The following is a 144,179-nucleotide window of genomic DNA, read 5'->3' on the forward strand; positions in this document are numbered from 1 at the left end:
ATATATTTCCACTTGTTTGTATATTCCTTGGCAGCATTGTTCACAATAGTGAAGATCTGGAAATAGCCCAAGTGTCTGTCAATGGAAAAGTGGATTAAAAAGCTATATACAGAAAACTGAAGATGGCAGTGGAGAAGACAGACGCACAGACTCCCAGCTCACACCACTGAACTGAATTACAAATTAATTTAGGAACAATCAGCATGAAAAACCAACTCTGGACTACAAGAACAGCTCTCAAAAACCAAGGAGCAAAGAAGAAGCCACACCAAACCTGGTAGGAAGTGCCTGAATCTCCCCTGCTTACAGGAACAGAGAGGGGGTGAGGTTGATGGCCCAGAAGGACTCTAACTCCAAGGAAATGAGCAGAAAATATTGCTCACAGACACTTGCTTGACGACCAGGGAATGAGGTGTGTTGAAAGGACTGGCTTGTCTTCCATAAAGACAGAGGAGAGAGAGAGACATACACAGTGAGGGGCAGAGGAATGCATTGGATGACCTGAGAGGCTGACTCATCCAGTGCTGGAGTTGGTCATAGCTGGGGAAGGGGCTGATCATTCCACAAAACAAAATACAAAGTGCTTCTGGGTCACAGATATCCAGACATCTCTCCAGCTCCAATCAGCACAAGAAGACACAGCTGAAAACAAGAAGTGGAAAGAAGGGGCATGGAGATCTGAGATACACCTCACCCTAATGAAGCTCAGGAAACACCCTGCCCCCAGAGAGAGTAACTGGCAGATGAGGCCTTCAGAGTCTCAAGTTACAACCACTGCATTCCTGGATACAATTTCAAATAAGCTCCCTGATGAGATCAGTAAACAAGACTATCACCTGTAAGAAAACAAACAGATCAAGACTTCAAAGCAGCCCAAATCCAAAAGTGGATTACAAATAATAGCTGATGCCAACTCAAGAAGACCTAGAAATAACACAGTTGAAAACTGGAGAGATGGCAAGGACATGGAAACAACCAAAAAGCCTGTCAATAGATGACTGGATAAAGAAGATGTGGCACATATACACTATGGAATACTACTCAGCCATAAGAAACAAGAACTGCAGAATTCAATACATTGGTGGGACATAAAAGTGAAACTAAGAGACATGGACAGGAGTGTGGTGGTTATGGGGGGTGGGGAGAGGAAAGGAGAGAGAGGGGGAGGGGGAGGGGCACAAAGAAAACTAGATAGAAGGTGACAGAGGACAATCTGACTTTGGGTGATGGGTATGCAACATAATTGAAAGACAAGATAACCTGGACTTGTTGATCTTTGAATATATGTAACCTGATTTATTGATGTCGCCCCATTAAAAAAATAAAATTATAATTAAAAAAAAAAAAAGAAAACTGGAGAGAGACAACACCAAGCCTAGACTCAACCAGCTCTACAAACAATACACCCAAACTAACAGACATAATGAGAAGACAGAGAAGTGCAATACAAATAAAACCACAAAAGAAACCTCAAGGAAATGAACTGAGTAATATGAAAATACCAAACTTCCAGATACAGAGTTCAAAATAATGATTATAAGGATGCTTAGGAATCTTAGAACAAAAATGGATAGTCATTACAAACACCTAAATAAATAGCAGGAATAAAAAAAGACATTGAAATATTAAAAAAGAATCAGTCAGAGATGACAAATACAATATCAGAAATGAAGAATTAAAAACAGAATAGATTGAGCTGAAGATCAAATCAGCGAGTTAGAGGACAAGTAGAATGAAGGCATGGAAGCATAAAAGAAAAAAGAAAAGAGACTCAAAAAGTCTGAGGAAACTCTAAGACAGCTCTGTGACAACATAAAGAGAAATAACATCTGCATCATAGTGGTTCCTGAAGAAGAAGAGAAAGAACAAGGGATAGAGACTTTGCTCAAACATATCATAGCTGAAAATTTGCCTCAATTAAGGCAGGAGAAACTCTCAGAAGTTCAAGAAGCACAGAGAGCCTGACCTGTGGTGGCACAGTGGATAAAGTGTCGACCTTGAAATGCTGAAGTCACTGGTTCAAAATCCTGGGCTTGCCAGGCAAGGCACATATGGGAGTTGATGTTTCCAGCTCCTCCCCCCTTCTCTCTCTCTCTTCTCTCTCTCCTCTCTAAAATGAATAAATAAAATAAAATTTTTTAAAAATGCTTTACAAGGAAGCACAGAGAACTCCATTAAAGAGAAACCCAAAGAAATCTACACCAAGACACATCACAATTAAAATACCAAACTAAGTGATAAAGAGAAAATATTAAAAGCTACAAGAGAAAAAAAGGCTATCACCTACAAAGGAGCCCCCATACGGATGACATCAAACTTCTCAACAGAAACACTTGAGGCCAGAAGGGAATGGCAAGGAATATTCAAAATGATGCAGAACAAGAACCTACAACCAAGACTACTTTATCCATCAAGGCTATCATTAAAAATCGAAGGAGAAATAAAAAGCTCCCCAGACCAAAACAAAACTCAAGGAATATATTACAACCAAACTAATGCTACAGGAAATGTTGAGGGGCCTGTTGTAAACAGATCAAAGTGGGAAGATAATATAGCAAAAGAGAAATACAGCTTTAAAAAATAAAATGGCAATAAATAACTACGTATCAATAATAACCTTAAATGTAAATGGATTAAATAATCCAATCAAAGGACACAGGATAGCTTCATGGATTAGAAAACAGGACCCATACATATGCTGTCTAAAAGAGACACACCTTAGAACAAAAGATGCACATAGACTAAGGGTAAAAGGATGGAAAAAAATATTTTATGTAAATGGAAATTAAAAAAAGCTGAAGTAGCAATACTAATATCAGACAAAATGGACTTTAAACAAAGGCTATAGTAAGAGATAAAGAAGAACACTACATAATGATAAAGGGAGCAACCCAACAGGAAGATATAAATATTATAAATATTTACGCACCTAATATACGAGCACCTAAATATATAAAGCAGACTTGATGGATATAAATGGAGAGATCAACAGCAATACTATAACATCACTAGATAGATCATAAAGAAAGAAAATTAACAAAGAAACAGCAGACTTAAAGGACACACTAGATCAACTGGATTTCACAGATATCTTCAGAACCTTTCACCCTAAAGCAGCAGAATATATAATCTTTTCAAGTGCTCATGGTACATTCTCTAGGATAGACCACATGTTAGAGCACAAAAGTGGTCTCAACAAATTTAAGAAGATTGAAATCATATCAAGCTCTTTCTCTGATTACAATGGCATGAAACTAGAAATCAACCACAACAGAAAAACTCAAAAATGCTCAAACACATGGAAACTAAATAACAGGTTGTTAAATAACAAATGGATTGACAATGAGATCAAAAAAGAAATAAAAAATTTCCTAGAAATGAATGATAATGAGCATACAACAACTCAAAATTTATGGGACACAACAAAAGCAGTACTGAGAGGGAAGTTCATAGCAGTACAGGCACACTTTAAGAAGTTAGAAAAAGCTCAAATAAACAACTTAGCCATGCATCTAAAAGACCTAGTTAAAGAACAGCAAGTAAAGCCCAAATGTAGTAGAAGGAAGGAAATAGTAAAGATCAGAGCAGAAATAAATGACATAGAGGCTAAAGAAACAATACAGAGGATCAACAAAACAAGGAGCTGGTTCTTTACAAAGGTAAACAAGATTGATGAACCTTTAAGTCGACTTACCAAGAAAAAAAGAGAAAGAACTCAAATAAATAAAGTTAGAAAGGAGAATGGAGAAATAACAACTGACACACAGAAATACAAAATATTTTTTAAAAATACTATGAAGAACTGTATGCCAAAAAAGTAGACAACTTAGATGAAAGAGATAAATTCCTTAAAACATACAATCTTCCAAAAATCAATCTGGAAGAATCAGAAAACCTAAACAGACCAATTACAGCAGATGAGATCAAAACAGTTACCAAAAACTCCCAACAAAGTCCTGGGCCTGATGCTTCACAAGTGAATTCTACCAAATAATCAAAGAAGAACTAACTCCTATCCTTCTCAAGCTATTTCAAAAAATTCCAGAGGAGGGAAGAATTTCAAGCTCCTTTTATAAGGCGAGCATAATTCTGATTACAAAACCAGGCAAAGACAAAACAAAGAAAAAAAATTATAGGCCAATATCCCTGATGAATATAGATGCTAAAATCCTCAACAAAATATTAGCAAACCAGATTCAACAACATATGGAAAAAATAATACATCATGATCAAGAGGGGTTTATTCTGGGGAGGCAAGGCTGGTACAATATTCACAAATCAATCAATGTGATTCATCAAATAAAAAAAAGGAAAGAGAAAAACCACATTATAATTTCAATAGATGCAGAAAAAGCATTTGATAAAATCCAGCACCCATTCATGATCTAAACTCTCAGCAAATTGGCAATACAGGAAATGTACCTCAATATGATAAAGGCCATCTATGACAAACCCACAGCAACATCAAAGTCAATGGTTAAAAGTTAAAAGCAAACCCCTTAAGATCAGGAACAAGGCAGGGGTGCCCCTTTCATTACTCTTATTCAACATAGTTCTGGAAGTTCTAGCCACAGCAATCAGACAAGAAGAAGAAATAAAAGGCATTCAGTTTGGAAAAGAAAAAGTAAAACTATCATTGTTTGCAGATGATATGATATTGTATATAGAAAACCCTAAAGTCTCAGTCAAAAAACTACTGAACCTGATAAATGAATTCAGCAAAGTGGCAGGATTTCAAATTAATACTCAGAAATCAGAGGCATTTTTATACGCCAACAATGAACTGTCAGAAAGAAAAATTAAGGAAACAATCCCCTTCACTATTGAAACCAAAAAAATAAAGTACGATAGAAAAAGACATAGGTTCTAAACTCATGAACCTTGGTTTTAAAGAGCATTTTATGAATTTGACTCCAAAGACAATAGAAGTGAAGGTAAAAATTAATGAATGGGACTCCATCAGACTAAAAAGTTTTTGCTTAGCAAGAGGAACTGATAACAAAATAAACAGACAGCCAACTAAATGGGAAATGATATTTTCAAACAACAGCTCAGATAAGGGCCTAATATCTAAACTACACAAAGAACTCATAAAACTCAACAACAAACAAACAAACAATCCAATAAAAAATGGGAAGAGGACATGAACAGACACTTCTCCCAGGAAGAAATACAAATGGCCAACAGATATATGAAAAGATGCTCATCTTCTTTAGTTATTAGAGAAATGCAAATCAAAACTGCAATGAGATACCACCTCACACCTGTTAGGTTAGCTCTTATTAACAAGACAGGTTCACTGTTGGTTCATTCACTGTTGGTGGGAATGTAAAGTAGTACAACCATTATGGAAGAAAGTATGGTGGTTCCTCAAAAAACTGAAAATAGAACTACCTTATGACCCAGCAATCCCTCTACTGGGTATATACCCCCAAAACTCAGAAACATTGATACATAAAGACACATGCAGCCCTATGTTTATTGCAGCATTGTTCACATGGCCAGGACATGGAAACAACCAAAAAGCCCTTCAATAAATGACTGGATAAAGATGTGGCATATATACACTATGGAATACTACTCAGCCATAAGAAATGATGACATCAGATCATTTACAGCAAAATGGTGGGATCTTGATAACATTATACGAAATAAAATAAGTAAATCAGAAAAAAAGGAACTGCATTATTCCATACATAGATGGGATATAAAAGCGAGACTAAGAGACATTGATAAGAGTGTGGTGTTTATGGGGGGTGGGGGGAGAGGGAGAAGGAAAGGGGGAGGGAGAGGGGCACAAAGAAAACTAGATAGAAGTTGACAGAGGACAATCTGACTTTGGGTGATAGGTAAGCAACATAATTGATTGACAAGATGACCTGCACATGTTTTCTTTGAACATATGTACCCTGAGTTATTGATGTAACCCTAATAAAATTAATAAAAAAATAATAAAATAAATAAATTACGTAGGAGTAAATTTAACCAAAAAGACTAAAGACTTGTATTTGGAAAATTATAAAACATTGATAAAAGAAATTAGGGAAGATAAAAACAAGTGAAAGCATATACTGTACTCATGGTTAGGAAGAATAAACATCATTAAAATGTCTATATTACCAAAAGCAATTTATAAATTTAATGCAATACCGATTAAAATACCAGTGACATACTTTAAAGATATAGATCACATATTCTAAAAATTTATATGAAACCAAAAAAGAACATGAAGAGCCTCAGCAATATTAAAAAAGAAGAATAAAGTGGGAGGTATCACACTTCTTATATCAACTTATAGTAAAAGGCCATTGTACTCAAAACAGCCTGGTACTGGCATAAGAACAGGCATATAGATCAATGGAACAGAACAAAGAACCCAGAAATAAACCCACATCTTAATGCACAAAGGATATTTGACAAAGGAGGTAAGAGCATACAATGGAGTAAAGACAGCCTCTTTAACAAATGGTGTTGGGAAAATTGGACGAATGCCAGCCTAAAAATGAAACTAGACCACCAACTTACACCATTCACAAAAATAAACTCAAAATGAATAAAAGACTTAAATTTAAGCCGTGAAATCACAAGCATCTTAGAAGAAAACATAGGCAGTGAGCTGTCCGACATCTCTCGCAGCAATATATTTGCTGATTTATCTCCACAGGCAAGTGAAATAAAAGACAGGATAAACAAAGGGGATTATATCAAACTAAAAAGCTTTTGCACAGCTAAAGACAATAAGAACAGAATAAAAAGGCAAACTACACAATGGGAGAGTGTATTTGACAATACGTCTGATAAGGAGTTAATAACCAAAATTTATGAAGAACTTGTAAATCTCAACACCAGGAAGACAAATAATCTAACAAAAAATGGGCAAAAAAAAATGAATAGACACTTCTTCAAAGAGGACATACAGATGGCCAATAGGCATATGAAAAAATGCTCAACATCACTAATCATTAGAGAAATGCAAATTAAAACCACACTGAGATATCACCTTACACCAGTGAATGGCGCTCATCAACAAAATAACACAGAATAAATGCTGGAAAGGATGTGGAGAAAAGGGAACCCTCTTGCACTGCTGGTGGGAATGCAGACTGGTGCAGCTACTGTGGAAAACAGTATAGAGATTCCTCAAAAAAAAAAATTGATCTGCCTTTTGTCCCAGCTATACCATTTTTAGGAATATACCCCAAGAACACCATAGCACTGTTTGAAAAGAGGAAATGCACCCCTATGTTTATGGCAGCATTGTTCACAGTAGCAAAGATCTGGAAACAGTCCAAGTGTCCGTCAGTGGTTGAGTGGATTAAAAAGCTTTGGTACATATATACTATGGAATACTACTCAGCCATAAGAAATGATGACATCAGATCATTCACAATAACATGGATGGATCTTGATAACATTATATGGAGTGAAATAAGAAAATCAGAAAAAACTAAGAACTATATGAATCCATAGATAGAAGGGACACAAAAATGAGACTCAGAGACATGGACATGAATGTGATGATAACGGGGGGGGGGAGTGGGGAGGCGAGGAAGTAGAGAAAGGGAGTGAGGGGAGGGGAGGGGCACAAAGAAACTAGATAGAAGGTTACAGAAGACAATTTGACTTTGAGTGAGGGGTATGCAACATAATCAAATGCAAAAATAATCTGGAGATGTTTTCTCTGAACATATGTACCCTGATTTATTAATGTTACCACATTAAAATTAATAAAATGTGAAAAAAAAGCTATATACAATGGAATACTATGTGGCTATGAAAAAGGAAGAAATCTTACCTTTTGCGACAACCTGGATCGACCTGGAAACTGTTATGTTAAGTGAAATAAGCCAGGCAGAAAAAGAAAAATATCATATGACCTCACTCATTTGAGGATTCCAATGAACAATGTGGATTGAGTAACGGAATTGAGACAGAGGAGAGATCAAAGGGACTAGAGGAAAAGAGGACAAAGGGAAAGGTGATGAGAGAAGGGGATAAACCTGAAGGAAAGGGGGAGGACACTATGGGAAAGGCAACAAGGGAGATGTTGAGGGGAATATGGGGGAGTGGGGATGCATTCAGGGCAACACTAGAATCTGTGTAAACACAATAAATTAAAATAAATAAAAAATATGAAGAAAAAAGAGTGCTCAATAAACTTAGTGAGAACTTTAACAAAAAGTAAGCATTAAAAAAGGACATGGAGCCCTGGCCGGTTGGCTCAGCGGTACAGCATCGGCCTAGCGTGTGGAGGACCAGAGTTCGATTCCCAGCCAGGGCACACAGTAGAAGCGCCCATTTACTTCTCCACCCCTCCGCCGCGCTTTCCTCTCTGTCTCTCTCTTCCCCTCCCGTAGCCAAGGCTCCATTGGAGCAAAGATGGCCCGGGCGCTGGGGATGGCTCTGTGGCCTCTGCCTCAGGTGCTAGAGTGGCTCTGGTCACAACATGGCGACGCCCAGGATGGGCAGATTATCGCCCCCTGGTGGGCAGAGCGTCGCCCCCTGGTGGGCGTGCCGGGTGGATTCCGGTCGGGTGCATGCAGGAGTCTGTCTGACTGTCTCTCTCCGTTTCCAGCTTCAGAAAAATGAAGAAGAAGAAAAAAAAAAAAAAAAAGGACATGGAAACCATAAAAAAATAGTCAAAAATAAAGGATACACTAACTGAAATGAATAATTTACAGGGAATCAACAGTAGAGTGAAGAAGGTGAGAATCAAATCAGCGATGTGGAATACAAGGAAGCAAAAAACATCCAATCAGAACAGCAAAAAGAGAAAAGAATCCAAAAAATTGAAGACAATGTAAGGATCCTCTGGGACAACTTCATGTGTTCCAAGATTCATCATGGGGATGCCAGAGGAGAAAAAAGGGAGCCAAGAAAATAAAAACCTGTTTGAAAAAATATGACAAAACTTTTTAACCTGATGAAGGAAATAGATATACAGGTCCAGAAAGCACAGAGACTCCCAAACAAGATGAACCCAAAAAGGCCCACACCAAGACACATCATAATTAAAATGCAAAAGGTTAAAGACAAAGTGAGAGTCTTTAAAGCAGCAAAGAAAAAGCAGTTATTTACCTACAAGCTCCTGTAAGACTATCAGATGATTTCACAACAGAAACATTTCAGGGCAGAACAAATTGGCACAAAATAATCAAAGTAATGAAAAACAAGGACCTACAACTAGATTACTCTACTTAGCAAAATTATCATTCAGAATCAAAGGATATATAAAAAGCTTCAGGACAAGAAAAAACTAAAGGAGTTTATTATTAACAGACCAGTATTACATGAAATGTTAAAGGGTCTTCTTTAAGAAGAAGAAAAATAGGAGGATGACATCAGAGTAATGGCAGGGTAGGAAGCGATACCGATAAATCTCCCCCAAAACTCAACAAGATCTTCAACCAGAAACAGAAAAACCTATACTTGGAGCTTCCAGATGCTTCGCAATACACCCAAAGGTATGATTGAGTGAAAAATTGGCTAAATATATAACCAAACCCCGAAGGGAGTAAGAAATGCTCCTCCTTCCTCACTAACCTAAACAGGGCGGCTTTCTCTGGTAACTGTGAATATAGAAACTGAGGCGGGCAAAGGGGGTGAATAGATCCAGGCCGCCGCAGCACAAACGGCCGAACCAGGCTGTGGCATAGAGATCCAAGCCGAGGAAAATCTGATCCTGTGGCAAGCCGGGCAATACAAGCTAACACTCACGCCAAACCCAAACAAAGAAAGACAAGCGGGGCAGCCATTTTACCCGGTCTCCTGGTCGGTGCGCAGTTAGTGGGCAAGAATTTCTTCCTGGGAAAGCCACGCACAGGAGGGAGTGAGAACTAATTCCAACGGTGGAGATTTTCCGTGCTGGAGGCTGTTTCACTCAGAGGGAACCGCGGCCGGCCTCATATCCTGGTTTGCGCACGCAGATAAGGAGTGAGCGATTCCTCCGAGTGCCTCGGCAGTGCGCGCCCGTGTTATCGCACAGAGGGGCAGAGTCAGGGGCATTTGTGTGGGCCAAAGCGGAATCTCAAGCCGCCCCAGCGCCTTGCAAAAGCCGCGCACGGGGACGGAGCGAGAGCCAATTCCAACGCTACAACTTTTCCCTGCGGTTGGGGGTTTCACTCAGAGCGTGAGACTGCTGGCCGGAAATCCTGGTTGCAGACAGTGAGTGAGAGTTTCCTCCAAGCACCCCGGAAGTGGGCGCCCGCTTGTGTTACCGGACAGAGTGGCAGAGCCAGAGGTCTTTGAGTGGGCAGAAAGCCCGCCTGATTATGCTAGCAGCTCTGACTGACTGAGCCTTACCCAGAGCCCTGTGCTGAGTGGAAATAGAGTGGGGAGTTGCCAGCTCTTTGAGCCTCTTACTATCCAGGCAGAGGCAGCAGCAACCCCATAGCTGGATTACCAGGCTACTAATTAAGGAAGGAAAGACTAGGAGAAAGGCTCCAGGAACATGGACTCTCTCACTGTCAGAGCCTATAAATGCTATTGAGCCTCGACTGCCAACGAGACTAAAGCACAATACATGACATTGCCATAGAGACTTATCAACTGCAAACCTCTACCTGAGCGTGCCAAAGGGGCAGAACCTGGGGTACAGAGTCACCGACCAGGAAGAGGGAGAGAAAAAAAAAAAAGCAAGAAGATAACCTCTCAAAATCAAGAATAATCTGCAGACTATAACCTATCCCATTTTATTATATTTGTTCGTTTGTTTCTCTTATCTTCATTCTTGATACTTTTTTTTCCTCCTCCAATTTGGCTGATTAACTCTCTACCGGTCTTACTCTCTCCTGTCCTTGAACTACACTACCCATAAGTGTTACATCTCCCATTATCTTTTCTCTTCTCTTCCTTTCTCTCTATGAGGGTTGCACTCCAAAACCCTTAACTCTCTCTCTCTCTCCTTTCTTTTTTCTTCTTTTAGTGGTTACCTCTTTTTTTCTCTCTCTTTCTTTTCTCCCTCTATATTAGTTTCTTCCTTTCTCCTTTACATCTCCTCTCATTCAAACCTCAATAACAAACAAATTATCTTATCTGGGACTCAAACCTATGTTTGTGGCATTTTGGGGGGTTTTTACTTCACCTTTTTAACTCACTAGCAGTGCTCTCATCCCTGGCTCTCCATATTATCTAGTTCTTGTTCCACTAAATACAATAGTAATTTTTTAATTTGTCCCCCCATTTTTCCGTTTTCCTCTTATTCCTCTCATCATAACTCTTAGACAACCAACACCTAAAAGCAAATCATTTCATTCTTGACCCAAATTTTTTCCTTATTTGCTTTTTGTGGGTCCATACGCTCTTTTTTTTTCTTTTTTCTTTCCTTTTTTTTTTCTTTTTTTTTTTTTTCTTTTGCCCCTTTATTACTTTTCCCCAATTCAGGCCCTCCATCACAGGCATTGTTTGTTATAATTCACAGTCCACCACAAGATTTTCTCAAAAAAAAGGAAAGAGGAGAGGAGAGGAAAAAAGGAGGGGGGGAATAATTTCCTTTTTTTTAATTTTTATTTTATTTTTCTTTATTTCATTATTAATTTTTTTTTAAAAAAAACAACTCTTTTCGATTTTTTATTTTTTTATTGTTATTTTTTTAACTTTTTATTCTTTATTAAATCTCATTAATACTATCAATAAAACCACCCTCAGATGCCATTAAGGAAGAGAAAATCGAATATCATGGATACAAAAGAAAGAGAGGTAACACAGCTAGATGAGGAAAAATCTATGGAGAAAAAATTTAATATATTGGAAACCTTGGAGCTAAATGACAGAGAATTCAAGATAGAAATACTAAAAATCCTCCGAGATATACAAGAAAACACAGAAAGGCAATTTAGGGAGCTCAGAAAACAACTCAATGAACACAAAGAATATATGTCCAAGGAAATTGAAACTATAAAAACAAATCAAACAGAGATGAAAAACTCAATTCACGAGCTGAAAAACGAAATAACAAGCTTAGCTAATAGAACAGGTCAGATAGAAGAGAGGATTAGTGAAATAGAAGACAAGCAACTTGAGGCACAACAGAGAGAAGAAGAAAGAGACTCAAAAATTAAAAAAAATGAGATAGCCCTACAAGAATTATCTGACTCCATCAAAAAGAATAACATAAGAATAATAGGTATATCAGAGGGAGAAGAGAGAGAAAATGGAATGGAGAACATACTCAAACAAATAATAGATGAGAACTTCCCAAGCCTGTGGAAAGAACTAAAGCCTCAAGTTCAAGAAGCAAACAGAACTCCGAGTTTTCTTAACCCCAACAAACCTACTCCAAGGCATATCATAATGAAATTGACACAAACAAACAGCAAAGAAAAAATTCTCAAGGCAGCCAGGGAAAAGAAGAATACAACATATAAAGGAAGGCCCATTAGATTATCATCAGATTTCTCAGCAGAAACTCTACAAGCTAGAAGAGAGTGGACCCCAATATTTAAAGTCCTGAAAGAGAGGAACTTTCAGCCACGAATACTATACCCATCAAAGCTATCCTTCAAATACGAAGGAGAAATAAAAACATTCACAGATACAGAAAAGATGAGGGAATTTATCATCAGAAAACCCCCACTCCAGGAATTACTAAAGGGGGTTCTCCAATCAGATACAAAGAACAAAAAAAAACAGAGCCACAAGTAAAAGCTCCAAGAAGAACACAATAAAACCAAATTTAAACTGTGACAACAACAAAAAGAAAGAGGGGGAGAAGATGGAGATTAACAGTAGCAAAGGACGATGGAGTGCAAAAGTACTCACAAAATAGTTCGCTACAATGAACAGGGTAGGGACCCTTTTCATTACTCAAAGGTAACCACCATTGAAAAAACCACCACAGAAGCACATGAGATAAAAAAGATAGCAACAGAGGAAAGATGTATGGAATACAACCAAATAAAAACAAAAGATAGAAAAACGAAAGAGAAGGATCAAACAAGACACAAAACTAACAGAAAGCAAGATATAAAATGGCAATAGGGAACTCACAAGTATCAATAATTACACTAAATGTAAACGGGTTAAACTCACCAATAAAAAGGCACAGAGTAGCAGAATGGATTAAAAAAGAAAATCCAACTGTATGCTGCCTACAGGAAACTCATCTAAGTAACAAGGATAAAAACAAATTCAAAGTGAAAGGCTGGAAAACAATACTCCAAGCAAATAACATCCAAAAAAAAGCAGGTGTAGCAATACTCATATCAGATAATGCTGACTACAAGACAGGAAAAGTACTCAGAGACAAAAATGGCCATTTCATAATGGCTAAGGGGACACTGAATCAAGAAGACATAACAATTCTTAATATATATGCACCAAACCAAGGAGCACCAAAATATATAAGACAGCTACTTATTGATCTTAAAACAAAAACTGACAAAAATACAATCATACTTGGAGACCTCAATACACCGCTGACGGCTCTAGATCGGTCATCCAAACAGAGAATCAACAAAGACATAGTGGCCTTAAACAAAACACTAGAGCACCTGGATATGATAGACATCTACAGGACGTTTCATCCCAAAGTGACTGAGTATACATTTTTCTCCAGTGTACATGGATCATTCTCAAGAATTGACCATATGTTGGGCCACAAAAACAACATCAGCAAATTCAGAAAAATTGAAGTTGTACCAAGCATATTTTCTGATCATAAAGCCTTGAAACTAGAATTCAACTGCAAAAAAGAGAAAAAAAATCCCACAAAAATGTGGAAACTAAACAACATACTTTTAAAAAATGAATGGGTCAAAGAAGAAATAAGTGCAGAGATCAAAAGATATATACAGACTAATGAAAATGACAATACGACATATCAGAATCTATGGGATGCAGCAAAAGCAGTGATAAGAGGGAAGTTCATATCGCTTCAGGCATATATGAACAAACAAGAGAGAGCCCAAGTGAACCACTTAACTTCTCACCTTAAGGAACTAGAAAAAGAAGAACAAAGACAACCCAAAACCAGCCGAAGAAAGGAGATAATAAAAATCAGAGCAGAAATAAATGAATTAGAGATCAGAAAAACTATAGAAAAAATTAATAGAACAAGGAGCTGGTTCTTTGAAAAGATCAACAAAATTGACAAACCCTTGGCAAGACTTACCAAGGAAAAAAGAGAAAGAACTCATATAAACAAAATCCAAAATGAAAGAGGAGAAATCACCACGGACACTGTAGATATACAAAGAATTATTGTAGAATATTATGAAAAACTTTATGCCACTAAATTCAACAACCTAGAAGAAATGGATAAATTCCTAGAAAAATACAACCTTCCTAGACTGAGTCAAGAAGAAGCAGAAAGCCTAAACAGACCTATTAGTAGAGAAGAAATAGAAAAAACCATTAAAAACCTCCCCAAAAATAAAAGTCCAGGCCCTGACGGCTATACCAGCGAATTTTATTAAACATTCAAAGAAGACTTGGTTCCTATTCTACTCAAAGTCTTCCAAAAAATTGAAGAAGAAGCAATACTTCCAAACACATTTTATGAGGCCAACATAACCGTCATACCAAAACCAGGCAAGGATGGCACAAAAAAAGAAAACTACAGACCAATATCTCTAATGAATACAGATGCTAAAATACTAAACAAAATACTAGCAAATCGAATACAACAACATATTAAAAAAATAATACATCATGATCAAGTGGGATTCATCCCAGAATCTCAAGGATGATTCAACATACGTAAAACGGTTAATGTAATACACCATATCAACAAAACAAAGAACAAAAACCACATGATCTTATCAATAGATGCAGAAAAGGCTTTCAATAAAATACAACACAATTTTATGTTTAAGACTCTCAACAAAATGGGTATAGAAGGAAAATATCTCAACATGATAAAGGCCATATATGATAAACCATCAGCTAACATCATATTAAATGGCACTAAACTGAAGGCTTTCCCCCTTAAATCAGGAAGAAGACAGGGTTGTCCACTCTCTCCACTCTTATTTAATGTGGTACTAGAGGTTCTAGCCAGAGCAATCAGACAAGACAAAGAAATAAAAGGCATCCATATCGGAAAAGAAGAAGTAAAGGTATCACTTTTTGCAGATGATATGATCCTATACATCGAAAACCCCAAAGAATCCACAAAAAGACTACTAGAAACAATAAGTCAATACAGTAAGGTCGCAGGATACAAAATTAACATACAGAAGTCAATAGCCTTTCTATATGCCAACAATGAAACAACTGAGAAGGAACTCAAAAGAATAATCCCCTTCACGATTGCAACAAAAAAAATAAAATACTTAGGAATAAACATAACGAAGAATGTAAAGGACTTATATAATGAAAACTATAAACCATTGTTAAGGGAAATTGAAAAAGATATAATGAGATGGAAAAATATACCTTGTTCTTGGTTAGGAAGAATAAATATAATCAAGATGGCTATATTACCCAAAGCAACATACAAATTTAATGCAATTCCCATCAAACTTCCAATGACGTTTTTTAAAGAAATAGAGCAAAAAATCATCAGATTTATATGGAACTATAAAAAACCCCGAATAGCCAAAGCAATCCTAAAGAAAAAGAATGAAGCTGGGGGCATAACAATACCTGACTTCAAACTCTATTATAGGGCCACCACAATCAAAACAGCATGGTATTGGCAGAAAAATAGACACTCAGACCAATGGAACAGAATAGAGAGTCCATAAATAAAACCACATATATATAGTCAAATAATTTTTGATAAAGGGGCCAACAACACACAATGGAGAAAAGAAAGCCTCTTCAATAAATGGTGCTGGGAAAACTGGAAAGCCACATGCAAAAGAATGAAACTGGACTACAGTCTCTCCCCCTGTACAAAAATTAACTCAAAATGGATCAAAGATCTAAACATAAGACCTGAAACAATAAAGTACATAGAAGAAGACATAGGTACTCAACTCATGGACCTGGGTTTTAAAGAGCATTTTATGAATTTGACTCCAATGGCAAGAGAAGTGAAGGCAAAAATTAATGAATGGGACTACATCAGACTAAGAAGTTTTTGCTCAGCAAGAGAAACTGATAACAAAATAAACAGAAAGCCAACTAAATGGGAAATGATATTTTCAAACAACAGCTCAGATAAGGGCTTAATATCCAAAATATACAAAGAACTCATAAAACTTAACAACAAACAAACAAACAATCCAATAAAAAAATGGGAAGAGGATATGAATAGACACTTCTCCCAGGAAGAAATACAAATGGCCAACAGATATATGAAAAGATGCTCATCTTCTTTAGCTATTAGAGAAATGCAAATCAAAACGGCAATGAGATACCACCTCACACCTGTTCGATTAGCTGTTATTAGCAAGTCAGGTAATAGCAAATGTTGGAGAGGCTGTGGAGAAAAAGGAACCCTCATCCACTGTTGGTGGGAATGTAAAGTAGTACAACCATTATGGAATAAAGTATGGTGGTTCCTCAAAAAACTGAAAATAGAACTACCATATGACCCAGCAATTCCTCTACTGGGTATATATCCCCAAAACTCAGAAACATTGACTTGTAAAGACACATGCAGCCCCATGTTCATTGCAGCATTGTTCACAGTGGCCAGGACATGGAAACAACCAAAAAGCCCATCAATAGATGACTGGATAAAGAAGATGTGGCACATATACACTATGGAATACTACTCAGCCATAAGAAATGATGACATCGGAACATTTACAGCAAAATGGTGGGATCTTGATAACATGATACGAAGCGAAATAAGTAAATCAGAAAAAACCAAGAACTGTATTATTCCATACGTAGGTGGCACATAATAGTGAAACTAAGAGACATTGATAAGAGTGTGGTGGTTACGGGGAGGAGGGGGGAATGGGGGAGGGAAAGGGGGAGGGGGAGGGGCGCAGAGAGAACAAGATAGAGGGTGACGGAGTACAATCTGACTTTGGGTGGTGGGTATGCAACATAATTGAACGACAAGATAACCTGGACTTGTTATCTTTGAATATATGTATCCTGATTTATTGATGTCACCCCATTAAAAAAATAAAATTATAAAAAAATAAAATTATAAAATAAAAAGAAAAATAAATAAAAAATATGAAAAATAAAATGGCAAGAAATACATATATATCAACAATTGAATCTAAAAAAGAAAATAAACGAACAAGCAGAACAGAAATAGACTCATAGATACAGAGAACATTTTGAAAGCTGTCCAAGGGGAAGGGTATTAGGGGGTTAGGTGCAAAAGGTGAAGAAATTAAGAAGTACAGATTTGCCCTGTTTGCATAGCTCAGGTGGTTAGAGCCTTTCCTGATATACCATGGTGGCAGGTTCAGTCCCCAGTCAGGGTACATATAAGAATCAATGGCCCTGACCAGGTGACTCAGTAGATAGAGCGTTGGCCCAGTGTATGGACATCCTGGGTTGATTCTCAGTCAGGGCACACAAGAGAAGTGACAATCAGCTTCTCTTCCTTTTTCCCTTTTGTCCTCCCACAGCCAATGGCTCAACTGGTGAGCATCAGCCTCGAATATCTAGGTTGGTCTGAGTATCGGCTTCAGGCATTAGAAATAGCTTGATTGAATTGAGCATCAGTCCAAGACAGGGTTGCCAGGTGGATTTTATTTGGGGTGTATGTGGAAGTCTGTGTCACTATCTCCCTTCCTCTCACTTAAAAAGAAAAGATTAAACCAATGAATGCATGAAAAAATGAAACAACAAATTGATGTTTTTCTTTTTTCTCTCTCTCTGTCCCTCTTTCTAAAATCAATCAATAAATTTTAAAAAATGTATTAATTGCTTATTGCAGAGTAGTCATGGTGATGTAAAGTACAGCATAAAGGGTATAATCAATAATATTCTAATAACTATGTAAGGTGTCAGATGGCTACAAGATTTATCACAATGATCACTTAATACATTATATAATGTCTAATCACTGGGGTGTACAACTAAAACTAACATAATATTATAAAATTTATAAAATAAAAATAAGTAAATTAAATTAAAAAGAGAGATTATGGGTTGTTACCTACAAAAGTCACCTACACAGAGATTTAAGAGGACAGAAGTTGGAATAGAAGTTTTGTTCTTAAGTAAGTAGAATTTGTGTTCTTCTAGTCACTCATTTGTTTATTCACAATGAATTCCTAGTGAAAATGTCAGGCTTTGTACTTGGAACAAAAAAAATGTTATAATTAATGACACACTGTCCCTGTCCCTGCCTTAGCTTATAATTGGTATGATCAGAGCTGGTGTGGAAGGCACTGCAACAGGCAACATGTGCCTTGGACAAAGTGGGTGTAAGGGGCACTCAGTTCAGGGCCACCCTCCATGTCTGCAGTAGGGGTGGCCTCTACAGATCAATGAATTGACAGGAAGTTCCTATTGACTGAGCTGGAAAAAACAGAGGGTAGAGTGAATTTCTCGGCCTGAAAGAGATGCAGAGAAGATAACAGAGAGCAAGGAGTCCAAAATGGAAACCCACAGAAAAGAATCAGAAGAAGGTAGAAAATAACAGCACTCAGGATCTCAAGTCTCAACTGGTAAGGTTAGTTGTGAAACTGGGCAGTTTCATCTACTTTTCTGAATCTTAGTTGTCAGCTGTAAAACTGGATAATCCTAATTCTTTCCTCTTAAATTTGTTATGTTTAACAAATGAGATCATGCACACAAAACAGCATAGCACCTGACCCATGATAAAATCTCACTAAGAATTAGTCATTTTAAGTGGAGAACATGTTTTTGGGGGTGAGAATAGGAAGCTGATACTTTTTTCCCAAAGGAAACTTCCATCCATTAAACTCTAGTCTTAGCAGAGTCTTCCTCACTGGGGTTGTCTGTCCCTGCCCCCGTGCAGTAATTTTCCCAACCCTAGGCTTTTGCATAGCCTGCATTGCAAATCATCACATTGACTTGTAATTTATTAGTTCATATGTCTGTCTTCTATCTGCACCACACCAAGAATAACTCCAGCCATATTTGAAAATTGACTGTATTTGTATTCTTAGTACATATTATGTATTCCCAACACATAGTGTTTTTTTGAGTAAAATATTTAGTTAGTGAACAAAACATGTTATAAAAGTAATAGAGTTTATTTGGATCATTGATTAGAAAGACTAGTGTAACAGAAAATATGGTGATAACAATTCTGTGGTATTGAGCATATTCAATTAAAGACCTTAAATAGTACTCCAGTTCAGGTCATGTGAGTTACATGACACCATAGGACTTGTTTCTATTTTGCCTTTTAAGTCAATTATTTCTCGTATTTTCTCAGTGAGACTTTGGGATAACAGAAAATTTGAAGATATCAGAATATTCTGGAAAACAGATGTTTCAGCTTGGCAATGCAGAAATCATTCTGGGAGTTTTTTCAATACATTCAAATAAATGTGGATCTCTTCAAATTAGAACTTTGGAACAAGATGACAAACCAGTCTTTAAATCAAGCAGGTAACACAGTAATTCTAATCCAGACAGAAAGGTAGCAGCAGCCTAGATCTCAAACCACTGCTGTCCTCTTGTGGCTTGGCACATGATATGCTTTTGGTTTTTAAATAAATGTAGGTAAAATTAAAGCATCTAGGTCTAACTTGCTAATGCTCTAAAAGCTGCAACAGAAATTTAGCTTATTTTTCCTAAGAAGTGGTGATAAGGGAGAAATCTTTGCTTAATACATTATGTAGGGTTGAGTGTTACCTACTGAGACTAGGTTATGAAAAGATAAAAATAGCTATGTCTAAAATGTAAAAAGACTGCATTTTGGAGTAGAACTTACCCAGACCCTCGGTCCTCAGAATAGTGTTCTGTGACTGAAGTGAGGACCACATAGGAGCAATTAGCTGAACATCTTTTCTTTAGTATTTTATTTATTGATGTTAGAGAGATGAGAGAGGGGGGGGGAGAGGAGGAGAGGGAAGCATCAACTCATAGTAGTTGCTTCTTGTGTATGTCTTCACTGGGCAAGCCTGAGCCTCAAACTGGTGACCTCGGCGTTCTAGGTTGACACTTGATCCTTTGTGCTACCACAGTCCAGGAAACTGAACATTTTGGATCCAAATTTCTTCCCTTTTAAAGTTCCAGTTTTCAGAGCAGTAAATATGTTTAAATAAGTTGTGCCATTTTACTATGATTTGTAATTTTTGTCCTAAGAGTCCCTTATTTAGAGGTTAATCAAAACACACTTTCTGTGGGTGGAGTGCAGAGCACATTCCTAGCAGCTGTGGCTGATGCAATGCTGTGAGAATACTCCAGCTCCCAGAAGCCTCCTGGGCATACCCAGGAAGGGAGCTTGCCTGCTTTAAGGAAGTGACTTAGCGCCAACCATGCAGATCCCTGATCTTTTCAGCCATTGGCTATGAAGGACACGCTGTAACATCCTATTGGCTAAACCCACATATATAAGCTAGCTTACTTCATGAATAAAGTGGATCTGCGTCACTGAACCTGGTCCTGGAGTTGGGTCTTTGCATCTCTGTCATCCACACCCCCCCCCCCCGGCAGGACTTGTCCACAACTTTCATTCTTTTTGTCATTCATCCTTTAATTAACAAGTAAGTATCAAACACCTTCCACCTTCCATATGTCAGTCACTTTTGGAGGAGCTGAAGGGCTGAACAGATAGATACAACCCTATCCTCTCAGAACTTCCATTTTTAAATATCAGATCTCTCTCTCTCTCTCTCTCTCTCTCTCTCTCTCTCTCTCTCATATTTCTATATATCAATACCCAATCATGTCCGTACTTCTGTGTGAGAACTAGAGAGTAACTCATTTTAGCTGCTACTTGAGTTACTGTGGGGGTTCTCATAGAGATGCTAAGAGCACGTTCTTGCCTGGGGCAGGTTGCAATCCCAGCACACACCAGAGATTAATGGCTTTTAGACAGAAGCCTTCTTAAGTCTCAAAGATTCTCCATGTTGCACTCAGAATCTCCTAGACATTGTGCAGGAGTCTCAGTTTCCCCAGAAGTGAAGGAAACCACACAACTATAGTGTGGAAGGGTGCTATAGGCCTAGCCCGTTTCTTCTGGGGGAGGGAGGGTAGTGATCTGTGATCCTGGCTGCAATCCCACTGAAAGAATAAAAAGCTCCTCTCTGAGACTTTCCTTTCTTCCAAAATATTTTCTTTGCTTTTATTTTCTGATTAACAAAATAATAAATGTTAGATATAGAAGACCTGGACTGTGTTCTGAATTTCCTAAAGCATCTGGCTTAGACTTGCTCACAGTGGCTCTGCTGGGGCCATGTGGTTTTGCACAGGTGACCTGAGCCCCAGAAGGAAGGTGTCCCCAGAAGGAAGCTGCTAACATGAGGAAGGCAGAACGGACAAAAGTGCTCTTGTCTTTCCTCATTGTGTTCAGTGTGTAGGCATCAAAAAATGTGTGGTTTTTCTCAGGCTATCATCTTAAATTGCTTATTTTCTCCTTTAGAGTTATGCTGGAAATTCATTTAATAACCTTTCTATGTAGCTGACAAAGCTCCAGGGAAGTTTGGCTAGATGTCCCAAAGAGAACAGGTGAGCTTATTGGACAGAACACATGAATCCCTTTCCATGAGTCCCTGTCCTCAGTCAGAAGATCCAGTTTATCCTAGAGGGAAAGCCAGAAGGACCCTCGTCCAAATTCCAGGTATCCTATTTAGCTGAATTACTCTGTATGTTCCTCGTCTGTAAAATGAGTGTCATCAAATAAACCTCAAAGGATGGTCATGAAACTTGTATTAACTTACTTAAAGTTGTGTAGAATAGTGTGTGGCATATAGTAACTACTCAAAAATGGTAATAGTTTTGTATATTGATTTTTTGCCTGAAAAGAAATAGGACACCTTAGGGTCTTTAGAGCCAAACAGAGAAAAGAAAAATACCACCCTCATTTTTTTAAAAAAAGTGGCATCTGAGGATGCAATTAGATCATCCATGAAAATGTGCAGAGTAGACTTCAGTAAAGTTTAATAACTGATCAATGAGGCCCAATAGTCCTGACTTCTTCCACATACTCAATGCACCAGACAAGATGAAAGAAGGAAATGGATGTAATTGTGAACACATTTGATTGTGTGAACGCAATAAAAAAGTTCTCTTTGCAAGAGGGAAGGAAAAAAATTCACACAATCTCATCTTGTGGCATAATGGAGGAAGCAGGAACCCTTGACTTTGTAGGTGGATACTGGGGCCTCATAGAGAGATGAGCTACATCATGGTGACCTATTGGATCCATAGCCTAAGAGGAACATCCATAACATAAAAGGTGATTGTCCTAGCTATTATTCAGCTGTCACAGAAATCCAACTGCTTGCAGCTAATGAACATTTACTAAAAAGTCTTTGGAAAACACCTACTTGTATTCTTCCTCTTTCTTATTCACTACTAAGAACACAGATTATTTAGTGGGGAAGGGTGGGGAGTGACATAGTACTACCTCCACCAAAAACCTTCTCAAAGTACAAAAACGTTCATCCTATACTTCTCCAGTCTCTTGAGCACTGTGATATCATTGACCCAGAGATCAAAACTAGGCATGGAGAGAACTCCTATCTGGAAAGTTCAACTGACCCACAGTAACCATTTATAGTTAAACAAGAGTGGCATCAGTCATCATTCATTCAGGAGGCTCTTGAAAAATATTCAGGTTTTATAAAATAGTCAATGGCTAAACAGCCAAAAGGAGGCCTTACATTATAACTCGCCACTCCCCAATCCAAAGTGAATCCTGTCCCTCTGGAAGACATAGCACCTTCCCAGAATTTGGGCCACCTCTAACCCCTCCCCTACATCCACAAAAGAAAGGCAATTTATATTCAATGAGTGTTAGTATTACGTATTACAACCATGAACAAGTTTATGAGAGACTTTTTTTTTCTTATTTTAATACTGATTCGTACAGTAAAAAAAATGGGGCAGAAATTATCTTTCCCGTGTGCCAAGGTCTGGGGAGACTGAGTGAACTGTTCAAGTCTGTGTAGGTAATGAGTACATGAGAAGGTGGTCAGACCTCTGCCCTGCTTATCTCTCAGAGATATGATACGTATGTGAAACAGATTTTTGTAGCAGAAAGCATTAGTGCATCATAAGACTTTTATTGTTAATTATTTCAAATAAGTTAGGGCTCTCAAAAAAATTTTTGGCTGCCCCAAATACCAATGGATGTGTGTCTGGGTGTTTTTAGTTTGTTTTTTGTTTCTTTAAGCACTAGTTGAGATGCAAGCAAAATATAACTTGACCCTCAGTTTTCAGAACTCTGTGAGAGTATATATTCAATAGCAAAGGCTGGAGAAATGCATCAAGTTTTAACAAGAAAGATGAAGATGCCATAAAAATGGTTCTGTTCACAACTGTTGTGAACTGCTAGAGAGCCCTGTGTGATTCCCCAGTACTGGCCACCCCCTCAGGCTGGCACAGGGTGCTGGTGCGAGCAGGGTGAGGTACCCAGCACAGATACAATGGAGAGCCCTCTGAAAGAGTCTCCAGACCTACTTGCTTTACTGCATATCAGAGCTAGTGTCCACTGTTTACCTGAATTCAGAGGCAGACTGTTGGAAAGGTTCTATTCAAAGGCAATTCCCTTGTGTGGTGTCTTGACAGAAGTTGAAGGAGCATAGGGAGTGGTGACTCATGGCTTAACTGGGACAGATCTGAGAAGCTAGTCAGTTATTTTGTCTACACAGTGGAAAGTTTGCACAATAAGCTGATGTCATTGTGATAGACAATGGTCTGTCCTGTCTGAAAGAACCCATTTTCAGTGGTTGGAGGTAGGTGGGGGTAATATGTGTGATATCTTTTTTTATCTTCAGTTGAATTCTCAGCCATGTTCAAAGAAGTTTACATTGCCAACTTTTGTAAAGTAATACGGAAGATTACAGTAATCTCATTTTTCCTGATTCAAAAAGTAATTTTTTATATTCACAAAAAATAATAATTTGCTTTCTTAATATCTTATTAAATATTTTCAAATATATCAGAGAGCATATTAGTGGATTCAACTATTGAAATAAATAATTGGCATTTCTCATATTAAAAGTATTACATCAATGATGAACATAGTTATAAAAATGGCACTATAATTTAGTCTAAAAAATTATTCTAATTTACTAAAACTATATACTAACTATAAATAAACTAATGACATTTTTTTAAATTGAGTGAAATAAATGTATATGTAATATATAAAATATATTTAAAAAGGGGGAAACTAAAATAATAGTAATATATATATATATATATATATATATATATATATTTTTTGTATTTTTCTGAAGCTGGAAACGGGGAGAGACAGTCAGACAGACTCCCGCATGCACCCGACCGGGATCCACCCGGCACGCCCACCAGGGGCGACTCTCTGCCCACCAGGGGGTGATGCTCTGTCGCGACCAGAGCCACTCTAGCGCCTGGGGCAGAGGCGAAGGAGCCATACCCAGCTCCCGGGCCATCTTTGCTCCAATGGAGCCCTGGCTGTGGGAGGGGAAGAGAGAGACAGAGAGGAAGGAGGGGGGGGGTGGAGAAGCAAATGGGCGCTTCTCCTGTGTGCCCTGGCCGGGAATCAACCCAGGTCCCCTGCACGCCAGGCCGACGCTCTACCACTGAGCCAACCGGCCAGGGCCAATAGTAATATATTTTTGAGTGAATATTTAACCTTTCTGATCATTTTGATTCTGGATATGTAGGATTTAATAGATCAGTAATAAATAAATCATCAAATTAATATAGTTTAGATATATTTTGATATATAATATAATTCAAATATATTTAAATATAAGTCAAATTAAATATAATCAAATTAGTGTTCTGGTAACAAAAGAATTAGAAATAAATTTTACAGACTTAAAGCAAAGCAAATGATTTCTCTACCTTATTAACTGAGCAAAACTGATGACTACTATTTATCAATAACAGCCTAAATAATGTTTTTAAATTTTAAAATTATGACTATATTTCAGCTATTTTATTCAGGAACAATAAATTAGCATGGTAGAAAATGCTAATTGCCTACCTATTATCCATTCTCCTATCTCTTACTAAGAACACCTCAAATTTTTTAAGGACAACTGCCTAACTGGCTATATTTCTGTCTTCCCTTGCAGCTCATCATGGCCACAGGACACATTTCTGGCCAATAAGATAAAAGCACAGGTCATTGGGTAAAACTTCTGGTAAAGCTCATTAAAAGTGAACAAATCTGACTACAATGTTTCTTTTTCCCATGGCCTTATCTTTTCTTTGAGCTGGGAACATGGATGTGATGGCTTTAATGGCAGCAATCACTTTGTGGGCATGGTAAAAAGTCTCACACTATAGATGGCAGAATGAAAATATAGAATGAGCTTGAGTTCCCAATAACATCAATTGCTTACATTCCTGTTAGGTGAGAAAAACACAAACCTCTATCTTATAAAAACACTATGAAACTTTTACAGCCAAACAAAATTTTTAAATGATACCATTACATAAGATAGGAAAGAAACTGCTATGATGGTGACAACCTTAATATTGTGTTCTTATTGTACTTTATTTGTTTATGATTATTTAAAAATGTCCTTAAAAGCTTGAACTTTTGAGAGAGGCAGCTCAAAATAAAAGTTTACATGCCATCTTGAGCCAATGTGTTCCACAGTTCATCTTTTTCATACTTTTTATAAAATATGCACTACTGAAAAAGGAATATATGATGATAGATAGCTCTTGATAGATAGCTAGATAAATAGATAGATAGATGATAGGTAGATAAATAGATAGATAGATGATAGATAAATAGATATGTGATAGATAATTAGATAGATAGATAGATAGATAGATGATAGATATAGATGATAGATGATAGATAGATAGGTAGATGATAGATATAGATGATAGATAGATAGATAGATAGATAGATGATAGATAGATAGATATAGATGATAGATAGATAGATAGATGATAGAGATAGATAGATAGATAGATGATAGATAGATAGATAGATAGATAGATAGATAGATAGATAGATAGATAATACATGAGCCCTGGCCAGGTATCTTAGCTGGTTAGAGCAGTGTCCCGATAACCAAGATTGTCCATGGTCAGGACACATACAAGAATCAACCATTAAATGTATTAATAAGTGAAAGAACAAGTTGATGTCTCTCTCTCTTTCTCTTACTCTCTCTCTCTCTGTCTCTAGAACCAATTTTAAAAAACAATAGATAATAAGGCATAAAGAATAATGAAGTCAGCAGCTTAATAGTAAATAATCACATCAGCAACAGCTTAAAAAATACAACCTTACCCCTTGCCAGATGTTCTGGAGTGCTCCCTCACCAGTTTTTCATGTTCCATCTCTTCCTAGAATAATCACTATCATGGATTTCATGTTTTTTATTATTTTATTTGTAATATTCTATATATATATATATATATCTTTAAGCAACACTGTTTAGTTTTGCATATACTTTATACAAATAACATCATGCTGTTTGCATTTTTCTGTAACCTTCTTTACCCAACATTATGTTTCTGAAACTCATCAACATCATGCATATAGCTATCATCAATTTATTTTTCACTACCGTGTGGCACTCAAGGGTATGAATAATCAAATGTATTTATTTGTTCTCCTATACATGTTTGGATTTGTCTGTCCAGTTTGGGATTTTTACAAAGAGTATTACTATGAGTATTTAAAAAATGTCTCCTGGAGCACATATATAAGATTTTATCTGGGATAAATATTTGGAAGTGAAATTGCTCAGTTGCAGAGCTGTAACTAGACTCTAGAAAATTATTTACACTCTCACCAATGACATGCAGGACTTTATGTTGTTCCACATACTCACCAGCACTTCACTTGGCCACATGCAGCCTACACAGGGAAACAGCTAACTTGGAAAAGATAAGGGTTCAAATTCATAATACTGCCAGACCAACTGAATTTATACACCCATCCGGTCACCTGTCAACCGAGTTTGTCAATCCAGTTGACTGATTTATTTTTTTATATGGAGTCATGTACCTATCTTATGAGATAAAAATATGGATATGGATTTAATACAGTAAAAAGAGCCAAGTGTACAGAGAAACCATGAGATATGAGTTTAATTTGTTCTGTAATCAAGCTCGTAAGTCAGTCAACCCGTATATCAAACAAATTTCTCCCATTTAAAATAACTGAAATAGATTTAATCTGTTTCAGCCCTGTGAAACATCCCCAGTCCATCCTAAATTATGAAAAAAGACATGTGTTTAATTAAGAAACACACATGTATACTTTACCGATGCATAACAAAATATATGAAATAAAAGAAAAACGTGTTATTTAGTACTGTATTCTTACCTTGGAGACAGACAAGTGAAGTTAACAGAGGTGAATGGCAGAGGAGGAGGGAGGGAGGAAGGGATGCAGGCACTGTAGACATGTAAACTAAAACTGCACTTTCTTAACACTAAATGTAAACTAAAACTACATTTTCTTTACTTTAAACAAAACTAAAACTGCACTTTCTATACTTAAAATGAAACCACAAAAACTTAATTATAAAAAAATGCACTTTCTTAACTTTAAACTTAACCTAAGCTTAACATTACTTATTTTTCATTTAATCATCACCTGTTTTTGCCTTTTTGGCTGCACTTTCGGCACTTTCACTTGCAGGACTTTTGAATAAAAATCTATCCAGAGAGGTTTGCTTTTTCCTGCCTTTTAAAATGTTACAGAAATGTGACAAACAGGTGTCATTAAAAAGTGCTGAAGCATGACCAGTTGAAACTTTTTCTGGGTGTTTCTTTCAATGAAACTTGAAAGCTTCTCCCACATTGACAGCATGTCTTTAATTTCACTTGTAAAAATCACTTCCTCCGACTCTACCTCCTCCTCACTACTAATCTCTTGCAGAAGCTCCATATGTTACATCATCTGTAGCTCCTTCAACTCCTCAGTTGAGAGTTTCTCCTCACGTTCCTCAACGAGCTCGTTTATGTCACCCTCATCTACCTCCAGACGCATTTACTTTCTGAGGAACACAATCTCCTCCAACGCTTCTACCTTGGTCTTGGTCTCTGGTTCAGATACTTCAAAGTCCCTGTCTGCAACAACATCAGGCCATAACTTTTTCCATGCCAAGTTCAAGGTTCTTCTTGTAACCTCTTGCCATGCCAAGTCAATAATGAGTAAACATACCACGATGTTGTAGTGATTGCTCCAAAACTCTCGAAGGGTTAGCTCTGTATTCTCAGTCACCTCAAAGCAACAGCAGAACAAGTGCTTTGTGTAAAGCTTTTTAAAATTGGAAATGACCAGCTGATCCATAGGTTGCAAGATTAAAGTTGTGTTGGGTGGGAGGTAGAGGACTTTCATGAATTTGAACTCACCGAGAACGTCATCTTCAAGACCAGGTGGGTGGGCTGGAGCATTTTCAAGGATTAGTAATGCTTTCATTGGGAATTTATTTTCTTGAAGATATTTCTTCACTGCAGAGACCAAAGACGAGATTTACCCATTCAATAAAAAACTGCCACGTAACCCATGCCCTAGCATTGGCGTGCCACATAACCTGCAGTTTTTCTTTAAGAATCTTGTGAGTCTTAAAGGCTCGAGGATTTTCAGAATAATACACTAGCAGTGGCTTTACTTTACTGTCACTGCTAGCATTTGACACAATGCAAGGGTCAGACAGTCCTTCATGGGTTTATGGCCTGGCAGCTTCTTCTCCTCTGCGTAATGAAAGTCCTCCGGGGCATTTTTTTTCCAAAACAATCCTGTTTCGTCACAGTTGAACACGTGTTGGGGGATGTAGCCTTCCTTTGCAATAAGTGTAGCAAAACGTGCCATGTACTACTCAGCCGTCTTAACGTCAGCACTCACAGCTTCACCATGCCTCACCACTGAGTGGATACCAAGTCTCTTCTTGATTTTTTTTTATTTTTTTAACGTTATTATTTTTTTTCATTTTTTAAATTAAATTTAATGCAGTGACATTGATAAATCAGGGTACATATATTGAAAGAAAACATCTCCAAATTATTTTGACATTTGATTATGCTGTGTACACCTCACCCAAAGTCAAATTGTCTTCTGTCACCTTCTATCTGCTTTTCTTTGTGCCCCTCCCCTTCTCCACCCCCTCTCTCTTTCCTCGACCCATCCCCCCTTCCCTACCCCCTCAACCCCGTTGCCATCACATTCTTGTTCATGTCTCTGAGTCTCATTTTTATGTCCCATCTATATATGGATTCATATAGTTCTTAGTTTTTTCTGATTTACTTATTTCACTCCGTATAATGTTATCAAGGTCCATGCATTTTATTGTAAATGATCCGAAGTCATCATTTCTTATGGCTGAGCAGTATTCTATAGTATATATGTACCAAAGCTTTGTAATCCATGCATCCTCTGACGGACACTTGGGCTGTTTTCAGATCTTCACTATTATGAAAAATGCTGCCACAAACATGGGGGTGCATTTCTCCATTTGGAGCCGTTCTATGGTGTTCTTGGGGTATATTCCTAAAACTGGGATAGCTGGGTCAAAAGGCAGTTCAATTCTCAATTTTTTGAGGAACCTCCATACTGTTTTCCACAGTGGCTTCACCAGTCTGCATTCCCACCAGCAGTGCAAAAGAGTTCCCTTTTCTCCACAACCTCGCTAGCACTTATTCTGCATTGTTTTGTTGATGAGCGCCATTCTGGCTGGTGAGAGGTGATATCTCATTGTGGTTTTAATTTGCATTTCTCTAATGATTAATGATGTTGAGCATTTTTTCATATGCCTATTGGCCATCTGTGTGTCCTCTTTGGAGAAATGTATATTCATTTCTTTTGCCCATTTTTTGATTGGATTGTTTGTCTTCCTGGTGTTGAGATTTACAAGTTCTTCATAAATTTTGGTTATTAACCCCTTATCAGACGTATTGTCAAATATGTTCTCCCATTGTGTAGTTTGTCTTTGTATTCTGTCCTTATTGTCTTTAGCTGTGCAAAAAGCTTTTTAATTTGATATAGTCTCATTTGTTTAATCTGTCTTTTATTTCATTTCCCTGTGGAGATAAATCAGCAAATATATTTGTCCAAGAGATGACGAAGAGCTTACTGCCCATGTTTTCTTCTAAGATGATTATGGTTTCACGATTTACATTTAAGTCTTTATCCATTTTGAGTTTATTTTTGTGAGTGGTATAAGCTGGTGATCTAGTTTCATTTTTTTGCAGGTAGCTGTCCAATTTTCCCAACACCATTTGTTAAAGAGGCTGTCTTTACTCCATTGTATTCCTTTACCTCCTTTGTAAAATGTCAGTTGTCTATAGAGCTGTGGGTTTATTTCTGGGTTCTCTGTTCTGATCCATTCATTATTTAACAACCTGCTATTTAGTTTCCATGTGTTTGAGAATTTTGAGTTTTTCTGTTGTGGTTGATTTCTAGTTTCATGTCGTTGTGATCGGAGAAAGTGCTTGATATGATTTCAATCTTCTTAAATTTGTTGAGACCACTTTTGTGCCTTAACATGTGATCTATCCTAGAGAATGTACCATGAGCACTTGAAAAGAATGTATATTCCCCTGCTTTAGAGTGAAAGGTTCTAAAGATATCTATTAAATCGAGTTGATCTAGTATGTCCAATAATTCTGTTGTTTCTTTGTTAATTTTCTTTTTGAGGATCTATCTAATGATGTTAGTGGGGTATTGAAATCCCCTACTATTATAGTATTGCTGATGATTTCGCCCTTTAAATCCATCAAAGTCTGCTTTATATATTTAGGGGCTCCTATATTAGGTGCATAGATATTTATAATAGTTATATCTTCTTGTTGGATTACTCCCTTTATCATTATGTAGTGGCCTTCTTTATCTCTTACTATAGCCTTTGTTTTAAAGATCTATTTGTCTGATATAAGTATTGCTACCCCAGCTTTTTTTTCATTTTCATTTGCATGGAATGTTTTTTTTCTATTCTTTTACTTTCAATCTATGTGTATCTTTTGTTCTAAGGTGTGTCTCTTGTAGACAGCATATGTACGGGTGCTGTTTTCTTATCCACGCAGCTACCCTATGTCTTTTGATTGGATCATTTAATCCATTTACATTTATGGTTACTATTGATATGTAGTTGTTTATTGCCATTTTATTCTTTAAAGCTATATTCCTTTTTTGCTATATTCTTTTCCCACTTTGATCTGTTTACAATAGGCCCCTTAACATTTCCTAAGCATTGGTTTGGTTGTAATGAATTCCTTGAGTTGTTTTTTGTCTGAGAACCTTTTTAGTTCTCCTTCGATTTTAAATGATAGCCTTGCTGGATTAAGTAGTCTTGGTTGTAGGTTCTTGTTCTGCATTACTTTGAATATTTCTTGCCATTCCCTTCTGGCCTCAAGTGTTTCTGTTGAGAAGTCTGATGTCATCCTTATGGGGGCTCCTTTGTAGGTGATAGCTTTTTTTCTCTTGCAGCTTTTAATATTTTCTGTTTATCTCTTAGCTTTGGTATTTTAATTATGATTTGTCTTGGTGTAGGTTTCTTTGAGTTTCTCTTTAATGGAGTTCTCTGTGCTTCTTGAACTTGTGAGAGTTTCTCCTGCATTAATTTAGGGAAGTTTACAGCTATGATATGATTGAACAAAGTCTCTATCCCTTGTTCTTTTTCTTCTTCTTCAGGAAGCCTATCATGCAGATGTTATTTCTCTTCATGTTGTCACAGAGCTCTCTAAGAGTTTCCTCAGACTTTTTGAGTTTCTTTTCTTTTTTCTTCTCTGCTTTCTTGCCTTCATTCAAGTTGTCCTTCAACTCGCTGATTCAATCCTCAGCTCTATCAATCCTGTTTTTAATTCCTTCCATTGTGATCTTTATTTCTAATATTATATTTGTCATCTCCAACTAATTTCTTTTTAATATTTCAATATCCTTTTTTATACTTGCTATTTCTTTATTTAGGTGTTCATAATGATCATCCCTTGTTGTTCTAAGATCCCTACGCATCCTTACAATCATTATTTTGAACTCCGCATCTGGAAGTTTGATTATTTCCACATCAGTCAGTTCATCTCCTGAATGTTTCTCTTGTGGTTTCATTTGGATTGCACGTTTTTGTCTTTTCATTATCTGTGTTTGGTTGAGTCTAGGCTTGGTGTTGTCTACCTCCAGTTTTCAATTGTGTTATTTCTAGGTCTTCTTGGGCTGGTATCAGCTATTATTTGTAATCCACTTTCAGATTTGGGCAGCTTTGAAGTCTTGATTTGTTTGTTTTCTTAACAGGTGATAGTCTTTTTACAGATCTCAGCAGGGGGCGTCCTTGAAACTGTATCCAGGAATGCAATGGGTGTAACCTGAGACTCTGAAGGCCTCTTCCACCAACTAATCTCTCTGCAGGCAGGGTGTTTTCTCAGCTTCAGTAGGGGGAGGTGTATCTCAGAACTCCATTGTGACCTGAGTTACTGCCCCCGCTCCCCACTTCTTGTTTTCAACTGTGTCTTGTTGCGCTGATTGGAGCTGGAAAGATGTCTGGAGATCTCTGATCTGGAAGCAATTCAGTACTGTTTTGTGGAAGGATCAGTCCCTCCCCCAGCTATGGCCACCGCTAGCATAATGAGTCAGCTTTTTTAGGTCGTCTCCTGCATTCCTTAGCCCCTCACAGTCTGTCCCTCTCTCTCTCCTTTCCACTTGGGAGATAAGATGGTCTTTTCAACAAACCTCACTCCCTGGTCACCAGGAAAGTGGCTGTGAGCAGTATTTTCTGCTCTTTTCCCTGGAGTGAGATCCCCTCTGGGCTCTCAGACTCACACCCCCCCCCTCCATTCCTGTAAGCAGGAAAGATTCAGGCGCTCCCTACCAGGTTTGTTGTGGCTTCTTCTTTGCTCCTTGGTTTTTCATGCTGATTTTTCCTAAATTGATTTGTATTCCAGTTTGGTGGTGAGAGCCGGGCATCTGTGCATCTGCCTACTCCACTGCCTTCTTCAGGTCTCTTCTTGAAATTTTTAAACCAGCCATGACTTGCCTTAAACATATCTTTTGCTGCCTCTTTTGAGGTTGATTGTTCTTTCTTCTTCAAGTTGCCATAAATAATGTGTTCCTTTCGCATATTACAGTCTCCATCACTGTATCTCCTGCCAGCTCTTTACTTTCACCCCACCAGCAGAAGCTTCTCCATTTCCTCATGGATATTTGTCCTTAATTGGGACAGAATTGTAGTTTCTTTCGCTGATTTGCACTTTTGATGGCATCCTTTTGTTTAAGGATGGTACAAATTGTAGATGTATTGCAGTCGTACAGCCTTGCCAGTTCAATCACTCGTACACCATGCTCATGTTTTTCTATTATTTCTTGCTTTACTTCTATTGACATCATTCTCTTCTTCTTCTCACCACTGTCCTTTATACTCACTTTCTTCAGTCCCATGATAGCACACAAAAAAAGTTAGTAAAAAATGCAAAAATGATGCAAGAACGAGTAGAGCACACAAGATTCTACTTGATTCTGCAGGTAACACGTGAGAAAGAATGAGATGCTGGTTTAGTGCTGCCGATACTAGACCCATGTGCCAACGTGCTAACTAGTGGCAGCTTCCCAAATGACGACTCATATCTCGGAATTTAGCTCGGATCTCGAACAAAAATACAAACCGAGTCACAGCTTGTATTTTAAAAAAATTATGTTGGTCTGCTCGTGTCTCAATGTACCACTGTATTGATTGGGTCACAGTGGCAGATTCAAACTCCTGGTCATGTCACTGTCATGGGTCTGACTACCTTAACCTGCACTAGAATGTCAAATTTAGATGGCTCCTAAGGACCTCACAGCTCTGAAATTTTTAGATACTGTTTATATTTGTCAAGCTATTTAATTTGTTAAGGTTCTGAAAACTTCTTACAAAATAATACTTTAATTCAAATTGTGAAGATTTACTTCCAACTACTGGTTCAGAAATAATACTTCCACTTGAACTTGGCTACAGGTTCAAATTAAAACTTATACTAAGCAGTGATTCAGTCATTGACCATTATTTAGTCTGAAAATATTGATCTTTCTAATTTATTCTCTGCTTTTGAGGTTTAAAATTTAGAACACTTAGGTGTGTTCAAGCCCTTTTCATAGAGACCAGGGCAACCACAAAGGGCTCCAAGTTTGTTTCAATTCTGATGTCCCCATCTTGAAACTCTTAACCATTTAAAACAAGGGCTCTGAATTTTCTTTTCTTTTTTAAAAAAAAATTTATTTACTGATTTTAAAGAGAGGAGAGAGACAAAGAGGAGGGGGAGGGAAGCATCAACCTGCAGCAGTTCCTTTCCACATGTACCTTGACTGGGTTTTGAACGGACCACCTCAGCATTCCAGGTTAATGCTTTCTCCACTGCGCCACCACAGGTCAGGTGGGCCCTAAATTTTCATTTTGCCCATGGCCCACAAATTATTTGGCTTTTCCTGGTTGTTTTAGAATTTGTTACACAAATTTCTCCACAATACACAATCACAAAGGTAGAGAAAGAGAAAGGTAAGTGGTGTCTAAGACAATAGAGCAATATTTTTGTTCTCTCTTTCTCCTTCTTCTTTCTTTCACTGAAATCCACATGCAGAAATATTTCCTTGCAAAGCTTTGAAAAAATAAGTATTACTCTTCACCTAATCTCTACTCCAGAGAGCATTCTTTTCCCACATGTCAGTTCCTTCCACTTTAAAACAGAAACCCCTGCACCCTCCACCCCAGTGCCTGCGCTTATGAGAAGGTGTGTGGGGGGAAGGTAGGGGGAGGCCAAGTGAGGACTTCACTCACATCACCACACACACATACACATACCACACATGTGCATACACATACCCACACACCAAGAGGGTTCTATAGCGTACTCGGGAGTTTTTAATGTGATCATTAATATCTGATGGACAGTTTATGGAAAGAAGGATTTCATTACCTCTTTTATAGCGCATTAATAATTTTTTTAAAAATGTTGCTTCACTGCTGTATATACGGGCAAAAAATCCTAGTATTTTTGAATTTGTGTCTGCTTCAATTTAAAGTTATGCATTAAATAAAATGTCTTAAAAGGTGCATATCAGTGTGTTTTGACTTAAAATTAAAAGGACACTGTAATTCTTTTGATTTTGTTAATATTCCAAAAATAAATATTTGACTCATAAAGGTTAAGGAAAATTCATTTCTGTTTACAGTCGCTGCACATGTCCTGGGCTGGTTCCAATTCTGTCAGCCAAACAGCTGTCCCCTTCCACCGAAGGCTCTTTGGCCAGCTGTGTGCTTAAAGTTGCTTGAAGACCTGTTAAAAGCATTTATGAACTTTCATATTGACGAGTGTCCTGCATAAAGCAAAGCTGCCTTCTAAAGAATGTAATAAGAAGGATACCATATTTAGCATCATATAATAGTTTAAATTGCTTGCAGGTAATAAACACAAGGGACACCCAGGATGTTCTGCTAAGGCAGAGTTTCATACATCAAGATTGTCTATATGTATTCATAAATACTTTTCAAGTCTCTACATCCACTTTGTTACTACTAAACATATTAAATATAATATATTTGATATATATCTACATATTAAAGACCATCAGTTCACAAAACCTCCAATTTCAATACAACAGCACAGGGTTTATTTTTAACCATCCCTCTTTCCATACATATAATTTCTTTCTCCAACAATATGGAGTCTCATCATCTTCAATGGGCCTGTTTATTGGTGCGTGTCATCTGAATAACCAGCCTCTCAGCTAAGCTGCCCGATAGCAAGGTCCACAAGCCATCAGCTTCTTCCTGGCCATGTGGAAAGCCAAAAACTCTGACCCAATAAAGAAAAGTTGAAGAGAAAGGAGAAAGAAAAAAAAGGAAGGGGAAAGGGAAAAAAGAGAGGGAAGAAGAGAGAGATGAAAGCGGGAGAGAAGAAAACAAGGAAGAAGAAGCTGTATGGAGCTGCCTTTGCATGGTTACTTGACCAAGTGGAATCACATCTGTTGAATCTAATGAAAAAAATCACTGGACGTGTATTTTGTATGTAACTCACATTATTGTATCTTACAAAATTATTATAGTCTGTAAATGTTCTTTTGGGGGAGAGGCACAGATAGTTTGAAAAAGACTGCTCTAATTACATGTTTATTTTCAAGTACAGAGGTTGGCCAAGCAAAGCCTGGGGGCCAGCACGGCCACCCTAATTTGTTTATGGCCTTCTATGGTTCCATTTTCTCCAAGGTAGAGTTGCATAAACGGAGACTATAAGGCCCAAAACACCTAAAATATTTATTCACTGGCCCTTTAGAGTAAGAATTTAGATAATATTATATCTCTGATGCGATATTACTATAGCATTTACTTACTTATTACATATATTATTTATTTTTTTCTCTCCCTCCTTTCCTCTCACTCCTTACCTCATCAGCCCCTGTCCTGAAAGGTAAACCCATGAAGGCAGGAGTCTCACCTGTTTTTTCCCTGGATGGATTCCAAACTCATGGGAGAGTGTCCAGTGGTAGTAGCTGTACAAAAAATTCCTACTGAAATCCAGTCATGGAATGAGCCTTGAAAACAATACTGGAATTCAAATGTGTTGAATGTAATGCTTAAGGTCATGATGTTTTTCATGACAATACCTGAGAAGAACTGAGTTATTTCAGCCTTGTAAATGCCCGAACACTTTGCTTTTTACGCTCCATTCCCTCTCCAACATTGAGTCAGGCCATCCATCGGGCTTCAGGTGCAGATACAAACAAGGGTCAAGTGCTTATCACTGTCTGAAATTATTCCTCCACTTCAGAGCTATAGCCACCTCTTGCCCAGCACTAGGCAGAAGCTGATGGACACACCCATGCCTTGTGTGTCTACAATGTTTCTACAAAACTAACAGAAATGGAGAGATCTCACTCCTGCACATTTTTATAGTTGGCTTCATCTTCCATCTTCTCCTCTCTGCACTTTCTCCCACTGGGGCAAGGAGGAAGAAAACAGCACTCCATTCAACACATATCCAATTCTTGGCAGAGGGTGTGAAAGAAAGCCTAAGGGCTGAGGCAAAGAATAACTGCAAAGCCAGCTGTGTTCAGCCTCCACTTCTTTATGAATGCATGCAACACTTAGCTGAGTGTGCAAGTCAACATTCTTGCTGCCCTACCAGAAGCTGCAAATGACTCCAGCCATGTGGCATGGGGTGACTTAACAGCCTAGGTAACTCTCCCAAAACACCAAAAAGAGTCAGACTTTACAACTCAGCTATACTTTGTGGCAGCAAAGAAAGCAAATAAAAAACCCAAGTCTTCCCAAAACTTATAATAGTAGAGGAATTGGTTATGGTGAGAAGAAAGTGCTAGGAAGCCAAACAGGAGAAAGGGGAGCAATCAAGATGTTGACAAAAACAGGTAACAGCTAATAGCCCTGGAGCTAGAGGGACAAGGGGAGGTAACATGATGTGACAGTGCCAGAACTTAGAATCAGGGACTAACTAGAATACCACCAGAGTGAAGCTGTCTAGCATGACTTTGGACCATGAAAGGGGAGAGCTGGAGCCATGAAGGAGGCACAGAGGTCCCTAAGTAGGAGAGCGAAGGATATGCTCTCTTATCTCCTCTGGCCCATGGTTCTCCTGTCAGTCAGCATGGGACAGGCAGTTCCCTGAACATGCCAGAGAGGGGAAGGGTGGGAGAAGAAGCTGGAGCTACCCTAGAGGAAGAAGTGCGTCTGTTCCTGAGCCACATTCCCCCTATACAACTGGCACTCGAAAGTATAGGAAGGGGGGTGAAGTGAAAGCTGAAAATCATCAGCTTAGAGAGGAAATAAGGTAGATTGAGGCCAGATCACATCAACCTGTTCTTTGCCAGGACCTACATTAGAGCAAAATAATACCAGATTTAGGCAATGCCGGTCTTCCAAGTACTTTTTTCAGACAATTCAGCATAAACACTTCTAAACATCTTTACAAAAAATGCAAAAATATGGCCTTGCAGAAACATTTGCTACTAGACTATTTTTTTTACCCCTAAAGCATCTATATGAAGAGTAAAATGAGAAAAAGCAAGATTCTTATGTCCCTCCAGAGAATGTCATCCACCCTAAGCCTATGGACACAGAGCTAGCTACCTACCCACCAGTCTTCTTTAACACCAAGAGGGAGGCTGACGCTTTGCAGGGTATTTTTAAAGTAGAAGACAGTCTTGGCTCTCACACAGTACTTTACCTATATCTCCTATCCCCTGAACTTCCCACATAGGAATGAGCCAGATAGCCTGAGCTGGCTCCATTCTTTGAATACATACACAGTGAGGGCACCAGCTGTGTGGACCACCCATGCAGCACTGTTCCACCCCACCCTCCACTACCACTCATGCAGGTATGTTCTTTGGAAAGTATAGCTTTTTTTTTTTTTTTAGTTGGGTAGATTTAACACTTTTGAGTGGTTTTCATTAGAGTAAGAAGGTATTTGATTAAAGCACTTGCTGTATCTCTTGTAAAAAAATCATGAAGTACCAGGATTCACAAGGAAAATAATGCTTTGTGCTGATAAAGCATTCCCCAAGCCCTTCATTTTGATTTATTAATAGTTAATACCTGCCATATCCCCACGAGGAGGGAAGAAGAAAATATTATGGTCTTTACAGTTTTTCACTGCTAAAGTGCAGGGTTCTCATTTGACATATTGAGGAATTAGCCCTAGTTTGAACCCAGACAACAATGCTTTATATCTTTGTTCTTGAAGCAATGTCATGGAAGCCTATGCCAGCATGTGAACACAAGAGCAGGAAATCTGAGGGACCCATGGCCTTGTTGGATGGCCCCGACAACAACTCACACTTTCCATAGGCCTGCAGAGGAGCACCAAGGGTAAATGTTGATTAATGCAGGGGGTGATGGTGGCAATGACTGTGTTCAGGCTGGTGGCACTGATGAAGACTGTGATGATAGTGATAATGCACTTATATTTCCCCATGTATAAGACACACCCTTTTTCAAAAAGTTTGGGGTCTAAAAACTGGGTGCGTCTTATACAGTGGTTGTGGCATAGATGTAACTGAGGATGGAGCAATATATGAAGACAGTGATTTATCATCAGACATAGATGAGGACAAGCTAATGGATGGGAGTTTTGACAGTGATGAGGAGTTGTATAAATTTTATGATGAATAAAACTTGAGTTCAATAATTTTATGTAATTTTTTTTTCAAATTTCAGGCCCCAAAATTAAGGTGCATCTTATACACGGGAGCGTCTTATGCATGGGGACATACAGTGTATCACCTAAGCCTTAAAAAGATCTCAAGTTAGCACTGAAGAATTGTTTGGTACTGAGGCGCTTTCATTGGCTTGCGAGACATGAGAGAAATGTGTAAAGTGGCAACAGGTAATATAACCTGTAGTAGCCCTGATCTACAGTCCCATGCCTCTTCTTCGTGTCAAGTCACATTATTTGTATCTGTGACATTTTACTGGCAACTAATCTTGCAATACCTAGTGATATATTTTGTCTAACCGCTTTGGATTGCTACTTAACTACCATTGTACTCTAAGTCTTATTGTGTGCATGTAGTGTATGTCTAATTGACTAGTAAATATTTTGAAGACAGGAATTGTGTCTTATTTTTACCGCCACTGGCTGCTTCCTGCCCCTACTCCATGCCTGACCTACCATGTGGTCAGTGAATCCTGACTGAATGAAAGCCTACTGGTTAGAGGAGGCTGGTCCACTCCTGCAGCTGAATGTCAGGTTCTGGCTGCAGTCCCCAGAGGGCACGTGGAAAGAGGCAGGCCTAAGCTGGAAAGCTGTTGGCCCAGCATCAACACCTGCACTGTCGGGAACACGCTGCGGGCACAGGAATAAGGTACTCTACCGCTCTCTCTTCAGGCTGCCCCATGACCACAGGGCTGCCACTCCTCCACTAGGACCCACTGGAAGCGCTTGGAGGGTTTGCAGGCACGGGAACCGTCTCCAGGCCTCCAGAGCAGGGAGCTGCAGATTGCTTCAACCGCAGCCCTGGGCAGGCTTCTGTGAAAACATCTCAGGATTTTCATAGCTTTTTTTTCTCCTGTGAAATTTCTTTCTTCTCATTTCTGTTAACATTGCTAGTTAAACTGTTAGGCCAATTTTGAAAGGGAATAAAATTTTTATCCCTTCTTCCATCTTGAAGCCAAATCTATTTTGGTTCATATAAAAATGATCAAATTACAGCTTTGGCATTTTACTTAACTAGGAAAAAATAACTTAAATTAACTAGTGCCAATAAACTAAGCATTTCAATTAAATTTTAACATTAGTAAAAATATCAGTCATACCAGCCTAAATCTCAACCAACCTTAAAACGGTACACGTAACTCTCAAAGTAGCTGTCTGCAAAAACAGTTTCTATTACTCATATGAAATGTCAGGCAATAAAAGGAGTTGTTTGAGGGACTTGGAGAAAGGGCAAAATGTCTTCAGCTCAAAAACAGAGCCTGGGCAAGGCTGGACTTTGCATAATAGGTCATTTTAGCTGGAAGAAAGAGAAAAGTGTTTGATTCCCCAGTTTCTGTCCTTCACACAGACTCCCAGTGGGCTCTCAGGGACCTGTAGATTGGGGAGTCCTACAGCTGGTAGAGGCAGACAAGGTGACTCCCTAGATCTTTTCAGTCTGATGAAAAGGGAAGGCTTACCTGGTACATTCTTGCTGTGCAAATCCACCCATTGGCATTCATCCACTTTCAAGTCCTAACACAGGACCTGGAAAGGCCCCAGTGTGTTTGAGTTCATGCCCCAGGTGCAGTCACTTCTTTCATCCACCCCTTCCTGCAAGCTGTCCCACTTCATGGGATGAGGGTGGGGCTCAGGGAGCAGAGGGTTCCAGGAGCACTCCCTCAGCACTGGTGACTTACAACTCATCATTTTCAGAAAAGGTGATAGATGTATACAATCTGAAGAGGAAATGATGGGGTGGGGGCACACTTTGTAAAGTATATGATTTTCTAACCACTCTACTGTGGACCTAATACAAAAATAATATTGAATGTCAACTGTCATTGACAAACTTTTTAAAAAGAAGAACTCATCAGCTTGGGATTACGGGATGCATATTCGATACCACTTGGCTCATCAGCACTAAACTAGGGGCCTCACTCTTCTCACAGGAGTGAGAGACCTGACTGAAGACCCCTCATCCATTCCACAAACTTCATCGAGCATCTGAGGGAACAGGCAATGTGCCATGACTTACAAGGATGATTGAATATGATCCTGGACCTAAAGATGTCCATGATCTACTGGACAGATTTGTTAACAGAGTATCCCATTGCAGCCTGGTAAGGGCCCTAACAGGTGTGTGCATGGCACAATTGTGGGAATACCGAGTGGACAAGGGGCACTCAGCCCCAGAAAGGGAGGAGAAGGCGTGCACACAAGGGCACAGGAGTGGGACACACTGCATATACACACGTGGATTGAGGAAGATGACTCCACATCAGAGGTTGATACTATCTGCAGAGTGTAATAGACATATACAAAATGCATTACTAATTCTCTGTTTAGATTTTAGAGTAAAGATTCTGTGCTTTACACTAACTAACATTCACATTTATAAAGGCTCAGGCCAGCATCCTTCCATGTGCCCTTGGGAACTGTAGCCAGAACCTGCCTTTCAGATGCAAGAGTGGACAGGGATTCTCTAATCAGTAGACTTTCATTCAACTAGGATTTACTGACCACATGTTAAGCCAGGCACTGAGTAGGGACAGGAAGCAGCCTATGGTAGGAAAAAAAAAGACATAATTCCTGCCTGCAAAATATTTACTACTTGTCCTGGCCTGGTAGCTTTGTTGGTTAGAGTCTCTTCTAACACACCAAGGTTGTGGGTGGGGCCCCCAGATCCCTGTTCAGAGCACATATAAGAATCAACCAATAAACACATAAATAAGTGGAACAACAAGTTGATGTTTCTCTTTCTCTCTCTTCCTCTCATCAATAAATAAAAAATTAAACAACTATTTACTACTTAATTGGACATCTTATGGATTTTATAAAAAGAGATGTTGAAACATTTTAATTTTCAAATCAAAAAGGGGTATGGTAGAATAGGTTAATTTATGTTTGGCACATATTCAACAAGTAGTTAACCTTAATTTTGAGTGTAACAATTTCAACTGATTTTTCTTAGCCAGTTGATTTTTTTATTCTAGTAAAGCAATTTTATGGAGATAAAATGAAAGAGAAATAGTTTTGCTTAGAAATGAACAGTTTTCAGCCTGACCAGGTGGTGGTGCAGTGGATAGAGCATTGGACTGGGACACATATAATCCAGGTTCAAAACCACGAAGTCACCTGCTTAAGCGTGGGCTCATCCGACTTGAGTGCGGGCTCACTAGCTTGAGCACAGGGTCACTGGTTTGAGAGTGGGCTCATAAACATGACCCCATGGTCACTGGCTTGAAGCCCAAGGTCACTAGCTTGAGCAAGGGGTCACTGTCTCTTCTGTAGCCCCCCAATCAAGGCACATATGAGAAAGCAATCAAATGAACAACTAAGGTGCCACAACAAAGAATTGATGCTTCTCATCTCTTTTCCTTCTTGTCTGTCCTTATCTGTCCCTCTCTCTGTCTCTCTCTGTATCTCTCTCTCTGTTTCTCTCTCTCTGTCTCTGTCATAAAAAATAAAATAAAATAATAAAATAAAATAAAATAAAATAAAATAAAATAAAATAAATGGACAGTTTTCAGAACTGACTGGCACTCTGCACAGAACCCAACCTTGCACATTTCTATGACCCCTTTTGGCAACTTGGGTGATGTTTAAATGCTCTTGAAAACACTAATAAAATACAAGATTGATCATTAAACATGTACTTTTAGTTATTATGGCTATGCTAGTTGAAGTCCAATCAGGAAAACTGAAGTCACGCTAATGAATGTGACAGAGGGAATTTAATACAGGAACTTTGTTCTATAGGCGTCAGGACTTAACAGGCAAAAATGAAACACCTTGGTAACCCAGACGTAATAGAGACTGGAAGCAAATATTTCCCAGAGGGCTACAAACACTGGGCAGAGAGGTTGATATCAGCACCTCACAACTCAAAGGAAGGGGTCCTATGGTGTTGGAAGTCAGACCACAGTGGGGACGCTGCCTGAATGGGACTGGTACATCTCAGAGACATAGTGAAGCTGGTCTGGGATGCAGAGAAAAGGTTGGAGGGTGCAACGAGCCACACAGTCAGGGCTTTTGAGGAAGGTACCCAAGGAACAATTGAACACAAAGCAAAAAGTCCCTTTGCCCTCCTCCAGTCCTGTAATCTTAGAGCTCCTTGTTCTCAAAACCTAACGAGAAGCCACCAGGCAAATGGGAAATATAATGCCAGCCCAGGTATTGCAGAGCAGTGGACACAAGATTATATTTAAACTGAAACACAAGGGCTTAGTAATAGGTACTAATTCTTAAGACAAAATATCAATTAAGATGAGAGAAATAAGAAAATTATTACTAATTAATTACAAAATGGGGATCTTCCCAACAAAAAATTTCAAAATTATTTATGGAAAGTTTCATTGAGAGTAAGAAAAAAATTATGGCAAAAGATGGAAACCAATTTCTGTTCTCAGATGGAGGTTCCTGATTCTAGGTGAATTTTCAGAGGAACCCTACATTGCTCATTTCTGGTACCCCTTTTACATCTGGCATGGATTAGGTACCTAGCAGATACTTCCCACAGAGCTACAATACATAGGGGGTGTGGGAAGTTCTGCCTGATTCTCCCCTCTTCTCCAGGTCTGTGCAGCCCTCCTGCATATTGTTTGGGGCTGTGTGACATGAAACAGAGGAATGTGGGTAAAAAGATGTGATTTATACCAGTGGCAGACCTGGCCATAAAATATCCCGCATATAATTTCATTTTTTTTTCGCAGATATTGGTGGTGATGTTACAGATGAAAACGATTACATGAGAAGGCCACCTCTTTCCCGCCCCCACCAATAGTATCAGCAGATGTGAAAACGTTGGGATTTATATGCAGCATAAAGCAAACTAACTAATACAGTGAATATCTGACAGGTGTTCAAAAAATGATATAAGGTTTTCTCATTGTAATATGCAGGTATAATTTTGCTCAAAAATACTTATAGAAATAGAATCAAAATTCAGGAATTTGCTCATTTTTTTTCCAAACATGAATAATATAAATGCATTGAGTATCACATTGTCTCATGCTTTGGAACCTAAAACAATTGGTTTGAAAATTATTACAATTCTTCCTGAAAAGACCAGCTCACAGTCACATCGCTAGTTAGTAACACAGGTGGAAGATGAATTCTTGTCTAGCTCAGAGTCACATGCTCCATAAGCAAAATACCTGAAATTCAGTTCTTAATTCTTGTACCTATTTTTCTTCCTTTCTTTCTTTCTTTCTTTCTTTCTTTCTTTCTTTCTTTCTTTCTTTCTTTCTTTCTTTCTTTCTTTTCTTTCTTTCTTCTTTCTTTTTCTTTCCTTCCTTCCTTCCTTCCTTCCTTCCTTCCCTCCCTCCCTCCCTCCCTCCCTCCCTCCCTCCTTCCTTCCTTCCTTCCTTCCTTCCTTCCTTCCTTCCTTCCTTCCTTCCTTCCTTCCTTCCTTCTTCTTCTCTTTCTTTCTTTCTTTCTTTCTTTCTTTCTTTCCTTCTTTCTTTCTTTCTTTCTTTCTTTCTTTCTTTCTTTCTTTCTTTCTTTCTTTCTTTCTCTTTCATTTTAAAAATGTATTGAATTGACATGGTTTCAAGTGCCCCACTCAATATAACACCCTCTACACACCACACTGTGCCCCCACACCCCATTAAAGACTCTTTTCACTCCCATTTCCTACCCTTTGCCATCTTTTGCTATACCTCCACCCCCCTTTCCTTCTGGGAATTGCTACCCTATTATCTATATCTATGTGAGATCTGCCTCCTGCTACCTCTGTCTTCTGACTGCTTTGAGCTAATCAGACATTAGAAAAGATGGCAGGTGTATTTCCTACCTCTGGGCACCAGGTATTGGTCTGTCCTGAGTATTTTCACAGACTTCAGTAGAGTGCGGCCACAAGGAATCTGGTGGATGTGGCTTCTGAGTTCAAGATATTTGGTCTGCCCACAGTTCAGACAGTTTCTACTGAATCTCCCATGGGGTGGAAGCACCAGTATAGTCTCAGGAAAGTAGGGGGGAAAGCTACAGCCTCAATGCCAGACAACTGAGTCACTGTCACCCCCTCAGTCTTTTCAGCTCCCTGCTTCCTAGCCAAGCTGATTACTTTTCATCAGGGCAATTATCAAGCATGGAGCAACTGCTTTCCCCAGGCTAATGCTGCATGGAAGGAACTGCTCCACTCAAGAAAGATGGCAACTGCCATATTAGAGAATGACACAGAACAGAAGTTCTGGTGGCTGTCCCTCATGGTGTCTCTCCCTACGTCACCAATTTCACACTTTCCTCATGTGACTCTAGTCCTCTCAGCCCTCTCTCCACAGAGCCCAGGTCAGTGGATGTGAATGAGATTTTCTGCATTGGCCCTTTAAGAAGGTGCCTGTATCTCTGAGATCTCCCATCTGCTTCTCACAGAGGAAAACCTTGCTGCCTCTTTTCTCTACCAGATGTTATGTGGGCACCTCTTCTAGCTTCTGGTGCTCTAGTCTGGGTCAACTAGCCTGGGGCTTAGGACCTACACTTTTCAGGGAAAACCTTCCCATAGCTGAGATGTTCCTCTGGACCCTCAGCCACCACTCTCTCCTGAGAGTAGGGGCAGCCCTTTCCACATCTCCACCCTTTCTACCATTCTCAATGTGTGAATCCCTGTGTTATAGACTCCTTTTCATTTCATCCTGAGTTGGTTTTTCAAGATAATTGTTCTTAAATTTAGTTATAACTCCAGTTCAGTCCTGGAAGGAGACAAGTGGAATATTTATCCACCTACATCATCTCCATCTTCTGTGATATTCATAACTCTTTTGTGGCTGTTACTGTTTATTTTGTCAGTGAAACACAAACTAGTGGATCATGGGAAGCAATGAAGGTGAAAGCATAGTATGATGAAAGGAAAGAAAATTAAATGAGAGCAATGAAACAAGCTCAACAAAGGTAAAGGACCCAAAGAGAAGAAAAGAAAGGTTTTGTTGAGTTACAGAAGTCCCTGAGTTGTTAAAATAACCTGAGTGTCATTTTAATTGATGTCATACCTAGTTGGAAGGGGTTCTGATAATTGCATTTGCAAAAGTAAACAGAAAAGAATTAGAAATACATTCCCTTTTATGTTCACTTCATCAAATATTTTTCTTTCTCAAGCATGCTCTGGTGAGACTGTTTGTATGAACTAGAGAAGTCTATGAAAGGGATCTTTGACCTTTGATGTATGGAACCCAATGAACCTGAGTTCATCTTGGGCATTAGCCTGTTTTAGAGGTTGACAAACTTTTTCTGTAAATGGCCAGCTAAGAAATATTTTTGGTCTTGTGAGTTATAAGGTATCTATTGCAACTACTCAAGTTTGCCATGATAGAGAGAAAGCAGCCATCAAAGCAGCCATATACAGTATATAAACAAATGACCTTGGCTCTGTTCCAATAAATCTTTATTTACAAAAGAGAAAACAAGATGAATTTGGGATGAGAGCCATAGTTTTCCAATCCCAGGTCTAGTTGATGAACTTGATTTAAACCAGTGGTAGGATTCAATAACAACCACTTCTCTGCTCTAATAACCATTTTAAGTATAAAAAATATATATATCGAAAGGTAGTTTATTATTTCATGCATTTAATACTTAAGTAAGAACAATAAAAGAAGTACACAAAACTAGATTCTTATCAAAGTTTTAAAATATTAATAAAAAATATTAAATAATACCTGACAAAAAACAATAAAATCGTTATTTAAGATATTTCCATTTTGGGCCTTGGCTGATTGACTCAGTGGTAAAGTGTCAGCCCAGCATGAGGAAGTCCCAGGTTCAATTCCTGGCCAGGCAAACAGGAGAAGCACCCATCTGCTTCTCCACCCTTCCCCCTCTCCTTTCTCTCTGTCTCTCTCTTCCCTTCCCACAGCCAAGGCTCCATTGGAGCAAAGTTGGCCCAAGCACTGAGGGTGGCTCCATGGCCTCACCTCAGGTGCTAGAATGGCTCTGGTTGCAATGAAGCAAACGCCCCGGATAGGCAGAGCATCACCCCCTAGTGGGCTTGCCAGGACCCTGATGACAAGTGCCATTTTAACAACTGGTTTGCCAAACTCAACAAAAAATTAGGTATCAATTCTGCCGAACTGGTGTGAACCAGCTGAATCCCACCACTGATTGAAACCCTGTAACGTCTAAGGTACTTACTATAGTTACAGATATAAATATATATAATAAAGTCTTATCTTTTTTCCCAATTATGCAATTGGTGATAGCACCTGGGACTCAGAGAGCATGAGCAACTCACACAGCACCTCAGTCGCAGGAAGAATAACATAGAATGCACGCACCACTTGAGTAAGTGAATCCAGTATAGAAGCTGGTGGGCTGGAAGAGAAAAGGTTTTGCTTGGATAAGGAGAAAAGTGGGGTTTTACTTATAGGAACTAATGACCCCTTTTGGTCAACCACTACACATTAGTAGTTATGGATACAGATTCACCATCTTTCCATGTCCACTCTGCAATAACCAGTCTTGGTTGCCTGTTTAGTGTGACCTGGGTGATGGTACATAGCTCATCAGGATCCTCATTGAAGCATAATGCCCTCTGGATGAGGACATCCAGGACCTTGGTGCTTTTGCTTTGTATGTTTCATACATGGCAAAACTACATCAAGAACAAACTTTTAAAAAGCAAGTACAGATTACAAATAAAGAATTCTGTTTCTGGTCCTCAGAGCTCTGATGACTGAGTGGAGTGGGAGAAAATGTTCACATGTGTAAGTGGTAAACTCACTCAGGGATTAAAAATGAAAGTATTTTATAGATTACTGTTTCATCACCAAGGAAACAGCTACTCACAGAAGTGATTAATGATAAAAACAAAGTCATTCATAGGAAATTTAGCTTGTTTCCAACAACCATTCCCAGTCTAAAGACATTTATCTTCAAGGAAGACATTTTCTCTTCAGATTTTCTTATTTCTTTAAGAGTAGCCATGCAAGAATGTTCATTTCACATGACCTTCAAATTCTAGTTCAAGTTTGTTCTAAGTTAGGAAATTTTCTGTGGCCAGAAACAAGTCAGTTGTGTGTGTGTGTCTCATATAGATACACTCATCATATAGTATGTGTGTATATGTACACACACAAGGACAAACACGCATGTCATCAAATGGTATCAAACCCCTTTCTCTAAGTGTGCATGGATAGAGGGAGTGAGGGAGTTCAAGTCCAAGGCTCTTTCATTGATATTAAATTTTATTTAAACATTAATAAACTGTATAATAATAAACATTAATTGTTTAATTTTAAACATTTTCATAGTGTTAGATCTGTAACTGTAGAGCAAGAAAATCTCTGTCAATTGAGGAAAATAGAGCAAGGAGTGGCCCAACAATCATAGCTTCCTTTACCTTTCTAAGGTGTGGGCTGAAGTTTGATTTGGTTAAGAAACACCCACAAGAAAAGGCAAGAGTTGGCTAACTCAATACAATCTCATTTCCTCTTCTTACATAAACTCATTAGCAAAAACAGCAGAATATTAGCTCACAATCTAGATTTACATTTATTTTTGTTTCTATCTCCAGCCCAACTTGCTTTCAGGAGAGCTCATTGAGAATAGTACTGAGAGTCATTCTTTGGTACATCCCTTAGAATCTTCTAAAAATATTCCATCTCTCTCTCTTTGGAGCTGCTTTGAACCTATGACCTTGAAGCAAAAGTCCTGGGAGCTATTTTTCAGCTTCACTTCATTGTCTCACGAAAGCCCCCAATCATATCCACCCCTACCATCCCAAACTTTTAATTTTTACCCTTACATCCAGATTACACTTCAGGTCTATAAATAATATTGCTAGGTTTATAGTTATTTTAATTCTTAATAACTTAATGGTGTTTACTTAACCTTATTTTGATACTGCTGTTGACTTTGGAGTTATAATTACTACTACAAATTCTGAAAGCTTGATGATAGATTGAGGCAAATTGACCAATCACTATGTGGTAAATGGTGCAATGGCAGTTGTTGGAAGCTAAATGGCACAGAACAATTTTAATTAGACATGACTAACATCAGCTCCTCTATTCTCAGGGTGATTAAGGCCTGGAGTTCAAAAATACTGAAAGTCACATTACCTCGTTTGATCTTGAGAAGGAAAGGGCTGTCAACTTTGCCTCTAAGAGTTTTTCTTTCTCATTTTATAATTAATTTGTTTTGGATTTAGGATTAAGCAGCTGGATGTTTTCTGATTATTTGGAGAAATCATTCTATGAAGTTTATAGTAAATAACATGGAGAAGTAAAATGATCACTAGGACATTTGGAAAGCATAAGATTTGCTCTTTCTCATTTTTAATGACCAAACCTTTCTTCATTAAAAAGAAGTAGGAAAGAAACTGTGTAGCAAGGTTCTTATTCTTTTGTCTGATCCATAGTGGGAACTAAATGGCCAGGGTCGGAATGAATGGATACGTAAGTGAGTGACTGAGTGAGTGAGTGAGTGAGTGACATAAAAAGGAAGTATGTTTGCCTAAAACAAGTAGACGTTACCATGTTCTAGCTCAGTGTTTCTCACAGACATATTCTTGCCCTCTGAGAGTTCTATAAGAACTTTTAACTCAATGCTTTTTTTTGGTATATTTTGAAAAGCTTTTGTAAGCCGTGTGAGTGACCTTTTACAGTAATCAAGTCATTTCAGTATGCCTGTAACTGTTCCTGTTTTATTTAGCACTAGATGTCCCTCATCCCTTGGAAATCCCTCAGTTGAGCAAACTGGCACAGTTGGTCATCTTACATCTAAATGACTTCCTTAGGGGAAGATAATGTTTTAAAAATTTGTGGTCTAAATTTTGTCCCATGTTTAAGACCCCATGATTACCTAAGGTGAACCCTTGAATACAGTATTTTTTTTTCCAATCCTACTTTACCAGGTCATGAAAGCAGATCCTATTGTGATAACTATAATTTCACACATGCTGAGGGTTGACCTGGTTGTCTGAAGGACACTTCACAACTATCCTGGACATCTCTGCAATGTGATGAGCCTCCCCATACCAATTCTACAAGTTATATCATATGAGACACCCCTTCTTCTGGAAGAAAAGACTTGGGTCAGAAAGGGCATCTGCTATGATGAGTAGAACAGTTTCTCTGGAAAAGTCAAGAAACCCTTTTTCTACAGTCTCCTTAGTTTAGAGAAAAAAATATTGTATTTAAATCAACTTCTATATAAACCTTCTATTGTTCTAAAAGTTTTTTAATGTATATATTTTTCAGTGTAAAATAAAACATTTTCACTTTTGTAATACTGCACAGTCAGTATACTTTGAGATACTGCCTTTTCTTTCTCTCTCTCTCTTTTGGAGCTTGGGTTCCTTGGGTAAGGAAAAGCATAAAGGAAAAGAGAAGAGGAGAGATGGAATTTGCTTTTGAGAACATTCTTTCAGCAAGTGTTTCTTCATAGCTTATCTCTTGCCTGTGGAAATGGCACTCAGACTTAGTTGCTCTACGTTTATAGTTCAACTGATACTGCTTTACAAGTAATAAAGTCACTCATAACCATTGGTTATATTCTTACAGCAATAATCTGGGAGTTCTAAATTCAGTTATAATCCTAAATCAAATTAGCAAGAGCAATATCTTGTTCCATGGCCAACCAATTTATGTAGTTGAGCAAACCTGAACATATAATTCAACTACACATGAATACCAGCAATCACATTATTACAGGGTGATTAGATCTGAGTTTGGATTGGTGGACAGTGCTAAGATGTGCGTTAGTTTTCTTTTTTTTTTTTTACAGGGACAGAGAGAGAGTCAGAGAGAGGGATAGATAGAGACAGACAGACAGGAACGGAGAGATGAGAAGCATCAATCATCAGTTTTTTGTTGCGACATCTTAGTTGTTCATTGATTGCTTTCTCATATGTGTCTTGACCATGGGGCTACAGCAGACTGAATAACCCCTTGCTTGAGCCAGCGACCTTGGGTCCGAGCTGGTGAGCTTTTTGCTCAAGCCTGATGAGCCCGTGCTCAAGCTGGCAACCTCAGGGTCTCGAACCTGGGTCCTCGGCATCCCAGTCCAACGCTTTATTCACTGCACCACCACCTGGTCAGGCTGCATTGGTTTTCATATAGCTCTTTTCCAATTATCAAGTAGGCATGGAGCACATGAACAAGACAAAAATATTGCTGAGCTGTAAGAAAGTTTACCTCCATTTGCTTTAGTTTTCCCATCAACCTAAAAGTGATGATAACTTCCTTCAGGAAAGAGTTTGGAAATTCTCTGAAAACTCAGTGCTGAATTTCAAGTGTTGACCAGCAGCATGTTTTAGTGGGCAGGGTAAGACCATAAACATACAGAGCTCAGTTTCCACGTGAGCACTCTTCTTGACATTAAAAAGGACAATTGATATTTCAAGTGTTTAATACTTTATGTTGTGATATTTAAAAAGCAATTTAAAACTTTAGATAGATGAAAGGGGTTCTTTATCCTCCCCTTTGTATAAAATGAGTAGGGATGGCTCAGCAGCTAACCAGAGATACTCCTCTAGGAAGTTTACAGGATACCTGAGTAGCTAGAGTGGAAAATGGGAGTTTCGCTAGAGAAAGAACTCCTCAAAGAGCAAATATTTTGTGAAAATATCCTGTTTCCCATCCCTAGAAGAGGATCAGTGTGGGTAGAAGTGTTAGGAGAAAGAAAGATCATCAAAGAAAAAAGTCAAATGAAAATTTTTGAAAAAGAGTGGAGCCATCCCATAGTTTCCACTGAGTTCGTGTCTCCCAAGAGACACGGACTCCCAAGGTCCCATTTCCTGTTTTTACTGCACGTTTTCTCATAAGAATCTTGTCTTAGACTATGAGCCTATTACAGTTTCTGACATTAAAGGTACTGGGTTATTGTTGGGCAAATAAAATATATTATGCTCACTTTGTTAAAGATGGCACTGCCCACATGGAAGCCCATTGCCCAGGTGATGATATCAGTTGCCCTTCTTGCTTGGGATGGGCATGATTATGTTAATGTGTGTTGGGGGAGGGCTTTTGTACAAAAAGTTTTAAAAGGAGAGATCATGTTGTTCCAGAGAAGAGTGATTATGTTCTAGGAGGAGCCCATGCTGGAGAGAAGAGTAAAGCCACGTGGAGGAGAGGAGAAGCAGCCAAGATGGCAGAGTGCTGAAGGAGAAGCCAGTTTGTGCAGAGTTTGTGCAGAGAGAAGGAGATGGGGAACAGAGGTGAATAAGGCTAGTGAGTTAGAAACCTTTGATTCTAGGAAACTTGGATAAATCAGTGGCTTTGGGAGCCCTGAATGGAAAGGGAAGTGTTTTCCCACTGTGTGTATTTCTCACCCTCTGGGTGCAAGCTAGGATTAATGGTAATGGCCCACCAGTTCTTGGCTCTGTTGTTTCTTGACCGATTGTCCAAATCTAATGCGAACCTGCATGGGCCAGGCAGCTGTGATGGTGGCCGTGGCTACTGGCTTTACAGTTATCCACTGAGAATAAGGTACAGGGAAAAGACAATCTCACTGGCATTCAAATTATTAAACCAAAAAGACTAAAATCAGCCTTTAACTAAACTTTCAAGCTGTTTAAGTATTTGTTTCGTAAAACATCTTACGTAGGTGAGAGAAAGACTGTAAGATGTAAACACCAATCAGGTTGACTAACATTAGATTAGAAACTCAATTTAGCATGATACTTAATCCAGGATTATTCTCATTAAAAAAGCAAACAGAAACCTACTAAATCTGAATCTCAAGAAAAAAAAGGATGTTGCTGGAGGAGGTCACCTTCTCTAGAGAACTTTGAGGAAAAAACAATCGATGTTCATCTGTCAGGGGTATTTTGGTCTCATTTTCCACAGAGAAACTAGAGGGGAATTGAAAAATCTCACAACTTTGGGAATTCCTGTAATTCCTTCTTTTTTTAAGATCCACCTTCTTTTTTTATCAGGACTATAGAAAGTAGGATACAACTGGATCACTTGTCTCAGGTCCAAAGATTTGTCAAAAAGCCAATGCAATAATGAGGTTTCACAGCAAACAAGAGACAAGGTTTCCCACTGAAATGTGCCTCTCTGGTTCCCTCTCAAATTTAGACAGAAGAAAGACAGATGACAAACAAACACAGCATATAAAAGAGGAGAAGAGAGAAAAACTTAGAAAAAAGACCAAGTAGCCTTAAATTAGTTCATACTATTTTTTTGGAGATTTTGTTTATTGGTTTGTTTTTTGGTTTTGCTTATTTTAAATTAAATAAAAAGATAGTGAAGACCATGCCTGAGTGAGCTCTTGTCACAAAGCCTAAATTTCTCCTCTAGCTTGGCTATTATGAGTTCTCATCAGGACACAGAAAAGGCGACATGACAAATCACTTCTCAGTTTGATCACATTGTATAAATGGATGGACATCAAAGTTAGATTCCTCTTTAGAAGGTCCAGAGGAATGGTTGGACCTCCATGGAAAAGCTTTGCTCACCGTAATGAGAAGCCATCTGCAGGTCCCAACATGGGCCATGGTCTACACATACAACTACATATGCATTGACCTAAAAATAACAATAGCCATCCTACCTTCTAGCTGCAGGCCCAGGACAAGGGCTCTCTTTTTTTAAAAAAAAAATTCTTTTTGCTTCACTAGTAGGAGGCACAGAAGGCCAAAAATTCCCCCACAGAAATGTTCTCAATTTCATCTCCAGCTTGAGCAAGATGGCCTGAAATAGGGAAAACAAGCTCACTATTGTTAGTCACCAGAAAACTGGGCAGCCATGGGTAGGATCATTCGCATTAACCCATTCATGCCTTGTGTCCCATTATTGGAACAGTAAGATGTGAGAATTTTATGTCCTACTGCTCAAGGTCATCACCAAGGTCTGACTGTTCACACGTCTGCCTCCTGAAGGAACATGTTATCAGGTGATGCACAGAGGTAGTCGCTGCTGCAGATGCTGGTGTGCTGGGAGCTTGTCAAAAAGTGATGTGAGTTTTCAGAAACTTTTTGAAGAACTGAATTTAAAAATTTTCAACCTCTGGCATAAATGGGTTGAGGCTGCAGAAAAGCAGTTCCCCTGTTTAAACCTATTTCCTAGCCTTTTCACAAAGCAGGAGCAGGCTTTCCAGCGAGGCTATGGTTTGGAGTTGGAGTTAGATGCTTCATCCACACTCAGAGGGACCTCACTGCACACATGGCTCCTTCCTGGTATTGACTCCTGCCATTTGGGGCTGAAGTGGTAGGGCATGGTTTTCCATAGGGAAGAAACAGCATTCCAAAACAAATGGTCTAGGTCTGCTGCTGACCCTGTGGCTAAACCTGACAGCCAAGGACAGAGAAGGCTTCCCTCATGTGAGTTCACAAAAGATTCCCAAGCTCTGGTTCTATCCACAGTGTCACAACAGCCTGCAGAGACACCCCAGCCAGCAAACCTGCTTCCTGACAAACCATCATAAGAAGACACAATGTCCCAGTGCCAGATGTCAGATGATCTTTTCTACCCTTGCAGCATCGCTCTCTTGGGTCACTCCAGCTCTCATCTTTGGGAAAATCCTCTGAAAGTAAGGAATCTCCAGCTGTTTCCACAAAACCTTTAGCTCTTTATCCTATTCTGCACAGGCCCTCTCCTGGGAATTATGTTAAAAACTAAATCAAGTTTTGTAAAAGCACATATCATACCTTCATTTTCACTTTATACTACAGAGATGCATAACTTACACAATCACATGATACTTCTGTTCTTTATATAATAATGTGAAAATCAAGCACTTAGTTCACATTATAACCTCTATTATAATATAAATATTTTAAAATCTATATACATATAATATAAATTAGACTTACATCATTTCAACATGCAGTTCCTTTCCCAGAAACATAACCAGCTATTAGTTTCAGGAATATAGTTTTGACCTGAGGGAGAAAGGGATTCAAGGTCAACAAACGGGTGCTATCTCCCTGCTCCTTATTGGCTGAATTTCTTAGGAAAGTTGCTCAACTTTCTCCTCTGTAAACTGTGGCTAACAATACGATTACCTACCTCACTTGCTTCTTTTATTTTTTTTATTTTTTATTTTTTTTGCATTTTTCTGAAGCTGGAAACGGGGAGAGATAGCCAGACAGACTCCCGCATGCGCCCGACTGGGATCCACCCGGCAGGCCCACCAGGGGGCGACGCTCTGCCCACCAGGGGGCGATACCCTGCCCCCCTGTGGCGTCGCTCTGCTGCGACCAGAGCCACTCTAGCGCCTGGGGCAGAGGCCAAGGAGCCATCCCCAGCGCCCAGGCCATCTTTGCTCCAATGGAGCCTCGGCTGCGGGAGGGGAAGAGAGAGACAGAGAGGAAGGAGGGGGGTGGGGGGTGGAGAAGCAAATGGGCGCCCCTCCTATGCGCCCTGGCCGGGAATCGAACCCGGGTCCCCCGCACGCCAGGTCGACGCTCCACCACTGAGCCAACCGGCCAGGGCCCTCACTTGCTTCTTTTAATGATCAACTGTGAAAATTAAAAATAAAAAAAAAGAACTTTATAAATGATTTACAAATGTCAGCTAAAAAGATAAACATCTTTGCTTAAAGCAATTGGTAAGGATCACTTCTATACAGTGATTTGCATTCTTCTTATTGTTACATTTTTCTAAAATCTAAGGGGAAAAAATACATACTTTTCCCAAAGGTTGGTGAAAATAGATGGTATACTGGTTTGCTAGTGGTACCATAACAAGCACCAGTGACAGGAGCAGGGCAGAAGGGAGAACTTAGACTATAGAAATGTATTTTCTCACCATTCTGGAGGCTAGAAGTTGGAGATCATTGTTGGTTTCTTCTGCTGTTTCCCTCCTTGGCTTATAAATGGGCATTTTCTTCTTCTATTTTCACATGGTCATGTCTTTGTGCATGTTGGTGACCTAATTTCCTCTCCTTATAAAAACATAAATCAGATTGAATTGGGAATCATTCCAATTACCTCATTTTAACTTAATTACCTCTTTATAGACCTTATCTCCAAATAGTCACATTCTGAGGTACCAGGGTTTAGAACTTCAATATGTGAATGTAGAGGGGACAAAATTCAGTCCATAATGGATGGATGGGACAGAAACTTCACTCATGAATTTGAACTTGTTCATTAATTTTTTTAACTTTTTAATTGTAATAAACAAGCCCATTTAAAATTATCTGACACTAGTGCCTCTAGAAACTTTGAGCTGGTCTAGTTGTTCTACAGCATCAGTTATTATCCCATGTACCAAACCACAGTACCTTTGGTTTTGCTGAAGTACAAACAGATCCCAGAGTCCCAGGCACACCTGAGCCTTTACCACAGAGCAGGCCTCTTAGGCCAGCTCTGTCAGGAGAGCATTTGATGGTACAAAGGTTTTTTTCTTCCAAAAGTTTTCAAAGTTTGCTTCATTTTGCTTACATTAGTCAATTCAGAAAAAAATTGTAAAAAGCTGACTTCCTGAATGCTTATTACTAAAGTCACATAATACCCCAAGAAAGCTTTCTTCCCCAGTCACAGGATCATGGCTCTACTCTCTAAGGAGCAGACAAAATTAATAGAAAGAAACCATAACTTTACTTAATGATGTATACCAAAGCCACTATTTTTCCTGCACAAATAATTTGACAAAAATATCTTAACATGCATGCTCATGCATTACCATAAAATATTTTATAAAAGATCCTTTCAATAAAAGTGAGACTAATATTTAATAGAAAGAGGGCTAGCATTTTTTGCTATGTAATGAATATTCTGTTTTTAAATGACAATAATCCTTTACCTCTAAGCTAAAACCTTAAAAAGTGTTTTAATATTCAACATATTTTTAAAATATTACCATCATTTCTCTAGAAGTAAGTGGTATTCAAAAATATTTACTTCTTTGGGATCAAAAAGCTGTGTCCTGAAGCAACAAGAGGAAAAATACATAAATTATACTTGATAAAGTTTAAGAACTTTTGTGTTTCAAAAGACACCCACAGAGTTGAAGAAAATGTAGAACCCTAGTCAAAGCACATATGAAAAAGCAATCAGTAAAAGTAAGGAGCCACAATGAAGAATTGATGCTTCTCATCTCTCTTCCTTCCTGTCTGTCTGTCCCTATCTATCCCTCTCTCTGACTTTCTCTCTCTCTGTGTCAAAAAATTAAAAAAAAATTTCTCCAGAGATATAAAAAATGGTAGATAAACACATGAAAATATGTTCATCATTAGCCATCAGGCAAATGCAAACCAAAACCATCATAAGGTATCACTTCACATTCAGTAGGATGGATATAATCAGAAAGACAGACAATAATAAGTGTTGACAAAGATGTGAAGAAGTTGGAACCCTTGTACATTGGTGGTGGTAATGTAAAATGTTGTATCTGTTTTAAAAACAGCCTGGGACACAGTGATGGCGCGGTAGGAAGCGATACCGAAAATCTCCCCATAAACTCAACAAGTTCTTCAACCAGAAACAGAAAAACCTATCCTTGGAGTCTTCAGATGCTTCACAACACATCCGAAGGTAGGATCGAGTGAAAGACTAGCTAAATATATGGTCAAACTCTGGGGGAAATAAGAAGTAAGAAATGCTCCACCTTCCTCTCTGATCCAAACAGGATGGCTTTCACTGAGAACTGAGAATATAGAAACTAGCGGGCATAGGGAGTGAATAGTTCCAGGCTGCGGTACAAACAGCCAAACCAGGCTGTGGCACAGAGATCCAAGCCATGGAAAAACCTGGGCAATTCAAGCTAACACGCGCGCCAAACCCAGACAAAGAAAGACAAGTGGGGCAGCCATTTTCCGCATCTCCTGGTTGGCGTGGTTAGTGGCCAAGAGATTCCTACGAACACTTCAGGGGTGGGCGCCGCCCGTGCTAACCCACAGAGAAGCAAAGTCAGAGGCCTCTGTGTGGGCAAAAAGCAGCATCTCCTAGGAGCCCCAGCGCCCTGAGGGGACTGGGCACGGGGAGGGAGCTGGAGCCAACTCCAACGGCGGAACTTTTCTGTGCGAGAGGAGGACTTTCGCGGAGCGAGAGGCGTCCCGCCTGAGCCTCATAATCTGGTCTTTGCGCACGCACGCAGAGTGGGCAGGAGATTCCTCCGAACTCCTCAGGGGTGGGCGCCCGTGTTTTCCCTCAGAGGAGCAGAGTCAGAGGCCTGTGAGCGGGCCAGGAGCGGAAGCCCCAGCACCCTGGGAAAGCCGCATGGGGACAGAGCGAAAGCCAATTCCAACCCAGTAACTTTTCCGTGTGGGCAGAGGGCTTTCTCGGAGTGAGAGGCGTCCCGCCTGAGCCTCATAATCTGGTCAGTGCACACGCAGGAAGAGTGGACAGGAGATTCCTCCGAATTCCTCAGAGGTGGGCGCCCGTGTTTTTCCCACAGAGGAGCAGGTCTGTGAGCGGGCCAGGAGCGGAATCTCAGGCAGCCCTAGCCCCTTGGGAAAGCCCCACGAGGATAGAGCGAAAGCCAATTCCAAAGCTCGATCTTTTCCATGTGGGTAGGGATTTCATTCGAAGTGTGACCTGTCTGGTCTGACATCCTGGTGGGTGTGCACGGAGAGTGGGCTAGAGATTCCTCCGAATGCCTCAGGAGTGGGCACTCAAGTTATCCCACAGAGGGGCAGAGCCAGAGGTCTTTGAGTGAGAGGAAGCCACGCCTGATTATGCTGGCAGGTCTGACTAACTGAGCCTTACTCAAAGCCCTGTACTGAGTGGGAATAGAGTGGGGAGTTGCCAGCTCTTTGAGACTCTTACTATCTAGGCAGAGGCAGCAGCAACCCCATAGCTGGATTATCAGGCTTCTAATTGTGGAAGGAAAGACTAGGAGAGCGGCTCCAGGAACACTCTCACAGTGAGAGATCCTCTCACTGTTGGAGCCTATAAACACTAATGAACCTCGACTGCCAACGAGACTGAAGCCCAATACATGACATTGCCATAGAGAATTATCAACTGCAAACCTCTTCCAGAACGTGCCACAGGGGCAGAACCCGGGGTACAAAGTCACCGACCAGAAAGACAAAAAAGAAAAAGCAAGAAGACAACCTCTCAAAATCAAGAATAATCTGCAGATTTTATAACCTATCCCATTTTATTATATTTGTTCGTCTGTGTCTCTTTTCTTCATTCTTGACTCTTTTTTTTCTACTCCAATTTGGTCATTTAATTCTCTCTCAGTCTTACTCTCGCCTCTCTTTGAACTACACTACCCATAAGTGTTACATCTCCCATTATCTTTTCTTTCCTCCGCCTTTCTCTCTTTGAGGGTTGCAATCCAAAACCCCTAACTCTCTCTTTCTCTCTCCTCCTTTTTCTTTTTTCTTCTTTAAGTGGTTCCATCTTTTCTCTCTCTCTCTCTCTCTTTTCTCCCTCTATATTAGTCTCTTCCTCTCTCCTTTACGTCTTCTCTCATTCAAACTTCAATAATGAACAAATTATCTTATCTGGGACTCAAATTTAAGTTTGTGGCATTTTGGAGGGTTTTTACTTCACCTTTTTAACACATTAGCAGTGCTCCCATCCCTGGCTCTCCATTTTATCTAGTTCTTGTTCCACTAAATACAATAGTAATTTTTTAATTTTCCACCCCTTTTTCCTGTTTCCCTCTTATTCCTCTCATCATAACTCTGAGTCAGCCAACACCTAAAAGCAAAACATTTTATTCTTGACCCAAATTTTTTCCTAATTTGCTTTTTGTGGGTCTATACTGCTCCACCCTTTTTTATATATAAATATTTTTTTCTTTTATTTTTTTTCTCTTTTTTTTCTTTTTCCTTTACCCCTATATTACTTCTCCCCAATTCAGGCCCTACACTACAGGTATTGTTTGTTCTATTTAGTACAATATAATGCACAGTTCATCACAAGATTTTCTCAAAAAAGAGGGGAGAGGAGAGGAGAGGAAAAAAGAAGGGGAAGGAATTATTCCCTTTTTTTCCTCAAATTTTTATCTTATTTTATTTTTCTTTATTTAATGATTAATTTTTTTAAAAAAAAAACGTGCAATTTTTTATTTTTATTTTTATTTTTTTATCCTTTTATTCCTTATAAAATCTCATTAATACTATCAAGAAAACCACCCTCAGATGCCATTAAAGAAGAGAAAATTGAATATCATGGATACAAAAGAAAGAGAGGTAACACAGAGAGATGAGGAAAAATCTATGGAGAAAAAATTTAAGATATTGGAAACCTTGGAGTTAAACGACAGAGAATTTAAAATAGAAATTCTAAAACTACTCAGAGATATACAAGAAAACACAGAAAGGCAATTTAGGGAGCTCAGAAAACAACTTGATGAACACAAAGAGTATATCTCCAAGGAAATTCAAACTATAAAAACAAATCAAACAGAGATGAAAAACTCAATTCATGAGCTGAAAAATGAGGTAACAAGCTTAGCTAATAGAACAGGCCAAATAGAAGAGAGGATCAGCGAAATAGAAGACAAGCAACTTGAGGCTCAACAAAGAGAAGAAGAAAGAGATTCAAAAATTTTAAAAAATGAAATAGCCCTACAGGAATTATCTGACTCCATCAAAAAGAATAACATAAGAATAATAGGTATATCAGAGGGAGAAGAGAGAGAAAATGGAATGGAGAACATACTCAAACAAATAATAGATGAGAACTTCCCAAGCCTCTGGAAAGAACTAAAACCTCAAATTCTAGAAGCAAACAGAACTCCAAGTTTTCTTAACCCCAACAAACCTACTTCAAGGCACATCATAATAAAATTGGCACAAACTAACTGCAAAGAAAAAATTCTCAAGGCAGCCAGGGAAAAGAAGAATACAACATATAAAGGAAGGCCCATTAGATTATCATCAGATTTCTCAACAGAAACTCTACAAGCTAGAAGAGAGTGGACCCCAATATTTAAAGTCTTGAAAGAGAGGAACTTTCAGCCACGAATACTATACCCATCAAAGCTAACATTCAAATATGAAGGAGAAATAAAAACATTCAAAGATACAGAAAAGATGAGAGAATTTATCACCAGAAAACCGCCACTCCAGAAAATACTAAAGGGGGTTTTCCAATCAGATACAAAGAACAAAAAAACAACAACAACAAAGCCACAAGTAAAAGCTCCAAGAAGATCATAACAAAACCAACTTGAAACTGTGACAACAATAAGAAAGGGGGGGGGGAGAGGATGAAGATTAACAGTAGCAAAGGGCGATGGAGGGCAAAAGTACTCACAAAATAGTGCACTACAATGAACAGGGTAGGAACCCTTTTCATTACTTAATGGTAACCACCATTGAAAAAACCACCACAGAAGCACATGATTTAAAAAAGATAGCAACAGAGGAAAGATGTATGGAACACAACCAAATAAAAACAAAAGATAGAAAAACGAAAGAGAAGAATCAAACAAGGCACAAAACTAACAGAAAGCAATCTATAAAATGGCAATGAGGAACTCACAAGTGTCAATAATTACACTAAATGTAAATGGATTAAACTCACCAATAAAAAGGCACAGAGTAGCCGAATGGATCAAAAAAGAAAATCCAACTGTATGCTGCCTACAATAAACCCATCTAAGTAACAAGGATAAAAACAAATTCAAAGTGAAAGGCTGGAAAACAATACTCCAAGCAAATAACATCCAAAAAAAAGCAGGTGTAGCAATACTCATATCGGATAATGCTGACTACAAGACAGGAAAAGTACTCAGAGACAAAAATGGCCATTTCATAATGGCTAAGGGGACACTGAATCAAGAAGACATAACAATTCTTAATATATATGCACCAAACCAAGGAGCACCAAAATATATAAGACAGCTACTTATTGACCTTAAAACAAAAACTGACAAAAATACAATCATACTTGGAGACCTCAATACACCGCTGACGGCTCTAGATCGGTCATCCAAACAGAGAATCAACAAAGACATAGTGGCCTTAAACAAAACACTAGAGCACCTGGATATGATAGACATCTACAGGACTTTTCATCCCAAAGTGACTGAGTATACATTTTTCTCCAATGTACATGGATCATTCTCAAGAATTGACCATATGCTGGGCCACAAAAACAACATCAGCAAATTCAGAAAAATTGAAGTTGTACGAAGCATATTTTCTTTTTTTTTTTTTTTTTTTTTTTTATAATTTTATTTTTTTAATGGGGTGACATCAATAAATCAGGATACATATATTCAAAGATAACAAGTCCAGGTTATCTTGTCATTCAATTATGTTGCATACCCACCACCCAAAGTCAGATTGTCCTACGTCACCCTCTATCTTGTTCTCTCAGTGCCCCTCCCCTCCCCCTTTCCCTCCCCCATTCCCCCCTCCCCCCCGTAACCACCACACTCTTATCAATGTCTCTTAGTTTCACTATTATGTCCCACCTACGTATGGAATAATACAGTTCCTGTTTTTTTCTGATTTACTTATTTCGCTTCGTATCATGTTATCAAGATCCCACCATTTTGCTGTAAATGTTCCGATGTCATCATTTCTTATGGCTGAGTAGTATTCCATAGTGTATATGTGCCACATCTTCTTTATCCAGTCATCTATTGATGGGCTTTTTGGTTGTTTCCATGTCCTGGCCACTGTGAACAATGCTGCAATAAACATGAGGCTGCATGTGTCTTTACGTATCAATGTTTCTGAGTTTTGGGGATATCTGTTGGTGGGAATGTAAAGTAGTACAACCATTATGGAAGAAAGTATGGTGGTTCCTCAAAAAACTGAAAATAGAACTACCTTATGACCAAGCATATTTTCTGATCATAAAGCCTTGAAACTAGAATTCAACAGCAAAAAAGAGGGAAAAAATCCCACAAAAATGTGGAAACTAAACAACATACTTTTAAAGAATGAATGGGTCAAAGAAGAAATAAGTGCAGAGATCAAAAGATATATACAGAGAAATGAAAATGATAATACGACATATCAGAATCTATGGGATGCAGCAAAAGCAGTGATAAGAGGGAAGTTCATATCACTTCAGGCATATATGAACAAACAAGAGAGAGCCCAAGTGAACCACTTAACTTCACACCTTAAGGAACTAGAAAATGAAGAACAAAGACAACCCAAAACCAGCCGAAGAAAGGAGATAATAAAAATCAGAGCAGAAATAAATGAAATAGAGAACAGAAAAACTATAGAAAAAAATTAATAGAACAAGGAGCTGGTTCTTTGAAAAAATCAACAAAATTGACAAACCCTTGGCAAGACTTACCAAGGAAAAAAGAGAAAGAACTCATATAAACAAAATCCAAAATGAAAGAGGAGAAATCACCACGGACATCGTAGATATACAAAGAATTATGGTAGAATACTATGAAAAACTTTATGCCACTAAATTCAACAACCTAGAAGAAATGGATAAATTCCTAGAACAATACAACCTTCCTAGACTGAGTCAAGAAGAAGCAGAAAGCCTAAACAGACCTATTAGTAGAGAAGAAATAGAAAAAACCATTAAAAACCTCCCCAAAATAAAAGTCCAGGCCCAGACGGCTATACCAGCGAATTTTATCAAACCTCCAAAGAAGAATTGGTTCCTATTCTACTCAAAGTCTTCCAAAAAATTGAAGAAGCAATACTTTCAAACACATTTTATGAGGCCAACATAACCCTTATACCAAAACCAGGCAAGGATGGCACAAAAAAAGAAAACTACAGACCAATATCTCTAATGAATACAGATGCTAAAATACTAAACAAAATACTAGCAAATCGAATACAACAACGTATTAAAAAAATAATACATCATGATCAAGTGGGATTCATCCCAGAATCTCAAGGATGGTTCAACATACGTAAAACGGTTAACGTAATACATCATATCAACAAAACAAAGAACAAGAACCACATGATATTATCAATAGATGCAGAAAAGGCTTTTGATAAAATACAACACAATTTTATGTTTAAGACTCTCAACAAAATGGGTATAGAAGGAAAATATCTCAACATGATAAAGGCCATATATGATAAACCATCAGCTAACATCATACTAAATGGCACAAAACTGAAGGCTTTCCCCCTTAAATCAGGAACAAGACAGGGTTGTCCACTCTTATTTAATGTGGTACTAGAGGTTCTTGCCACAGCAATCAGACAAGACAAAGAAATAAAAGGCATCCATATCGGAAAAGAAGAAGTAAAGGTATCACTTTTTGCAGATGATATGATCCTATACATCGAAAACCCCAAAGAATCCACAAAAAGACTTCTAGAAAAAATAAGCCAATACAGTAAGGTCGCAGGATACAAAATTAACATACAGAAGTCAATAGCCTTTCTATATGCCAACAATGAAACAACTGAGAATGAACTCAAAAGAATAATCCCCTTCACGATTGCAACAAAAAAAATAAAATACCTAGGAATAAATATAACAAAGAATGTAAAGGACTTATATAATGAAAACTATAAACCATTGTTAAGGGAAATCAAAAAAGACATTATGAGATGGAAGAATATACCTTGTTCTTGGTTAGGTAGAATAAATATAATCAAGATGGCCATATTACCCAAAGCTATATACAAATTTAATGCAATTCCCATCAAAATTCCAATGACATTTTTTAAAGAAATGGAGCAAAAAATAATCAGATTTATATGGAATTATAAAAAGCCCCGAATAGCCAAAGCAATCCTAAAAAAAAGGAATGAAGCTGGGGGCATTACAATACCCAACTTCAAACTCTATTATAGGGCCACGACAATCAAAACAACATGGTATTGGCAGAAAAATAGACACTCAGACCAATGGAACAGAATAGAAAGCCCAGAAATAAAACCACATATATATAGTCAAATAATTTTTGATAAAGGGGCCAACAACACTCAATGGAGAAAAGAAAGCCTCTTCAACAAATGGTGCTGGGAAAACTGGAAAGCCACATGCAAAAGAATGAAGCTGGACTACAGTTTGTCCCCCTGTATTAAAATTAACTCAAAATGGATCAAAGATCTAAACATAAGACCTGAAACAATAAAGTACATAGAAGAAGACATAGGTACCAAACTCATGGACCTGGGCTTTAAAGAGCATTTTATGAATTTGACTCCAATGGCAAGAGAAGTGAAAGCAAAAATTAATGAATGGGACTACATCAGACTAAGAAGTTTTTGCTCAGCAAGAGAAATTGATAACAAGATAAACAGACAGCCAACTAATTGGGAAATGATATTTTTAAACACCTGCTCAGATAAGGCCCTAATATCCAAAATATACAAAGAACTCATAAAACTCAACAACAAACAAACAAACAATCCAATAAAAAAATGGGAAGAGGATATGAACAGACACTTCTCCCAGGAAGAAATACAAATGGCCAACAGATATATGAAAAGATGCTCATCTTCTTTAGTTATTAGAGAAATGCAAATCAAAACTGCAATGAGATACCACCTCACACCTGTTAGACTAGCTATGATTAACAAGACAGGTAATAGCAAATGTTGGAGAGGTTGTGGAGAAAAAGGAACCCTCATCCACTGTTGGTGGGAATGTAAAGTAGTACAACCATTATGGAAGAAAGTATGGTGGTTCCTCAAAAAACTGAAAATAGAACTACCTTATGACCCAGCAATCCCTCTACTGGGTATATACCCCAAAAACTCAGAAACATTGACTTGTAAAGACACATGCAGCCCCATGTTCATTGCAGCATTGTTCACAGTGGCCAGGACATGGAAACAACCAAAAAGCCCATCAATAGATGACTGGATAAAGAAGATGTGGCACATATACACTATGGAATACTACTCAGCCATAAGAAATGATGACATCGGATCATTTATAGCAAAATGGTGGGATCTTGACAACATTATACGGAGTGAAATAAGTAAATCAGAAAAAAACAGGAACTGCATTTTTCCATACGTAGATGGGACATAAAAGTGAGACCAAGAGACATTGATAAGAGTGTGGTGGTTACGGGGGAAGGGGGGAGAGGGAGAGGGAAGGGGGAGGGGGAGGGGCACAAAGAGAACTAGATAAAGGGTGACAGGACAATCTGACTTTGGGTGATGGGTATGCAACATAATTGAACTTTAAGATAACCCGGACATATTATCTTTGAATGTATGTATCTTGATTTACTGATGTCACCCCATTAAAAATAAATACAATAAAAAAAATAAAAAATTAAAAATTAAAATTAAAATTAAAATTAAAATTAAAAAAAAAAAACAGCCTGGAAGTTTTGTAAAAGTTTTGTATATATATCCATATAAAGAGAGAGTTACCATATGGCACAACAATATTCATAGGTACATACACAAGAGAAATGAAAACACACAAAATCTTTCATGTGAATATTTATGGAAGTATTATTCATAACCAAAGAATAAAATGAACCTAAATGTCCATCAGCTGATGAATGGATAAGTAAAATGTGGTGTTTTTAATATACTGGAATATTTTGTGGCCGTAAAAAGTAATAAAGTTATGATATATAGTACAACATGGATAAACCTTGAGAATAGTATCCTAAGTAAATAAATCAATCATGAAAGATCCATTTCTTTTTTTTTTTTTTTTTTTTTTGTATTTTTCTGAAGCTGAAAAGGGGGAGGCAGTCAGACAAACTCCTGCATGCGCCCACCGGGATCCACCCGGCACGCCCACCAGGGGGCGATGCTCTGCCCATCCGGGGCGTCGCTCTGTCACGACCAGAGCCACTCTAGAGCCTGGGGCAGAGGCCAAGGAGCCAACCCCAGTGCCCGGGCCATCTTTTGCTCCAATGGAGCCTCGGCTGCGGGAGGGGAAGAGAGAGACAGAGAGGAAGGAGAGGGGGAGGGGTGGAGAAGCAGATGGGCGCCTCTCCTGTGTGCCCTGGCCGGGAATCAAACCCAGGACTTCCGCACGCCAGGCCGACGCTCTACCACTGAGCCAACCGGCCAGGGCAAGATCCATTTCTATAACTTCATTGACATGAATGTCCAGAATAGGCCAACATGTGGAGACAGAAAGTAGATTAGTGGTTGTCAAGGGCAGGGGTAGGTGGAAGAAAATAAGAATAAATGCTAACGGGTACAAAGATTTGGGAGAAAGTGATGAATATGTTCTAAAAGGAATTGTGGTGATGGTTTTATATTTGCAACTTCATGAATATAGTAAGAACCATTTAATTGTATACTTTAAATAGGTGAAATATAGGGCATGTGAATGATGTCTCAGTAAAACTGTTGTTAAAGAAAATAAAAGCTGTTACCACACCTAACATAATGTCAATTTAACATGTCACTGTACCTATTCTCAGAGTCTTTAAAAAATATAATGACAATGTTTACTTGTTAATTCAACTGGAAATATGACATGACTTTGGGAAACCTATGGCAGGAACCATACAAGAAAAACTACTAGAATATCAAGTATAATTCAGGATTCACCCTATTCCTTAAGAACAATAGGTATGGCCACACCTATCAATAGGTATGGCCAGGAAAAACATCACTGGCCTTGCAGTTTTGAGTCACATAAACTAAAAACTCACAGCCAGTTCTGACTTTCTTGATTTGCTCAATGGATGCCATGGCACTGGATATAGACCATGAAGTGGGGACAAGGCAAGAAAGACCAGTTCAATTTCAGGCTGCAAGAAGAAAATTACATGGAAAAATAATTTTTAAAAAATACTTCCCACCTTTTTTTTGTTTTGTTTTGTTTTGTTTTGTTTTGTTTGTATTTTTCAGAAGTGAGAAGCAGGGAAGCAGAGAGACAGACTCCACATGAACCCAACCAGGATCCACCCAGCATGCCCACCAGGGGGTGATGCTCTGCCCATCAGGGCCATTGCCCCATTGCAATCAGAGCCATTCTAGCACCTGAGGCAGAGGCCATGGAACCATTCTCCATGTCTGGGCCAACTTTGCTCCAATGGAAACCTTGGCTGTGGGAGGAGAAGATTGAGATAGAAAGAAAGGAGAGGGGGAAGGGTGGAGAAGCAGATGGACGCCTCTCTTATGTGCCCTGGCCAGGAATCAAACCCGGGACTTCCACATGCCAGGCCAACATTCTACCACTGAGCCAACTGGCCAAAAGGTTTCACTTGATTATACTTTTTTAGGTGTTTTTTTATATATATATATATATCTTAATGGATTTGGTCAGCCATGTTTCAGCCATCAGGGACCTTAACTTAATAGACCAGTATGGGTCTATTCAACACTATCACCATTTTTTCTTTCAAGAAAGTTGTGAATTTATGGAGGAGCTGCTCATCATTGTTCTTATTTAGATAAGATAAAGAAATTATAAAATGTAGTATATTCTACATACTCAATATGAGAAATCCCACCTGAGGTGAGCCTTTGAAAACTTTAAAACTAGCCCTGACCACATAGCTCAATTGGTTAGAGCATCATCCCCATATTGCAAGGTTGTGGGTTTGATCCCTGGTCAGGGTACATACAAGGGATCCACCTAAATACAAAATAAGCAGAACAACAAATTGATGTTCCTCTCTCTTTCTCTAAAATAAATAAGTCAAAATTTTAAAGAAGAAAACTGTGAAATTAACTATGAAAAATTGTCTAGGAACTGTTAATTAAACCTTTTATGAGACTTGCTATCTCTATCTCAGGAGAAAAAACTGCATTCCTGGGTTGGCTATCCTTAGACCTTTTCTCTCATAACTTCAGAGTGAACAAAGCATCATCTTCAGGGAGAGCCAGATATGTGTGGTCTTACACAGTTCAGGTCTCCTGGTGCTTGATAGTGCTCCAGTCATAGACCCCCATGAGAGTCCAGGAACCTATGCCTAAGGTGTCTCCACCTCAGGTCCACTTACCCTCAGGCCTCAGTTTGAACATATCACCTCCTTCTGGATGTGAAGATCTTTGACAGTCAAAAACCCCCTTATGCTTGCTCTGTCATACTGAACTAGGATAGTTTGCTTGCAGTCTCTGCCTACCACAGTCTCTGACAGTGAGCATCTTGAGCAGGACCTACCTGCACCTTTCCTAAGTATTGCTCTATCTTCAGTACCTAGTATGGTGTCATACAAAAGATGCTCAGTCAAGTCTGAGAGAACAGAAATACACACATATTCTCACTCACTTTACTGTCTGCAGTGTTCTCATCAAAGCATAGTGAGTTAGAACCAAAATATTAAAGTATCGAGGAAAGTGGTTAACACTTTGTTCCAAACATGTGGTTTTAGAACAACAATACGTTATAAGGTTGAACTACCAGCAATAAAATCCTTTAAAAAATAGATTAATTTCCCTCAAAATGTGTTCTATCAGCAACTAGCTACTTAGACAGTTTCCTGAAAAGAACAAGTAGAGTACAGCTAGGGAATTTCACCAATTATGCTCTCCCACCAAGAAACTTCAGAAATACACAAATAATTGCCTTGCTATTTCCCATTGGATAAATTTTTCCTTAGCAAAAAAATAAATATTTCTAGGCTTTTGAATGATTTTGAAAACAAAATAGAAGCTAGGTTGTGCTATGTAGGGTATAAACTGTCACTGAAAGCTCAGACAGCTTCATTTGTTCATGACAAGACCTATCTTCAGGAATTTTTTTTTTTTTTTTTTTTTTTTTTTTTGTATTTTTCTGAAGCTGGAAACGGGGAGAGACAGTCAGACAGACTCCCACATGCGCCCGACCGGGATCCACCCAGCACGCCCACCAGGGGCGATGCTCTGCCCACCATGAGGCGATGCTCTGCCCCTCCGGGGCGTCGCTCTGCCGTGACCAGAGCCACTCTAGCGCCTGGGGCAGAGGCCAAGGAGCCATCCCCAGCGCCCGGGCCATCTTTGCTCCAATGGAGCCTTGGCTGTGGGAGGGGAAGAGAGAGACAGAGAGGAAGGAAGGGGAGGGGGTGGAGAAGCAAATGGGCGCTTCTCCTATGTGCCCTGGCTGGGAATCGAACCCAGGTCCCCCACACGCCAGGCCGACGCTCTACCGCTGAGCCAACCAGCCAGGCCCTATCTTCAGGAATTTTTTACTTTCTTAGAAACTAAAATAAGTTTAGGGAAACACTGTAGGTAAATATACAATATCTTAGAACTACAGATGCTCACTCTGAACAAGGTTCCAATTTACTTCTAATATTCTAAAAAGTCTTAGCCCTACGCACATATCCCTTCAATTAGTACTTTATTGAACTTGTGTATAGTAAATACTTTTATAGATATGTTTTCTATTTCTAGAATTAAATAAGTTGAGCATACAGAGTCATAGGGAGGGTGTGGATGAAAAAAAAAAAAAAGGTTCTGTAATAAAATTGAATGTCCTCACAGGGAGATTTGATCATTAATCCCTAACTGGTCATGCCCAGGCATATACCTTCTTTAGTGAAAGGTTTATCTTTGTGAGTCCTGTTCATTGTTTTTGTGCATCTAAGTTAACCCACCTTTGAAATGCTAGAATAATCCTCCTTTTCAGACCCCTTTGAGACATAACCACCCTCAAGAGAGCACATACTCTGGTTAGTTATGCTGTAATCCAATCCTCATCTTGCTTTTTCCCACCCTCGTGTAATTTCCCTTACTTTCCTCCTTAATTTCAAAGGTATAAAAGAAACTGCAAATTTACTCTCTGGAGCATTTGAGATCTTGCTTCACATTAACTGTTGCCAGTTCAGCTCAAATAAACTCTTATAAAAATTGTCTAACAGGTTTAGATGTTTTTTATGCTGCCAAGAGTAAGGAAAGAAAAGAGGGGGATGGAGAGAATAACCAATATTTGAATAAAAGCAAATGCATTTTTATATTTTACCTTGGAATAAATATTAATGCCTCTCTTAAAAAAAGGAATTTTGTTAATTTTTTGTTAATTTGTTTTTTAATATTCCCTCAATGTAACATGCTTTTGATGCTTTAATATATTTCTCTTCAATGACTAAAAATTTTTGTGTATGTTCCAAAATATATACACAGATCATCTTTTAAAATCAATAAAATAAAATGTCAATTTTATATTATTTAAATAAAATTATCTCATATTATACTCTATATTTGAAACTTAAAGTTAGATATATTTTTCAAACAATGACACAAATGAGTTCATCACTGAGTATAAAATGATATGGAGAAAATGTTACTAAAGTAGAAAAAAATGGGGAGGGAGCTCAATGTGGATGAATTTTTTCTCTCTTTGGATATGGTTCCATTAATTATAGTTAAAAAAAAAATGAATTCTGTGGAAAGTAATCTCACTTTCCTCTGAAATCCTGAATATCCTCACAGGGTGACCTGATCATAAATTCCTACCTGGGCAGATCCTGATGGGTAGTCACACCCCTGGCCTATGACTTCTTTACTAAAAGGCTTGTCTTTGCCTTAAGCAAACCCTGTCCACTATTTATTTAGTGCACCTAGGTTAACATACCTTTGAAATGCACCTTTCCGGCCCTCCTTCTCAAGCATGCAGGAAACACAATCTTATCTACCCTGTGACATGATCCTTGATGTTCGCCTTGCATTCTCCCACCTTCATGCAATTGTTTTAAAAATCCCTCCTTAATCTAAATGAATAAAAGAAAATGCAAATTCTTGTTCTCCAAATCATTGATCTCAATCTGCTAAGCTTCCAGGTATATCTTCTGTTTGACTCAAAACAACTTTGTATAAAAGTTCTCTACAGGTTTTAATGTTCTTGTGCCAACATTACTTGGTGTAGTACCTCAGGATTCCCAAGGAGCCTATCCAGACCACGCTGCAGACCCAGGTTCCGTACCAGGTTCCGTACCAGGTTCCAGCAGAACCCCACTGTTTTGCACCGGCTGCTCCATTTACACTGGGTAATTCTTTTCTGAGAATCCCAAGCCTACCGACTTTATGAAGTGGTCCTGACTTTATTTTCTGCTTTTAATTTTGCATAGGTGAATGAATGAATGAATGAATGAATGAACAAATGAATGAACGAAGGAATGGCTGTGGTGTTGAACTTCTCACTGAGCTGATGCTCTCACACACATATTTTATAATCTACCTTATTTGACTTCCCGGCATATTGAATTTTGAGGTTTGGCCTTCACATACACAATTAGTACATTTTAATTTCTCTCTTTTGAGAAGACCAACTTAAGGAAAAGTTGCAGTCATGATGCAATAAATTTGAACATCTGCTCACATTCTTAAGGTGACTGGTGTAAGAAGGCTAGAAGGCCTTAAGCAGAATTTATGCATCTTATTGCAATATTTTTTCTGTAAGTCTTCAATCCACATTTTTGCTTATAAAAATATACAATTTATTTATTTAATATGAGAAAAAAAATCTACAACTGACTTTGTTTTTCCAGAAGATGAGTAAACTTCCAGTATTCAACCCCATTCTCCTCTGTAGTTGTAAGATTTTTGGAGTTTTTTACTCAAGCGGTCACATGTATCTTTGGTTTTCAGTCTTTGAGCACTGATATCCACTTCAACAAATTTATGTTTTCCAAAGAGATTGAAAAAAAAGACATCTGCTACTTACCAAGAAAGACTATGATTGAAGCTTGCCAGATGTTGCTGAAATACTCATTAGATACCTGGGTAGTACGTGCTGAGAAAGGGAAGTTTCCTCAGTAGCTTCTGACACCAGCAGTCAGACTCCTATGGCCTTAGGATTCAATTTTAAAACTGCTTGATTGGTAAATCAAACTACCCTTGGAAAGAAAAAAATTTTGTTCCTGTTCCTTTGAGGAGGCTTTAACTCAAATGCCATCCTGCCAAGTTCTTTGGACTCAGAAACTAAAAGTGCCTGGGTTCAGTTTTTTATTGTGTAAAGAACACATAATCCGAATTCAGAAGGTTTCACTTAGGTTCAAACCTGTGAGGCATCTGTTATATGGCTCACCACATGTCAGTTGTCTTCTTTGTACTTTACTTTTCTTCCCCAAGAATGGAAAATTAATGGACTTACTGATATGGCACTACCGGTGCTTTGTGTGCACAGCCTCTTTAGCTTAGCTCTTCCCTTGCTAGCTCTTTACTGCCGATCTCTGATCTTCTAGGGGAGATTATATTAAGGAATGGAAAAGAGCCAGAAACAGAGAGGAAAAGCAAGCAGACTCTTTAAGCGGGGAGGGGCAGGACACTTACAAGTTTTGCAACAGTGGGGGCCCTGGCGGTGGCAAGACCTTGGAGGAACATGTAGGCGGTGCAAATAGGGAGGCTGAACAGCCAACATTAGCAAACTGGTGTGAGGATTCCCAAGCACACACGTGGTGCAGAAGCAATAGAACCACAAATCCTTAAAGGAATCATGTAGAAGGGGCAGTGGGCATTTCAGCAGCAACTAATAGGCCAAAGGTTAGAAAAAACTCATCAAAGGTCTACACAAGACCCTGGAATCTTAGAATTTTCCTTCCCATCCTGGAGAGGAACCCTAGAAATCACTTAGGAAGAATTCCCATTCACGTGACAGAATATGGAACAGAGTGAAATAAAGTACGGTGGAAGAGGGACTACTTAAAGAAAAAAATAAGCCCTGGCCGGTTGGCTCAGCGGTAGAGCGTCGGCCTAGCGTGCGGAGGACCCGGGTTCGATTCCCGGCCAGGGCACACAGGAGAAGCGCCCATTTGCTTCTCCACCCCTCCGCCGCGCTTTCCTCTCTGTCTCTCTCGTCCCCTCCCGCAGCCAAGGCTCCATTGGAGCAAAGATGGCCCGGGCGCTGGGGATGGCTCTGTGGCCTCTGCCCCAGGCGCTAGAGTGGCTCTGGTCGCAACATGGCGACGCCCAGGATGGGCAGAGCATCGCCCCCTGGTGGGCAGAGCGTCGCCCCTGGTGGGCGTGCCGGGTGGATCCCGGTCGGGCGCATGCGGGAGTCTGTCTGACTGTCTCTCCCTGTTTCCAGCTTCAGAAAAATGGAAAAAAAAAAAAAAAAGAAAAAAATAGAGTGGGTCATTTTGTAGAGTGGAGCTGTTTGCAGAGTAATGATCACCTCTGCTTTGTGTAACTGGTGGATCCACACACAGGTCTCACAGGCCTGTTGGGAGATAACTTATATGGAAGTGAGATACAACAGGTAAAATGTTATGCAAATTTCTTCTCTAATTGATGTGAAACCAGCTTGACAAATACATGTTCTTTCACATTTTTCTCCTGGATGAAACACACTTAAAAATAAAGCAGGAAAGTTTGAGGTTACTTAACATTTTGAGATTAAATTGTCTACTCAAGGGGGAAAAAAGGCCAAACAAAAATCAAGCAATGTAATAGCTTTAATTCAAAGGAGCAAAACTTTCTGTTATGTATTACAGGCTGATGCTCCTAGAAGAAAATTGGCTTCGGCCTGAAGAGTATCACTGTCTAATTTACAGCAACAAATAAATAGAGCTCATCTTACAACCAAACCCACATAAAATAATGCCAAAAACTGCTCACAGGAAATAGGAAATCAGATCCAAACATTTGAAATGTTTTTTTTGAGCTGGGGGCTAAGGGAGTGGTGAGAGAGAGAGAGAGAGAGAGAGAGAGAATGCATGCTAATGTGTTCTTTTGTAAATACACTTTTTTAGTTTTTAAAAATATATAGTTCATCAGGGACTGTTTAGACTTAGAAAACTCCTGCAGTCTAGTGACATGGGCTTCTACTGCGGCGGGTAAGATCTGGAACAGCCATGTGAAATGTGCCGCAGCCCCACCCCCACGCAGACCTCCCACACACTTTAATGATCTGGGGCAGATTCCTTTACTACTCTGTCTCAGAAATGTACAAGGTGTCTTACAGATGATAGATTTACAGCAGTTAAAACCAGTGATTGCACCTGGCAAGGAGCCCATCAGCCACATTGGCCACAAATGATCTCCATGTGTCTCACCTTTCTTACCCCTCAAAGCACACAGGTTCAGAATGCCTTCCCAGAAAGTGCAGAAGAGCAAAGCCACGTGGCTCCCAAAGCCCGAGAAGGGGGCTCATGGACAAAGGCAAAGCAAATGTCCTCAATCCAGATTTCCCGCTGTTAGAATGGACCTCAACATGTTCTGATGTACATGAAGCCTTTTTCTCTGACCTGCCCAATTTTATAAATCTCCTTCCCAGATGGGCATAAATTTGACCTCAGAATGAGAAAGCAGACACTCTCAATCAGAAAATGAGATGTGTCAAATTATTTGGTCCATTTTCTACTTAAAATGAGCTCTCTCTTTCTCATTAAATAGTAACAAGGGATAGCATTCTTGAAATGGAAGGTCACAAGGCAAATTTTGGAATTCACTTAAGAAAAGAAGAGAGACTAATAACCTTTGGTAAGATCTTCAGTTCAGCCACCAGAAGACAGGGATGGAAGGTGCTCCTCAGCCTTTGATACAGAGTGTTTTCAGATTGACCGTCATAGGAAATACTTGGTTTGGGGGGCTGTAGGAGAGCACAGGGCAAGACCTCTTTTACACATGTTGGTCACATATGAGAATAGACATTCAAAATTACACAGACAGAACTCAACTAGCTCACTCTCCAATCTTTTCAGCTGCTGCGTCTTCCTGACTTGGGGGTACAGGGTCGAGGGGGTTAAACATAATCACTTAGAAGAAAAACATTAATTATGTAAACTGATGAACTGTGTAGCCTGGCCTGCCTTTTGCCTGTTCCTCTGAATGAAATCACTGAAAGGATACCAGTTAGTTTTGCTGCATAATAAACCACTAAAATTTATTGAATTTCAGCCATCATTTACTTAGCAGTTTGGGCTGGAATAAGCTGACCATGCTAAACTGGGCTGGGCTCATTTGTGTACTTGAAGTCTGAGGGGTCAGTTCAAGTTAGCCTGCACTTTTCAACAGGGATCCTAGGTAGGCTTCAAAAAAGAGTGAAAAGCCTCTGAAATTCCAGCCTTGTGATGTTTCTCAAAAATTAAAAATAGGACTACCTTATGACACAGCAATTTCACTTTTGGGTATATATTCAAAAAAAAAAATTCAAAGCACTAATTTAAAAAGATGATGTACTCCTATGTTAACTGAAACATTATTTACAATAACTGAGATAAGAAAGCAAGCTAAGTGTCAATGGAGAGACAATTATATAAAGAAGTTGTGGTAGGTATATACAGTGAATTATTTCTTGGTCATAAAAAAAATGAAATCTTAGCACTTGTGACAAAATGAATGGTCCTAGAAGGTATTATGCTAAGTGAAATAAGTTAGATAGAGAAAGACAAATGCCATATGATTTCACTTATATGTGGAATCCAAAGAACAAAACAAATCAACAGTCCCGGGTTCGATTCCCCTGCCAGGGCACACAGGAGAGGCGCCCATCTGCTTCTCCACCCCTCCCCCTCTCCTTCCTCTCTGTCTCTCTCTTCCCCTCCCGCAGCCGAGGCTTCATTGGATCAAAAGATGGACCGGGCGCTGGGGATGGCTCCTTGGCCTCTGCCCCAGGCGCTAGAGTGGCTCTGGTCGCGACAAGGCAACGCCCCGGATGGGCAGAGCATCGCCCCCTGGTGGGCGTGCCGGGTGGATCCCAGTCAGGCGCATGCGAGAGTCTGTCTGACTGCCTCCCCGTTTCCAGCTTCAGAAAAATACAAAAAAAAAAAATCAACAAACAAAATAGAAACAGAACAAACTGACAGTTGTCAGATGAGAAGGGGGTTGGGGGTTGGGTGAAAAGAGTAGGGGATTAAGAAATACAAACTGGTAGTTACAAAATAGTCATGGGGATGTAAAGTATAGCACAGGGACATAAAGAGTAATATTGTAATAACTATGCACAGTGCCAGCTGGGTACCTGAATTATCAGAGTGGTCACTTTGTGACTTATGTATATAATTGTTGGCCACTATGCTGTGTAGCTGAAATAATACAACTGTATAATATAAAATAGTATTAAATGTCAACTGTAATTAAAAAACAATTTATAAAAAAGCTCAGACTTTGAACTGGAACAAAGTAACTTCTGGAAGATTTTATTGGCTAGAGCAAGTCAACAAAGTCAAACCATAGTCAATAGTTTTTACCTATTAACTCCTGCAACCTGGTAGTCTGTTAGCTGCTGCAATGTGCATCCATTTAATTTCACCCTTTTTCTACTAATGTATCATCCTCTTCTGAAAAATAACACTCACCAAAGCAAAGTTTATATCAGAGGATACTGGGAACTGTTAGAATGTTTTAAATGTAGTGTATCTTTGAATAATCAGTAAAGCCCAGGTATGTGGTAGGTGTCCACCATTTTCAAGACAAATGTTAGGACGATGTGTGGGGCAAGCAATGAAGAGATAGACTTTTCCAACCCTCAAAGCACATGTGGAATAGATGAGCAGTCATGAGACCCCTCAGTATGATGGGGATTCCTATGGTTTTCCCTTTATGATAAAATTATGTCCTTATGACTAAAAACCAAATGAACTGAGAAGGAGGGAGTTTTGACCAGCCCTGAGAATTCCTTTTTCATTTATAAGCTATTCACCAAACACCTTTCAAGATATCTGAGTGTGTCTTTGCCTCTGTGGGTGATCAGTTCAGAGGACCTCCTTCAGAACATCATGACAGGCACAGGTATGGAAGCTGATTACACTTCTTTTCCTTTGAGTCTTGAAAAACAGCTGCTGTTGTAAAAAACTAAGCCTGTACATTGCTAAAGCAAAATACAGTAAGAACACAAAAGAGTCCACTGTTTGTCCAAAATCTGCTTTTCCATTTTTTAACGCAATTCCAGCTTTGTTTGATCAGCCCAGGAGAGCTAGCTGCCTCTAACTCACATACCTAGCTTTCTCTCTCACCTCTGCTTAGACAGTGCTTTAAGGAGGTCAGCCAAATACCTCAAGTCAGAGCCTTGCTCTTGGACATGAGTGTCAACCATGGAGAAAAATATCGTACATATATCATAATAAATGTTGGAATAAAATTAATGCTTTTTTTAATCTCAGCAGAAATATGTTTACATTTTTACAGATAGCTCAATAAATGCCCAGAGATGTGAAAATACTCAGAAGTAATTTTTCTTTTCCTTTTTGTCTTCCAGGAAAGCATGATGATATCAGTCAATAAAAGAGGATGATAACAGAGGTAATCTATCGATGATCAGTAAAGTTCAGGGATCAGGACGATAACACAGGTTCCTTTCAAAGCTGAGCGTTAAGAAAAAATTCAGAAAAACAGAGAGTGTACTTCTATGGCTAGATTCTGTCTTTGATTAACTTTTAAAAAATGTTTTCCTTACTTATGCACTTCATTAGCAAAGCTAAATTTAAATATGAAAAAAGGCAGGTGCATCTAGAATGTGTCTTGGTGCCAGTCATTTTATATCCATTATTGGGGTTTGTCACTTCATAAGAATATGATGTTTTAAATTCTACTCCCAGAAGAATCCTCATATATGCATGAAAATGAGTTTCAAAATACTTGAGGCTGATGTGACCTATAAATTAATACACTGCTCACAAAAATTAGGGGATCGGGGAACATGCAGATACTCCAGTACTTTCAGCCTTCTGTATACTATAGTGCATTTTCACCACTGAAATAAAAGTTGGTTTGCATCTCATTTGCATAATCAAACAACTTTCTTTGACTTCTTGTTTGCTTTTTGATGTTCTTGTTTAATAAAAAAAATCAAATGCTTCTTTTTTCTATCACTTCATATTTATTTTGAAATATCCCTTAATTTTTGTGAGAAGTAGAGTTTCTATCTACACTGTCCTGAAGTTAACCTATATGACCAATATAGAGCTGAAGTAGTGCTATGTCACTTTTGAGATTATTTTTAAAAAAAAACAAAAAACTATGAGTTCTGTACTATATACTCTCTTTCTATCTCTATCTCTCTCATCAGTCTAACATCATTCATCCTTGTGGAAGTCAGCTGGCATGATGGTAGTACACTCTTAGAATCTATGAAGAGGCCCACATGATGAGAAACTTCAGTCTCCAGCTGACACCCAGAAAAATATGGAGGCCTACCCAAAAGTACATCAGTAAACTCAGAAGCCGAGGTCAGCATTCAAATGAGATGGTAGCCTGGGCCAACAGCTTGACTGCAACCTCCTAAAAAATTTAAGCCAAAACTCACCCAGCTAATATGCTTAATGGTTCCTGATTCACAGAATTGGGAGATAACAAATGTTTGTTGTTTTAAACTGCTAGATTTGCAACAGCAATATTTTGTAAAAGTAATAAAGCCCATATATAACAAGCCCACAGCAAGCACATCATACTCAATGATAAAAGCTTTACCACTAAGTAAGGAATAAGGCAGAGGTGTTCACAATCACCACTCTTATGCAACATAGTACAGGAAGTCCTAATGAAAGCAAATAAGAAATATCAGATTTAGGGGAAGACAAGGTGGTGATGGAGTAGGCAAACTTACCAAATTCCACCTCCCAGAACCAAAGTGGATTACAAACTAATTTTAAGAACCATCATCTGGAAAAACCAACTTTGGACTAAACAAAGAGGACTCTTCAACCAAGGAACACTGAAGAAGCCACACTGAGACTGGTAGGAAAAGCGGAAAAGTGGAGAGGGCTGCCAAGCTTCCCGAAGTGAACTGCAGCCGGGAGAGACTCGCATGGTGGAAAGCAAGTTTAGCAGAGAGGGAAGGGTCCTGAGTCCCAAGAACAAAGCCCCAGCCTGCAACCCCAGAGTCTAGAAGAGGTGTATGGACAGTATTTAGCTGGAAACAAGATAGGATACTGTTTGTGAGAAAGGGACTGATTTCTCAGACCCAGGATTTTTCTTAAAGGGACCGTGCAGAAAACCTCTCTCACAACCACTCACCCAGGACTCTGGGGGATGGGGACAGAGAAGAGGACTGGAGTAGCAGGAAGAGAGTGTAATCTAGGAGGCACAGGGAGAAATATTTTCAGAGGCAGCCACCCTAACATCTGGGATGAGTCACTCACCAAATCTGAAGTGAATATTTCACCTGAAAAAAGCAATACCATCAAAGGGAAGCAGGACACCAGCCAAACAAGCTCTTCCACAGCACTCAGAGCAGAGTCGCTTAGAAGGAGGGAGCTTTCGGGACTACAGTAGTGAGCCTTAGGGTCTGAACTGCAGTGCCCCCACCCACATGGCTGATGGCTCACCTGAGGGTGGGTGGTGGCAGGATGCAGAAGTGCGGTTCTGTCGGCAAGGGTGGAAGCCAGCTGGCCACCACTGAGACCTAGGTGTGAGCTCAGTCTTGCCCGGCAAGGGAGGTGGGGACATGCAAAAGTGGTCAAGCACATCTGCAGGCCATCTGCAATCCAGCCTGTGGGAGAAAAGCAGGAGCCCTGGAAGGGGCGGAAACCCACCCTTGAGCAAGGGTGCAGGAGCACAACCTTGCCCCGCCCAAGGAACTGAGGCTTGTGGCCTGACTTGGGAGCTGGCTTCTCCTGTGGAGGTGGAGCCAAAAGCCCAGAACAGGTGGAGTCCCACTACTGAGTGTGGGCACACAGTCCCACATGGCCTGTGGAGCCAAGGCTTGCAGCTGTCCCAGGAGCAGGCTCCTACTGCAGGGGTGAGGCGAAATCCCGGAATCAGGTGGACACCTTCAGCTGAGCAAAGGTGCTCACACCTGCCCTCAGGGCTGAGCATAATGCCACCCACAGGGTGAGGTGAAGGCCAAGGCGACCGAGGCTTGTACACCCAAGCACCTGATCACAGCCATGCCTGTGAAGGAGAGGAGGAAAGCACAGCAACAGCCCCAGTGGGCAGGCACCGGCAATGCCCATACCTAAATGCCCTAGGCAGCACAGCAGAGGGGGTGGCGGGCCTGCAGCAGACCACACCTAGGGAACACAGAGGCCCCACCCAGTGAACTCCAGTGGCCAAAACCTTCTTTTACACAGATAAAATGAGAAGGCAGAGAAATGAAACACAAATGAATCAAGAGAAATCCCCAGAAAAGGACCTGAATGAGTCAGATATAACCAAATTACCAGATGCAGAGTTTAAAATAACAATTGTTAGGATGATCAAAGATATCAGAACAACAATAGATGGTCATTATGAACACCTACATAAAGAGATAGCAAATATAAAAAATAACATTGAAATAATAAAAAAGAATCAGTCAGAAATGACAAATAAAATATCAGAAATGAAGAACACAATGAAAGAAAATAAAAGCAGGATGGATGAAGCTGAGAATTGAATCAGCGAGTTAGAATACAAGATAAATGAAGGCATGGAAGCAGAGAAGAAAAAAGAAAAGACACTCAAAAAGTCTGAGGAAACTCTAAGAGAGCTATGACAACATGAAGAAAAATAACATCTGCATCATAGGGGTTCCTGAAGAAGAAGAGAAAGAACAAGGGATATAGACTTATTTCAAACATATCATAGCTGAAAACTTCCCTCAATTAAGTCAGGAGAAACTCTCACAAGTTCAAGAAGCACAGAGAACTCCATTAAAGAGAAACCAAAAAAAATCTACACCAAGACACATCATAATTAAAATACCAAAGCTAAGTGATAAAGAGAAAATATTAAAAGCTGCAAGAGAAAAAAAGACTATCACCTACAAAGGATCCCCCATAAGAATGAGTTCCAACTTCTCAACAGAAACACTTGAAGCCAGAAGGGAATGGCAAGAAATATTCAAGTAATACAGAACAAGACCCTACAACCAAGACTACTCTGCCAGCAAGGCTATCGTTTAAATTGAAGGAGAAATAAAAAACTTACAAGACAAAAAAAAAACCTCAAGGAATTAACTATAACCAAACCAATGCTACAAGAAATGCTAAGGAGCCTGTTGTAAACTGATCAAAGGAGAAAAAGAATATAACAAAAGAGGAATACAGTTTTAAAGAATAAAATGGCAATAAACAACTACATATCAATAATAACCTTAAATGTAAAGAGAATAAATGATCTGATCAAAAGACATAGGGTAGCTGCATGGATAAGAAAACAGGACCCATACATATAGTGTCTACAAGAAACATACCTTAAAACAAAAGATGCACATAGACTGAAGATAAAAGAATGGGAAAAAATATTTCACACAAATGGAAATGAAAAAAAAGCTGGGGTAGCAATACTTACATCAGAGAAAATGGACTTTAAAACAAAGGCTATAGTAAGAGATAAAGAAGATCACTACGTAATTATAAAGAGAACGATCCAACAGGAAGATATAACTGTTATAAATATCTATGCACCTAATATAGGAGCACCTAAATATATAAATATATATTTAAAGCAGACTTTGATGGATTTAAAGGGCAAGATCAACAGCAATACTATAATAGTAGGGAATTTCAATACCCCACTAACATCACTAGATAGATCCTCAAGAAAGAAAATTAACAAAGAAACAGCAGGCTTAAAGGACATACTAGATCAACTCAATTTAATAGATATCTTCAGAATTTTTCACCCTAAAGCAGCAGAATATACACTCTTTTCAAGTGCTTATGGTACATTCTCTAGCATAGACCATATGTTAGGGCACAAAAGCGATCTCAACAAATTTAAGAAGATTGAAATCATATTGAGCACTTTCTCTGATCACAATCACATGAACCTAGAAATCAATCACAACAGAAAAACTGAAAAATACTCAAACACTTGGAAGCTAAATAGCATGTAATTAAATAACGAATGGATTAACAATGAGATCAAAGAAGAAATAAAAAAATTCCTAGAAACAAACAATAATGAGCATACACCAACTTAAAATTTATGAGACATAGCAAATGCTGTCCTGAGAGGGAAGTTCATAGCATTACAGGAATACCTTAAGAAGCTAAAAAAAAAAACCCTCAAATAAACAACTGGACCCTGCATCTAAAAGAACTAGAAGAACAGCAAGTAAAGCCCAGAGCTAGTAGAAGGAAGGAAATAATAAAGATCAGAGCAGAAATAAATGACATAGAGGCTAAAGAAACAATACAGAGGATCAATGAAACCAGGAGCTGGTTCTTTGAAATGGTAAATAAGATCGATGAACCTTTAACCAGACTCACTAAGAAAAAAAGAGAGAGGACTCAAATAAATAAAATTAGAAAGAAGAGTGGAGAAATAACAACTGACACAATAGAAATACAAAATATTGTAAGAAAATATCATGAAGAACTGTACGCCAAAAAACTGGACAACCTAGATAAAACGGACAAATTCCTTAAAACATACAATCTTCCAAAAATTAATCTGTAAGAATCAGAAAACCTAAACAGACCAATTACAACAAATGAGATTGAAACAGTTATCAAAAAAACTCCCCCAAAAGAAAAGTCTTGGGCTGATGGCTTCACAAATGAATTCTACCAAATATTCAAAAAATAACTAACTCCTATCCTTCTCAAGCTGTTTCAAAAAATTCAAAAGGAAGGAAGACTTCCAAGCTCCTTTTATGAGGCAAGTATGATTCTGATTCCAAAACCAAGCAAAGACAACACAAACAAATAAAATTATAGGCCAATATCCCTGATGAATTTAGATGCTAAAATCCTCAACAAATATTAGCAAACCGGATCCAGCAATATATGAAAAAAAATTATTCACTGTAATCAAGTGGGATTTATTCTTGGAATGCAAGGCTGGTACAATATTCACAAATCAATCAATGTGATTCATCATATAAACAAAGGAAGGATAAAAACCACATAATAATTTCAATAGATGCAGAAAAAGCATTTGATAAAATCCAGCACCCATTCATGATCAAAACTCTCAGCAAAGTAGGAATACAGTGAACATACCTCAACATGATAAAGGCCATCTATGACAAACCCACAACAAACATCATACTCAATGGTTAAAAATTAAAAGCAGCCCTGGCCGGTTGGCTCAGCGGTAGAGCGTTGGCCTGGCATGCAGGGGACCCGGGTTCGATTCCCAGCACATAGGAGAAGCACTCATTTGCTTCTCCACCCCCCGCCCCCCTCCTTCCTCTCTGTCTCTCTCTTCCCTTCCCGCAGCCGAGGCTCCATTGGAGCAAAGATGGCCCGGGCACTGGGGATGGCTCCTTGGTGTCTGCCCCAGGCGCTAGAGTGGCTCTGGTTGCGGCAGAGCGACGCCCGAGAAGGACAGAGCATCGCCCCCTGGTGAGCAGAGCGTCGCCCCTGGTGGGCGTGCCAGGTGGATCCCGGTCAGGCGCATGCAGGAGTCTGTCTGACTGTCTCTCCCATTTCCAGCTTCAGAAAAATACAAAAAAAAAATTAAAAGCAATCCCCTTAAGATCAGGACAAGGCAGGGGTGCCCCTTTTCACCACTCTTATTCAACATAGTTCTGGAAGTCCTAGCCACAGCAATCAGTCAAGAAAAAGAAATAAAGGCATTCAATTTGGAAAAGACAAAGTAAAACTATCATTATTTGCAAATGATATGATATTGTATATAGAAAACCCTAAAGTCTCAGTCAAAAAACTACTGGACCTGGTAAATGAATTCAGCAAAGTGGCAGGATATAAAATTAATACTCAGAAATCAGAGGCATTTTTATACACTAACAATGAACTGTCAGAAAGAGAAATTAAGGAAGCAATCCCCTTCACCATTGCAACCAAAAAAATAAAGTACCTAGGAATAAATTTAACCAGGAAGATTAAAGACTTGTACTTGGAAAATTATAAAACATTGATAAAAGAAATCAGGGAAGATACAAACAAGTGTAAGCATATATCATGCTCATGGTTAGGAAGAATAAACATCATTAAAATGTCTATATTACCCAAAGCAATTTATAAATTCAATGCAATACCCATTAAAATACCAATGACTTCCTTCAAAGATATAGATCACATATTCCAAAAATTTATATGGAACCAAAAAAGAACATGAATAGCCTCAGCAATCTTGAAAAGGAAGAATAAAGCAAGAGGTATCACACTTCCAGATATCAAGTTATACTACAAGGCCATTGTACTCAAAACAGCCTAGTATTGGCATAAGAACAGGCATATACATCATTGGAACAGAACAGAGAACCCAGAAATAAACCCACACTATTATGGACAACTGATATTTGACAAAGGAGGTAAGAGCATAAATTGGAGTAAAGACAGCCTCTTCAACAAATGGTGTTGGGAAAATTGGACAGCCACATGCAAAAAAAATTAAACTAGACCACCAACTTACACCATTCACAAAAATAAACTCAAAATAAATAAAAGACTTAAATGTAAGCCGTAAATCTATAAGCATCTTAGAAGAAAACATAGGCAGTAAGCTCTCTGACATCTCTCGCAGAAATATATTTGCCGATTTTTCTCCACAGGGAAGTGAAATAAAAGACAGGATAAACAAATGGGACTATATCAAACTAAAAAGCTTTTGCACAGCTAAAGACAATAAGAACAGAATAAAAAGACAAACTACACAATGGGAGAATATATTTGACAATGTGTCTGATAAGGGGTTAATAACCAAAATTTATAAAGAACTTGTAAAACTCAATACCAGGAAGACAATCCAATCAAAAAATGGGCGAAAGTAATGAATAGACTCTTCTCCAAAGAGGACTTACAGATGGCCAATAGGCATATGAAAAAATGCTCAACATCACTAATCATTAGAGAAATGCAAATTAAATCCACAATGATTACCACCTCACACCAGTCAGAATGGTGCTCATCAACAAAACAACACAGAGTAAGTGCTGGCAAGGATGTGGAGAAAAGGGAACCCTCCTGCACTGCTGGTGGGAATGCAGACTGGTGCAGCCACTGTGGAAAACAGTATGGAGATTCTTCAAAAAATTAAAAATCAAACTGCCCTAGACCCAGCTATACCACTTTTAGGAATATACCCCAAGAACACCATAGCACTGTTTGAAAAGAAGAAATGAACCCCATGTTTATGGCAGCATTGTTCACAATAGCATAGATCTGGAAATAGCCCAAGTGTCCGTCAGTGGACAAGTGGATTAATATATACTATGGAATACTACTCAGCCATAAGAAATGATGACATGGAATCATTTACAACCACATGGATGGACCTTGAGAACATTATACTGAGCAAAATAAGTAAATCAGAAAAAACTAAGAATTATATGATTCCACACATAGGTGGGACATAAAAATGAGACTCAGAGACATGGACAAGAGTGTGGTGGTTATGGGGTGGGGGGAGGAGAGGGAGGTGGTTGGGGGAGGGGAGGGGCACTAAGAAAACCAGTTAGAAGGTGACAGAAGACAATTGGACTTTGGGTGATGAGAATGCAGCATAATCAAATGTCAAAATAACCTAGAGATGTTTTCTCTGAATATATTTTCCCTGATTTATCAATGTCACCCCATTAAAATTAATTTTAAAAAATGTTAAATACCAAAAAAAAGAATAGAAAAGAAATATCAGATTTAGTAAAATACATCAAAGGAGCTTACTGTTTGATGTATAAGTAGAGGTGCAAGGAGACTGATATATCAAAGAAAGCATGGAAATTTTTGTCCCTTCCCACATACTTTACTCTCTGCATCTCTTCTGTTTGGCTTTTCCTTCAGTTATATCTTTTTACAATAATCCAGCAATATTACAAAAGAAAGATAAGCTAGCCTGAAGGCCACCTCAACAACAAACAGACCAACAGCAATCAGAACAAGAGGGCACAGATAAAATTTATGCACTCAACATAGGAACACTTAAATACTTAAAACAAATTTTGATGGATATAAAAGGAAAGATTGACAGTAATATGGTCATTGTAGAGGATGTTAATACCTCATTGATATCAATGGGTAGATTTTACAGACAGAAAAATCAACAAGGAAATTGTAGCCTTAAATGACACGCTAACCAGACAAATTTAATAGATATTTTTAGAGCATTTCACCTCAATAAAGCAGAACATTCATTCTTTTTAAGTACACATGGAGCATCATCCAGGATAGACCACATTTAGAACATAAAATAACTGTCAATACATTTTAAAAGATTTAAATCATTTCAAGCATATCCGACCACAGTGGTATGATATTAGAAATCAATTATAAGAAAACAACTGAAGAACACAGAAATACATGGAGACTAAATAGTATGTTACTAAACAATTAATGAGTTAACAATGAAATAAAAAAAGAATCAAAAGATAACTTGAGACAAATAAAAAATAAAACATGACAACTTAAAATCTATGAGACACAGTAAAGGCAGTCCTAAGAAAAAAATTCATAACATTATAGCTTAATTCAAGAAACAAGAAAATCTCAATCTCACCTTACACCTAAATGAAGTAAAAAAAAAATCAAAATTAATAGAAGAAAGGAAATAATAAATACCAGAATAAAAATAAATAAAATAAAGTCTTTAAAACAATACAAACAATCAATGAAACCAAAAGGTGATTCTTTACAAAGATAAAAAGGTTGATGAACCAGACTTATCAAGTAAAAAATGAGAGGAGCCAAGTGAATAAAATAAAAAATGAAAGAGGAATAACAACTGATACTGCAGAAACATAAAGTACTATAAGAAAATACTACAAACTATATGACAAAAAATGTGAGTAAACACTTTGTAAGTTATATAAATTTCTAAACACTATGGTGCACATATTAAAGTAATATAATACTGTATGTTAACTGTATTCAAAAAGTCCATATAGAAACAATTAACAACAGAACTACTGTATGATCCAGCAATTATACTTTTGGGTATATATTCTAGGAAAACAAAGTTACTACCCCAGAGAGATATCTGTATCACCAAGTTATTTATTGCCTAATTATTTATTGTACAATAGCCTAGATTTGGAAACAACCTAAGTGTTCATCAATAAATAAATGGACAAAAAATGTGAGATAGATTGTCTTAAGTGATATAATCAGACAAAGAAAGACAAATACTGCATTATCTCACTTATATGTGGGATCTAAAAAAAAAAGGAAAGAAACTCAAGGGAACAGAGATGAGATTTGTGGTTGCCATAGGAGAAGGATGGGAGTAGTAGGGAAATTGAATAAATGTGGTAAAAAAATACAAAATTCCATTTATAAAATAAATTCTGAGGATGTAATGTACAACATGATGATTTTAGATGACTATTATATTGTGTATTTGTAAGTTTTTAAGAGAATGCATCTCAGAAATTTTCATTGTGTGGTGATGGATATTAACTAAACTTTCTGTGGTAATTTCTTTACAATATATACATGTTTAAAATCACTATTTGTACAGCTAAAACTAATGTAGTGTTATATATTAATTATATAAATAAAGAACTAAATAAGATAAAAGCAGCAATGATTTGTTACACAACAAATCATTATAGCTAATACAAATCATAATAGCTAATACAATTAATTACTGTCAATCTCCTGATTGTTTTAGGCACTTTAACACAATATCATATTGTCATTTAATGTTACTATTAATAAAATTTTTATTCATTCATTGTTTTGTGTCTCATCTGTCCAACCAGAATATTGTGAACTTCTGAGTAGATATAATTGCTTAACTCCAAATTAGATGGACACAACATACAACATGAATGCCAATAAATATTTGTCCATTGGTTGTTTTGCAAAATTACATATAAAACCATGGTATAGTCTTCATAATGTTTAATAAGCCAGGATGATATGGATATATGTTGTGGATATCTGGTAGTATCTCTCTACTTCCTTCCCTTTCCTCATATCAACAGCTCCTCTTTACTCATCTCGGCCATTTTTCACACATAGGCCCTGATGAGCTTTAATCATTCTGTGGCTACAATGATACATGCACTTGACTCATGTATGGAGGAGGCTAGTAGGAGAGAAGGTTTATACAGGAGCTTCTGTGAAGATTCTTTTCATTCTCCTGGATCCAGAGGGCAAGATATTGAGGCTAATAGTTACAGAGCAACCTGAGTAAGTCCTGAGAGCTAAGTCAATTTAGGAAGACAAAAACAAAGATAGATTAACCAGTTTTTGAGGTACTGAATTAAACCTCACTTAAAGCCAGGGTTATCTCTTCCCATATCAAATGCATTTTGAGCCAGGATTCTCTATAACTTGAAACTAAAATAAACTTAACTGATACATCATCTAAAATGTTAATTATATATAATAATGTTAATAATATGTTAATAATATATATAAAATGTTAATTACATAAAATACACCAATTTAGATCTTTCTAAATCTTTTAACTTCAAGAAAATTTGTGGACTCAATTGATACAGTATACTTTTACTAACTGATAACTAAGAAAATGATGGCAGTATTAAAGTTGTTCATATTTTATTCTTCACATGAGCACCTTTATCCAAGTAAAAAAATACTAATGAATCCAAATATAGAATTATATTTATTCAGCTTATAAGCAATACTTAGATCTCATGAGTATTTGCAGTTGGTTTGTGGCTTTAGCCTTCCAGAAATACAAGACAAAAAGCAAAAAAAAAACTTGAAAACAAAACTAGAATATGAGGAAAGTGAGTTTGAAATTGAGAGTTTGAGGAAAAAAAATAATTGGAAAGACATCCTAAGATTCTAAAGCATGGCTACAAGTGCTTTTTCAAAGGAACTCCAGGCCTGTGTCACGCATGGAGTAATCAATGGGACTTCACAATTTTCCATGGATATAACTTTCAGTGCAAACAAGAAGTATGTAAACTTGAAACGTGAGAAAGTGGAGCCTGATTTGGAGGAATGAAGTCACTTGAGTTTCTAATTGTCTCATAATATATTTATATTTGTATATATTTGGTAACACAAATTTAAATCTTCTCTTATTTCTTAATCTGCAAAATGCTAAACAAAGAGATAATGTTACACATCAGATTGTTTACTTAAACATATGTCTAAGAGCAAAACTATATAAATCACTGTGTTCTTCAGAAAATTATCATCATTCTCATTCCATTCACTTTTTGAAAGACATCTTGGTTGCTTCCAAGTTTTGACAATTATAAATAATGTTGCTATAAATATCCATATATAAGTTTTTGTGTGGACATAAGTTTTCAACATATTTGGGTTATCAAAGAGCATGATTGTTGAATCAAATGCTGATACAGACTGAACTGTGACTCCTCAAAATGATATGTTAAACCTCTAACACCCAGTGTGACTGTATTTGTAAATAGGGCTTTTATGGAAATGATTAATGTTTAACAAAATCATGAAAGTGTTGCCTTAATCCAATGGAAATGGTATCTTTATAAGAAGAGACAGTAGAGCTCTCCCTCTTCCAAAGAGCAGTGGGCAGAAAAAAAGTCCTATGAAGAACCAATGAGAAATCTGCAAGAATGAGGCTTTCCCCAGGAAAAACCCTGCTGGCACCTAATCATGGACTTCCAGCCTCCAGACCTATGAGATAGTTAACTTCTGTTGTCTAATCCACTCAGTGTGTGGTATTTTGTCATGGCAGTCCAAGTAAACTAATACATATTATAAGACCATTTACTTACTTTACTGTACAATTTTGCATTCTCACAAGCAATGAATAAAAGTTCCCACTATTCTACATCTCTACCAGCATTTGGTATTATCAGTGTTTTGAATTTTTCTTTTTGTTTGTTTGTTTTAGATTTTATGTATTGATTTTAGAAAGAAGGAGAAGAAAGAAAGAGAAAGGCAAGGGGTAGAATGACAACCATCAGTTCATAGTTGCTTCCTGCTTGTGCTTTGACCAAGCAAACCTGAGGTTTCAAACTGGTGACCTCAGCGTTCCAGATTGATGTTTTATCCACTGCCCCACCACAGGTCAGGCTGGATTTTTGCTATTCTAATGGGTATGTAGTGGTATTGAAACCAGGAAAGTGACTCACAGATCCAGCTGCTTGTTGTCATAAAAAACCAATTACATGACACAGGTGCTGATGAGAAAGAAAGGGGTTTATTCACATGCTTCCCACCTGAGAAGATGGGAGGGAGTCCTGTCTCCCAAAACCCATCTTCTTTTTCCAGTGCAGGAAGGGGTTTTTATAAAGAGGGAGGAGGAGGAATAAACAAAAATAGAACAAAGGAATCAAAATGAGAAGGTTGAGAGTTCTTTGCTAAGGAGGGCTGTGTTCATGTTAGCCCAGTGTGTTCAGATAATAGATTGAAAACCATCACATCCTCTGGAGCAGGCATATCTGAAAGCTGAAGTGTTTTTCCTTGGTTGATACAGGAACCAAAGCTAGTAAGTAACTTATAAATTAGGGTTTTTGTTTCATGTGACAAGTGTCCACAGATTCCCACAGTCAGGTTGTCCTCTTGGCCTTGAGTGAGAATCAGAACTACAAGCCTCAGTGTGATGACAGAAGGAAGGGGAGGCCGAGGTGTAGCTCCTGCCTATGTTTATTCTTCTTGCTCAGATGTTAACCTTTGATGTGCTGGAAGGTAACAGGTCTTTTAACTGTAATGAGAAGTTGACCATGGGTGAAAGCACAGGATTGATTATATACTATTGACTTGTTATAGAATACATAAATGTGATCACTAAACTAGTAATACTGAATCATGGTTATAAGAGCAACAAACTAGATTTAGCATTTTACAGAAATTCTTTTGTAATCTTACTTGGTTAAGTACATTCTTATTTAGCATTATTTTATGGCTAGTCAAATTAATATCAGAAAATAAGTAAATAGCATATTTATTCTCAGTTATAGTAGCTCATTGTTTTAATTGGCAATTTTTTAATGACATATAATGTTAAACATATTTTCATGTAATTGTTTGTCATCTGTATATCTATCTGCTTTGGTGAGGTGTCTATTCTAATCACTTGCCCATTGTTTCAGGTGGGTTGTTTCTTTTCTTTTTGTTAAGTTTTACGGGTTCTTTGTGTATTTTGGATAACAGTTCTTTCTCAGATGTCTTTTGCAAACATTGTCTTCAAGTCTGTGGCTTACAATGGTACTTTAAATATTTTTTATTTCCTTCACATAGGTTTTTAAAATTCAGATATAATTCACATACCATAAAAATCACCCTTATAAAGTATAAATTTTCAATGAATTTAGTATATTTACAAAATTGTATAATTATCACTACTAATTTCAAAACATTTTCATCAGTTCAAAATAAATCCCGTAGTCATTAGCAGTCATTCTCTATTTCCCCCTCCCCTAATATCCTAGGAACCACTCATCTACTTTTTACCATTATACATTCTGAACAGTTCATAAACTTGGAATCATACACTATGTGGCCTTTTGTGACTTCTCTCACTTAACATAAATTTTTAAGCTTTATCCTTGTTGTAGCTTATGTTAGTACTTTATTTTTTATGGCTAAATAATACTCTAGTGCATGAATATATCACATATTATTTACCTAGTCATCTGTGATGTATATCTGGGTTTTCATGTTTTAGCTATTATAAATAATGTTGCTGTTAACATTCATGTACAAGTGTTTATGTGGGTATGTTTTCAAACCTCTTGGACATCTACCCAAAAGTAAAATTGCTAAGTTCTTTTGTAATGCTGTTTAACTATTTGAGAAACTGACATACTGTTTTTCAAACTGGCTGTACCATTTTACATTCTTACCAGCAACATATGAGTGTTCCATATACTGTACATCCTAACTTTACTTATTATTCTTTATGTTTATTATTATTGCCATCTTAGTGGATGGGAACATGGTATCACCAAATTATGTTTTTTATTTATGTTTTCCTGATGGCTAAGGATGTTAAACATCTTTTTATGTGCTTATTGGCTATCTATATATCATTCTCAGAGAACTGTCTATTCAGATCTTTCCCCATTCTTTTTTATTTAGACAATTAATTTTAACAGGATGACATTGATTAATTAGGGTACATAGATTCAGAGAAAACATCTCCAGGTCATTTTGACATTTGATTATGTTGCATACCCATAACCCAAAGTCAAATTGTTTTCCATCACCTTCTATCTGGTTTTCTTTTTGCCCCTTCCTTCCCTCCACCACCTCCCTTTCTTTCCTCCCTCCACCCCTAAGTAACCACCACACTCTTGTCCATGTCCATGAGTCTCATTTTTGTGTCACACCTATGTATAAAATCATATAGTTCTTAGTTTTTTCTGATTTACTTATTTCACTCAGTATAATGTTATCAAGATCCCACCATTTTGTTGTAAATGATCCAATGTCATCATTTCTTATGGCTGAATTGTATTCCATAGTATATATGTACCACATCTTCTTTATCCAATCATCTATTGAAGGGCTTTTTGGTTGTTTCCATGTATTGGCCACTGTGAACAATGCTGCAATGAACATGGAGCTGTATGTGTCTTTACGTACAAATGTTTTTGAGTTTTGGGGGTATATACCCAGTAAAAGAATTGCTGGGTCATATGGTAGTTCTATTTTTAATTTTTTGAGGAACAACTATACTTTCTTCCATAATGGTTGTACTACTTTACATTCCCACCAACAGTGGATGAGGGTTCCTTTTTCTCCACAACCTCTCCAGCACTTGTTGTACCTGTCTTATTGATAATAGCTAATCTAACAGGTGTGAGGTGGTATCTCATTGTAGTTTTGATTTGCATTTCTCAAATAGCTAATGAAGATGAGTATCTTTTCATATATCTGTTGGCCATTTCTATTTCTTCCTGGGAGAAGTGTCTGTTCATGTCCTCTTCTGATTTTTTTATTGGATTGTTTGCTTGTTTGTTGCTGAGTTTTGTGAGTTTTTTCTATATTTTGGATATTAGAACCTTATCTCTGCTGTTTGAAAATATCATCTCCCATTTACTTGGCTGTGTGTTTTGTTGTCAGTTTCTTTTGCTGTGCAGAAGTTTCTTAGTCTGATGTCCCTTTCATTTATTTTTGCCTTCACTTCCCTTGCCTTTGGAGTCAAATACATAAAATGCTCTTTATGGCCAAGGTCCATGAGTTTAGTACCTATGTTTTTATCTATGTAATTTATTGTCTCAGGTCTTATATTTAGGTCTTTGATCCATTTTGAATTAATTTTAGTACAAGGGGACAAACTGCAGTCAAGTTTCATTCTTCTGCATGTGGCTTTCCAGTTTTCCCAGCAACATTTATTGAAGAGGCATTCTTTTCTCCATTGTGTGTTTTTGGCTCCTTTATCAAAGGTTATTTGCCCATATATATGTGGTTTTATTTCTGGGCTCTCTATTCTGTTCCATTAGTCTGAGTGTCTATTTTTCTTCCAATACCATGCTGTTTTGATTATCATGGCTCTATAATATAATTTGAAGTCAGGTATTATAATGCTCCCAGCTTTGTTCTTTTTCCTTAGGATTGCTTTGGCTATTTGGAGTTTTTTATAGTTCCATATAAACCTGATGATATTTTGTTCCATTTCTTTAAAAAATATCATTGGAATTTTGATGGGAATTGTATTAAATGTGTACATCGCTTTGGGTAAGATGATCATTTTGACTATATTTATTCTTCCTATTCAAGAACAAGAAATATATTTTCATTTCATTGTATCTTTTTTGATTTCCCTTAACAATGCTTTGTAGTATTCATTATATGGGTCCTTTACATTATTTTTTATGTTTATTTCTAAATATTTTTTTTTGTTGTTGCAACCATAAAAGGGATTACTTTTTTTAGTTCATTTTCTGATGTTTCATTGTTGGCATATAGGAAGGCAACAGACTTCTGTATATTAATTTTGTATCTTGCAGCCTTACTGTATTGGTTTATTGTTTCTAATAGTCTTTTTGTGGAGTCTTTAGGGTTTTCGATAAACAGGATCATATCATCTGCAAAAAGTGAAAACTTTACTTCTTCTTTCCCAATGTGAATGCTTTTTATTTCTTTCTCTTGTCTGAATACTCTGGCTAGAACTTCCAGCACTATGTTGAATAAGATTGGAGAGAGTGGACAACCTTGTCTTGTTCCTGATTTTAGGGGAAAAGTCCTCAGTTTTTTGCCATTTAATATGATGTTAGCTGGTGGTTTGTCATAAATGGCCTTTATTATGTTGAAATATTTTCCTTCTATACCCATTTTGTTGAGTGCTTTAAACATAAAATAATGTTGTAATTTATCGAATGCCTTTTCTGCATCTGGAATCTAGGATCATGTGGTTTTTGTTCTTTGTTTTGTTGATAGAGCCTCAGTGGTGTATTGAGGTCTCCAAGTATGATTGTATTTTTGTCAATTTTTATTTTTAGGTCACTACGTAGATGTCTTATATACTTTGGTGCTCCTTGGTTTGGTGCATATATATTAAGGAGTGTTATGTTTTCTTGATTCAATGTCCCCTTTATCATTATGAAATGACCATCTTTGTCTCTGATTACCTTTGCTGTCTTGTAGTCAGCATTGTTAGATATGAGTATGGCTACACTTGCTTTTCTTTGGATATTTTTTTCTTGGAGAATCATTTTTTAACCTTCCACTTTGAATTTGTATTTATCCTTGTATCTTAGATGTGTCTTTGAAGGCAGCATACATTGGATTTTCTTTTTTAATCCATTCTGCTACTCTGTGTCTTTTTATTGGTGAGTTCAATTCGTTTACATTTAGTGTAATCATTGACACTTGAGGGTTTCCTATTGCCATTTAATATATTGCTTTCTAATAGCTTTGTATCTTGTTTAGTTTTTCTCTTTTATTTTTCTATCATTTGTTTTTGTTTGGTTGTATTTCATACTTCTTTCCCGTTTCTTCTTTTTTTAAGCCATGTCTTTCTGTGGTGATTTTTTCAGAGGTAGTTACCATTGTGTAATAGAAAGAACACATATCATATTCATTGTAGTACATTATCTCATGAGTGCTTCTGCACTCCATCCTCCTTTGCTACTTTTAATCTTTGTCCTCTCCCCTTTTATGTTTTTGTTGTCACAGATTAATCTTGTTTTTATTGTGATCTTGAGGAAGCTTTTATTTGTACTTTTGTTTTGTTTTGTTCTTTGTATCTGGTCGATAACCCCCTTTAGTATTTCCTGAAGTGGGGGTTTTCTGGTAATAAATTTCTTCATCTTTTCTATGTTTGTGAATATTTTTATTTCTCCTTCATATTTGAAGGATAGCTTTGATGGATTTAGTATTCTTGGCTGGAGTACTTCTCTTTCAGAACTTTAAATTTTGGGATCCATTCTCTTCTGGCTTGTAAAGTTTCTGCTGAGAAATCTGATGATAACCTAATGGGCCTTCCTTTATATGTGGTATTCTTTTCCCTGGCTGCCTTGAGGATTATTTCTTTGTATTGGTTTGTGATCATTTCATTATGATGTGCCTTAGAATAGGTCTGTTTGGGTTAACATAACTTGGTGTTCTGTTTGGTTCTTAAATAGAGCCTCTAATTTTTTCCACAGTTTTGGGAAGTTCTCATCTATTATTTGTTTGAATATGTTCTCCATTCCATTTTCCCTCTCTTCTCCTTCTGATATACCCATTATTCTTATGTTGCTCTTTCTGATGGAGTCAGACAATTCCGGTAGAAATTTCTCATTTTTTTAATTCATGAGTCTCTCTCCTCTTCTCTCTGTAGTCTCTAGTTGCCTGTCTTCTACATCACTAATTCTCTCCTCTATCTGGCCTGTTCTATTAGTTAAGCTTATTACCTCATTTTTCAGTTCATGAATTGAATTTGTCATCTCTGTTTTATTCATTTTCATAGTTTCAATTTCCTTGATGATGTATTCTTTTTGTCCATTGATTTGTTTTTTTGAGCTCTCTAAATTGCCTTTACATTCTTTCTTGTATTTCTCTGAGCGTCTTTAGGACTTCAATTTTTTATTCTCTGTCATTTAACTCCAAGGTTTCAAAACAATTGAAATTTTTTTCTAGAGATTTTTTTTCTCATCTATCTGAGCTACAGCTGTCTTTTGTATCCATGATATTTGATTACTTTTTCCTTAACAATATCTGAGAGTGGTATTGTTAATACACTAATAAGAGATGATTTTTTAAAAAATTGAAAAATACAGTGAAAAAATGAAAATTCTATTTCACTAAGTGGACAAAAACAACATATAATGGAGAACCAGAGTTGGGGGGAAATGACAAAAGATAAAAAATGAAGTAAAAAACACAAAAAAAGCCACAAAGAAAAAATTTGAATCCAGAAAAAAGTAATTTGTTTGTAAATAACAATTGAATAAGAGAAAAAGTGAATGACAAAAAGAAAAAAAGAAAAAAAGTTAAAGATTTTCGATTGTAACCCTCATAGAAAAAAAAACAGAAGTCCTGAAGATGGCAATGGAGTAGGCAGACACACAGACTCTCAGCTCACACCACCGAACTGGATTATAAACTAATTTATAAACAATCACCGTGAAAAACCAAATCTGGACTACAAAAACAGCTCTCAAAAACCAAGGAGCAAAGAAGAAGCCACAACAAAACTGGTAAGGAGTGCCTGAATCTCCCTTGCTTACAGGAACAGAAAGGGGGTGAGGCTGAGAGCCCAGAAGCAACCAAACTCCAAGGAAAAAAGCAGTAAATACTGCTCACAGCCACTTGCCTGGCGACCAGGGAATGAGGTGTGTTGAAAAGGCTGGCTGGTCTTCCAAAAAGAAAGGGGAGAGAGAGAGACAAATGGTGAGGGGCAGAGGAATGCAGGGGACAACCTGAAAAGCTGACTCATTCAGTGCTGGAGCTGGCCCTAACTGGGGGAGGGGCTGATCCTTCCACAAATCAAAATGCAAAGTGCTTCAAGGTCACAGATCTCTGGACATCTCTCCAGCTCCAATCAGCGCAACAAGACACAGCTGCTAACAAGAAGTGGGTAGGAGGGGCAGTAACTCAGGTCTCTATGAAGATCTGAGATACACCTCTCCCTACTGAAGCTGAGAAAGCAACCCACCCCCAGAGAGATTAACAGGCAGAAGAGGACTTCAGAGCCTCAGGTTACACCCACCGCATTCTTGGATAGTTTCAAATAAGCACCCTGCTGAGGTCAGCAAACAAGACAATCACCTGTAAAGAAAACAAAAAAAATCAAGACGTCAAAGCAGCCCAAATCTGAAAATGGATTACAAATAATAGCTGGTGCCAACCCAAGAAGACCTAGAAATAACACAATTGAAAACTAGATGAAGACAACGCCAAGCCTAGACTCAACCAGCTCTACAAACAAAACACCCACATACACAAATATAATGAGAAGACAGAGAAGCGCCATCCAAATAAAACCACAAAAGAAACATTCAGGAAATGAACTGAGTGATATGGAAATAACCAAACTTCTGGATGCAAAGTTCAAAATAATGATAGTAAGGATGCTTAGAACAACAATGGATGGTCATTATGAACACCTAAATAAAGAAATAACAAGTATAAAAAAGGATATTGAAATATTAAAAAACAACCAGTCAGAGATGACAAATAAAATATCAGAAATGAAGACCACAATGGAAGGAAGAAAAACAGGATGAATGAAGCTGAGGATCAAATCAGCAACTTGGAGGACAACTAGAATGAAGGCATGAAAGCAAGAAGAAAAAAGAAAAGAAACTCAAAAAGTCTGAGGAAACTCTTAGAGAGCTCTGTGACAACATAAAGAGAACTAACATCTGCATTGTAGGGGTTCCTGAAGAACAAGAAGAAAAAAAAAAGGAATAGAGACTTTGTTCAATCATATCATAGCAGAAAACTTCCATAAATTAATGCAGGGGAAACTTTCAGAAGTTCAAGAAGCACAGAGAACTTCATTAAAGAGAAACCCAAAGAAACTTACACCAAGACACATCATAATTAAAATACCAAAGCTAAGAGATAAACAGAAAATATTAAAAGCTGCTAGAGAAAGAAGGCTATCACCTAAAAAGGAGCCCCCATATGGGTGACATCCGAATTCTCAACAGAAACACTTGAGGCCAGAAGGAAATGGCAAGAAATATTCAAAGTGATGTAGAACAAGAAACTACAACCAAGAATACTTTATCCAGCAAGGCTATTATTTAAAATTGAAAGAAAAATAAAAAGCTTCCCAGACAAAAAACAACTCAAGGAATTCATTACAACCAAACCAATTCTGCAGAAAATGTTTAGGGGCATGGTGTAAACAGATCAAAGTGGGAAAAGAATATAGCAAAAGAGGAATACAGCTTCAAAGAATAAAATAACAATAAACAACTACATATTAATAATAACCTTAAATGTAAAGGGATTAAATGATCCAATCAAAAGACATAGGGTAGCTGCATGGATAAGAAAACAGGACCCATACATATGCTGTCTACAAGAGACATACCTTAAAACGAAAGATGTACATAGTCTGAAGGTAAAAGGATAGAAAAAACATTTCATGCAAATGGAAATAAAGAAAAAGCTGAGGTATCAATATGTAATCAGAAAAAATGGACTTTAAAACAAAGAATACAGTAAGAGATAAAGAAGGCCACTACATAATTATAAAGGGAGTAATCCAACAGGAAGATATAACTATTATAAATATCTACGGGCCTAATATAGGAGCACCTAAATATATAAAGCAGACTTCGATGGATATAAAGGGCGAGATTAACAGCAATACTATAATAGTAGGGGATTTTAATAACCCACTAACATCACAAGGTAAATCCTCAAAAAGAAAATTAACAAAGAAACAGCAGACTTAAAGGACACACTAGATCAACTCGATTTAATAGATATCTTCAGAACCTTTTACCTTAAAGCAGCAGAATATACATTCTTTTCAAGTGCTCATGGTACATTCTCTAGGATAGACCACATGTTAGGGCAAAAAGTGGCCTCAACAAATTTAAGAAAACTGAAATCATATCAAGCACTTTCTCCGACCACAACGGCATGAAACTAGAAATGAACCACAACAGAAAAGCTCAAAAATTCTCAAACACATGAAAACTAAATAGGAGGTTCTTAAATAACGAATGGCTTAACAGTAAGATCAAAGAAGAAATAAAAAAATTACTAGAAGTGAATGATAATAAGCATACAACAACTCAAAATTTATGGGACACAGTGAAAGCAGTACTGAGAGGGAAGTTCATAGTACTACAGGCACACTTTAAGAAACTTAAAAAAAACTTAAATAAACAACTTAACCCAGCATCTAAAAGAACTAGAAAAAGAACAGCAAGCCCAAATGTAGTAGAAGGAAGGAAATAATAAATGTCACAACAGAAATAAATGACATAAAGGCTAAAGAAACAATACAGAGAATCATGAAACTAGGAGCTGGTTCTTTGAAAAGGTAAACAAGATCAATGAACCTTTAACTAGACTCACCAAGAAAAAAAGAGAGAGGACTCAAATAAATAAAATTAGAAATGAGAGAGGAGAAATAACTGACACAACAGAAATACAAAATATTGTAAGAAAATACTATGAAGAACTATATGCCAAAAAACTAGACAACCTAGATGAAATGAATAAATTCCTTAAAACATACAATCTTCCAAAAATCAATCTGGAAGAATCAGGAAACCTAAACAGACCGATTACAACAAAGGGCGAAACAGTTATCAAAAAACTCCCAACAAAGAAAAATCCGGGGCCCGATGGCTTCACAATGGAATTCTTCCAAATATTCAAAGAAGAACTAACTCCTATCCTTCTCAAACTATCTCAAAAAATTCAAGAGGAAGGAAGACTTCCAAGCTCCTTTTATGAGGCAAGCATAGTTCTGATTCCAAAACCAGGCAAAGACAACACAAAGAAAGAAAATTATAGGCCAATATCTCTGATGAATATAGATGCTAAAATCCTCAACAAAATATTAGCAAACTGGATCCAACAATATATGGAAAAAATCATGCACCATGATCAAGTTGGATTTATTCTGGGGAGGCAAGGCTGGTACAATATTTGCAAATCAATCAATGTGATTCATCACATAAACAAAAGGAAGGAGAAAAACCATATGATAATTTTAATAAATGCAGAAAATGCATTTGATAAAATCCAGCACCCATTCATTATCAAAACTCTCAACAAAGTGGGAATACAGGAAACATATTAACATGATAAAGGCCATCTATGACAAACCCACAGCCAACATCATACTCAATGGGCAAAAATTAAAATTAACCCCCTTAAAATCAGGAAAAAGGCATGGGTGCCCCCTTTCACGACTTTTATTCAACATAGTCTTGGAAGTCCTAGCCACAGAAATCAGACAAGAAGAAGAAATAAAAGGCATCCAAATTGTAAAAAAAAAAAGTAAAACTTTCATTATTTGTAGATGATATGATATTGTTATAGAACACTCCAAAGTCTCAGTCAAAAAATTACTGGACCTGACAGAAAAAGATGGCAGCAGAGTAGGCGAATGCACAGACGCCCAGCTCTCACCATCAAACTGCAATACAAATCAATTTAGGAAAAATCAGCATGAAAAACCAACTCTGAACTGCAAGGCCAGCTCTCAAAAACCAAGGAGCAAAGAAGAAGCCACAAAAAACCTGGTAGGGAGCGCCTGAATCTCCCCCTGCTTACAGGAACGGAGGAGGGAGGGGAAGGCTGAGAGCCCAGAGGGGATCTCACACAGGGAAAAGAGCAGAAACTACCGCTCACAACCACTTGCATGGCGACCAGGGAGCGAGGTATGCTAAAAAGACCAGCTTATCTCCCAAGGTGAAAGGACAGGGAGAGGGACAGAGGGGCTAAGAAATGCAGGAAACGAACTAAAAAAGCTGACTCATTCATGCTAGAGGCAGCCATACCTGGAGGAGGGACTGAACCTTTCACAAAACAGAGCTGAAGTGCTTCCAGATCAGAGATCTCCGGACATCTCTCCAGCTCCAATCAGTGCAACAAGACACAGCTGAAAACAAGAAGTGGGGAGCAGGGGCAATAACTCAGGTCTCCATGGAGATCTGAGATACACCTCCCCCTACTGAAGCTGAGAAAACACCCTGCCCCCAGTGAGATTAGCTGGCTAAAGAGGCCTTCAGAATCTCAGGTTACACCCACTGCATTCCTGGATACAGTTTCAAGGAAGCCCCCTGCTGAGATCAGTAAACAAGACTATCACCTGTTAAGAAAACAAACAAATCAAGACTTCAAAGCTGCCCAAATCCGAAAGTGGATTACAGATAACAGCTGATACCAACCCAAGAAGACCTAGAAATAACACAACTGAAAACTGGAGGCAGACAACACCAAGCCTAGACTCAACCAACTCTACAAATAAAACACCCAAAAACAGAATGAGAAGACAAAGAAGTGCAATCCAAATGAAACCACAAGAGACACCTTCAGGAGATGAACTGAGTGATCTGGAAATAATCAAACTTCCAGATGCGGAGTTCAAAATAATGATTGTAAGGATGCTTAGGGATCTTAGAACAACAATGGATGGTCATTATGAACACCTAAATAAAGAAATAGCAAATATAAAAAAGAATCAGTCGGAGATGACAAATACAATATCAGAAATAAAGACTACAATGGAAGGAATTAAAAACAGGATAGATAGAGCTGAGGATTGAATAAGCGAGTTAGAGGACAACTGGAATGAAGACATGAAAGCAGAGAAGAAAAGAGAAAAGAGACTCAAAAAGTCAGAGGAAACTCTTAGAGAGCTCTGTGACAACATGAAGAGAAATAACATCCGCATCATAGGGGTTCCTGAAGAAGAAGAAAAAGAACAAGGGATAGAGACTTTGTTCAATCATATCATAGCTGAAAACTTCCCTAAATTAATGCAAAATAAACTCTCACAAATCCAAGAAGCACAGAGAACTCCATTAAAGAGAAACCAAAAGAAACCTACACCAAGACAAATCATAATTAAAAAACCAAAGCTAAGCGATAAAGAGAAAATATTAAAAGCTGCCAGAGAAAAAAAAGTTATCACCTACAAAGGAGCCCCCATAAGGATGACATTTGACTCCTCAACAGAAACACTTGAGGCCAGAAGGGAATGGCAAGAAATATTCAAAGTAATGCAGAACAAGAACCTACAACCAAGACTACTTTATCCAGCAAGGCTATCGTTTAAAATCAAAGGAGAAATAAAAAGCTTCCTAGACAAAAAACAACTCAAAGAATTCATTACAACCAAACCAATGCTGCAGGAAATGTTAAGGGGCCTGTTGTAAACAGATCAAAGTGGGAAAAGAATATAGCAAAAAAGGAATATAGCTTTAAAGAAGAAAATGGCAATAAACAACCAAATATCAATAACAACCTTAAATGTAAATAGATTAAATGATCCAATCAAAAGACATAGGGGAGCAGCATGGATAAGAAAACAGGACCCATACATATGCTGTCTATAAGAGACAAACCTTAGAACAAAAGACACACATAGATTGAAGGTAAAAGGATGGAAAAAAACATTTCACGCGAACGGAAATGAAAAAAAAGTGGGGGTAGCAATACTTATATCAGACAAATTTGACTTTAAAAGAAAGGATATAGTAAGAGATAAAGAAGGCCACTACATAATGATAAAGGGAGTAATCCAACAGGAAGATATAACTATTATAAATATCTATGCACCTAATATAGGAGCACCCAAATATATAAAGCAGACTTTGAAGGATTTAAAGGGCGAGATCAACAGCAATACTATAATAGTAGGGAATTTCAATACCCCACTAACATCACTAGATAGATACTCAAAAAGAAAATTAACGAAGAAACAGCAGACTTAAAGGACACACTAGATCAACTCGATTTAATAGATATCTTCAGAACCTTTTACCTTAAAGCAGCAGAATATACATTCTTTTCAAGTGCTCATGGTACATTCTCTAGGATAGACCACATGTTAGGGCAAAAAGTGGCCTCAACAAATTTAAGAAAACTGAAATCATATCAAGCACTTTCTCCGACCACAACGGCATGAAACTAGAAATGAACCACAACAGAAAAGCTCAAAAATTCTCAAACACATGAAAACTAAATAGGAGGTTCTTAAATAACGAATGGCTTAACAGTAAGATCAAAGAAGAAATAAAAAAATTACTAGAAGTGAATGATAATAAGCATACAACAACTCAAAATTTATGGGACACAGTGAAAGCAGTACTGAGAGGGAAGTTCATAGTACTACAGGCACACTTTAAGAAACTTAAAAAAAACTTAAATAAACAACTTAACCCAGCATCTAAAAGAACTAGAAAAAGAACAGCAAGCCCAAATGTAGTAGAAGGAAGGAAATAATAAATGTCACAACAGAAATAAATGACATAAAGGCTAAAGAAACAATACAGAGAATCATGAAACTAGGAGCTGGTTCTTTGAAAAGGTAAACAAGATCAATGAACCTTTAACTAGACTCACCAAGAAAAAAAGAGAGAGGACTCAAATAAATAAAATTAGAAATGAGAGAGGAGAAATAACTGACACAACAGAAATACAAAATATTGTAAGAAAATACTATGAAGAACTATATGCCAAAAAACTAGACAACCTAGATGAAATGAATAAATTCCTTAAAACATACAATCTTCCAAAAATCAATCTGGAAGAATCAGGAAACCTAAACAGACCGATTACAACAAAGGGCGAAACAGTTATCAAAAAACTCCCAACAAAGAAAAATCCGGGGCCCGATGGCTTCACAATGGAATTCTTCCAAATATTCAAAGAAGAACTAACTCCTATCCTTCTCAAACTATCTCAAAAAATTCAAGAGGAAGGAAGACTTCCAAGCTCCTTTTATGAGGCAAGCATAGTTCTGATTCCAAAACCAGGCAAAGACAACACAAAGAAAGAAAATTATAGGCCAATATCTCTGATGAATATAGATGCTAAAATCCTCAACAAAATATTAGCAAACTGGATCCAACAATATATGGAAAAAATCATGCACCATGATCAAGTTGGATTTATTCTGGGGAGGCAAGGCTGGTACAATATTCATAAATCAATCAATGAGATTCATCACATAAACAAAAAGAAGGAGAAAAACCATATGATAATTTCAATAGATGCAGAAAAAGCATTTGATAAAATCCAGCACCCATTCATGATCAAAACTCTCAGCAAAGTGGGAATACAGGGAACAAACCTCAACATGATAAAAGCCATCTATAAAAAACCCACAGCCAACATCATACTCAGTGGGCAAAAATTAAAAGCAATACCCTTAAGATCAGGAACAAGGCAGGGGTGTCCTCTTTCACCACACTTATTTAACATGGTCCTGGAAGTCCTAGCCACAGCAATCAGACAAGAAGAAGAAATAAAAGGCATTCAAGTTGGAAAAGAAGAAGTAAAACTATCATTATTTGCAGATGATATGATATTGTATATAAAAAACCCTAAAGTCTCAGTCAAAAAACTACTGGAACTGATAAAGGAATTCAGCAAAGTGACAGGATATAAAATCAATACTCAGAAATCAGAGGCATTTTTATACACCAACAATGAACAGTCAGAAAGAGAAATTAAGGAAATAATCCCCTTCACAATTACAACCAAAAAAATAAAGTACCTAGGAGTACATTTAACCAAGGAGACTAAAGACTTGTACTCAGAAAATTACAAAGCATTGATAAAAGAAATCAAGGAAGATACAAACAAGTGGAAGCATATACCGTGCTCATGGTTAGGAAGAATAAACATCATTAAAATATCTATATTACCCAAAGCAATCTATAAATTCAATGCAATACCAATTAAAATACCAATGATGTACTTCAAAGATATAGACCATATATTCCAAAAATTTATATGGAACCAAAAGAGAACACGAATAGCCTCAGCAATCTTAAAAAAGAAGAATAAAGTGGAAGGTATCACACTTCCTGATATCAAGTTATACTACAAGGCCATTGTACTCAAAACAGCCTGGTACAGGCATAAGAACAGGCATATAGATCAATGGAACAGAACAGAGAACCCAGAAATAAACCCACAGTTCTATGGACAACTGATATTTGACAAAGGAGGTAAGGAAATACAATGGAGTAAAGACAGCCTCTTTAACAAATGGTGTTGGGAAAATTGGACAGCCACCTGCAAAAAAAATGAAACTAGATCACCAGCTTACACCACTCACAAAAATAAACTCAAAATGGATAAAAGATGTAAATGTAGGCCGTGAAACCATAAGCATTTTAGAAGAAAACATAGGCAGTAAGCTCTCTGACATCTCTTGCAGTGATATATTTGCTGATTGATCTCCATGGGGAAGTGAAATAAAAGGATAAACAAATGGGACTATATCTAACTAAAAAGCTTTCCCATAACTAAAGACAACAAGAACAGAATAAAAAGACAAACTACACAATGGGAGAACATATTTCACAATACGTCTGATAAGGGGTTAATAACCAAAATTTATAAAAAAAACTTGTAAATCTCAACACCAGGAAGACAAACAAACCAATCCAAAAATGGGCAAAAGAAATGAATAGACACTTCTCCAAAGAGAACATACAGATGGCCAATAGGCATATGAAAAAATGCTCAACATCACTAATCATTAGAGAAATGCAAATTAAAACCACATTGAGATATCACCTCTCACCAGCCAGAATGGCGCTCATCAACAAAACAACACAGAATAAGTGCCATAAGTGCCGGCGAGAATGTGGAGAAAAGGGAACCCTCCTGCACTGCTGGTGGGAATGCAGACTGGTGCAGCCACTGTGGAAAACAGTATGGAGATTCCTCAAAAAACTGAAAATCGAACTGCCTTTTGACCCAGCTATTCCACTTTTAGGAATATACCCCAAGGACACCATAGAATGGCTCCAAAAGGAGAAATGCACTCCCATGTTTGTGGCATCATTGTTCACAATAACGAAGATCTGGAAACAGCCCAAGTGTCCGTCAGAGGACGAGTGGATTAAAAAGCTTTGGTACATATATACTATAGAATACTACTCAGCCATAAGAAATGATGACATCGGATCATTTACAATAACATGGATGGACCTTGATAACATTATACGAGTGAAATAAGTAAATCAGAAAAAAAACTAAGAACTATATGAATCCATACATAGAAGGGACACAAAAATGAAACTCAGAGACATGAACAAGAATGTGATGGCAACAGGGATGGGGGGTAGGGGGAGGGGGGAGGGGGTGAAGAAGGAGACAGGGGTTGGGGGAGGGGAGGGGCACAAAGAAAACCAGATAGAAGGTGACGGAAGACAATTTACCTTTGGGGGAGGGGTATACAGCACCATCAAATGTCAAAATAATCTAGAGATGTTTTGTCTCAACATATGTACCCTGATTTATCAATGTCACTGCATTAAAATTAATAAATAAATTTAAAAAAAATTACTGGACCTGATAAATGAATTCAGCAAAGTGGCAGGATATAAAATTAATACTCAGAAATCAGAGACATTTTTATATGCCTACAATGAACAGTCAGAAAGAGAAATTAAGAAAACAATCCCCTTCACTATTACAACCAAAAAAATAAAGTACCTCGCAAGGAGACTAAAGACTCGTACTCGGAAAATTATAAAACATTGATAAAAGAAATCAAGGAAGATACAAACAAGTGGAAGCATATACCGTGCTCATGGTTAGGAAGAATAAACATCATTAAAATGTCTATATTACCCAAAGCAATCTATAAATTCATGGCAATACCAATTAAAATACCAATGACATACTTTAAAGATATAGATCACATATTCCAAAAATTTATATGGAACCAAAAAAGAACACGAATAGCCTCAGCAATCTTACAAAAGAAGAATAAAGTGGAAGGTATCACACTTTCTGGTATCAAGCTATACTACAAGGCCATTGTACTCAAAACAGCCTGGTACAGGCATAAGAACAGGCACATAGATCAATGGAACAGAACAGAGAACCCAGAAATAAACCCACAGCTCTATGGACAACTGACATTTGACAAAGGAGGTAAGGGCATACAATGGAGTAAAGACAACCTCTTTAGAAATGTTGTCGGGAAAATTGGACAACTACTTGCAAAAAAATAAAACTGGACCACCAGCTTCCACCATTCACAAAAGTAAACTCAAAATGGATAAAAGACTTAAATGTAAGGCATGAAACCATAAGCATCTTAGAATAAAATATAGGCAGTAAGCTCTCTGACATCTCTCGCAGTGATATATTTGCTGATTTATCTCCACGGGCAAGTGAAATAAAAGACAGGATAAACAAATGGAACTATATCAAACTAAAAAGCTTTTGCACAGCCAAGACAAGAAGAGCAGAATAAAAAGACAAACTACACAATGGGAGAACATATTTGACAGCACGTCTGATAAGGGGTTAATAACCAAAATTTATAAAGAACTTTTAAATCTCAACACCAGAAAGACAAACAATCCAATCAAAATGTGGGAAAAAGAAATGAATAGACACTTCTCCAAAGAGGACATACAGATGGCCAGTAGGCATATGAAAAAATACTCAACATCACTAATCATTGGAGAAATGCACATTAAAACCACGAGATATTACCTCACTCCGGTCAGAATGGTGCTTATCAACAAAACAACACAGAATAAGTGCTGGTGAGGATGTGAAGAAAAGGAAACCCTCTTATTCTGCTGGTGGGAATGCAGACTGGTGCAGCTTTTGTGGAAGACAGTATGGAGATTCCTCAAAAAATTGAAAATCAAACTGCCTTGTGACCCAGCTATCCCGCTTTTAGGAATGTACTCCAAGAACACCATAGAACTGTTTCAGAAGGAGAAATGCACCCCCATTTTTATGGCAGCGTTGTTCACAATAGCGAAGACCTAGAAACTGCCCAAGTGTCCATCAGAGGACGAGTGGATTAAAAAGCTTTGGTACATATATACTATGGAATACTACTCAGCCATAAGAAATGATGACAACGGATTATTTACAATAACAGAGATGGACTTTGATAACATTATACTGAGTGAAATAAGTAAATGAGAAAAAACTAAGAACTATATGAACCCATACATAGATGGGACATAAAAATGAGAGTCAGCGATATGGACAAAAATGTGATGGTAACAGCGGGTGGTGTGGGTGGGTGGGGAGGGGGCGAGGAAGGAGAGAGAGGGGCTGTGGAAGGGGAGGGGCACAAAGAAAACCAGATAGAAGGTGACAGAAGATAATCTGACTTTGAGTGAGAGGTATGCAGCATAATCAAATGTCAAAATAATCTGGAAATGTTTTCTCGGAACATATGTACCCTGATTTATCAATGTCACTGCATTAAAATTAATAAAAATAAAATTAAAAAACAGAAAAAAAACAAGAATGGAAATGTAACACCTCTACGTAATGAAGTTCAAAATGAAAAGGAAAGAATAAGACAGAAAGAGGATAAAATGACCAAAGTTGGGGGGAAAAAGATAAAAAATACAAGAAAAAAATGGAAAAAAGTTATAAAAAATGTAATTTTTTTCTGGTTTTGAGAGGTTATCTTTTTTTTTTTTTCTTTTTGGCAGGTGGCATTGTACCACAGCTTTTTCCCCTGTGGCACTCTTCAGTAGAGATTTGCAATTGATGTGTTGCAATGGCAATGACATAAGCTAGGCCTCGGTCCTATTGGTAGGCAAGGCTTGTTAGGGTATGCAGGCTCCTACAATGGGAGAGTCAGGTTTCCTGGTCCCTATTCCCATGTTTCTTCTTCCTGATCCAGCAGCCTGGGAACCCAGCTGTGAAGTTGCCTCAGCTACTGCTTGCAGAGCAAGAGATGCTAAGAACTTCCAAGTCCCCCTTCCATCCCCACTCAAAGCATAATTCTTAGTAAAGCTTTGCCAAGCAGAGCCACCAGTGTAAGCAAGCAGGGCAGGGAGGTGATTGCTTTTCACATGCCTCTCTAGGGGCCCTTGGGCATGTCTAGTATGCCTCAGTGCTCCACAGGTCTAATCTCCACAGGCTTTTCTCCCTTGTGCCCTATTTGCAAGCCTGCAGCCAAGCCCGCATAACTTCCGCAGTGCTCTCTGAGGTCTGCTCCATGGAAATGTGCTTTGTAACCTGTATTGGCTTGCAGAAAGTTGCCCCAGCCACTGCATGCAGAGCAAGAGGCCCTAAGAGCTGCCAAGTCCCTACTCCAAGTCAGCCTCAAAGCACAGTTCTGTGTAAGGCTTTGTCAACCAGAACTGCCAGTGTAAGCAGGCAGGGCAGGGAGCCGATTGCTGGTCAGGCTCCTTTCTAAGGGTCCCCAGGTATGTCTAGTTTGCCCTAGCACTCCACGGGTCTAATCTCCACAGGCTTGTCCCTTATGTTCTGTTTGGAAGCCCACAGCCCAACCCCCATATCTTTCGCAGTGCTCTCTGAGGTGCTCCATGGAAATGTGCTTTGTAACCTGTATTGGCTGGTGGAGGTGCCCCAACCAGACAGGTCCAGGCCTAAAAATCCTGGCCCTTGTGCACTTCCTATGCTGTTAGTTGGGGAGCCAGGACCACACAGAAACTCTGGCTACAGCCCATGCAGATGTCCACTGCTGACAGGCTTCAGCCTAGCCACTTCGTCTGCAAATGTGCATGCCCACACCAGAGGCGCCGGGTGGAGCCACTTGCATACCAACCGTGATCACAGACTTGGAGTTAACAAAGCCCAAAGCTGCTCTGGTGCCAACTTCCGCAGGCAACTTGCCAGAGTCTGCCACTTGCACTAGCTCCACATTCACAATCTCAGGCTGAGGCGCCAGCACGCTCTCTCCTCGGCTTGATGGTCTGCCCTATCCCAGCTTCTTCCCTCACCCCTAGGCCTCCTTTCCTCTTAGTTCCAAGGGAAAGCATCCCTTCCTCAGATCAGTGAGGAAAGTGGAATACTCTGTTCTCTGTTTTATTTCCTTTAGAGTGGATTACATATTCAGACACCTTGTCACCCAATTATACCTTTGTTTGGTGTATGTGTATTTCAGATGCTCCTGAGATTGTTTTTCTGTTTCTAGTTGTTGAATTTTTTGAAATTTCAGGGGAAGATATCGGGAGCACTCCTCATGGTGCCATTTCTCTCCTTTCCCATTTTTAATTAAGTTATTTGATTTTTTATTACTCAGCTGTAAGATGTCTTTATATATTATAGATACATTTTCCTGATCAGATATATAATTTGGAAATATCTTGTTCCATTTTGTGGCTTTTCAGTTCACTGGCTTAATGGTATCTTTGCAAGCAAAGAAATTTATAATTTTAAAGGAGTGCAATGTATCTATTTTTTTTTGTTGCAAATTTACCTTTTTTTCTTAAATTTTCTTATGTTCAAATCTTTTTATTTTTTTCTTGTACATCATAGATGTCGTGGGTTGCTTAATATTTCCACCCATCTTACTCACTAATTTCATGCATCATTGAAACTGCAGTTTTTAATTAAACAATTAACTTCACCTTCAGTGAAAATAAACAGGTTCAGCTATTTCCTTTTTTGACAAAAGTCAAAAGTCTCAAGCCATAAAGTACCTCAGGGTCCTGTCATCTTGGAAACTGCATCTGTGAGAAATTGTGTCTTCCTGTCAGTGGCATTTTTGGGAGGAGGGGTATGTTTCCTGTCTAGGGAAGCTCTCATCAAGTTTCAGTACAAATAAAGCTGAAAGAGTTTACAGATTGTGAGGATGGAGGGCAGGGAACTTCTGATGAGAGTTGCTCCATACATTTGTTTTTTCTAGTACTAAGCTTGCCAATCAAAGAAGAGTAAGCTCATGCTTAATGCAATATAGACTAAACAGCCAGAGGACTGGGCATAGGAATTTGCTTACAAAGAAATTTCCTGCATGGCATGGAAGTCGATAACAGTGGAAAAAAGTTAGTTGAGGGGCTTAATTTGTGACTCAACATATATTCATGAATGTAAAGCCCCCTCATCTCTTGCATCTAAAGACTAAGCAGAACAACCAGGGAGGGAGCTTTCACTTAATTATGCTAGTAAAGGGCAGATTTTCAGCAAACTAGCACTCTACATGGGACACTTCATGCCCACCTCCTGAAAAACAATAAAACTAGGTTACATTCTTAACTGCTTATTGCTAGATCTTTCAATGTAAAAAAATAGAAAAATAAAAATTACATACCACAGCATGGCACCCTGAAAGAATAAACCAGAATTTTCTTATTCTAATTACTTGAGTGAGTTTTAAAAATTGAACTGAGTTGCAGAAGAATTGTTTAACTGAAATTTAGTGCAATGTTCATATGACTACTCTGCCAGTGAATATAAACAGCAGTCCAAAATTTATTTCTCATAGTGCTGAAACAAACTGCCACAGAAAGTAGTCCAAAATTACCAAAGTTATTATTTATTTAAGGCATAAGAAAAGTTGGAGAAGAAATATTAGAAATTACAGGACTGACTTTGAAAGATTTAGAAAAAATTAAAACCTCTAATTAGGAGGAGTAACTCCCAAGAGTAATCAATTAGAATATATAATTATACTCCACCAAGACTAGAAAACAAAAAACGTGATGATTAAATCATCCAGGGTTTTTTTTAAGTATTATAAAATGAATACACCACCATAAGATAAATAGAAACTCCCACAAGGGAAAAAAAAAGTTTGTGTTATGCATCAATTATAAAAAACACCAAAAGAAATGACAGTAAAATACATCAAGTGGTGGGGATATAGGCTGGCATCTATGATGAGGACTTGATTTTTTTCCATTACCATCTTTGCTAGATTTAAACTTTCCACCTAAGTCATACACAGTGGTAGGATTCAAATAATTTAACAACTGGTTCTTTGCCCTAATGACTGTTTTAAGTATAAAAATAAATATACTAAAAGGTAGTTTATTATTTCACGCATTTAAGACTTAAATAAGAACAATAAAAGAAGTACACAAAACTACATTATGTTACAAGAATTTTAAAATATCAATGAAAAATATTAAATAATATCTGATAAAAAATAAAACTGTTAAGATATTTTCATATTGTTTCTTGATTGGCATCCTCACTTGCAATTTTCTTCACCTATGTATGAATGAACATTACTGTGGATGCTTAGAATATACTGTTGCACAGATGAACATTAAAGAAGAGTAATAAATGTAAATTTGTGATTTCCACATTGGGCAACTGTTCAGGCACCCACCTTAGAGAGAACGCAGATTCTTTCTAACAAGTGCCATTTTAACAACTGGTTCACCAAACTCAACAAAAAATTAGGTATCCGTTCTGCCAAACTGGTGCAAACCAGCTGAATCCTACCACTGCTTGTAAAGTTCTATCATTTTTTTAAAATTTGTGAGTCTCTCTCTTCTTCTCTCTGTAACATCTCTAGTTGCCTATCTTTGATTCTCTCTTATATCTGGCCTATTAGCTAAACTTGCTACATCATTTTTTAATTAATGTATTGAGTTCTTTATCTTTGTTTGGTTCTTTTAATCTCCCTAGTGAAGTACTCATTTTGTTCACTAATTTGTTTTTTGAACTCATTAAATTGCTTTTCAGAGCTTTTTTGCATTTCATTGAATATTTTCACAACTTCAATTTTCAATTTTTTATTGTTTAACTCCAAAGTTTCCATGTGATTGAGATTATATATTTTCTGGAAATTTTTTCTGAATTATGTTTCTGTCTTGTGTAGCCATGTATTCAGTTTTTCTTCTTGATGGCATTTGAGAATACTATTATTAATAACTTCAGCAAAAAGTAAGTTAAAAATGAAAAATAAAAACACAATGAAAAATATAAAAATGTTAAAACAATGACAAGTAAAAAAAAATCCATGTAAAACGAAGAGCAAAAATTTAAAAATAAAAAACAAAACACCCACAAAAATATAAAAATAGAAAATATAAAATTTTAAAAATGTAATTCAAAAGAGAAAAAATAAAAAGGGCTTTCAGTTTTGAGAGTCTGTCTGTCTTCTCCCAGTAGGTGGTGCTTTATTACAGGTTTTAGCTCTGTAAAATTTCTGTGCTGACTTCCACTGAGATGTTACTTTTGCAATGACATAGGTGGGGCCATAGTCATAATGGTGGGTGGGGTATATTTTGAGGGCTCTAAGGCTTTATGTCTTTAAAGCTTTAGCAATGATGATTTCAGGCCTTGGAGCTCTCTTCCTCGTGTCTCAACAGATCAGGGGACCAGACACAAAATACCTTTGTTCTTCAGGGGAGAGAGTGGCTCTGAAGAGTTAGCTTGGGGGTCTGTCTTCCACTCTTTGTACCCTGCAATATGAAAGACACAGGATCTGGGAGGTTGGGGGGCCACACTTTGGTTTTCTCTATCTCTGAGCCTAGTGCGTGCTTTGGGCAGACATGGGAACACTGGCCATGACTTTTTGGTCTGCTGCCAATTTGATTTAGTATCTCTGTTTCTGCCTCTCAATCTCACTGCTCCTCCTGGCAGAAGAAAACCCATTCACTCTACACTTCTCCCCTGTCTGGAGCCCCTGAAGACCAAAATCAAGACAGTCTGAGTTTTCCTCCTCTCTGGAGGCTGGCAGACAAAAAAACACACACAAAAAAAAAACCCACAAAAAAAACTCCAGTGAGTCCAGGTTTCTCCTCTCTCCAGAGACCCTGCAGACAAAAATTCAAACAGTTCATACCTATCTCCTTTCCCAAGCCAACCACAAGTTTGTTTTATCTTCCACCCCTCTTCTAAACCCTTCCCATCTTTAGTCCATTCCATTTGTGGATTTTTTTAGGCAAGACTGAGAGCCCAGCTGAGGTTACTTTACTGTAGTATAGTTGTTCAATTTGTTGAAAATCCAAGAGGAGAGTTCAGGAGTATCTCTAAGACTGCCATTACTCTGATGTCATCTAGATACATATATTCTATTTGGTTTTCTAAAGCCTAAGATCCAAGCCAAGGTTAAATAGAAAAAGACAGAATGATAGAGAATAGATTGACTGATATACCAATAGTAATGTAGAAAGTCTAAAAGATCTAGGAGCCTTCTCCTTCAGACCCTTAAAATTTGGTCATCTCATCATATGTCCTAATACATAGTATGCTGAGTCAAAGAAAAATATAAAATTTTTTTTCAGACTGGAAAAAGCCAAAGGACTTCATCACCACAAGTATTACACAAAACATTAAAGAAACTTCTTTATTTTCAGTCAGTGATATGGTGTTCTTGGGATATATTCCTAAAAGTGGGATGGCTGGGTCAAAAAGCAGATCCATTTTTAATTTTTTGAGGAATCTCCATACTGTTTTCCACAGTGGCTGCTCCAGTCTGCATTCCCACCAACATTGCAAGAGGGTTCCCCTTTCTCCACATCCTTGCCAGCACCTATTGTGTGTTGTTTTGTTAATGAGTGCCATTCTGATTGGTGTGAGGTGATATCTCATTGTGGTTTAATTTGCATTTCTCTTATGATTGGTGATGGTGAGCATTTTTTTATCTGTCTATTGGTCATCTGTATGTCCTCTTTGGAGAAGTGTCTATTCATTTCTTTTGCCCATTTTTTTTTATTTCTTTATTTTTTTTTTACAGGGACAGAGAGAGAGTCAGAGAGAGGGATAGATAGGATCAAACAGGCAGGAACGGAGAGAGATGAGAAGCATCAATCATCAGTTTCTCGTTACGCGTTGCGACTTCTTAGTTGTTCATTGATTGCTTTCTCACATGTGCCTTGACCGTGGGCCTTCAGCAGACTGAGTAATCCCCTGCTGGAGCCAGCGGCCTTGGGTCCAAGCTGGTGAGCTCTTCACTCAAGCCAGATGAGCCCGCGCTCAAGCTGGTGACCTCGGGGTCTTGAACCTGGATCCTTCCGCATCCCAGTCCGATGCTCTAGCCACTGCGTCACCACCTGGTCAGGCTCTTTTGCCTATTTTTTGATTGGATTGTTTGTCTTCCTGGTGTTGAGTTTTACAAGTTCTTTATAAATTTTGGTTATTAACCCCTTATCAGATATATTGTCAAATATGTTCTCTCATTGTGTGGTTTGTCATTTTATTCTGTTCATATTGTCTTTAGTTGTACAAAAGAAATGCACCCCTATGTTTATGGAAGCATTGTAAGCAATAGTAAAAATCTGGAAATAGCCCAAGTGTCTGTCAGGGAACGAGTGGATTAAAAAGCTGTGGTACATATATACTATGGGGCCATGAAAAAGAAGAAAATATTACCTTTGCAACAACATAGATGGACCTGGAAACTATTATGTTAAGTGAAATAAGCCAGGTAGAGAAAGAAAAATATATGACTTCACTCATTTGAGGAACCTAAAGAAAAATAAGAACTGAGGAATGGAACTGAGACAGAGTAGGGATCAATGGGAAAAAAGAAAAGAGGACAGAGGGAAAGGGGATGATAAGATGGGATAAACCTGAAGGGGAGGGGGGAGGGCATTGTAAGGAGGAGGGCAAAGGGAGATGTTGAAGGGAATAAGGGGGAGGGGCGATGCATTAAGGGCAATCCTAGAATCTATCTAAACACAAACAGTTAAACAAAAATAAATAAATAAATAAATAAATAAATAAATAAATAAACTTCTTTAAGAAAAAGAAGGATAAATATATATATGAAAATATTGCAAAATTCTTACAAAGGCAAACACATAATAAAAGCAATGGATCAGCTAACACTAAAGCTAGTACAAAGGTTAAAAGGCAAAAGTAGGAAGATCTTTAAAGGGATACACATAAACACACTCCAAAAGAAGTAAAAAATAATGACAAAAAGCATAAACATGGAAAAAGTAAGTTAAAATAGCAGTGATTCTAGAATGTCTTTGAATTTAAAGAACCATCAGCTTAAAATAGACTGTTATAAACATAGCTTAAATACATGAACCACATTGTAATGACAAACAAAAAAGCTGCAAGAGATAAACAAGAACAAAAGAGGAAGGGATCTAAACACAACACTAGAGAAAGTCATCAACATACAAGGGAAGTGAAAAAGAGAATAAGAAATGAACAGGCAAAAATTACAAAAACAATCAGAAAACAATAAAACTAAAAGAAAACAATAAAATGGTAATAACTATAATTATCAATGATTACTTTAAATGTAAGTGGACTAAATGCTTTAATTAAAAGATGAATGGATAAAGTTTGGTATATATATGTAATAGAATATTACTTGGCTATAAAAAAGAATAAAGTCTTAACCATTTGTGACAATGTTGATGGACCTAGAGGATACTGAGCTAGGTAAAATAGCTTAGACAGAGAAAGACAAATACAATATGATTCACTTATATGTGGAATCTAAAAAACAAAATAAATGAACAAGCAAGACAGAAGCAAACAAATAGAGATAGGGAACAAACTGACTGTTGCCAGATGGAGAGGGGGTTGAGGGACTGAGTAAAAAAGGTGAAAGAATTAAGAAGTACAAATTTGGCCCTGGCCAGTTGGCTCAGTGGTAGATCATCGGCCTGGCGTGCAGAAGTCCCGGGTTCCATTCCCGGCCAGGGCACACAGGAGAGGCACCCATCTGCTTCTCCACCCCTCCCCCTCTCCTTCCTCTCTGACTCTCTCTTCCCCTCCCGCAGCGAGGCTCCATTGGAGCAAAGATGGCCCAGGCACTGGGGATGGCTCCTTGGCCTCTGCCCTGGGTGCTAGAGTGGCTCTGGTCGCAACAGAACAACACTCCGGAGGGGCAGAGCATCCCCCCCTGGTGGGCAGAGCATTGCCCCCTGGTGGGCGTGCCGGGTGGATCCCGGTCCGGCGCATGCGGGAGTCTGTCTGACTGTCTCTCCCTGTTTCCAGCTTCGGAAAAATACAAAAAAAAAAAAAAAAAGTACAAATTGGTGGTTAAAAAATAGTCATGGGATATAAAGTACAGCTTAGGGAATAAAGTCAATAATATTGTAATATTATACATGGTTTAGGGTGGGTGCAAGACTTAGCAGGGGAGGCCACATTATAAGTTATGTAAATGCCTAACCAATATTCTGAACATCTGAAACTAATATAACTTTGAATGCCAATTATAATTGAAAAATAAAAAATATATATTTTAAAAAGAAAAATATAAAATTTATCAAATTCTTGTTCAGTGATATTCAATAGTTCTGGTAAAATAATTGTAAAAGCAAAGTAATTAAATGAACTAAAATTAGGATTTTATGGTCAACTATGGGTTTTAGTAATTTTTATTTTCTTTCATTGTAATAAAAAAATTTGTTGTATAAGTGCACACCTGGGTTTGGTTATAAGATTCTAAATCTTCTCCACTTGGAAACACTTCACAACAATCTTTGTAATAATAATATTCTTTGCTTGAAACTCTTGGCATTCATTCCTGGAGAAAATATTTAATTCTTCTGGCTCATATGTTAAGAAGTAGCAGAATACATTGAGGGTGTTGTTAAGAAGTCTGGAGAACTAAATAAGTAGGAACTGAAAATATCGTAATTGTCTGCATTTCAACGCTAGATTTTATCCTCCAAGTTGCTACAAATTTGGAGTAGGGAAGAATTTCAGTATAAATCATTGTTTTCATTTAATTTATTCTAAATAACATCAATCAGTGTTTTGAAGTTTCTTCCTTATAATCAAATGTTTTGTGTATTTTTATTCATTTCATCCACTGACTATCCCAACCTTTTCTCTATTAAGGGATTTGACTCTTAACCCTACTCTCATATATCCTCTATCAACATTTGATCAAACACAGGTTTTTCATGCCAACCTGGTACTAAAATAAGTGCTCCCTTTCTCAACAAAGGTCACTGTAAAATGAAGGGCACCTGGCAATTAGTGTCCAACAAGCCGGCATGTGTTTTATACATGTTCACACTTTTCAGATTCAAAATTTATGACAGGCTCCAAGAGGGTTTTATATTTAATAATTATATTAACAATTCTAAAATATTTTGCATGTGTTGTAATCCAAACTATATCATGCTGGTTTTCCAAAATAAGCATGAGGTATCTTCCAAAAAATCATTACCAGGTGGAATGCTTAAACTAGTCATAACATTTCTCTAATAAACACATCATCCATGTTAATAATTAAGGCTAAGTAAGGGCACTCTGAAGTTGATCATGTGATTTGACTGGGAAAGTTGCAGAATAATTAGGGAAAATAACCCAAAACAATCTCATATCTTCAGATTGTATAGAAAAAGATTTACAAATTAGTCCAGTCCTTACTCTAATATTTTAAGGCTACAGAGGTTTTGATGATTCTCTTAGCTACCAAAAGGGAGTCTACCAATTTATGCTAGACTATTCTATAGAGTTTATTATTACATATTAATAAGGAAATTTATGCTCAGTAAGGATTAATGTTAGGTATTTATTTTACAACATGACAAATTTGGAAGTCAGTCAATGCCCCAACCTTTTAGGAAGAGCCATCTCATGCTGAAATTTTATCACAATGAGATATGTTTTTCTAGAGAACTCAACAATGACTGACTAGGGGAAAAGGCACACTGAAAATTGAGTAGGCTCTGAAAGAATGCAATTACTGTTCTGTTTTCGAAGTTGGCACAAATAAATTCTAAAGGAATTTAGGCATTAAGTAATACCTATTTCTTTGTCTTTGTATTTTCTTAGAAATTTGTTGTATTGAAATCATATTATATTTCATGATACCTTTTTGAGAAACATTTGTTGATGAATTAATGAATATAGCATCAAACTATGATGCTATTTATCTATTCATTTATAACACATATTTCTTCATGACATAAAGAAATATGGGAAGAAAATGTGCTTTTTTTTAGAGTCTGATTCTGGTTGTAGAAGGTAATATTGTGCAGTCATTATGCAATCTTAAAAGGAGTGATAGATTATACTATACTAAAAGGGGTGATTATTATTTTTGTATTCCTATTAAAGGAAAACATATCTTCTGCTAATTGCCATGTAATTTGCAATGTCACCCTGTGAGAGGAGAATATTTGTTTCCCCTTGATGGTTGAGTGTTGCCAATGACTTGCTTTAGACAATGGAACAGAGCATATGCCATATTCATTGTGATCTTTGAGAACCATTCTGATTCAACTCTGCCTCTTTTTCCTTTTCTAGTGAGGATGCCTGTTCCAGATGGAGGCTGTCCCTCAAACTTATAGTGAAATGAAAACCTAAAGACAACATAATGTGAGTGAAAACTTTTGTTGTTTTAAGTCACTGAAATTTGGTCATTGTTGGTAACTTCAGCATACACTAAAAAGGTTGACTACACAAGACAATGGAATTAAAGATGAGAAGTCCATACAATAAGGCTGGTAATTCAGAAAACAGCAGTTTGGGTCCTTAATAACATTAGTTACTTTTCTGACTCTTGGATTACCTACCCCTAGACCTTTCAATATTTGAAACAAGTAAATGTCATTAGTGGTTAAATCTTTCTTAATTGAGCTTATCTTAATTGAGCTGAGAGCTTTTGTAATATGATGTTCATTCATCCTTTACTCTTTCATTTCTGTTCCAGTGGAAAGAGTCTTGCCTCCTACTTCTTACATTCTTAGGGCTGTTTCTCCATCAATTGCCAGCTCTCCCTGTACCGAATTCTTCAATTGCATATGAATGTAACCAGAAACCTTCTCTTTCTATATTGGCCTTTCAACATCTGCCCAATTATCAGTCTGCATTTGGTTCCTTACCTATAAGCAAATCCAGTTGGTTATGCTTAACTCTCTGTCTTAACACTTCATGTACTTTATCCTAATCATCTGCTTTCATTATATATATTTAGTTATTAACAGTTTTCACATGATTAGAAAATTTAGAATATTTAGGAAAGTACAAGTTTTGTATTTTTAATACCTACAAAATTACAAAAATAGGAACTCAATAAATGTTTATTGAAAAATGCATGAATGCACAAATTAATAATCAAAGAAAAATAATTAGTTTTAGTATAGAGTGGTTGTAGAATGTGTGAAAAATGAAGATTAGGTTATATTTTGTGGTCTAATAATAGAGAATTTTGTAATTTATTTTCTTCCTTTTGTAGGCAATGGACTACTATGAAGACATTTGAGCAAGGAAAAGCATGTTTAAACTTGCATAGAAAAAAGAATATTGGTGACATAAAAAATATAGATTGGGAAAGAATAAACTAAAGATTATAATTATATCAATCCTATTAAAATTCAGGCCAAGACATTAATTACTTAAATTAAAGCAATAGTATAGGTTAAAAAAAAAGTATAATACAAGGTGTGTTTAAGAAATAATATTGGGAGTGATGTCAGAAAAATGGCAGCATGAGAGATACTCCTCATCTCTCCCCTTGAAATTTTAACAAATTCTACAACTATATGCAGAGGAAAAAACCCAGATAAACCTGAAATATACACACACCAAATAGACAAAGTTATGATCACACAAGAAGGCAGGCCAAAGCACAAAAGAAAAAATAGTACCAGAAGACTGAGTCTTTCTCCTTCCTGATGGACCTGAGGGAGGGTACTCTTTGCACAAGTTTTATCTCAGACCTGGAGGAGTCAGGAAGAGAGTCTGGGGATAAGGAGCAGAGTAAGAGGCGATGACCAAGAATGGGAAGCAGGGCCACTTCCCGGAGTCTGCTGCACCTGTGATTGCAAGGCTGGGCCATTACAGGCTTGGGGCACACACAAAGCCAGGGCAAGCTCCCAAAAACTGCAGGCAAATAGCTTGTGGAGATTGGCCCACAGGACACTGAGATGCACTTCATCTACCACTTGCCAGCACAATTTAGCCGTATGGCACCAGATGCACTTGATCTGGGATCTGCATGCCACTGGATCTGAAGCTCGGGCACTGGCTTGCTGGAGGGAGTTTAGCATGTGTGGATGGGAAGCCCTTGATTTGTGATCTCTGCCTCAGCTCCTCCCAAAACTCGGGACACCAGCTTATGATGCACACCCTCTGCCGAGCCCAGAGCTGTGCTTGGAGTGGTATCAGAGGAGAAATTGGACTGTCACCCCAGTCTCCCGGTTCCTCATTGCTCCTCTTGCTATGAAAACAGTAGTGGTGGTGGAACCCCCTCCACTAGATCTCCAGGCTGCTCTCTCCTGTGAGAGGCAGGGGCACCCCAGAAACTAAATCTCCTGCTCAGTTAGGATATGGGAGAGGACCCTGGAGGACTCCTGGTCAGCTGTGTCAGTATCATAACATTGCAAAGTCCTAGCAACAAACCCCTCTTACCAACACAATCATGCTGCCTGCATCATTACAAAGGCAACAGCTAAGCCTTAAAAGATTACCCAAGGAAAAAATATCAGTTACATGGAAACCTTGGAGCTTAAAGACAGATAATTCAAAATTCAAGATCTAAAAATACTCAATAAGATACAAGAAAACACTGAAAGGCAATTTAGTGAGCTCAAAAAACAACTTAATGAACAAAAAGAGTACTTCACCAAGAAAATAAAAACTATTAAAAAAATAGAGATGAAAAAATCAACACACAAACTGAAAAATGAGGTAACAAGTTTAGCAATTAGAACAAGCAGATAGAGGAGAGAATCAGTGACATTGAAGACAAGCAACTAAAGGTACTACAGAAAGAAAGAGAGACTTATGAATTAAAAAAAATGAGAAAGTCTTACAGGAATTGTCTGACTCCATCAGGAAAAGCAATATAAGAATAATGGGTATATTAGAAGAGAAAGAGAGGGAAAATGGAATGTAGAACATATTGAAACAAGTAACTGATGAGAACTTCCAAAGCATGTGGAAATTTAAAGCCTTGAATCCAAGAAGCAAACAAAATGCCAAGTTACCTCAACCCAAACAGACCTACTCCAAAGCACATCATAATGAAATGATCACAAATCAATGACAAAGAAAGAATCCTCAAGGCAGCTAAGGAGAAGAAGAATATAACATATAAAGGAAGGCCCATTAGGCTATCATCAGATTTCTCAGCAGAAACTCTAGAAGCCAGAAGAGAGTGGACCTCAACATTTAAAGTACTGAAAGAGAGGAACTACCAACCAAGAATACTATATTCATCAAAGCTATCCTTTAAATATAAAGGGGAAATGAAAACATTTACAGACATACAGAGCTGAGGAAATTTATCACCAGAAAACCCCCACTACAGGAAATACTAAAGGAGGTTATCCAACCAGATACAAAAAAAAAAAAAAAAGACATAATTACTAGTAAAAAAAAATTAATAAAACAAGGATAATCTGTTGTAACAATTACATAAAAGGGGAGAGAATAAATATCAGCAGTAACAAAGGAGGATGGAGTACAGAAGCACTCATGTCATAATGGACTCTAATAAATATGATAATTTTTCTTCTAATAACCTAATGGTAACCACCCCTGAAAATGCCACTACTGAAACACATAGCTTAAAAGAAAAGAAAAAACAGAAGATAGAAGTATAGAATACAACCAAACACAAGCAAATGACAGAAAAAAAAACCAAACAAGACACAAAGCTATCAGAAAGCAGTATATAAAATGAAAATAGGAAACCCTCAAGTGTCAATAATTACACTAAATGTAAATGGATTGAATTCACCAATAAAGAGGCACAGAGTAGCAGATTGGATCAGGAAGCAAAACCCAACAATATGCTGCCTACCAGAGACACATCTAAGCTACAAGGATAAAAATAGATCCAAAGGGAAAGGTTGGAAAACAATCCTCCAAGCAAATAATATCCAAGGAAAAGCAGGAGTAACTATACTCATATCTGACAATGCTGACTACAAGACAGCAAAGGTAACCAGAGAAAAAAATGGACATTTCATAGTGATAAAGGGTACATTGTATCAAAAAGACATAACACTCCTTAATATATATGCACCAAACCAAGGAGCACCAAAATATATGACAACTACTAACTGATCTAAAAGTGCAAATCAAAAATATATATAATCATACTTAGAAACCTCAATACACCATTGATGGCTTTAGATTTTTTATCCAAACAGAAAATCAATAAAGAAATAACTGTCTTAAGTGAAACACTAGAACAAATGGACATAATAGACATCTACAGGACATTTCATCCAAAAACGTCAGAGTATACATTTTTCTCCAGTGTATATGAAACATTATCAAGAATAGACCATATGATGGGCCACAAAACCAACAGCAACAAATTCAAAAAGATTGAAATTATACCAAGCATATTCTCTGACCATAAGTCTTTGAAACAAGAATTCAACAGCAAAAAGTAAGTAAACAGACCTGCAAAAATGTAGAAATTAAACAACATACTTCTAAAAAATGAATGGGTCAAAGAATAAATAAAAGAAATCAAAAGATACATGACAAGTGAAAATGACAACACATATCAGAATCTCTGAAATGCAGCAAAAGCAGTAATAAGAGGGAAGTTTATATCACTACAGGCCTACATGAACAAACAAGACAGAGCCCAAGTAAACAACTTAACATCGTAAGGACCTAGAAAAAAAACAAAGGCAACTCAAAACTAGAAGAAGAAAGAAAATAATAAAAATCAGAGCAGAAATAAATGAAACAGAGAACAAAAACTATAGAAAAAGTTAATACAACAAAGAGCTGGTTCTTTGAAAAGATCAATAAAATTGGCAAACCGCTGGCAACACTCACTAAAGGAAAAAGAGATAAGACTTACTTAAACAAAATCCAAAATGAAGAGGAGAAATTACCACAAATATACAAAGGATTATCGCAAATACTATGAAAAATTATATGTCTCCAAATTTAACAATCTAGAAGAAATGGATAAACTTTTAGAACAATACAATATTCTTAGACTGAATCATGAAGAAGTAGATAGCCTAAATAGACTGATAAGCAGGGGAAAAATAGAAACAACTACAAAAACGTCCCCCCCCAAAAAAAAAAAAGTCCAGGGCCAGATGAATATACTAGTAAATTCTAGCAAACATTCAAAGATTTTGTTTTTGTCCTTCTCAAAGTCTTCCAAAAAGTTGAAGAAGAAGCAATACTTCCAAACACATTTTATGTGGTCATCATAACCCTCATACCAAAACCTGGCAAGAAGAACACAAAAGAAGAAAACTACAGACCAATATTTCTAACGAATACAGATGCTAAAATACTAAACAAAATACTAGCAAATTGAATACAACAACACATCAAAAAAATAATTCATCATGATCAAATGGGATTCATCCAAGAAACACAAGGATGGAGGAACCTGAAGATGTCAGAGGAGTAGGCAGACACACAGACTCCCAGCTCACACCACCAAACTGAATTACAAACTAATTTATAAACAATCAGCATAAAAAACAAACTCTGGACTACAAGAACAGGTCTCAAAAACCAAGGAGCAATGAAGAAGCCACACCAAACCTGGTAGGGAGCACCTGAATCTACCCTGATTACAAGAAGAGAGGGTGGGTGGGGCTGAGAGCACAAAAGGGCTCTCACTCCAAGGAAAAGAGCAGAAAATACTGCTCACAGCAACTTAACTGGCGACCAGGGAATTAGGTGTGTTGAAAGGGCTGGCTTGTCTTCCAAAAAGAAAGGGGAGAAAGAGAGAGACAGACAGTGAGGGGCAGAGGAATGCAGGGGACGACCTGTGAAGCTGACTCATCCAGTGCTGGAGGCAGCCATAGCTGGGGGAGGGGCTGATTCTTCCACAAAACAGAAGACTGAAGTGCTTACAGGTCACAGATCTCCAGACAACTCTCCAGCTCCAATCAGCACAACAAACACAGCTGAAAACAAGAAGTGGAGAGAAGGGGTAGTAACTCAGTTATCCATGGAGATCTGAGATACACCTCCCCCTACGGAAGCTGAGAAAATACCCTGCCCCCAAGGAGAGTAACTAGTAGAAGAGGACTTCAGAGTCTCAGGTTACAGCCATCACATTCCTGGATACAGTTTCAAATAAGCCCCGTACTGAAATCAGTAAACAAGACTATCACGTGTTAAGAAAACAAACAAATCAAGACTTCAAAATGGCCCAAATTCAAAAGTGGATTACAAATAATAGCTGATGCCAACCCAAGAAGACCTAGAAATAACATAATTGAAAACTGGAGGCAGACAACATCAAGCATAGAATCAACCAGCTCTACAAACAAAACAACCAAACACACAGACATAATGAAAAGACAGAGAAGTGCAATCCAAATGAAACCACAAGAAAAACATTCAGGAAATAAACTGAGTGATATGGAAATAACCAAATTTCTGGATGCAGAGTTCAAAATAATGATTGTAAGGATGTGTAGGGATCTTAGAACAATAATGGATAGTCATTACAAACACATAAATAAAGAAATAGCAAGTATAAAAAAGGATATTAAAATATTAAAAAAGAATAAGTTGGAGATGACAAATAAAATGTCAGAAATGAAGACCACACTGGAAGGAAGGAAAACAGGATGGATGAAGCTGAGGCTCAAATCCGAGTTGGAAGACAAGTGGAATGAAGCCATGAAAGCAGAAAAGAAAAAAGAAAAGAGACTCAAAAAGTCTGAGGAAACTCTAAGAGAGGTCTGTGACAACATGAAGAGAAATAACATCCGTTCCTGAAGAAGAAGAGAAAGAAAAAGGAATAGAGACTTTGTCCAAACATATCATAGCAGAAAACTTCCCTCAATTAAGGCAGGAAAACGTCTCACAAGTTCAAGAAGCACAGAGAACTCCATTAAAGAGAAACCCAAAAAAATCTACACCAAAACACATCATAATTAAAATACCAAGCTAAGTGATAAAGAGAAAATATTAAAAACTGCCAGAGAAAAAAAGACTATCACCTACAAAGGATCCCCCATAAGGATGACTTCTGACTTCTCAACAGAAACACTTGAAGCCAGAAAGGAATGGCAAGAAATATTCAAAGTAATGCAGAACAAGAGCCTATAACCAACACTACTTTATCCAGCAAGGCTATCGTTTAAAATTGAAGGAGAAATAAAAAGCTTTCCAGACAAAAAATAAACTCAAGGAATTTATTACAACGAAACCAAGGCTGTAAAAAATGCTAAGAGGCCTGTTGTAAACAGATCAATGGAGAAAAAGAATATAGCAAAAGAGGAATACAGTTTTAAAGAATAAAATGGCAATAAACAATTACATATCAATAATAACCTTAAATTTAAATGGATTAAATGATCTCATCAAGAGACATAGGATAGCTGCATGGATAAGAAAACAGGACCCATACATATGCTGTCTACAAGAGACACACCTTAAGACAAAAGATGCACATAGACTGAAGATAAAAGAATGGAAAAAAATATTTCACACAAATAGAAATGAAAAAAAAAGCTGGGGTAGCAATACTTATATCAGACAAAATGGACTTTAAAACAAACACTACAGTAAGAGATAATGATAATCACTACATAATGATAAAGGGAGCAATCAAACAGGAAGATATAACTGTTATAAATATCTACGCACCTAATATAGGAGCACCTAAATATATAAAGCAGACTTTAAAGGGTGAGATCAACAGCAATACTATAATAGTAGGGTATTCAATACCCCACTAACATTACTAGATAGACCCTCAAGAAAGAAAATTAACAAAGAAACAGAAGACTTAAAGGACATACTAGATCAACTTGATTTAATACATATCTTCAGAACCTTTCACCCTAAAGCAGCAAAATATACATTCTTTTCATGTGCTCATTGTACATTCTCTCCGATAGACCATATGTTAGGGCACAAAAGTGGTCTCAACAAATTTAAGAAGATTGAAATCTTATCAAGAGCTTTCTCTGATCACAATGGCATGAAACTAAAAATCAACCACAACAGAAAAACTGAAATATAATCAAACACTTGAAAAATAAATAGCATGTTACTAAATAACAAATGTGTTAAAACTGAAATCAAAGAAGAAATTAAAACATTTCTAGAAATGAATAATAATGAGCCTATATCAACTCAAAATTTATAAGACACAGGAAAAGCAGTCTTGAGAGAGAAGTTCATAGCATTACAGGCATACCTCAAGAAGCTAGAAAAAGCATAAATAAACAAATTGATCCCGCATGTAAAAGAACTAGAAGAAGAACAGCAAGTAAAGCCCAGAGCTAGTAGAAGAAAGAAAATAATAAAGATCAGAACAGAAATAAATGAATGAATGACATAGAGGCTAAAGAAACAATACAAAGGATCAATGAAACTAGGAGCTGGTTCTTTGAAAGGTAAACAAGATTGATGAACCTTTAACCAGACTCACCAAAAAAAAAAAAAAAGAGAGAGGATTCAAATAAATAAAATTAAAAATGAGAGTGGAGAAATAACAACTGACACACAGAAATACAAAATATTGAAAGAAAATACTATTAAGAACTGTACGAAAAAAAAACTGGACAACTGAGATGAAATGGACAAATTCCTTGAAACATACAATCTTTCAAAAAATCAATTTGGAAGAATCAGAAAACCTAAACAGACCAATTACAACAAATGAGATTGAAACAGCTATCAAAAAACTCCCAAAAAAGAGACGTCTTGGGCCTGATAGCTTCACAAGTGAATTCTACCAAATATTCAAAGAAGAACTAACTCCTATCCTTCTCAAGCTATTTCAAAAAATTCAAGAGGAAGGAAGACTTCCAAGCTCCTTTAATGAGGTGGGTATAATTCTGATTCCAAAGCCCGGCAAAGACAACACAGAAAAAGAAAATTATAGGCCAATATCTCTGATAATTATTTTTTGTATTTTTCTAAAGTTAGAAACGGGGAGGCAGTCAGACAGACTCCCTCATCACCCAACTGGGATCCACCTGGCACACCCACCAGGGTGCGATGCTCTGCCCATCTGGGCCATTGCTCTGTTGCAAACAGAGACATTCTAGCACCTGAGGCAGAGGCCACAGAGCCATCCTCAGCACCCGGGCCAACTTTGCTCCAATGGAGCCTTGGCTGCATGAGGGGAAGAGAGAGACAGAGAGGAAGGAGAGGGGGAGGGGTGGAGAAGCAGATGGGTGCTTCTTCTGTGTGCCCTTGCCGGGAATCATACCTGATGAATTTAGATGCTAAAATCCTCAACAAAATATTAGCAAACCGAATCCAACAATATATGAAAAAAATCATACACTATGATATAGTGGGATTTATTCTGGGCATGCAAGGCTGGTACAATATTTGCAAATCAATCAATGGGATTTATCACATAAACAAAAGGAAGGAGAAAAACCACATGATAATTTCAATAGAGGCAGAAATAGCATTTGATAAAATCCAGCACCCATTTATGATCAAAACTCTCAGCAAAGTGAGAATACAGGGAACATACTTCAACATGATAAAAGCCATCTATGACAAACCCACAGCCAACATCATACTCAATGGGCAAAAATTAAAAGCAATCCCCTTAAGATCAGGAACAAAGCAAGGGTGCCCCTTTTCACCACTATTATTCAACATAGTTCAGGAAGTCCTAGCCACAGCAATCAGACAAAAAGAAAGAATAAAAGGCATCCAAATTCAAAAAAAAAAATAAATTATCATTATTTGCAGATGATATAATATTGTATATAGAAAACCCTAAAGTCTCAGTCAAAAAACTACTGGACCTGAAAAATGAATTCAGCAAAGTGTCGGGATATAAAATTAATACTCAGAAATCAGAGGCAGTTTTAAACAATGAACTGTCAGAAAGAGAAATTAAAGAAACAATTCCCTTCACTATTACAACCAAAAAAATAAAGTACCTAGGAGTACTCCATTAAAGTACCTAGGAGTACATTTAACCAAGGAGACTAAAGATTCTACTCGGAAAATTATAAAACATTGATAAAAGAAATCAAGGAAGATACAAACAAGTGGAAGCACCTATCCTGCTCATGGTTAGGAAGAGTAAATATTATTAAAATGTCTATATTACCCAAAGCAGTCTATAAATTCAATGCAATACCAATTAAAATACCAATGACATACTTCAAAGATATAGATCACATATTCCAAAAATGTATATGGAACCCAAAAAGAATACGAATAGCCTCAGCAATCTTAAAATAAATAAATAAATAAAGTGGGAGGTATCACACTTTCTGATATCAAGTTATACTACAAGGCCATTGTACTCAAAACAGCCTGGTACTGACATAAAAACAGGCATATAGATCAATGGAACAAAACAGAGAACCCAGAAATAAACCTACAGCTCCATGGACAACTGATATTTGACAAAGGAGGTAAGGAAATATAATGGAGTAATGACAACCTCTTTAATAAATGGTGTTAGAAAAATTGGACATCTACCTGCAAAAACATGAAACTAGACCACCAACTTACACCATTCACAAAAATAAACTCAAAATGGATATAAGACTTAAATGTAAGCTGTGAAACCATAAGCATCCTAAAAGAAAACATACGCAGTAAGCTCTCTGACATCTCTCAGAGCAATATATTTGCTGATTTATCTCCACAGGCAAGTGAAATAAAAGACAGGATAAACAAATGGGACTATATCAAACTAAAAAGCTTCTGCACAGCTAAAGACAATAAGAACAGAATAAAAAGACAAACTACACAATGGAAAAATATATTTGACAATATGTCTGATAAGGGGTTAATATCCAAAATTTATAAAATAAAAAAAAACTTGTAAAACTCAATACCAGAAAGAGAAACAATCCAATCAAGAAAGGGCACAAGAAATGAATACACTTCTCCAAAGAGGACATAGAGATGGCCAATAGGCATATGAAAAAATGCTCAACATCACTAATCGTTGGAGAAATGTAAATTAAAACCACAATGAGATATCACCTCACATCAGTCAGAATGGTGCTCATCAACAAAACAACACAGAATAAGTGATGGCAAGGATGTGGAGAAAAGGGAACCCTCCCTCACTGCTGGTGGGAATGCAGACTGGTGCAGCCACTGTGGAAAACAGTATGGAGATTCCTCAAGAAATTAAAAATCGAACTGCCTTTTGACCCAGCTATTTTACTTTTAGGAATATACCCTAAGAACACCATAGCACTGTTTGAAAAGAAGAAATGCACCCCCATGTTGATGGCAGTATTGTTCACAATAGTGAAGATCTGGAAACAGCCCAAGTGTCCGTCAGTGCATGAGTGGATTTAAATGCTTTGGTACATATATACTATGGAATACTACTCAGCCATAAGAAATGATGACATCGGGTCATTTACAACAACATGGATAGACCTTGAGAACATTATAAGGAGTGAAATAAGTAAATCAGAAAAAACTAAGAACTGTATGATTCCATACATAGGTGGGACGTAAAAATGAGACTCAGAGACATGGACAAGAGTGTGGGAGTTTGGGGTGGGGGGAGAAGAGGGAGGGGGTTCGGGGAGGGGAGTGGCACAATGAAAACCAGTTAGAAAGTGCCAGAAGACAATTGGACTTTGGGTGATGGGAATGCAGCATAATTAAATGTCAAAATAACCTAGAGATATTTTCTCTGAACATATGTACCCTGATTTATCAATGTAACCCCAATAAAATTTATTTTAAAAAAAGAAATCAAGGAAGATACAAACAAGTGGAAGCATATACCGTGCTCATGGTTAGGAAGAATAAACATCATTAAAATGTCTATATTACCCAAAGCAATTTATAAATTCAATGCAATACCAATTAAAATATCAATGTCATACTTTAAATATATAGATCACAGATTCCAAAATTTTTTATGGAACCAACGACGAACATGAAATCCTCAGCATTCTTAAAAAAGAAGAATAAAATGAGAGGTATCACACACCCTGATATCAAGTTATACTACATGACCGTTGTACTCAAAACAGCCTGGTACTGGCATAAGAACAGGCAGATAGATCAATGGAACAAAACAGAGAACCCAGAAATAAACTCACAGCTCTATAGACAACTGATATTTGACAAAGGAGGTAAGGGCATACAATGCAGTAAAGACAGCCTCTTTAATAAATGGTGTTGGGCTCTGGCCAGTTGGCTCAGTGGTAGAGCATCGGCCTGGCATGCAGGAGTCCTGGGTTCAATTCCTGGCCAGGGCACACAGGAGAAGTGCCCATCTGCTTCTCTACCCCTCCCCCTCTCCTTCCTTTCTGTCTCTCTCTTCCCCTCATGCAGCCAAGGCTCCATTGTAACAAAGATGTCCTGGGAGCTGGTGATGGCTCTATGGCCTCTGCCTCAGGCGCTAGAATGACTCTGGTTGCAACAGAGCGATGGCCCATATGGGCAGAGCATCGCCCCCTGTTGGGCGTGCCAGGTGAATCCCGGTCGGGTGCATGCGGGAGTCTGTCTGACTGTCTCCCTGTTTCTAACTTCAGAAAAATACAAAAAAAAAAAAAAAGGTGTTGGAAAATTGGACAGCTACCTGCAAAAAAATGAAACTAGATCACCAACTTACACCATTCACAAAAACACACTCAAACTGGATAAAAGACGTAAATGTAAGGCATGAAATCATAGCATCTTAGAAGAAAACATACACAGTAAGCTCTCCGACATCTCTCACAGTGATATATTTGCTGATTTATCTCCACGGGCAAGTGAAATAAAAGACAGGATAAACAAATGGGACTATATCAAAGTAAAAAGCTTTTGTACAGTCAAAGACAACAAGAACAGAATAAAAAGACAAACTACACAATGGGAGAACATATTTGACAATACGTCTGATAAGGGATTAATAAACAAAATTTATAAATAACTTGTAAATCTCAAAACCAGGAAGATAAAAATCCAGTCAAAAAATGGGCACAAGAAATGAGTAGACACTTCTCCAAAGAGGAAATACAGATGGACAATAAGCATATGAAAAAATGCTCAACATCACTAATCATTAGAGAAATGCAAATTAAAACCACATTGAGATATCACCTCACATCAGTCAGAATGGTGCTCATCAACAAAACAACACAGCATAAGTGCTGGTGAGGATGTGGAGAAAAGGGAATTCTCCCGCACTGCTGATGGGAATGTAGACTGGTGCAGCCTCTGTGAAAAACAGTATGGAGATGCCTCAAGAAATTAAAAATTGAACTGCCTTTTGACCCAGCTATACCACTTTTAGGAATATACCCTAAGAACACCATAGCACTGTTTGAAAAGAAGAAATGCACCCCCATGTTGATGGCAGCATTGTTCACAATAGCGAAGATCTGGAAACAGCCCAAGTGTCCATCAGTGGATGAGTAGATTAAAAAGCTTTGGTACATATATACTATGGAATACTACTCAGCCATAAGAAATGATGACATCAGGTCATTTACAACATGGGTGGACCTTGAGAACATTATAAGGAGTGAAATAAGTAAATCAGAAAAACTAAGAACTACATTAATCCATACATAGATGGGACATAAAAATAAGACTCAGAGACATGGACAAGAATGTGGTAGTAATGGGGGGGTGGAGTTAGGGGGTGGGGAGGGGGTGAGGAAGGAGAGAGACGGGGTGGGGGAGGGGAGGGGCACAAAGAAAACCAGATAGAATGTGACGGAAGACAATTTGACTTTGGGTGAGGGTTATGCAATATAAATGTCAAAATAATCTGGAGATGTTTTCTCTGAACATATGTACCCTGATTTATCAATGTCACTGCATTAAAATTTAAAAAATAAGATTAAAAAAATAAACACAAGGATGGTTCAACATATGTAAAACAAATAACATAATACACCATATCAACAAAACAAAGAACAAAAAACATATGATCCTATCAATAGATGCAGAAAAGGCATTCGATAAAATACAACGTTATTTTATGTTTAAAACACTCAACAAAATGTGTATAGAAAGAAAATACCTCAATATAATAAAGGCCATTTACAACAAACCGTCAGCTAACATCATACTAAATGGTAAAAAACTGAAAACTTTTCCTCTAAAATTAGGAACAAGACAAGAATGCCCACTCTCTCCACTCCTATTCAACATAGTGCTGGAAGTTCTAGCCAGAGCAATCAGACAAGAGAAAGAAATAAAAGTCATCCATATTGGGAAATAAGAAGTAAAGGTTTCACATTTTGCAGATTACTTGATCCTGTACATAGAAAACCCCAGAAACTTCACAGATAAGCTATTAGAAACAATAAGCCAATACAGTAAGGTCGCAGGATAAAAAATTAATATACAGAAGTCTATTGTTTTTTTTATATGCCAACAATGAAATCTCAGAAAAGAACTCAAAAAAATAATCCCTTTTACAGTAGCAACAAAAAAATAAAAATAAAATCCCTAGGAATAAACAGAACAAAGAATGTAAAGGACCTATATACTGAAAACTACAGAACATTATTAAAGGAAATTTAAAAAGACACAATGAAATGTAAAAATATTTCTTGTTCATGGATAGAAAGAATAAATATAGTTAAAATGGCCATATTACCCAAAGCAATATGCAAATTTAATGCAATTCCCGTCAAAATTCCAATGTCATTTTTTAAAGAAATGAAACAAAAAATCATCAGGTTTATATAAAACCATAAAAAAAAACCCTCAAATAACAAAAGTAATCCTACAGAAAAAAATCGAAGCTGGAAGCATTACAATACCTGACTTGAAACTATACTACAGAGCCACAATAATTAAAATAACATGGTACTGGCAGAAAAATAGACACACAGACCAATGAAACAGAATAGAGGGCCCAGAAATCATCTTTAATAAAGAAGCCAAAAACACACAATTTAGAAAAAGAAAGCCTGTTCAAAAAATAGTGCTGGGAAAATTGGGAAGACACATGCAAAAGAATGAAACTTGACTACAGTTTTTATCTCTTTTCACAAAAATTAATTCAAAATGGATCAAAGAACTAAATACAAGATCTGAAACAATAAATTACATAGAAGAAAACATAGGTACTAAACTCATGAACTTGGCCATAAAGAACATTTTATGAATTTGACTCCAAAGGCAAGGGAAGTAAAGGTAAAGATAAATGAATGGGACTACATCAGACTAAGAAGCTTCTGCACAGCAAAAGAAACTGTCAACAAAACAAACAGGCAATCAACTAAATGGGAAATAGCATTTTCAAACAACAGCTCAGATAAGGGGCTTATATCCAAAATATAGAAAGAACTCACAACAAACAAACAATCCAAAAAAAAAAAAAAAAAACGAGAAGAGGACATGAACAGACACTTCTCCCAGGAAGAAATACAAATGGTCAACAGATATATGAAAAGATGTTCATCTTCATTAGTTATTAGAGAAATGCAAATCAAAACTACAATGAGATACCACCTCACACCTGTTAGATTAGCTATTATCAACAAGACAGGTAATGACAAATTTTGGAGAGGCTGTGAAGAAAAAGAAACCCTCATTTTGGTAGGAATGTAAATTAGTGCAACAATTATGGAATAAAGTATGGTGCTTCCTCAAAAAATTAAGAATAGTACTACCATATGATCCAGAAATCCCTCTACTGGGTAGATACCCAAAAAACTTGAAAACATGGGTACGTAAAGATACATGCACCCCCAACCACATTCATTGCAACATTGTTCACAGTGGCCAAGACATGGAAAGAACAAAAAAGCCCTTCAATCGATGACTAGATAAAGAAGATGTGGTACATATATACCATGGAATACTACTCAGCCCTAAGAAATGATGACATAGTATCATTTACAATACTATGGATGGACATGTTATCCATCCAACATGGATGGACCTTGATAACATTATACTGAGTGAAATAAGTAAATCGGGAAAAGCTAAGAACTGTATGATTCCATATATAGGTGGGACACAAAATTGAGACTCATGGACATAGACAGGGGTGCAGTGGTTACCAGGGGGAGGGGAAGGAAGAAGAGGGAGAGGAATGGGAAGAAGGGGAGGGGCTTAAAGAGAAACAAAATGTAGGGTGACAGAAGATGATATGACTTTGGGTAATGGGTATACAGCATAATCGACTGTCCAAATGATGTAGAGATGTTTTCTCTAAATCTATGTACTCTGATTGACCAGTATCACCCTGTTAAATTTAAATGTCTAATTAAAAAAGAAACTAAAAATAAAAAAGAAATAATATTGATATAAATCAAGAAAATAGCTAGTTCTGCAAAAACTAAAAATGATGCAAGAGTTTCTAGCCTTGCTGGTGGTAAGACCTGAGGACAGGAGAAGGGAATTCTCCTCAATGACAATAAAATCAGTTGTGAATGCACAAGATTGAGGTTTTGGCAAACTATAATACATCAATATTTAGACTCAGAAAAATATTGAGGCTAGACATGAAGATATGTGACTCACCTGCAGAGATGGAAATGAGTCTTCCCTAAAGGGAAATAGGGTTACAAAAAGAAATTCGGTTAAAGACAGTATATATATTTCAGAACAGCTTAGAAAGAAGCACCAATGGAAACACTACAAAGAGTGGTCGGAAATGGTGAATAATCAAGAAAACGTGGCACTACAGAGTCTAAGATCAGAGAGCTCAGGAAAGAAGAATGGTGCCTTCAGATGCTGCAAAGAAAGAAAAACATTCATCACAGTATTTTTTACAGTGGCCAAGACATGGAAACAACCAAAATGTCCCTCAGTTGAGGATCGGATAAAGAAGCTGTGGTACATATACGCAATGAAATACTACTCAGCCATAAGAAATGATGGCATAGTGCCATTTATGACAACATGGATGGAACTTGAGAACATTATACTGAGTGAAAAAAGTAAATTATAAAAAGCTAAGAACTGTATGATTTCACACATAGATGGGACATAAAACTGAGATCATGGACATAGATAAAAATGAAATGGTTACTAGGGGCAGGGGGATGTGAAAGAAGGAGGAAGGGAGTAAAGAGGGGCAAATATATGACAGAAAATGATTTGACTTTGGATTATGAGTATACAACATAATCAACAGTTCAAATGCTACAGAAATGTTCACCTGAAACCTATGTACTCTTATTGATCAATGTCACCCTGTTAAATTTAATTTTCTAAATAAAATTAAAAACAAAAACATTGATGCTAAATCAGAGAACTCTATGACATACATGCTTTTAAAAAATTGAGTTCCAGCACATCTAGTCTCAGATAAATTGATGAGATAAAAGAATAAAACTGAAAAAGATTAATTAATATAAAGATGATAATAAGTTATTGTGAACAGGAGAACAGTTTCTGAGATAATGTTTTTATTGACTATATAACCTTACAAATATCATCTAGCCCAGGAGTCGGGAACCTTTTTGGCTGAGAGAGCCATGAACGCCACATATTTTAAAATGTAATTCCGTGAGAGCCATACAATGACCCATGTATGTTACACATTATCCAATAAAAATTTGGAGTTGTCCCGGAGGACAGCTGTGATTGGCTCCAGCCACCCACAACCATGAACATGAGAGGTAGGAAATGACTAGATTGTAATACATGAGATTGTTTTATATTTTTAACGTTACTATTTTTTTATTAAAGATTTGTCTGCCAGCCAGATGCAGCCATCAAAAGAGCCACATCTGGCTCGCGAGCCATAGGTTCCCAACCCCTGATCTAGCCCCTCCAAGCACCTCTGTTTATCATCTGTAAAGTGAACTAATAAAATTTAATAATTATTTGACCACTATGTCTACTTCTCAGAGTCTGTGCACATCCTGTTTACTCTCTTTCATAACTTTATTCTGTAGAACTAAAGAAGATTTTTAAGTATCAGTAGCTAATTTTTTTTAACATTCCAAGATACCAAACAATGTCCAAATCAAAGCTCAAAAAATACTTAAAAAGTTCAAAAACCGTAATAAGATGCATATGTCCTTTTAAAAACTGTGAGATGGGCCCTGGCCGGTTGGCTCAGTGGTACAGTGTCAGCCTGGTGTGTAGATGTCCCAGTTTTGATTCCTAGTCAGGGCACACAAAAGTGACCATCTGCTTCTCCACCTCTCCCCCACCCCTTTCTCTCTCTCTCTCTCTCTCTCTCTCTCTCTCTCTCTTTCTCTTTCACTCCTATAGCCATGGCTCGATTGATTCGAGTGCATTGGCCCCAGGCACTGAGGATGGTTCTGTGGAGCCTACACCTCAGGTGCAAAAAATAGCTCGGTTGTAAGCATAGCACCAAATTGGCAGAGCACCAATGCCATACAAGGGTTGCTGGGTGAATTCCAGTTGGGGCACATGTGAGAGTCTGTCTCTCTATTTCCACTCCTCACAGTTGGAAAAAAAGAAAAAAAAAGTGAGATGGTGGGGAATGGCCTCTTAAAGTCTCCTCTTAAATCACAAAAGAATTTTTGCAAAAGGTGTGGTGTGATATTTACTTACCATATTTAGGTATTATTTCTTGCAACAAACAGCAGTAATGCATCCAAGAGGCCTACTTATAGTGGATATTTCCATTTTAAAAATCTGGATTTTTGCTAAAACTCAAGTGGTTTCACTGATAGTTATTTCATGCCTCTAAGATGTATTCTTCAAATACACTCTTCTTGGGCTGATGAGCATTTCCCCTTTTTTCTTATAAAACTATTTCTTTTGACTTATTTTCTCTTGTTATTATTCTGATTCTGTTCCAGCTTAGTGACAATGCTAGAACTCGAGATGCAGCACTCCTGTTTTCCTCTCACATGTTTTCACCCCTACCTTTACTTTATTCTCTAAGTTTTACTTTACACATAAATAATCTAAGAGTGTGATATATCAATTAACATCTATCATTTTTAAGCTATGGTTCTATTCAACCATTGTCCATGACCTCCAATAGTTTATAACTATGAGGCTTGTTCCTTGGAGTAATAATGATAGAGTACATATTGACATTCGCCTCCACCTTTGTGAACAGATAGAAATGCCAGGTGGCATATAAAGTATTTGGGAAACAATTTCTAAAGCATGAAATAAAATATTAAAAGAAACAAGAACACATAGCAAGAAGGAGGATTTGTAAGCTACAGTGCTCTTGGGCATCATAAGAAATAAGATGATTACATTGGCTCAAGAAACAATAGTCAAAATAGGTCCCAATCTTAAACAAAAGATGGAATCTAGCTGTCTACAAGAATCTAAATTCCCATGATGTGCTCTCTGTCTATGAACACAAATGTTAGTACCTCTATCTACCAACTATGGCTATTATATCTCTATGCATGGTATTGGTGGGCAGCTTGCTTCTGGCTAATAAGTTAGTGACATAAAATTACATTGCAAAATCTCCAAATTCTAGTGACTACACAAAAATGTACCTACAATCTCAATGTCCACCAAATAACAGATTAAAAAAATGTTTTAAATATATATGATGGGCCTGACCAGGTGTGGCACAGTGGACAGAACATCGACCTGGAATACTGAGGACCCAGGTTTAAAACCCTGAGGTCACTGGTTTAAGCGTAGGCTCATCCAGCTTGAGTGTGGGCTCACCAGCTTCAGCGTGGGTTCACCAGCTTGAGCACAGGATTGCTAGCTTGACCGTGGGATCATAGACATGACCCCATAGTCTCTGGCTTGACCCAAAGGTCACTGGATTGAAGCCCAAGGTCACTGGCTTGAACTTAAGGTCACTGACTTGAGCAAAGAGTCCCTGGCTCAGGTGAAGCCACCACCCCCACCCCTCCCCGTTAAGGCACATACGAGAAGCAATCAATGAACAAGTGAAGTGCTGCAATAAAAGTTGATGCTTCTTATCTCTCTCCCTTTCTGTCTGTCTCTCTCTGTCTGGCTGGCTGTCTTCTGTCTCATACACACAAAAAAATACCTACAGATTCTAACTGTGAATTTGTCATGTCATATATGGCCTTTATTACATTGATGCAAGTTCTTTCTATTCTTACTTTGCTGAGACTAAAGAGGACACACAGATGACCAATAGACATATAAAAAGATGTCAACATCACTAATAATCAGAAAAATGCAAATTAAAACCACAATGAGCTATTACCTCACCCTTATCAGAATGGTTATCATAAAAAAAAGCAACAAACAAGTGTTGGTGAGAGTGTGGAGATAAAGGTACTTTCATTCATTGCTGGTGGGAATGCAGATTGGTACAGCTACCATGGAAAGCAATATGAAGTCATTCAAAAAATTAAAAATGAAACTGCCTTTTTATCTAGTAATCCCACTTTTGAGATTATAGCGTAAGAAACCTGAAACCTTAATTCAAAAGAATATATGTACCACTATGTTTGCTGCAGCATTATTTACAATAACCAAGATCTGGAAATAGCCCAAGTGCTTATTAGTAGAGGAGTGGATAAAAAAGCTGTGGTACATATACACAATGGAATACTATACGGCCATAAAAAAAGAAATCTTACCTTTTGCAACAGCATGGATGTACCTGGAGATCATTCTAAGTGATATAACCGAGTCAGAGAAAGACAAGTACCATATTATTTCACTCATTTATGGAACCAAATGAACTAACAATCAGAATAAAGACAGACATAGAGAGCAGTTTAACAGTGATTGGGGGGTGGGCCTGGGTAAGGAGAGTGAAGGGATGAGCAAAATGAACAAAAAAAAAGAGAAAAGCTCATGAACACAGACCACAATGTGGTGATTGCTGGAGGGAAGGAGAAGGTCAAGGAGAATACAAAGGGGAAGAAATAGTGATGGACAAAGACTTTGACTTCAGGGAGTGAACGTACAATACAGTATACAGAAATGTATTATAGAATTGGGCCCCTGAAACCTCTGTAATTACGTTAACCAGTGTCACCTCAATAAATTCCATTTTTAAAATATCTACAAATTCAATGCAATCCTTATCAAATTTCCAAAAACATTTTTTTTTACTGAAATAGAAGAAACAATTGTACAATTCATGTGGAAAAACAGAGAATCACAAGTAGCCAAATTAATCTTAGCTAAAAGAACAAAGCTAATTTCAAAATATATTACAAAGGTACAGTAATCAAAACAGTACATTATTGAATTATATACAGATAGACTAATGGAACAGAATGGAGAACCCAGAAATAAGTCCACATTTATACAATCAACTGATCTTCAACAAAGGTGCTAAGAATGCGAACAAAAAGAAGTGTCTCTTCAATAGATTGTGCTGGAAAAACTGGATATTCACATGCAAAAACATGATATTGGACTCTTATCTTACACGATATAAAAATCAACTCAAAATCAATTAAACACTTAAACCTGAGAACTAAAACTGTGAATCTCCTAGAATTTTTGTTGTTGTTGTTGACAGAAACAGAGAGAGGAACAGATAGGGACAGACACGAAGGAAGAGAGATAAAAAGCATTAGTTCTTCATTGTGGCACCTTAGTTGTTCATTGATTGCTTTCTATATGTGCCTTGACCAGAGGGCTACAGCAGACCAAGTGATGCCTTGCTCAAGCCAGCGACCTTGGACTCAAGCTGGTGAGCCTTGCTCAAACCAGATGAGCCTGCACTCAAGCAGACAACCTTGGGGTTTTGAACCTGGGTCCTCTGCATCCCAGTCCGACGCTCTATCCACTGTGTCACCACCTGGTCAAGCTCTCCTAGAATTTAACAGAGGGAAATCATTGCCAATAATTTATTGGGTATGACATAAAAGCACAGGCAAATAAATAAATATGTAAAATAAAATAATTGGGCCTATATCAAAATAAATGCTTCTGCACAGGCAAATGAAACAATCAACAGAATGTAAGTAAATTCAGCCTCTCAAGGAGGAGAAAATATTTACAAACTATATGTTTGATTTCAAAAATAAGTTTCTTGTGCCAGTAGTGATTCCCAAATTATTACAGAAATTTATACCACATTAAAACCAACAAGATGTAGAATGCACACCACTAAACACAATAAATAAAATAGATAGCCCTGAGAAAATTCACACAATATAAAATGGAAAGGAACTGAGAAGTAAAAGTGGTAGAAAATACCAGTAAATATTAGACACAAACTGGAAAAGATACAGCAAGATGAATAAAGCAAAAGAAAACACACAGAGGCTGATCAACACAGATATTCTCTGGTTATTTATCTACAAGTGAAAACAACAACAAAAGAATCTCTTGACAACTTAGGCAGAAGTAAGTCACATGCAAGGGAGAAAATTCAGGCTGACTCAGCACAACGCTGCTTTCCCACATCAACACGTCAGCATTCAGAGTTGGGCGAAACTGAGGGAACAGCTGCCATGAAGCATCAACAGGTATACACTGCACGCGTGAATCAGCAAAGGCAGAGGACTGAGAAAGACTACTGTATGAACTATAGTTGTGAAAATGAAAGTAAATGTTACAAAACCTTGACAGTGAATTAATGTTACAATAAAAAATTAGAAACTGAAGATAGAAAATGTGAGAAATGCACCTGGATTAAATTACCTCATATTTCAGAGTGGCTCCCTATTTCATTAAAAACAGTACAAAAAAAAAAAAAAAAAAACAGAGAAGGGAGGGAAAGTGAAGGCAGCAGAAAAGTGGGGGGGGGGAAGATGAGTCATATCTACAGGCATAGGAGTACAATTATATGTATTTATAATTCTGTGTATATGCATATGTGTAATTGTATATAAATGAAAAAACAACAACATGCAGAACAGTAAGCATAGCATGATTACATTTATGTAAAAACAAAATTATATTTTGTATATACACAGAAATTAGGCAGAAGCCACATGCAGTAAACTGTTTCAAACTAGGAACAGTTGCTACTTGTAGAAATTGGAAGTGGACCAGGGCACACAAGCCATGTTCACATTGAACTTTATGCACTTAGACCTTCAATGCATAGGTTGCATTTTTCAATTAAGAGTCAGAGCATTAAATACTTTTTGTTTACTTCATTATTATCATTGATCCATTCAAGGCTTGTCTCTCATTTTATGGGTGTGCCTACTTATGAGTTTCCCCCTTTAATTCCCATTTTTCATCCTCATTTGCCTTTCCTATGGACAGCAATGCTCATGTGTTTAACATGTATCATTCTGTGTCTGAGTTTTGTATCGATATATTTTTTAATTTATATAAATGATATTCTGTTTCTCACTTTTTAAACTACTACGTTTTTAGAATTATCTATGTTGCAGCTTGTGTGCAGTTTGTCCATTGCTTCTACTTGTCCCATGGTGATGCCTCCACCATGTCCACTCTAACAGACATGGAGATTCAGGCTGCCCCAATGCCCTGCCTCCTCAAATGATCCCTCAGAAGCTGGTATGATTTGTTCAGTATCCAATGCCAGGAGCAGGATTACTATCTAAATGAGTATGTGTGGGCTTAATATAACTAAGCACTGCCAGACATTTTACTTTTACAAGAAAATACTTAAAAAAATATTAATATTTTTAAATTAAAGAAAACTCTTTAAACTCTGGATAAAAGAAAGGTGATTTTATTTATGGTAAGCAGCCTTTTTTTTTTTTTTAAAGAAAGCTATTAGAAATTCCTTACCCACGAAACAGTATTGCCATATACAAGAAAATGAAAAGTCTTTATTATGCATCACAATTTTAGAATGAAAACATATTTCTCTTTCACATGCTTGCCTGTTTCCTGGCAAAGAAGGTGGTGAGAATATAAATGAGGTTATACATACCAACCAGCATGGCCCACATGCCAGGAGGCCTTGATTCTGACATTCTGGGACCAGTTGCCAGAGAACTTTGACTTTAAGAGCCAGTGAGCAGTTTGAGTCATACATACCATGCAACAATGAAGGTCATTTAAACATTTTCTTCCGTTTACTGTATAGAAGCTCAAATCCCAGACAGCCTGGTTCAAAAGTGGACATGTGGCAACTCTAAAATTCAGGGGGTTTTTGTCAGAGAAAATTCTGCATACCAAATGATGTGAAAAATATGATTTCTGAAAGTGGATTAAATTACAGCAAATTGTAGCATGTAAAGAATTGGTACATGAACTATAAGAGATTATATTATATTGGCTAAATACAGTAGCTGTAGGGAAAGTATCACGAATGACTATATATTGTAAAAGTCATAATTGTTTTACATTTTTGTAGCATGAACATACAGTATAATATCCTGTGAGAAAAATTCACATATTGTATTTATGAATTTATTTTTGTATTAACTATAATTTTTATTTGTAATTACAGTTGAAATACAATGAGATATTAGTTTTAGGTGTACAACATAGGGATTAGACATTTATACAACTTAAGAAGTCTAGTACCCACCTGACACCATATATATAGGGGTTGACAAAAGTAGACCTATAGTTGTTAGTAGGAAAAAAGACAAGCAGGTTATGATTATTATAATAATGAATAAACTGTTTTGTGTACTCATAACTGTAAACCTACTTTTGCTAAATCCTGTACTTATTACAGTATTAACAACTATATTCCTTAAATTGTACTTGACATTCCTACAACTATTTTTATTATGGGCAATTTATACATCTTAAACCCTCTGCTTTTTTTACTCATCTCCCAATACCCCACCCATTTAAAAACCATCAAAATATTCTCTGGATATAGGAGTTCTGTTTTGTTTGTTCACTTATTTTGTTTTTTAGATACCACATATTAGTGAAATTGCGTGGTATTTGTCTTTCTCTGTCTGACTTATTTCACTTAGCATAATACCCTCCAGGTCCCACCATGTTGTCACAAATGGCAAGATTTCAGTCTTTTTATGGCTGAGTCATATTCTGTTGTATATATGAACCACTTCTTTATCCAATTCTATTACACTGGGCACTTAGATTGTTTCATATCTTGGCTATTGTAAATAATGCAGCAATAAACTTAAGGGTGCATATATCTTTTCAAATTGGTGTTTTGGACTTGTTCGATAAATATCCAAAACTGGAATTGATGGGTCATATGGTAGTTCTATTTTTAATTTTTTGAAGGACTTTCTAACTGTTTCTAAAGTGGCTGCTCCAATCTGCATTCCCAGCAAAAGTGCACAAGTGATCCCTTTTGTCCACATCTTCATTGGCACTTGTTGTTTGTTAATTTATTGATGCTAGACATTGGGACAAGTTTGAGGT

Source organism: Saccopteryx bilineata, chromosome 3, assembly GCF_036850765.1.
Source record: "Saccopteryx bilineata isolate mSacBil1 chromosome 3, mSacBil1_pri_phased_curated, whole genome shotgun sequence".
Classification (NCBI taxonomy): Eukaryota; Metazoa; Chordata; class Mammalia; order Chiroptera; family Emballonuridae; genus Saccopteryx; species Saccopteryx bilineata.